This window comes from Capra hircus, chromosome 21 (genome assembly GCF_001704415.2).
Source record: "Capra hircus breed San Clemente chromosome 21, ASM170441v1, whole genome shotgun sequence".
Classification (NCBI taxonomy): Eukaryota; Metazoa; Chordata; class Mammalia; order Artiodactyla; family Bovidae; genus Capra; species Capra hircus.
Window position 1 is genome coordinate 20,371,845 of NC_030828.1, and position 140,512 is coordinate 20,512,356.

Consider the following 140,512-nt stretch of genomic DNA (forward strand, 5'->3'; position numbering starts at 1 on the left):
TAAAGCCGAGAAGGACTCATCCGCTCTGAGATATTCGGGATTGGGATGGTGTGGCTGAGGCCCTGGCTGCTCCTTGGGCACTCACACCAGGAAGTCATCCCTGGGCCCCTTCTCTGCCCCAGAGCTGGGGTGACCTAGGGGTGGATGGATGAAAGCACTAGGGAGCTCCTGTTCAGGCCTTCTAGCAAGCTGGGCAGAGAGCAAGATGGCCTGAGAAATCCCGGCCCCACAGTTCTGGCTCATAAGTCCCCAGTTTGGAATGGGCATGGGATTCACTGGTGGACCACACTGCCCCCCAGCCTTGGGTTCCTGGCTGGACAACTGGCCCTAGAAGAGGCTAGCGGGAGGTGGGGGCTGCCACTAAGTTCTTAGCCTCTCCAGTTGGGGAGGCAATTTTGTGGGTGAACAGTCAGTGGAAGTCCTGCAGAGGGGGCTCATCATGCATATTCCTGAGCAGGAGCTGTCCAGGAAACCGCCCTCAAACATCTCTTCCAGCATGCCCCGCACCATCCACCCCATCACTCAAGCCATATTTGACTCTTGTCTTCTCCAATATACCACCAAGTTTCAATGTTTAGGAAAACTATGCTTAATACAGTGAGCATTAAAACCCAAGTTGTAGGACTTCTCTGGTAGTCCAGTGGTTAAGAATCCTCCGCCTGCGTTTGATGGACATGCATTCGATCTCCTGTCTGGGAAGATCCCACATGCCGGGAAACAACTAAGCACGAGCGCCCTAGAGCCTGTGCCCTGTGGCAAGAGAAGCCACTGCAATGAGAAGCCCAAGAGCCACAAGGAAGACCTAACACAGAAAAGAAAAAAAAAAAAACGTGATAAATGCATGTTATTAAGTGTAATGACTGTTTTTCCATCTCCAAAACTGTGATTCAGTTGGAGGTGCATTTTGTGAGCTGCAACAGAAGAGAGGGGACAATGTATTTCTTTGGAGAGGGACCTTGGCATCCCAGCATGAAGGGGAGGTCTTCCTGAGGTCCAGAGTGTGGGTGAGCCATCGCACCCACATGAGCAGGAAGGCCAGCCAAACTGATGTCTCTCAGGAGAAAAGCCCCACATCCAGCCTGGAGCTAATGAAGCAAATTTCTGTCATTTAGAGGAGATGCTTCATTTCTCATTTCTCACCAGAAAGTATTCAGAAAGACAGGGCCAGGCTCAGAGCACTTTGCTATCTGTTTAATGATAAAAACAGAATTTTGGGGACAAGCTGTTTGCCTCCTGGGCTGTCCTGTGCCATATGCTGGTTCCAGCACCCTGGTTGGGATCCAGGACAGGGTGAGGGGTCTGGGTCTGGCCAGTGGGTGTGTTGACTTCTATGGCTCTCCTGGCAGGAGGGGCCCCAGGGCTATGGAGGAACAGACAGTAAGGAGTGTGGATTCCAGAACTCCAGGAAGAAGGCGGTGTGGACAAGTGATGCCCAGGATAGCTGGGTGTTTCTATCTACACCATCAGGCCTGAGGCCAGGTCTCCCACAGCTGCCCATGGGGGCCCTGCCAGGGCTACGCTGGACTCTGTCTTCTTAGTCACATCATATAAGCTTCTAAAGGCCTCACTTGCCAGATCCACATCCCCCCTCCCCAGGAAACTGCTGAGTGTGCTGTGGATTGTGAGCGTGAGGTAGGGGGAAAGGGTGAGGTGGGGGTTGAGGTGGGTGAGCTTGATCCCAAAGCTAATTCAAGGTCCTGACCATGTCCACCTGTGTATGTCCATCAACACTCCCCTTTCCTCATTCTGGACATCCCCAGATTCCAAAACCATGGATCAAGGCCAATGACTCTTTACACCAAAGATCTGCCAGGGTCTAGAGTCAGTGTCAGGGAGAGTCAGGGAGCTGGACTCTTAGGTGTGGGACAGAGTGGAGGCCAAGAGGGCACTCATGGGTGAGGGGATGAGCGTGTGTATACAGATGTCAAAAGGATGGACAGAAATGTCAGAATTACCTGTGCAGGTACAGATGACAATAACAAGGAAAACCAAGTTTGGTTTGGAAAGCTATTTGCTATTATCTATCAGTATTTTCTTTTATTTATAATTTATTTATTTTTTGGTTGTTTTGGGTCTTTTTTGCTGCACAGGCTGTCTCTGGTTGCAGTGAGGGGGCTACTCTTTCTTGAGTGCTCGGGGTCCTCATTGTGGTGGCTTCTCTTGTTGTGAAGCAGGGGCTTTAGGGGTGCAGGCTTCAGTAGTCACAGCACTTGGGTGGCAGGGGTTTCTAGGGCCCGAGTTCAGTAATTGTGGCACATGGACTTGTTGGACTAAGTCCATGTGCCACACACATGGCCCACATCCCACGGCATGTGGGATCTTCCCACACCAGAAATCGAACCCATGTCCCCTGCGTTGGGACACCTACAAATTATCCACTGTACCACCTACAAATATTTTTTAATGAATGTGCTCTTTCACTCAACATGTCATGGTTTCAAGTTATAAATGTACCCTATAGATACAGGCACACATCTACATGAAACATTGTTGTATAAATATATTTATTGCAGCCCTGTTCCTGGTAGCAAAAAAAAAAAAGGAAATAACAGAAAAGTTCATGATTAAGGAACAGGTTTAATCAAATATAGCACGTATATATTATGAAGCACTTATTATGTGGCTGTTAAAAACAGCAAGGAGGATTTATGATACTGCTTACAAAAATACTTCTAAGATGTATTGCTGAGTGAAAAAGCAGCGAGTGTAACACCCACAGTGTGTATAAAGAGTGGGGAGGGCACACACGTGTGCTTGCGCACCCTCAGTCTGTAACGGAAAGGGTGCACAAGACTGGGGCCAAGAGTGCTCTGGGAAAGGGGAACCAGGGAACTCAGGGAGGAAAGCACACACCCTTTTGCAATGTTTGAATTTTAAATTATATGTATGCATTTCTAAATGTACCGAACATTAACGCTTTCAAACACAGGTTTGGAATGAGCTGTGGCTATAGGGTCCATGCTGCTGTTGTTCGGTCCCTCAGTCGTGTCTGACTGTCTGCGACCCCCTGGACTGTAGCCCACCAGGCTCCTCTGTCTAAGGGATTCCCAGGCAAGAACACTGGAGTGGGTTGCCATTTCCTACTCTAAGGGATTTCCCAACCAAGGACCAAACCTGTATCTCCTGCGTTGCAGGTGGATTCCTTACCGCTGAGCCACCAAAGGACGCCCCATGGATTCTATATATATATTGTTTATATAACTAACGTTCTCTATTGTCTCCTAGGACTGGGGGTGCCAGCACTCAAAACGTGGAAGAAGAGTGAACATTAGGTGTAAAACCAGAACGGTGCAAACGGCAATGTAGCTTGGAACAGAAAGGTGGCGCTACAGAGCACAGGCGAGGATTCAGCCTGTGAAGAGGGCAGGGTTCTCAGAAAATGATGCTAATATGTATCTAGGTGATTCCCAGGCGGCACTAGTGGTAAAGAACCCGCTTGCCAATGCAGGAAACATAAGGGACACTGGTTCAATCCTGAGTCCGGAAGATCCCCTGGAGGAGAGGGCATGGCAACCCACTCCAGCATTCTTGCCTGGAGAATCACATGGACAGAGGAGCCCAACGGGCTACAGCCTATGGGGTCGCGAAGAGTCAGACACGACTGAAGCGACTTACCACACACGCACGCTGTTCCCTTTGAAGGAGTCAGCTGAGAGCCTGGGTACTCACAGGAATCTCTGCATTCGGGGCCTGAACATGTGTCAGGATCGCCTGCTTGAACCCTTGGCGTGGTGATACGTTACTCGCTGGTAGCATATATTTGTCTACGGAGGATGGATGTAAATATTGGAAACAGTTAAATGTCAGCAGGCCACAAATTTGGTGAAAGAAGTGAGAGATAAGTTAGGCAATTAATCTTTTGGTTAAAAAAAAAAAAAACAACAACAAAACACAAGGCCTAGAATCAGGCTGCTACTCTGATGTTTCTCAAAAATGGGCTCTGATAGCTAAGCCCAAAGAGGATGCTCAAAAGATGTGTGCCTTGGCAGCATCCTTGGAAGGAGGCTCGGGACCCAGCGGGACTACTTTGAGGAAGCCAACGCTCACTTCTTCGTAGGTTCTGTTTGCTGGCGACAGCGGCCCGGCCCGGGGTGGGCGATGAGCGCCGGGCCGGGAGGGCGGTGCGGAGGCGGCTCAGCTCTTCTTGCGCAGCTGGCTGTACTGCGCTCGGCCCAGGATGGGCTCCATGACGCTGGGCCGGAAGAAGCTGTCGCTGACCCGGCGCGTGGGCTTCTCGCGGGGCATGGCAGGGAAGGCGGCGCGCGGCAAGGCGGCTGCGTCCACGCGTTCCTCCGCGCCCGGGCCCCGAGCGCTCCGCAGGCTGCCGCGGGGCTGCGCAGGGCGCGGGGCGGGCTCTGGGCAAGCGGGCGGCGCGCCGGACCCTCTGCGCTCCGCTTCCCGGCGCTCGGCCTCGGCCGGAGGGTTGTCGATGTCCCGGAATTCGCTCTCGGGTTCCATCAGCGACAGCCTGGGGAGCTGAGGGCCGGCAGCCACGTTAGCGCCCTCAGCTTGGCCCTTGTCCCCGCGCCTCCCACCGCCGCCTTGCCTGCGGCCCCGCGGTCACGCGCGATCCGGAGAGCACAGGTGGGAGTGGGACGGGGATGGAGGATGCAGGGGAACCTGCCGAGGACGGCCACCCCTGCCGGTGTGCAAGTGCGGACCCCCAAGGCAAGGCAGGCAGCCACCCTCTAGTTTCCGGACCCGGGATCCCCCTCAGAGGTCCCTCAGTGGGAGGTCAGGGGCTTTCCTGACCCTTCCTTGGCCCAATTCCATAAGCTAAGGACAGCCCACACCTTGCCCCTGCCTGGGTCAGGGTACCCACATCTGGCTCCATTTTGGGTCCAAAGTGAAGGGAGCTCTCTGCCAAGACCCCTGTTTAAGCCTCTTGGTGTGAATCAGTGACTACTAACCCATTCCCCACCCCTACCCTCCCAGCCCTCTCCACCCTCAGCTTGAAGGGGCCTCCTGCTCTGACCTGCTCTCTAGAGCCTGCATGACCTGTTAACTTGCTCTGGGAAGGGACCCAGGGACCCCCAAACTGATAGTAGGTACCCCTGGGGTTTTCCTGCTGGGAACAGGTATTGGAATTGGGATGGGGGCAGCTGCTGTCCCCTGAAACACAGCCCACCCCCCAAGGGGTCCTGGAAGCCTCCCTCCAACACTTCCCCAGGGAGCAGCATGCAAACCTGCCAGGCCCCTCGGTCGGGAGCTGAGGGGTGAGGGCTGGGCCAGTGGGGGCCCCAGACGGATGACTGGTGACCTCTCCAGCAGCAGGTAGGAAGGATGGATGTGGGGGAGGGTCTCAGGCCAAGGCCACTGGTCTCCATATTCTTGGGGCTGCAAAGGCCCCCAGTCAAAGCCACAGTATATCAGAATGTTTCTGGGGCACCGAGGATCAGAGACTGGGGAAGGGAGAGCCGCTGTTGCCCCTTCAGTCTAATCTGCTTTTTTGGGGGGTGGGCATTAGCCAGAAGGGTGGGGGGCGCTCACCGGCACGTAGTGCACCACTGTGTCCACCACGTTGTCAGTGACACCCTTCAGGGCGTCCGACAGGGACATGGCCCTGCCCTTGGTTGAGGAGGTGGCCTGGGCCGGCGTGAGGTGCAGCATCCTCCCCGCCGTGCCCAGCACAGCCGCCGGTGCCCACATCATGACTGAGACGGTGCTCTGGAGGGCCTTCTGCAGGGTGTGCGCCACGCTGCCCAGGAGGCCCTGCGGGCCGGGCAGGGCTGCTCCCTGGTGACCAGAGCAGGGTCAGTGCCTCCACAGCAACTCCCCTGACCCGTCCCCTCACCATCCCCGGAGCCAGAGGCGAAAGAATCTGGACGCTAAATCAGAAAAAGAAGGAACTATAGGCCTGGCTCTTGGGAAGGTCACTTCTGTGCTCTGAACCTCAGTTTCTTCATCTGCAAAATGGGGATGACAGTCTCTGTCCTATTTTATGGGGTTGTTGTGAGGATCTGCTGAGAGAACTATGAGCTGGGTGCTCAGGGGTGAGGGGAAGAGTGCTGCACCCATGTACACGTCCCTGGGCCTGGGGGCAGAGACCCTGGTGTCACCCTGTGCCTCTGCTTCTCACCCCCTCAGGGGGCCACAGGACCCCCAGGGTCCTGCACACCCCCTCGGCTGGCACTCTCCCCTCACCTCGCTGAGCTTGCTGTCCTCGGTCTCTGAGTCCTCCTCCTCCTCGGTCTCCTCCCCCTCAGTGTCCGTGTGCTCCTCGTGGTCCTCCTCCCGGGTGGCGGTGAGGCTGTGCAGCCAGGGCACCCGCACCTCGCTCCTCCGCCGCGACACCACCTGCCCGGCCGCCGCCGCGCCCCACTGGGCCAGGCTGCTCTGAGGGCAGGAAGGCGGCGGTCCACTCGCTTAACTGCCCCTGTGAGAGGCCAGGCAGCCCCAGCAGGCAAAGCCCCGCAAGGTCAGGGTAGGGGGAGGTGAGCGGGGCCTGGCCCCAGGGGACTGTCCAACTTTTTATGGAGTGATAACTTACACCCACTGAGGTGCGCACGGCTTTAGTGTACAGCTCTGGGAATTTTTAGAAACACATGTGAGTGTGACCAGCACAGATCAAGACAGAGACCATTTTCAACACCCCAGAAAACCCCGTGCCCCTCACCCAGCCGGTACCGCCTCAGGGGACCACACACTGGCCTCTATCACCAAGCATTAATCCTGCCCATTTGTGAATGGCCTCACACGTTTCCTTCCATGCATAGCTTTTGTTCAATGTCATGCTGTAAGATTCACCCACAATACTGTCTGAACAGTTCCTCCTTTGTCATTTCTGTGTCACACTCCACTGAATAAATATACCAAAATTTACCTATTTCAGCGCTGATGGACATTGGTGTTGTTCCCATTTCTTCACTAAGGATAAAGCTGATAGTAACATTCCAACATGTCTTTGAGGGATATAAGCTCTCCTCTCTGTTGGGTAGAGTTGCTAAGTCATAGGGGATGTGTATGTTTAGCTTTCAGAGGTACTCCTTGCAGTTCTTTAAAAAGTGAAAACAATCAAGAGGGCCAGAGGTTCCCTGGGAGGAAACTGACCTGGGCAGGTGGGCAGGTGTCCGCTGAGGCACAGCCCAGCTCATTTCAAACCCCTAGGGGGCCCCACAAACAGAGTCTCCTTGTTCTACAACCTTAGGGGACACCATTATTATCTATGTAAACGGTGGTTTCTGAGGTTGTGCCGCAGAGTGGCCTCCGTCTGCTTTGGGCTAGGCTAGGGCACAGGAGTTAGTCTAGCCCCCATGGGGAAGTGACCCCCAGTGTAGGAGACAGGGGAGAACTACTGCTCCCTACAGGACCAGGCATGTGGCGGGCTCTCAGCAAACATTTGCTTAAATGAATGAGCCAGATTTGACAGTGCTTTTAAAAGTGCCGCCCTCATGATGACTGAAAAGCGGTTATCTTGTTCACTGACCTTTATGCGGTAACGTTTTTATTTCCTTTTTTAGTGGGGGCAGGGGACTTAGTTTCTTATTAAAGTTCCTATGAAAAAAATCCAGGCTATCCCTGCTAAAATACACAGAGAGTGTGGTGTTTGGGGGAGTAAGCCCTATCTGGGGCTAGAAAAGACAACTCTACCAGAGGTGCAGTGGGATGCCAATTAGAAGCCTCTAGAAGGGAAACCAGAAGCCTGGGGGAAGTCAGGGATATGGCCAAGCAGGGGCTCTCTGCCCCACAGGAGGGGTTTGGTGCCTTGCACCTTGCTTATTCAGAGGTGACACTCCCAAGTGCCTACAGAGAAGATGAGTGGGGGGAGGTTTCTGCTTTCTCCCAAGAAGGTTGGGGGATAGAGTGGAACCTAGAGGGAGAATGGGAGACACAGAAGGGGGTGGGGTGGGGTAGGATGATCCTAACAAGCAGGCCTGCCCTCTTCTCCCCTTGCATCCTAGAGGGTTAGCCCTCCACCCCACCTAAGGTCTCTTATCCTTAGACCTAATGTTCCACACCCCCCCGCCACCACCCCCCACCCCGGCTGGAAGACAGGATGTTCTGGGGACAGGAGGTGGAATTGGATAGGGGATGGGAGGGACCAGGAGGTCCACAGGGTTCCCAGGCCATGGCAACTTAGGGCAGACACTCACCAGAGGCGCCACACCTGGGATCCACATGGCCAAGGCATGGCCCTGTTTCAGTGCCTGGGCTGTGGTCTGGAAGGTGTGTCTAGAGAGAGTGTTGGCCAGGGCCCCAACCCTGCTCACGAAGCTCGGCTTGGCCTTGGGAGGTTTCTGGGCATCCTGCAGTCCTGCGGCAGGGGCTAGGTGGGAGTTGTAGGGGGGGAAGGAGAGGAAAGCAGATCAGAGAGGGGCTGGACAAAGCTGGGTTGTGTCTAGAGTTGGAAAGGGATCACCCTACTCCAACACAAGCTCACTGGAGATTTGGGGAAGTCACTTTCTCCACTTAAAAATGGGGAGAGGGGCCAAATGAAAATGGAGCCCTCTGGAAATCTTGCTGGGCCTTCCCTGCTCCACAGCAGTGGCCGTGTGCTCAGTCACTTCAGTCGTGTCCGACTCTTTATGACCCTAAGGAGTATACCCAGCCAGGCTTCTCTGTCCATGGGATTCTCCAGGCAAGAATACTGGCGTGGGTTGCCATGTCCTCCTCCAGGGGATCTTCCCAACCAAGGAACAGAATCTGTGTCTCCTGCATTGCAGGCAGATTCTTTAACCTCTGAGCCACCAGGGAGAGCAGTGGCTAGATGAGCCCTGGCTGCTTCTTCCTAATCCACAAGCAACAGGGCAAGGGTTGGGGGGGGATCTCCCTTTCCAGCAACCCCCACAGTGGCAGATACCTGACTCTTCGTTGGCTGGAGGGAGGAAGAACTCTACCATCTTCTCGACACCACCTAAGGCCAAGTCAGCCCCTCCAGATGCCAGCCGGCCAGCTCGGGTGTTGGCAGCGTACTCGGCAGTATCTCTGGCCATCCCCCAGGCAAGCTCACAGCCGGCCAGAGCGGCCCCTAGGACTTTGTCTGAAGTGCTGGCAATGGGCACACTGATGCTGTTCCTGGCGCTGCGAAGGCGGGTGGAGATGGTGTCCTTCAGCTCAGAGGCGATCTGGTGGAAGGGATGGGGAGTCAGACGTGAGGCTCTGGGAGGGCCTACATCCCGCTTCAGGAAAGTCTCACTTAAAGGCCCAGGGGACTGGCGCCAGTATTGGGGCACCTTGATTAAGCTGAACTTTAAAGGGAAAGGGCTCTAGTCCTTTCTGCGCCAACCACTTGGATCTCTTGGCTTCTCTCTACCCCATTTCTGCCTGTTGAGATGCTAATCATCCTTCAAGAATCACCCCAGTGACCAAATGCTTGATAACACTTGTCCTTATATCCTCAAGGCACCTCCTCCACTGTTTCTTCCGTTCTGCCCTCAGAGCACTCCTCACATTCCCATCTATTATTAGGCGATCATACGAATGTGGCTGGCCTTTATACAGGTTCTGCACTAAAGTAATGTCTTTCTCTCCTTTGACTTTTTGCCTTTTAATACAGTTCCTTGGGTTCCTGAATACTCCTTGGAAGGACAGGTGTTGACGCTAAAGCTCCACTACTTTGGCCACCTGATGCAAAGAACCAACTCATTGGAAAAGACGCTGATGCTGGGAAAGATTGAAGACAAGAGGAGAAGGGGACGACAGAGGATGAGATGGTTGGATGGCATCTCTGACTCAATGGACATGGGTTTGAGCAAGCTCCGGGAGACAGTGAAGACAGGGAAGCCTGGTGTGCTGCAGTCCATGGGTCTCAAAGAGTCAGACACAACTGAGGGACTGAACAACTCCTTTGACTTGGGAGCTTCTTTGTGACAAAGGCATTGCCCTTTATCTGGAAAAATAAGTGAAGAGCAAGGCCTCAGAGCTGAACAGCCCTGCTCTCCTGTGGCTTCCACTTCAGGCTGTATGGTCAGGGGGAAGTCACTAGTTTTCTCTGTCAAATGGGGATACCACCCCTATCCCAGAAGGTTTGAAAGTGTTAGTCGCTCAGTTGTGTCCAATTGTGACCCCATGGACTGTGGCCTGCCAGACTCCTCTGTCCATGGGCTTTTCCAGGCAAGAACACTGGGGTGGGGTACCATGCCCTCCTCCAGGGGATCTTCCAACCCAGGGATCAAACCTGGGTCTCCTGCATTACGGGCAGATTCTCTATGTCTGAGCCACCAGGGGGAAAGAGGATTAAAGGAGAGGACTCTATAAATCACGTGTCATGACTCCTGGCATAGGCTAGGGCTCACTCAGTAAATGTGAGATGAGTGGTAGTTTATCAGTGAGATGGATGAGGTCTGAGAGTGAAATGTATCCCCCTGAAGCACCAGACCTGGCCATTAAGACAGCAAATACCCAGTGAATAGGTATCCAGGTGAAACGACTTTTTCAGTCTCATGGTTCATAAGGTGTTGGATTGTGAAGACATGGGACAGCAATCCTGAGATCTGGTGAGTGTGACCCATGATCTTAGGCGTCTGTAGTCACCAAATCAGATAAGGCAATGGCACCCCACTCCAGTACTCTTGCCTGGAAAATCCCGTGGACGGAGGGCCTGGTGGGCTGCAGTCCATGGGGTCGCTATGAGTCGGACACAACTGAGGGACTTCACTTTCACTTTTCATGCATTGGAGAAGGAAATGGCAACCCACTCCAGTGTTCTTGCCTGGAGAATCCCAGGCACAGGGGAGCCTGGTGGGCTGCCGTCTATGGGGTAGCACAGAGTCAGACATGACTGAAGCTACTTAGCAGCAGCAGCAGCAGCAGTCACCAAATGGTCTGATGTAGGCCCATGGGGTTTGTCATAGAGGGGGGATCAGGAGCAGTGGCCCCCACTCCCAGCTCCTGTATGAGTCTGCCTCTGGGCTGTGCCTGCTGGTTTCAGAAAGCCTGCCTTTGTCTGGTCCCACAGGGAGAGGAAGAAGCCCGTTGTGCAGTTTTAGGGGCAGGCAGTGGCCACCAGCCGGGGAAGGCATAAGCCATGCCATCCTGCATCATGGGCTCATGCCTGTTCCTCCACTGAGAGGCAGTGACAACAGAAGGTGGACGTGCAGAGAAGAGGGGAGGGGCTCACCTTTTCAGGAGGATACTGGAGGGCGGGGATCTTTTCCTCTAGGTGGTCCAGGCCTCGGCAGGCCAGCTCGTTGGCAGCTACAACTGGAAGCAAAAGGCCGTGGTGGGGTGAACCCTGCCTTTACCGTGAGGACCTACCAGGGGCCTCTGTGCCAAGGAAGGCACCTTGGAGCCCTCCAAACCCCCAGCCCTGCCACCTCCAAAGTGCTGGGCAGCCTGAGGCCCTCTGCCACCACTGGCCCCCATCTACTGTGACTCCTTGACACCGGGATGTCTCCCCTCTGGGTAGCTCTGCAGTCATGCACACCTGCTCTCAGCGCCTGCCACCTACATCTGCAGTGTGACTTCAGGCAAGTCTTAACCTAGCTGAGCCTCAAGCTCCTTATTTGTCAAGTGTGGATTAATGTGGACAAACCTTGCAGGGTTGTCAGGAGGAGGAAGTGACAGAACCTATGGGAATCACCAACGGATTTTGGCCTCTCGTCCTCCTATGACCCCTGTCTGGGTGAGCACTGGGCGAACATGACAGGGGAAAGCAGAAGTGGCAGCAGGAAGGAAAGGCAGTCGGGCCCTCAGGGAAGACCTTGCTGGGAGCTGGCCTGGCACTGCTTAGGGCCAGAGATGACAGGCTGGTCTAGAGTGCCAGATGGTCCGTGACCCTTCATTTTAACCTTGAGGAGTGAGATGGTCAACAGTGGGAAGAGGGTCACAGGGAAGAGAAAGAGGCAAGTGACAGAGGATGCCAATGCTCCTGGAAGACATGGCCCAGGGGCTACTGAGGACGTCAGCTCTGCGCCCGTGATCATGGAGATCACAGTTTCAAAGGATACCTACATCTTCTCTTTCACATATTCTTTCTCCAGGTATCTTAGGTTTTCACAAAATTCTCAAGCAGCAGAGAGTTCAGATGACTCAGCTGACTTCTGACATTGGGCCAAATGAGACCCAGGGAGATTACTTAAGGAGCTTGCAGGCAGGGAGGTGGGCCCAGGCCCAGGTCTTCTTTGTATCTGTCCTCTCCTATTTGCTGTGCCAAATCCACAGGTACCCATAACTCTCTTCAGGATGGTGAAGGTCCTAGACTGCTGGAATTTCCTTCAGTCCTGTCAAGAGCTGTGCCAGGGAGACCATATTTTCAAATGAGGCAGAACAACTTGAACAGGGGCAGGCCTGGTAAGCTGTCCTCCACCTTCAGGGCCCTGGCTGGCAACTCTCTTCTGCCACTGCCTGTCATGGGGCCAGGAGCATCAGCTGCGGGACCCAGAGGGCTTCCCCTTTCCCTCCACTCGCCCGAGCCCTGCCAGGCCAGCCCTCCTGCCCACTGGCTCTGTGCCAGACTCTGCCAGTTTCTGCTGCTACTGGATCTGGAGCTAAACTGTGTGTCTGGTCTGCCCCACACCCCCCCACTGTCCACCCCATAACTCTGTCCACCCCTTCTCCTGCCAATTATCATCCCAGGAAAATGCCAACTGGATCAGAGATGAGGCATCATAGATGAGATGAGACCTATGTCTATATCTGTCTCTCATCTCTCAGTAACATACTTGCACGCTAAGTCTCTTCAGTCGTGTCTGACTCTTTGTGACCCCATGGACTCTTTGCGACCCCATGGACCCCATGGCTCCTCTGGCCATGGGATTCTCCAGGCAAGAATACTGGAGTGGGTTGCCATGCCCTCCTCCAGGGGATCTTCCAGACCGAGGGATTGAACCTGCGTCTCCTGTATTGGCAGGCAGTCTCTGTACCATTAGTGCCACATATCTGCATCTAAATCACCTGTATCTATAAATGAAACAACTATGTAATGGGATGTAGAGAGTTAGGAAGGTAGTCAGATACAAACAAAAAGGCAAACAGACAAGCTGGCTATCAGACAGACTGGCAGACAGGTAAAAGATTGGCAAGCAGTCAGCCTCCGAGTGCCATGAGGACTCACACTGGGTGGACAGCCTGCGGACCACTGGCTCCATGCTCCAGGCCGCCAGGCTGCTGGCGCCCTGCACACCCTTCTCGTAGGCATTGCATACAGAGGCCACCAGGGGGTGGGCTTCCTTGGTGCTGGCGTAGGTCTTCTGGAAGCACTCACAGGTGCCGCTCACCACCGGCAGCTGCAGGACCCGCTGCAGCACATTCTCCTGCTCCTGGCGTGGAAGGAAAGCAGCGAAAGAAATCAGCCCACCTCCTTCTCCTACCTCCTGGGGAGGCGGTCTCAGAGCTGCAGTGCCCACTAGGGCTGGCCTGGGTCCAGAATAGAGAGGCCTCTGCAGGCCTCCCAGGAAACGCAAGAGCCGGGTGGCTGCGCTCTCCTGGTCACAGTCCTGGTTCTGGAGAGCTCCTGAGGCAGCCTCCATCCTCCAGGGGCCACCCCACCCTGCAGCCACTTGAACTTCACGGCCAGGAGTGAGGAGCCGGTGTACCTGTCTGGAGCTTCAGTCCACCGTGGACTGGGAGCTTCCCCTGAACATCTTTTGGGTCTTTCTGGGACACACCTCCCTGCCTCCAGTGCTGGTCCCACTGCCTGGGGTGCTCCCCTTCCCTCCCACAGCCCTTTCTGTCTGACAGAAGACGCAGCTTGAGCATTGTTTCTCCTGAGAAACTTCCTGACTCTCCCTCCTATCAGAAGTCACCATCTCCCTCCCTGGGATGTGTCCGGACTCGCACATGGTGCTGTGCTTGTGCTGATCACCTGTGTGCTTGGCTCCATCCCAGGAGACTCCCACCAGTGTACCTCCAGGGCCTCACCTAAAGCCTGCAGAGTTATGTTAGCTCAACAGGTGGCAGGGCTGCACCTAAGGTGTATAGACCTGCCCAATTGGACAGAATGACAGAATCCTAGGCCTCTAGGGGCCTCTGAAGCAAGAGTGCTTCCCACATCCGTCTGGGAGGCTTGCATTTGGAATTCTCCTCGAATGGAGCTCACTCCTCATAGAGTGGCCTATGCCCCTTGTTGGACAGCGTGGCTGAACTGGAATCCACCTCCACCCACTGCTCCACCCGCTGCGCTGTGGAACAGTGCTGAGCACATCTATTTCATCATTCATGGGCTGGCCTTTCACACACTTGAAGATAAGCATCTCTGCCTTTAGCAGTTCCTTCTGTATTCTAAATAGCTCTAGTTCCTAACTTAGCTTATAAACGAATCAGTGCCCTGATCTGCTAATTCCATCCTCTGCACACACTACATTTTGACATAGCCTTTATAGCACTCAAGCTTGAAGACAGCATTCCAGGTATGATCTGAATGTGTGAGGTCCAGTGAGACCATCACCTCTCATTACTGGGATGCTGGGCTCTTATTAATGCATTCTAACTTTGGCAGCAGGCATATAATTAAACTTTGGATCACCTAGGAATCTTAGTTAAAATTTAAAAAGTGGTCTTTGAGTAAAAAAAAAAAAAAATGCAGATTCTAATCTTGCAGAGAGAGACAATATTTATTCAGTGCCATTATGCTCCAGGCACTGATTGAGGTGCTTCGGTAACAGAACCTCATGTAACTCTAACAGCAACCCTCTGAGGTCAGCATTGTCACCAGCACTTTGCCACTGAGGAGAGAAAGACTCAGCAATATGAAGTGACTTACCCAACAACACAGAGCTAGTAAGTGGCAGAGCCAGGCTTCCAACTCAGGCCTGAGATGGCAAATTTGTGGTTTGCTTCAAAATAACATAAGATGGGTGAAAGGATGGGTGAGGAGAAGGCAGAATGTCCATGGGATTTGGTTGCTGTGGCTAGTGAAGGGTATTGTATTTTTCTGTCTATTTTTAGGAATATTAGGAATTCTCCACATAAACATCCCAAGTCTGGCTCAGATGTTCAGGTTCTTTTTGTAGTTTTGAATTTGCACTGCTGCATAGTTTTTCTCCAGAGGGGAAGACCTAGCTTCTTCTGTTTGTAGGAGACTTGCATGTACACCAGACCGTAGGCTACAATATTTCAGGTTTTGGCCTTGCAGATGAGTTTGACAATTTGAACTAGAAAAAGGTTATGACTGTACACAAGAAAAATTTTCTTTAACATTTTGGACAAAGCCTTCGGGAGTTGATTCAGGCAAAGCCAAAGAAGGAGAGAGGTCCTGGGATGGAAATATACTACCATCTGTTAGGGTGGCTTAATTATGCACGTGACCATTTTATGCCCCTCTGTGTTCTATGATCAAATACAACACATGGCAATTCCTAGTGCAAAGGTGAGTTAAAGCCTAACTTGGGACAAGATGGATATTAGATGGGCTCATAATTTTTCAGCTTCATTATTTGAACTGTGCCTAAGTTGGAGAGGCCTTGCCAGGAGGCATCAATACACCTAAACGTGTTAAACCTGTCTGAGTCATGCTGAAGACCAGGCTAGACAAACAGTACTAGACACACTGCCCCTGTAGTCCCTTCTCACATACATAACGTGTGCTGTGTAGCTCTAAGAGGTGCCATTTACACAGACTAACATATCCAAGATGGCTCTGGAGTTACAGAATGCAGAGTCTTGGTCCTGAGAATTCAGTTTTGCCTGGATGGACAAAGCATGGACTTCTGTGTCAGGCTTTAGAATACAGTATTTGCCTTCCTCTCCTTGTCCCCCACCAGCCAATTTTTTCTCCAAGGTGCTTAGTTTTTAAAAGGCATCATCCCACCCCCCACCCCTCACATTCTCTAACAGCCTTCTGCAAAAGCAAGAATAATGAAGATGTAATGCTCAATGAATTATGAATATAACCTAGACATACTTTGCTCTAAGCCCCCTGAGCCCTTCCTCCCAGCTGCTCCCTCCCCCTAGAGTTGTCTACTCTTCATATAAGCCCAAGTTACTTACAGGGAGGTCTCCATCCAGCAAGGTGGGGCCCTTGTTAACTGCCATTGGAGCTCTTCAAACTGCAAAGCAAAAGGTTTTAGGTCCATGAGAAAGTCCTCAGCCTGAGATCCACAGGGTCAGTCCCTATCCCTCAAGGCCATCAAGGGACCCAGGCTTCAAGTTCCCTGAAGAGAAGGTATTTGGAGGGTGAATTTCACAGACAAGTGGCTAGTCCTTAGAGTCCTACAAGGATGAGGCCTGGCAGCCTACTTGTCAAGACCGAAGTTTCTTTTAAGTATTCAGGGTAAGAAACAAAAAATGAAAGTAGCTTCTAAGAGATAAGAGGTTTTAGATGAAGTTTGGGAGCTCTTAGATGAGGGTCCAAGAGACTAAAAGAATGAATTTCAGGTTTAGTCTTTTTTTTTTTTTAATGAAAAAGTTCTGCATTAATTCCTCTCTTTTTAAGCAAGCATAGCTGCCAGTCGTTCCTCTGCTCAGCCAGATAAGAAAGTAGCCATTCGTAAAACCAGCCATTTCAGTTGTGTTCTGGAAAAGCCAGTGGCTGCAGAGTATTTACATTCTTGGTCATTCACCCTCAATAACCTCTCCTTCAGGGGTTTCCCTGCAGGCCTCTTCATCCTCAGTAAAATTCCCAGAAGACCCTTACCCTCAATTTCTTTACTTCTCAGAAACCAACCAGGTAAGGTTGTCTCGGAAGCCCCACACTCACTCCAGCTGATGTTGTCTCAGTGCCACAGAGCCCAGGCTGCTGAGTGTCTCGTCCGGAGGAAACAAATCCAATTGCTCTTGAGCAAAGCTATTAACACCTCCCAACTAGAGGAGGGCAGAGAGGAAGAGAAAGTCCGGTCAGCCTGTTGTCATGGTTATTTGACCCAGGGTCCCCTGGGCATATCCTGACTTCTGTAAGGAGATTTAGCCAACTAGGGGGTAGAGAGCAGGGCTGAGGGAAAACCAGACTCAGAGGAGTTATTATTCCTGAGCAATGAAATATCTGCTCTGTGACCCATTTCTGACCCTCAATTCTCAAAAAAGCTGTTTTCCAGAAAGAAGATGTTGGGGTATATGTCATTAAACTCATAACCTCTAAAGTTGTATAATCTTTGACTCCTTTTCCATAGGGGGTCCTGTGGAATGGTTTTTAATCCATTTCCCTCATCCTTATTTTTTACTATCAAGAATGACTTTTGAACAGTAAGATTTAAACCCACACAGGAACACAGTTTACCTGAACGTGTCTTTTGATTATGAAGATAAATTATTCTCAGTGAAGAAGAGAACCAGAGCTGGGGTAGATTCCTTGACAATCTAGGTTTTAATGGAGCTATTTCAATCTCTGTAAATCCCAGATTTCCAGAAAGTTTATTGAACTCTGCCTGATTTAAGATGCCACCAGAATATGCAGTGAGAAAGCCAAATGGATTTTGTCAAGTCTGGAAAAGACAATGTTGACCAAGATTCAGTTACTGATCAATAGCATCCAGACAGCCACTGATCACCTCCCCTCCCTTCCTTAGTAATGAATCAGACAGGACCCCAAGTGCTAATTCCTGGCTTCAGAGATGATGGAGGGCTGTGATGTAAGCCATAGGTTTCAGATTATCTAAGAAGGGCTTTTTAATTAACACTGGTAATAGGACAAAACTTATTTCCCTTATTTTTTGCAAAATCGTACCTACTGTTGGCTCTCTGCTAAGCTGTACACCGTGGGCAATCAGAGAAAGAGGCAGCAAGTAGAGAGGAATGGAGATGTGTAACAGATCCTCTGTAATCAATTCTATGTCTAGGATATGATAAGGCAAGAAACTAGAAGTCAGGAAGGGGAGGAAAGAGTCAAATGGAGTCTCCAAAAAGAATAATAAATATGTGATACCACCAATTGATGATAAAAACTCTTCAGAAAGTGGGCTTAGAAGGAACCTACCTCCACATAATAAAGGATATGACACACCTAGACATACGACACACCCAGAGCTAAAATCAAACTCAATGGTGAAAGGTGAAAGTATTTCCTCTAAAGTGAGGAATAAGACAAGGATGTCCACTCTAGACACTTTTACTCAACACAGTTTTGGAAGTTCTAGCTATGGCTATCAGAGAAGAAAGAGAAACAAAAGGAATCCGAAAGATTCCAAACAAAAGGAATCCAAAATGGAAAGAAGTAAAACTGTCTGTTTATAGACGACAATACCTAAGAAATCCTAAAGATGCTGCTAGAAAACTACTAGAGCTCATCAGTGAATCTGGTAAAGTTGCAAGATACAAAATTAATACATAAAAATTTCTTGCAATTCTACACACTAACAATGAAAGACCAGAAATACAGATTACAGGAACAATCTCATTTACCATCACATCAAAAAAAAAAAAGATACCTAGGAATAAACCTACCTAAGGAGGCAAAACTATAGGATACTGATGAAAAAATCAAAGATGACACAAATGGAAAGCTATACCATGTTCTTGGATTGACAGAATCAATACTGTGAAAATTACTATGCTACCCAAAGCAATCTACAAATTCAGTGCAATCCCTATCATATTACCAGGGGCAGTTTTCACAGAATTAGAACAAAAAATTTTACACTTTGTATGGAAACACAGAAGACCCTGAATAGTAAAATCAATGTTGAGAAAGAAGAACAGAGCTGCAGGAATGAGGCACCCTGACTTCAGACTATACTACAAAGTTACAGTAATCAAAACAGTATGATTCAGGCACAAAACCAGAAATATAGGTCAGGGAAACAAGATAGAAGTCTAGCGATAAACCCATGTACCTGCACCTATGACCACCTCAGTTCAGTTCAGTTGCTCAGTCATGTTCAACTCTTTGCAGCCCCATGGACTGAAGCGTGTCAGGCCTCCCTGTCTATCACCAACTCCCGGAGTTTACTCAAACTCATGTCCATTGAGTCAGTGATGCCATCCAACCATCTCATCCTCTGTCATCCCCTTCTCCTCCTGCCTTCAATTTTTCCCAGCATCAGGCTCTTTTCAAATGACTCTGTTCTTTGCATCAGGTGGCCAAAATACTGGAGTTTCAGCTTCAGCATCAGTCCTTCCAACAAATATTCAGGACTGATTTCCTTTAGGATGGACTGGCTGGATCTCCTTGCAGTCCAAGGGACTCTCAAGAGTCTTCTCCAACACCACAGTTCAAAAGCATCAATTCTTCGGCACTCAGCTTTCTTTACAGTTCAACTTTCATATCCATATATAACTACTGGGAAAACCATACCTTTGACTAGATGGATCTTTGTTGGCAAAGTAATGTCTCTGCTTTTTAATATGCTGTCTAGGTTGGTCATAACTTTTCTTCCAAGGAGCAAGTGTCTTTTAATTTCATGGCTGCAGTCACCATCTGTAGTGATTTTGGAGCCCCCCCAAAATATAGTCTCTTACTGTTTACACATCTATTTGCCATGAAGTTGATGGGACCAGATGTCATGACCTTTTTCTGAATGCTGAGTTTTAAGCCAACTTTTTCAGTCTCATCTTTCACTTTCATCAAGAGCCTCTTTAGTTCTTCTTTGCTTTCTGCCATAAGGGTGGTGTCATCTGCATATCTGAGATTATTGATATTTCTCCTGGCAATCTTGATTTCAGCTTGTGCTTCTTCCAGCCCAGGTTTCTCATGATGTACTCTGCATATAAGTTAAATAAGCAAGGTGACAATATACAGCCTTGACATACTCCTTTCCCTATCTGGAACCAGTCTGTTGTTCCATGTCCAGTTCTAACTGTTGCTTCTTGACCTGCATACAGATTTCTCAGGAGGCAGATCAGGTGGTCTGGTATTCCCATCTCTTGAAGAATTTTCCACAGTTTGTTGTGATCCACACAGTCAAAGGCTTTGGCATAGTCAATGAGGCAGATGTTTTTCTGCAACTCTCTTCCTTTTTCAATGTTCCAGTGGGTGTTGGCAATTTGATCTCTGGTTCCTCTGCCTTTTCTAAATCCAGCTTGACCATCTGGAAGTTCATGGTTCACGTAATGTTGAAGCCTGGCTTGGAGAATTTTGAGCATTTTCTATGACAAGGGAGGCAAGAATATACAGTGAAGAAAAGATAGTCTCTTCAATAAATGGTACTGCAAAAACTCACTTGTACAAAATGAAAACCACTTGTACCACATGTACAAAAATGAAATCGGAACATTCACTAACACCATACACAAAAACAAAATAGATTAAAGACCTAAATGGAAGGCTAGGTACTATAAACCTCTTAAGAGGAAAATATATGCAGAACATTCTCTGATATAAGTCAAAGCAAGATCTCTTTCAATCCACTGCTTAGAAAAATGAAAATAAATAAAAATTTAAAAATGGGACCTAAGCTCAAAAGCTTTTGCACAGCAAAGCAAACCCTAAACAAAACGAAATGACAACTCTCAGAATGGGAGAAAATATTTGTAAATGAAGCAACCAACAAGGGATTAATCTCCAAAATACACAAATAGCTTATGCAGCTCAATATCAAAAACAAACAAATAACCCAATCAAAAAATGGGTGGAAGACCTAAATAGACATTTCTCTAAAGAAGACATAGAAATGGCCAACAAATGTCTGAAAAGATTCTCAACATTGCTAATTATCAGAGAAATGCAAATCAAAACTACAATGAGATATCACCTCACATCAGTTAGAATGGCCATCATTAAACGGGCTATAAACGATAAATGCTGGAGAGACTGTGGAGAAAAGGGAACCCTCTTGTACTGTCAATGGGAAAGTAAACTGGTATAATCATTATGGAGAACAGTATGGAGGTTCCTTAAAAAACTAAAAATAGAACTACCATATGACCCAGCAGCCCCATTCCTAAGCATATATCTAGAGAAAACCATAATTCTAAAGGATTCACACACCCTGTTCACTGAAGGACTATTTACAGTAGCCAGGACACAAAAGCAAGGTAAAAGTACATTGAGAGAGGAATGGATAAAAAAGATGTTGTACATATATATATAATGGGATATTAGACAGCCATAAAAAGAAATGACATTTGTAGAGATGTGGGTGGACCTAGAGGCTAACATACAAAGTAGAGTTATGTCAGAAAGAGAGAAACATTGTATAATATCATTTATATATGGAATCTAGAAAAATAGTAGAGATGAACTTGTCAGCAAAGCAAAAATATTTATAGAGTCACAAATGTAGAGAAGAAACTTATGGTTATCAAAGGGGGAGGGGGGTAAAATGAGTTGGGAGATTGGGACTGACATATATTTATACTTGATACAATTCATAAAATAAGTAAATAATGAGAGCCTACAGTTTAGCACAGGGAACTCAGTGCTCTGTGGTGATCTAAACAGAAAGAAAATCTAAAAATGAGTGGATATATGTATAACTGATTCACTTTGCTGTACAGCAAGAAACAAATAAAGCATTGCAAAGCAACTACATTCCAATAAAAATTACTAAAAAATTTTAAATATGTGATACATTTAATACTTATTGATCCAACCTGGGCTTTGAAAATATAAGACAGCAATAGAGAGAAAGGGAAGTACCTGAAGAAGTGGCCTCTGCCTTCACCTCACTTCAATGTTTAGGTCAAATTATCTATGTGTCAAGAGAGCAACCTGGGCCAAAGGGCAGTGTTAAGACTTTGAAGTCATGGCTTTGGGCCAGAGGGAGTACAGGGCTCTGTGCCTGAAAGCTCTGTTGACAAAGCTGGCTCTTTGGCCGTGTCAGCTGGGCATCCAGAATGTGGGTGAGAAGTGGTGAAAAGGGTCTAACAGAGTCCCATGGGAAGAGTCCACTTTCCAGCAGCAGCTTGAAGGACATAGTTATTTCCTTTTATTCCCCGTCCCTATATGCCCCGCCCCCAACTCTGTCCAACTACCCCATGAGCACAGGGACCTTGGTCATCCTGTATACAAATGGATCCCAGATCTAAGCACAGCACTCAAACATTTGTTGTTGAATAAACAAATTCTAGGGAACAATGTTCAGCTGTGAATGTGCTAGTCTATATATCTAAGAAATGTCTTCAGACAAATATTATATGGTATCACTTAGTGGTATAGAACCTGCCTGCTAATGCAGGAGACATAAACGATGTGGGTTCAATCCCTGGGTTGAGAAGATCCACTGGAGGGCACGGCAACCCACTCCAGTATTCTTGCCCGAAGAATCCCTTGGACAGAGGAGCCTGGCAGGCTATAGTCCATAGTCACAAAGTCGGACATGATTGAAGTGACTTAGCATGCATGCACATATGGAATCTAAAAAATAATACAAATGAATTTATATACAAAAGAGAAACAGACTCACAGACATAGAAATCAAACTTATTGTTAGCAAAGGGGAACAGGGGTAGGGATAAATTAGAAGTATCGGATTAACAAACTACTTCAATCGCACCCCACTCTAGTACTCTTGCCTGGAAAATCCCATGGATGGAGGAGCCTGGTGAGCTGCAGTCCACGGGGTCACTGAGGGTCGGACGCCACTGAGCGACTTTTACTTTGACTTTTCACTTTTGTGCATTGGAGAAGGAAATGGCAACCCACTCCAGTGTTCTTGCCTGGAGAATCCCAGGGACAGGGGAGCCTGGTGGGCTGCCGCCTAGGGGGTCACACAGAGTTGGACACGACTGAAGTGACTTAGCAGCAGCAGCATACATAAAACATAAAAATAAGGATTTTTTGTATAGCACAGGGAACTATATTCAATATCTTATAATAACCTATAATGGAAAATAATCTAAAAAATACATGTGTATCACTGATTCACTTTGCTGTACGCCTGAAACTAACAATATTGTAAACCAGCTATACTTCAATTTTTTTTAAAAGAAAAAACAGAAATACAGTTATTTAGAATACTTACCATTTGAGGTGAGGGTATGGGGTAAAGGAGCAAATAGGTGAGAGAGATTAACAAACTTCTTACAGTTATAAAATAAATGTGTCACAGGTATGGAATGTACAATGTGGAAAATTTAATCAATAAATATATAATACCTTTGCCTGGTGACAGAGAACTAGATTTATTGTGGTGATCATTTTGAAATGTGTAGAAATATCATATTACTATGTTCTGCACCAGGAAATAACAGTGCTGTAGGTCACTTTTACTTCAAAACCAAACTTGTAGAAAAAGAAAACAGATTTGTGGTTATCAGAGGCAGGAGATGGAGAGAGAGGTAACTGGAGGAAGGCAGTCAAAAAGTACAAACTTCCAGTTTATAAGACAAGTAAGTACTAGGGATGTATGCACAACATGATAAATATAATTAACACTGTTGTATGTTATTTATGGAAGTTCTTTAGTGAGTAAACCTTAAGGGTTCTAAATGTAAGGAAAAATTTTTTATTTCTTCAATTTTGTATCTATATGAGATGATGGATATTTACTAAACTTACTGCAGTGATCATTTCATGATGTATGTGAGTCAAATCATTATGCTGTACATCTTATAAGTACTGTGTCAATTATATCTCAGTAAAACTGAAAGAGAAAAAAATATCTTTGGTTTTTAGAATCCTTCCTGAATGAATATTGAGGACTGAAGGTGGGGATGGTTAGTTAGAAAGGAGAAAAGTGCACAGGGAAGGAGGTACCATTAAGGTTTTCACAAATTCTAGAAGAGGTGGCTTTTCCCAAGCTCCCCAGCACCCATTCTAACTTGCAGAGGACAAAACTACCAAGATGGTCACACTGTTAAAATGCCATTAGAGTCAAGCTTTTCCAGGCAGAGGCAAAACACCACTGATAGGGATAATATATGGGACCCTCAGCAGTCTGGACAAGATTGTCTTAGAGGTCTCTTTCAACCAGGATGTTCTATACTTAAATCTTTCTTCATCCTTCTCCTGCACTTGGACCTTCCAGCCAAGAGCTTATTTTACCAGAACTCACTCTATCGACTGTGTAGACTGCTTATCTTAGGACCACCTTACTTTAACTCTTGTCCATTCCCAGAACACATTCACAGATACATGAGTAAATTTTGTCTACAGATTTATTAGACATAATTTATCACAGTAGAAGATATGGACAAAGTAATTATAGTTAATATTTTTTATTTGCCGCAATCTAGCAGCTTTCATTTCTCTTAAAATTCTCAAAATGTTCTTTGTCAAATCCTGTATCTTGATTGGTTACTCAAAAAATAGACAGCCAAGTACCTGAATCTATTTTTTAAGAATCTCAATTACGTTTATGGTAAATTTACTGAGTGTACATGTCTCATTGCTGTTCAGATAAATGTGATGGCTTTACTGGTAAGGCTGACACTGGCCTCTTATCTGATGCTACCCTATTTCTCTACCTCACTTGCCTCAAATTAAGAGGATCTTCAATCACAAGAAAGAACTCAACACCCTGCTTGAGCAAGTGGCATCCACTCAGTATTCTGGTGTCTTCCTCACTCATAGCTCACTGCCCTTTTCCACTTTTCCCAACCACTCCACAAATATGAAGTCTGACTTATAGAATGTTATGATCCTTCTACTTTATAGTATTCATGAAGTTTCTTAACTTCATAAATTTCAATGAAAATTAATCTATAAATGCCCATACTGTTATACCGCTTTAAATAAAACAATCCAGTTGTTGGATCTAGATATCTGTAGAACAGAATATAAACCACTAGCCAACAAATGTTCTTAAAAAAAAAAAAAGGCTTTTTGTACGGGATTCTGGAGAGTCTCACACTTCTACCCAATCAGGAAGACAGTGACACATGGAAAGAGCACTGGATTGAGAGTCAGAGAAACAAGGTCTGGCCTCTGTTTTGTTTTGTTTTGTTTTGTTTTAAATTTGGCTGTGCTAGGTCTTAGTTGTGGCATGTAGGATCTTTAATTGCAGCATGTGGGATCTAGTTCCCTGGCCAGGAATTGAACCCTGGACCCCATACATTGGGAGCACAGAGTCCCAGCCAGTGGACCACTAGGGAAGTCCCTGTCCTCAGTTTTAACCTCAGTCTCCTCATCTGTCACAAGCTGACCCACAGGTACCAACCGTAACTTTCCACATTATTTTTACTTCATGTCCTTTCTATCTGCTTTTTATTTGTTTTTCCTTGCTGCATTACCTAAAGACACAATTTATACCATGAAGACACCTGATGCATTTCTGATTTTACTCCTGGACAAAGGACAGGAGTGCAGTGATGTGAAAGGTAAGTTAAGAGGCTAGCTCTGCTCCTTCCTGGCACTGACAGCTATGGAGGAAGCAGGGTAAGTGACCAGATCAGGGGTCTCTACTAGGTCTGAGAGAGGGCTGTGCATCAGACCTACTGGAGTTGTGCAAAAGCAGCCAGGCACAAGGACTCAGTCATGTCCAGCTCTGTGCGACCCCGTGGACTGGAGCCCACCAGGCTCCTCTGTCCAGGGGATTCTCCAGGCAAGAATCCTGGAGTGGATTACCATGCCCTTCTCCAGGGATCTTCGCTACCCAGGGGTCGAACGAACCCAGGTCTCCCGAATTGCAGTCGTTACATATTAGTGTCCACTTGTTAGTTTAGATCTTTCTAATTTTTCTTTTTCAATTTTTATTTACTTAGCAAACACTGAGCTCCTAATATGCACATAAGAGATGCTCAATAAATGTGAGATGAAGGAAAAATATACAGAAATTTAGAAGTCACTCCCACACTCTAGAAAACACATAAATCTTCAAGCTCTCCCCTTCACCATCTTTGGCCCCACCTCTGTTCATATCACAGTCACTAAATGTTCATGTGAATAAGTCCTCAAGCACAGTATGACACGGCTGTGCCTAGTGCAAATGTCCATTTCACTTACAGCTTGTCTTCAAAGCAGATACTTGTCTTCAGCCTGAAACCATGTCAATGGGTCTTCAGTTTCATCTGAGGATACGCCACAGTGATGATGCCTGCTACAGAGGACACGAGGCCTCCGAGGCCTATGATGCCAGGATTGGACTTATAGATCCCCAACTGGTCCAAGGGGTTCAGGATGTCACAGAAGTTCTTCACTGTGTCCAGAAACAAGGGAGGATGCCTCTTCAGAGAGTGGAATAAGAGAAGAAGAAGGGACTGGAGCCACTCTGTCTCCTCGTCAGCCACACTGTACCTGAGGGTATCCTGGGACGCTGACTTCTCCCTCTTTGCCCTGTCGTGTGCAACCTGTTTCATCTGCAGGGAGACTTCATACAGATCCCTGACCAGGCTCAGCAGAAGAGAATAGTAGTAATAGCGGGCAGCCCACCTTCGCCATTTCTCTTTGTTAACACCAGAGGCAAGCCCTGTACTCCTCACGAAGAGGACGGTGTCGCAGATGAAATACATCACACGGTTCAAGCTGGCTAATGTTAGGCATACGCGGGGCACCAGGTCAGTGGCACGAATGCTCTGCTGTGTCGCCTGGAGAGCATGCACCACATTGCCTAGTCTGAACCCTGTAAGAAGAACCCACAAGAATTCATGGTTATTTAATTAGATGTAACAGGATTTTACAGGCAGAAGCCCTGTATCAGGGTGAGAGGTCAGCACTGCTTTTTTTAACAACTGACTGTCATCTGTGGCTCAGTCTTTGCTCAGGAAAGGAAAAGCACTTTACAGTAGATTAAGGACACCTAAGATGATCCTGGAAGGCAAAAAAAAAACAGCAACCCTTTAAACTTATTGCCTCCATTTGAATGACAACATTAACAAATGACAACATACTTTAGGCCAGGTCAATCATAAGTGTGGGTTGTTACAATTTGCATATTACCAGCTATACTTCTTTAGAAGGAAGGTACTGCAGTAACATGAACTCTGGAATACAACTTTCTTTTGGAGAGTCTGATGCCTTACGCTTATTTACTTTCCAGTTAAAAGACTGCTTTTTAAAAAAACTCTTTCTTTGGTGGCTCAGCAGTAAAGAATCCACCTGCCAGTGCAGGAGACGCAGGTTCAACCCCTGGGTTGGGAAGATCCCCTGGAGAAGGAAATGGCAACCTATGCCAGTATTCTTGCCTGGGAAATCCCATGGACAGAGGAGCCTTGAGGGCTACAGTCCACGAGGTTACAAACAGTTGGACACAACTTAGCGACTTAACAAAACATCATCCTGCTCTGGTCCAAAGACCTTATGGCTCCCTACTGTCAAAAAGCCAAAGTAGAGATAACAGGATTTAGCGGGTAGCACAACTAATAATACTGTCATATGTGACGCCTAGTTCAACTAAATCAACCATTGCCAGGGCATTTCCTTTATCAGAGCACATAACTTGATCAGTGATGCACCAATCAATAAATATTTGTATATATTACAATCTGAAACATTATGGAGGATACAAAAGAAGTATTTTCCATACATGAATATACCTTAGACCCAGTAAATTCTCAGAAGTAGCTACTCTCAGGAAACATTGATCTCAGAAAAATGTTTGGTATTGTTTTATAAAAAATAACACAAAATATGTAATGAATAATCCAGGTTTCCAGTTCTAGCTGTTGCACTAAGTAGCTTAGTGACCTTGGGTAAGTCCTCTCTAAACTTCAAAGACCAATAATTTTTAAAGGACCTTTGAGCCCCAACATTCTGAAGAGGGAGAACTTCTAATCTTGGCTTTCCAATCCACCCAGAAGAGCTCCTTCCCATCCCTCTGCGTGACAAAGTAAGTCTTCTGCTCATCAAACTAGTTTCCTTGTTGATCTTCCAACACAGTGGTTTGCTCAGAGCAGTTCTGAGCCTCCACTATAGGAAACTACCCTTCAAGAATGCTCTCCTAATCCTTCTCTCTCTTGCCACACCTCAAGTTCCCCCTCCTCAAAACAGCTTTCTTTTTCTCAACCAATATATTTGGTACTAAATCTTATATCATTAGACCATGTGATTTTAGTTCTTTCATAAAGCTCAGAACTATACCTACATGAAGCAGATACTCAAAATGAATTAAATGAGTACAACACTGACTGCTTTTTGCGTTTTACATGAAAACAGCCCCACAAATGACTTAAGAAAAAGTATCCATCCATTTCCTCTAGCAATCCCTCAAGAAAAAGGAAAAGGGAAGGGGGTCAAGGATATAACTACTGTATTCTCTCAGGGCTCCCAGGAGCCAGAAGTTCATGTCAGAGATTGCCAGAATATTTTGTGATTCTAAGAACTAAAGGTGAACTAACATATTGTATGTTCCACTGGTTATGATGAAGCAGAAAGACAAGATGTCGCACCAAATGTGAACATAGGAGAGTATTTGTGAACCGTTTGCAGCAAAATATTCCATCTTTATGGCCTATCATTCCATGAGGGCAGCCTTACCAGTGATCTTCATCAATCAGCTTGACTGACTAGAAATTCATGACCTAGGAAGTATTTTTGTGAATTACAAGGTCTGAGGATTCTAAACCAGGAGCCACTGTCCCTCAAGGGACAGGGTACTTACATTTACGGCCAGTGCTCACACTAGATTCCAGTTTCTTGAGCTTCATTACAACCTTCTCATTGTCAGCTTTAGGCTCTAACAAATATCTAAGCAACATGCATGTGTACTGAGTGGCTCTGAAATGGAAAAGAAAAATGAGGAGAATGATTTACAAGCCAAATAAAATGTGATTCATGAAGTAAGGGAAAGAGAAACACGTCTTGCTGAAAACAAAGTTTCCAAGACAATTTCTCATGCAGCAGCTCTTACAAGAGCAAAATTCTGCAACATTCATTTCACAGGGCCAAAGGGTAGAACATGTGATGAAAATGCAACACAAAGGTAATGAAATAGAAATCTGCAAAAATAGAGTGAACAGTTCCTCATAACGCCTGTTGCTGGCACAGACAAATCCACCCAGTCAAAAGAGTAAACTGCAGAAAAGTCTACCTCATGTTAAGTCTGCAAAGATCCATATTCTTTATTTTCTCCAGTATAAATTTCTAAAAGATTTTCAGATTTCTAAAAGGAAATTTTTACCAACTACTTAATGTGACAGGTCACACACACAAATCAGAATCAATGAAAAGTCCACCACTGGCACACTGTTTAGCTTTTTATAAAAGAAGCAAATACAGACCAACACATAAATAAGTATAGATTTGTCTTTCAAACTAATTAGCATTTTATATAAAATATAGACTCCTGTTTAATAATACTAAATATTCAATAAAGTGATCACTGTTGTGAGTACAAACAGCAATGCCTTACTGACAGAAACATAACAAATGAAAAAAAAGAAACAACAAATTAAAAATTCTATATCATATAACCAAACATCTAAATGCATTTGGCATTCTAGTAAATAAAGTAGATAGATGCCTGTTTCCTACTGTAACTGCATCTGAATCCCCTTATGCTATAAATATTATTCTCAATAAAAATGGTGAATGTGTTACTATGCCTGAAGTAATAAGAAAACAATCTCTCTTTCTCTTGTAAGTATGTTTCCTGGCTAAAGGGCTCAAGCTGGTCAGGTCAATGAATCCCTTTTTCTCAGATGTGGCCTAATAATAGGAATGTGTCCAAACACAAGACATTATTTTCTGAATGCCAGTGTATTCACAAAAGCTGTAGATCACCAAAGGGATTAGGAAATGAATACTAGAAATCTCAGACCTTGAGATAAGTACATGCTGAGTACATATAATAAGTATATACTAAGCAATTATTTATTAACCAACCTCATTGATAAAATTTGCAGGGTATATTCTAAGCACACTGGAACTGGAGGCTTCTGTTTTAATGAAGTTTGTATATAATGCGACCATTTTGAAAATCTACCAAATTAGTTAGAAAGATAGTATGGCTTGATAGTTAAAAGAACTGGGTCCTGAAGTCAACTGTGTGGTTTTAAATCTCTCAGTTCAGTCACTTAGTCCCTATTAAACTCCCTCTGCTTCAGTTTCCCCATTTCTGTGAAATGGGAATGATTTCAAGAATTTAACCTAATAGGGTTGTGTTGACAGTTAAGTGGGTTAATAGTTGTAACACTGAGAAAACATCTGGCATTAAGCCCGGTTCCAAAAGTTTCATAATTGTTGGGGTGGTTACTATTCATCTGTATGTATCAGCACTGCACACTCAGAAGAAGAAAAAACTGTTAAATAAAACTGCAATTGTGACTAATTTCTTTTTATTAAGCACGACTCAACCAAATCCCTAAAAGAAACGTTAGGAGCTAGTATTAAAGCCACAATCTCGTTAATATTTTCAGCAGCACGGCGTGTACCTCAGAAGGGTGGTCAGTTCTTTCTGAGGCTCTCCACACTGCATTTTACGGTTCACAAAACTTTTTCACAGGCGGTATCTCGCTGAGATACGGATGACAAACACAATTCCTCCCCATAAGTATTTCATGGAGCTTTTCAAGACACTACCAAGTGCTCATATGTCAACCTCGAGTTTGAAATAATTCCTTGGAGGAATATTGAGCGGAGAAAACCCACTCTTCCTGGGGTGAGGAGAGAGGGTTCGTCGGCTGGTTTACCGCAGCCGGCGGCCTGGAGGTGCGGGACCGGACGGGAAGGGAGGTGTGTTCGGCCCAACCTCATTGAAGTTAGGGTGAGGAGGAGCTCCTGGGCCACGCTCCCGCCGGGAGCCGGCAGCGGCTTTCCCGGTTTCGTCCACTGGGCTACTACCGCCCTCTCCGGGTGTGGAGAACTGGGAACCTTCGACCCGGGTGAGGGGACCGGGGAAGGGGTAGAGGCCGCGGGCACCTAACTCACCTGAAGAGTCGGTCCCGGCCCTGGGTCTGGTTGGTGAAGCGGATGAAGGCGTCCATGGCACCCAGCCCAAGGACACGCGTCGCACCGGGCTCTGTCACTAGTCCTCAGGGGCGGCCGACAGTCCCCCGCGGGAGCCTCGGTGTCTCCACCCTCGAGGGACCGAGTCTCCCCGCCCCCACGGGGGCGTGTACACCTTCCAAAGAGGGCTTAGTGGACGTCCGGTTGGGACCGGAAGTTGTGGTTACTACGCCGACGCCACGCTGCTGGTCCAGGTGAGAGAAGTATCGGCTTCTGATCCGGGTTCCGCGGCTCCTCACATGTCCCAGGACTCCCCTTTATCTCTAGGATCTCTGAGCGGGGGATCTGAGGGGACCTGTCTCCTCAACCTCAGGCGTCCCTAGGACGCCCTGCGCCTCCCCGCAGATCCTGGGTACCCAGGGACCTCCACAGAGGAGTCCTGAAAGGAGGTTTCCCTGAACTTTTTGCTTGGGGACTGAGGTGCCCAGTCATTTCCCAGCTCTGTACTTCTGTTTTCCCTTGAGCAACACCAGTTCCAGATCTGGGGAAGGAAATGGTTAGAGCAGAGATAAGCCAATTCATGGGGTGTATTTTAGCATGAGAGCTAGGTAGAATGAGAGAATTTTTTGTTAGGATTATTGAATGAACACGAAAAGAAGATTGCTCCTCGAGGGAATTCTGAAGGGTTAATATGAAGGAAGTGGGGGCTAAAAGAGATTACAATAAAACTACACCACTGAACTTTCCTTTTTGAGGCTTGAAGACATGAATCCCTACTCTTCCATAAACAGTAATTTTATAGAATTCTCCAGTATTCTTGGACTTCCCTTGTGGCTCAACTGGTTAAGAATCTGCCTGCAATGCAGGAGACCTGGGTTCAATCCCTGGGTTGGGAAGATCCCCTGGAGAAGGGAATGGCTACCCATGGGGTCACAAAGAGTTGGACACGACTGAGTGACTTACTACTCACTTATTGTCACAAAGTAAGGGCGTCAATTTTTTTAAACTTTATTCCCATGGTCAGGTCTGCCCCTCACATTTGTAGGCCCTGGATGAAAGTACAAATAGAGACCCACAAACCATATGCTTAAATATTTAAATTTTAAATCAAGGTAACAATTGTTGTATGAGATATGTTCTTTTCTCCTACCTTGACAATGTACCATCATAATGATCTAGAAGACCAGTTTCACGTTCGGGATTCTTGGACTCCTTGGAATACCTGGAAACCCAGCTGGAATATGGCCCTGTGGAGAAAGCTGGTCTCTAGTTCTTTCCCAGTTGTAACAGAGCAGGATGAGCACAGCCCTTCAGTTCAGTTCGGTTTAGTCGCTCAGTTGTGTCCAAAGCTCTGTGACACCGTGGACTGCAGCACACCAGGCTTCCCTGTCTATCACCAACTCCTGGAGCTTGTTCAATCTCATGTCCATCAAGTCAGTGATCCCATCCAACCATCTCATTCTCTGTCATCCCTTTCTCCTCCGGCCTTCAATCTTTCCCAGCATCAGGGTCTTTTCCAATGAGTCAGCTCTTCACATCAAGTCGCCAAAATATTAGAGTTTCAGCTTCAGCATCAGTCCTTCCAGTGAATATTCAGGACTGATTTCCTTTAGGATGGACTGGTTGGATCTCCTTGTCATCCAAGGGACTCTCAGGAGTCTTCTCCAACACCACAGTTCAAAAGCATCAATTCTTCGGGGGCTCCTCTTTCTTTATGGTCCAGCTGTCACATCCATACATGATTACTGGAAAAACCATAGCTTTGACTAGATGGACTTTTGTTGGCAAAATAATATCCCTGCTTTTTAATATGCTGTCTAGGTTGGTCATAGCTTTTCTTCCAAGGAGCTGCAGTCCTTAATTTCATGGCTGCAGTCACCATCCTCAGTGATTTTGGAGACCAAGAAAATAAAGTTTCTCAGTGTTTCTATTGTTTCTTCATCTATTTCCCATGAAGTGATGGGACCAGATGCCATGATCTTCATTTTTTGAATGTTGAGTTTTAAGCCAGCTTTTTCACACTCCCCTTCACTTTCATCAAGAGGCTCTTTAGTTCCTCTGTGCTTTCTGCCATAAAGGTGGTGTCATCTGCGTATCTGAGGTTATTAATATTTCTCCCAGCAATCTTGATTCCAACTTGTGCTTCATCCAGCCAGGCATTTCACATGATGTACTCTGCTGCTGCTAAGTCACTTCAGTTGTGTTGGACTCTGTGCGACCCCATAGGCGGCAGCCCACCAGGCTCCCCCATCCCTGGGATTCTCCAGTCAAGAACACTGGAGTGGGTTGCCATTTCCTTCTCCGATGCATGAAAGTAAAAAGTGAAAGTGAAGTCGCTCAGTCATGTCTGACCCTCAGCGACCCCATGGACTGCAGCCTTCCAGGCTCCTCTGTCCATGGGATTTTCCAGGCAAGAGTACTGGAGTAGGGTGACATTGCCTTCTCCGATGTATTCTGCATAAAAGTTAAATAAGCAGGGTAACAATATACAGCCTTGAGGCACTAATTTCCCAATTGCTATGCCTCATTTACTGTGTACTGTTATTAGGCAACAGGTCTTGCTCAGCCATTGGTCGGTGCCTCAAGTGGGCCTTGACCACAAGCAACCAACTGTCAGTGAGCCACAGTTAGTGGTCCTGCCCAGCTATTGGTCAGCACCGCAGTGGGCCCTGCCCACTGGTAACTGTCAAGAGGGACCATTGGAGAAGAGATTGAGTCAGGGGTTGGTGGTGTGGTGGTCATCAGGTGGAGAATGAGGTAAGAGGCAGATTCAGGCTTTCTCTTGGAGGCCCCCCAGCTTACCGCCTTGTGCTAGTGGGTGAGCTGGAAGGTCCAGGGAACAGATTGGGAACTACGTCCTGAGGGCTCCAGAGCCCTCCCTAAGGCCTTCCACTAGCCTTGGCCCAAGGAGGAGCAGTGAACCTCTCCCCCATCCCTGTCTCTGTGACCCTCTAGCAGTGGCCATCTGTCTGGGTCACAGTCTGTGAGACCTGGTCTCCCCATCTGGGCAGCCTGAGGAGCCTGAGAGCTAGTTGGGTTGGATGCCTGGCTTTCTCAGGGATGACAGCTGGGCAGGATGTGAGAGCCTGGACCTGAAGCAACTAAACTGTACCACCCACTGTGCTAAGCTGCCTATGGCAATAGATTTAATGAGGGATACAAGAAAAGAGCAAAGTACAGCGCAGCGATATGTTAGGTGATAGAGATGAGGATAGAGTGCTGCTAAACACAGATTTGTATAGTTTGTTTTGTTATACCTACAATTCTGTCTTTTCCACAGTATCATAAATTGGATCATTCAGTATGTAGCCTTTTTTTTTTTTAGGCCACACTGTGCCTAAATCAGGGATTGAACCCATGCCCCTACCTTGGAAGTGCAGAGTGTTAACCTCTGGACCAAGAAAGTCCAGTATGTAGCTTTTCTATTTGATTTCTTTCACTTGGCATAATGCATTTGAGTTTCACCCATGTTATGTATATCAGTAGTTTGTACATTTTTAATCACTGAGTAGTATTCCATTGTATGGATGTACTATAGTTTATTGTCTCTTTATCCACTGAAGTACATTTGTGTTGTTTCCAGTTTGAGGCAGTTATAAATAGAGCAGCTATAAATATTTAAGTACAGATTTTCATATGAAACGTTTTAATTTTTCTTGCATACATATGTAGAAATGGCATTGCTGAATCCTATTAGTGTGTTTTCAACTTTGTAAGAAACTGCCAAGCTGTTGTCCAAAGTGACTCTACTATTTCGTGTTCCCACTGATGTGAATGGGATGTGAATGTGTAGTTTGTCTGTTTACCTGTTGGTAAACATTTAGGTGGCTTTCAGTTTGGGGCTCCTGGAAGTAAAACTGTAATGAATGTTCATTTACAAGTCTATGTATGGACATATGATTTCAGTTCCCTTATATCACACCTAGGAGTAGAATGACTGGATATTGTGGTAGATGTAAATTCAACTTTTTAAGAAAATGCTAAACTGTTTCCTAAACTGTAGTGTTTTACTTTCCCAGCAGCAACTGGAAGAGTTCCAGTTTTCCTCATCTTCAACAACATGTGTTATGGTCTAACTTTCTAACTTCAGGCATTCTAATACACGGGTAGTACTGTCTCACTGTAATTATAATTTGCATTTCCCTAATGATTAACCATGAAGAACATCTTTAGTATGCCTGTTTGCCATCTGTATATCTTCTTTTGTTAAGTGTCAATGCAAATCTTTTGCCCATTTGAAAAAATTGTATCATTTTCTTATTATTGAGTTTTAAGAATTCTCAAAATATTTTGAATACAAACATTTTGCCTACAAATATTTTCTCCTAGTCTTTAGGCTACCTTTTATTTTCTTAAATGTTTTTTGAGACGCATAAGTTTGTTTTTGAAAGGTATAAATTATCAGTTTGTTCTTATGGAGTGTGCGCTTTAATGTCATATCCAAGAAATCTTTGTCTAACTGAAGATTTCATAGGTTTTTCCCTATGTTTTCTTCTAGAAGTTTTATGGTTAGTTTTACATTTAGGCCTATGGTCTACTTTGAATTCTTTCCTGGGAAATCCAATGGACAGAGGAACCTGGCAGGCTATAGTCCTTGGAGTTGCAAAAGAGTTGGACATGACTTAGTGACTAAACAACTACTTTGAATTAATTTTTGTATATAGTGCAAGGTATTGATCAGAGTTCTTTTTTCCCCATATAGATATTTAACCAATGCAACATTATTTATTGAAAGGATTGTGCTTTCTTCACTGAATTATCTTTGTCAAAAATAAACTGTCCATATATGTGTGAATCTAATTCTGTCTTCTGTATTTAGTTTCATTGATATATTTGTCTTTTTTTTTTTTTCTGTACCTCTCCATCTCCCTGACCTATTTTACGTATCTCTCCATCCCCTACTGCTTCTGGCAGCCACCTGTTTGTTTTCTGTATCTGTGGCTGTTTTGTTTTGTTTGTTCACTTGTATTTTTTTAAGTATTTTTAATTTAATTTATTTGGCTGCACCAGGTCTTAGTTGCAGAGTGTGAACTCGTAGTTGTGGCATCTGGGCTCTAGTTCCCTGACCAGGGATCAAACCCAGGCACCCTGCATTGGGAGCATGGAGTCTTAGCCCCTGGACCACCAGGGAAGTCTGTATTGTTTTTTAGATTCCACATACAAGTGAAATCATATGGTACTTGTCTTTCTTGTCTAACTTATTTCACTTAGCATAGTTCACTCTAGGTCTAGTGTTAGTCGCTCAGTCGTGCCCAACTCTTTGTGACCCCATGGACTACAACCCACCAGGCTCCTCTGTCCATGGGATTTTCCAGGCAAGGATACTGGATGGGTTGCCATTTCCTTCTCCAGGGTATCTTTCCGACCCAGGGATTGAACCCGAGTCTCCTGCACTGCAGACAGATTCTTTACCGACTGAGCTACCAGAGAAGCCCCTAGGTCTATCCATGTTGTTTCAAATGCAAGATTTTATTCTTTTTTATGGCTGAGTAATATTCCATTGTCTATATCACATCTTCTTTTTCCATTCATCTATCGATAGGATGCTTAGGTTGCTTCCATATTTTGGCTATTGTGAATTACGCTGCAATGAACCTGGGGATACACATATCTTTTCAAAATAGTTTTTTTGTTTGTTTGTTTTCTTTGGAAAAATGCCCCAAAGTGGAATTTCTGGATCTTTGGGATTGGACTGAAAACTGACCTTTTCCAGTCCTGTGGCCACTGTTGAGTTTTCAAAATTTGCAGACATATTGAGTGCAGCACTTTAACAGCACCATCTTTCAGGATTTGAAATAGCTCAGCTAGAATTGCATCACCTCTACTAGCTTTGTTCCTAGTAATGCTTCCTAAGACCCACTTGACTTCACACTCCAGGATGTCTGGCTCTGAGTGAGTGACCTCACCATCCTGGTTATCCAGGTCATTAAGACCTTTTTTGTATAGTTCTGCAGTCTGTGGTGTTGCAGAGTCAGACACGACTTAGCAACTGAACAACAACAATGGTAATTCTACTTTTATTTTTTTGAGGAACTTCCATACTATTTTCTATAATGACTTCACTAATTTATATTCCTACCAGCAGTGTATGAGGGTTCCCTTTTCTGCACATCCTCACCAACACTTGTTATTTGTTGTCTTTTAAAGTGCCAATATCACACTGCCTTGATTACTGTGGCTTTTTAAGTCTTGAAGTAGGTACTGTTAATTTTCTAATTCTTTCTTTTTCTAAGTAATTTTGGCTATTCTAGGTACTTTGCATTTCCATATGAAGTGTAACATCAACTTCTTAATTTCTAAAAAATAATGCCAATAGGGATTATCATAGGGAGTATTTTAATTTTTTATAAATCAATTTGGGGGAGAGTCGATACCCTAAAAACATTGTCTTCCAGCCCATGAATAAGATCTCTCTCTCCATTTATTTAGGTCTCTCAGTGATATTTTATGGGCTTCCCTGGTGGCTCAGACAGTTAAGAATCTGCCTGCAATGCAGGAGACCTGGGTTCGATCCCTGGGTCAGGAAAATCCCCTAGAGAAGAGAATGGCTACCCACTCCAGTATTCTTGCCTGGAGAACTCCATAAATATAGGAGCCGGGCTGGCCACAGTCCATGGGGTCGCAAAGAGTCAGACATGACTGAGAGACTAACACACACACACTCAGTGGTATTTTGTAGCTGTCAGGGCACAGGTCTTGTACATCTTTTGTCAGATTTAACCCTAAGTATTTCATATTTTTATACTATTATGAATAGCATTTTTAATTTTAATTTTTGATTGTTTGTTGCCATTATACAGAAATAGAGTAGATTTTTGTATATTGAACTTTTATTCTGCAACCTTGCTAACTTTAGCTCTAGTAAAATTTTTTTTTAAAGATGCCATTAGGTTTTCTCTATAGATAATCATATTGTCTTGGAATAGCTCTGCAGAGCTCTTTCTAATCTGAATGAAAGAGTCCCACTATCCCCAAAATTCCTTCAAGCTCTTCTTTTTAAAATAACATCACCGCCCCCCCACCTATAACTCCTGACCACTACTGTTCTGTTCCCCATTATTCGTTTTGATTTTCAAGAATGCCTTATAGATGGAGTCACCCATAAGTTTTTAGACTGGTTTCTTTCATTCAGCATAATGCCTTTGAGGTTCATCCATGTTTTTGTGTTTATCAGTAGTTTTTTGATTTTTATTACTGAGTAGTATCCTGTAATGTGGATATACCACAGTCATGTTTTAATTGGATCGTAGACATTGTGAATTTTACTCCATTGGATGCTGATTATTTTTGTAACTGAGCAAGGGCTCATGTGTCCATGACACAGAAAGCCAAATTCTGACAGCAAGTGTTTACAGCAAAGTAAGGGTCCCTCACTTCGTGGGAAATAGATGGGGAAACAGTGGAAACAGTGTCAGACTTTATTTTGGGGGGCTCCAAAATCACTGCAGATGCTGACTGCAGCCATGAAATTAAAAGACGCTTACTCCTTGGAAGAAAAGTTATGTCCAACCTAGATACCATATTAAAAAGCAGAGACATTACTTTGCCAACAAAGATCCGTCTAGTCAAGGCTATGGCTTTTCCAGTGGTCATGTATGGATGTGAGAGTTGGACTGTGAAGAAGGCTGAGCGCTGAAGAATTGATGCTTTTGAACTGTGGTGTTGGAGAAGACTCTTGAGAGTCCCTTGGACTGCAAGGAGATCCAACCAGTCCATTCTGAAGGAGATCAGCCCGGGGATTTCTTTGGAAGGAATGATGCTAAAGCTGAAACTCCAGTACTTTGGCCACCTCATGCGAAGAGCTGACTCATTGGAAAAGACTCTGATGCTGGGAGGGATTGGGGGCAGGAGGAGAAGGGGACGACAGAGGATGAGATGGCTGGATGGCATCACCGACTTGATGGACATGAGTCTGAGTGAACTCCCGGAGTTGGTGATGGACAGGGAGGCCTGGCGTGCTGCAATTCCTGGGGTCGCAAAGAGTCGGACACGACTGAGCGACTGAACTGAACTGAACTGAAGGATTTATTGCAGGGCACCAAGCAAGGGAGTGGGAAATGAGTCTTGGATACACTCCTTCTTGGTTTTTGGGTTAGGGGTATTTTAACGTGGAAAAACAAAGAAATTGGGATTATCATTGTCTTGTGACATTTCTGTGACATGTCTTAGTTATAGTTTTGGGAGCTCTGGATGACCCAGTGCATGAGTCTCTGGCCAGGTAGTCCATGGCTCGGGGATCTAAGAGCTTAATCTTGCCCTGGAGAAACAACCTGAGTTTGTATGTTAATTATGATGTCTATAACAGCAATCTTAGTACATCTATGATGTTATCGGCAACTGCAATCTTAGTCATCTGATTCTGGTTGACTAGTGTACAGGATTGAGGTCAGAGGGGAGAAGAAATGGAGTGAAGTCAAAGGAGAGAGGCAAAGGAGTAAAGTTTCAGGTAGAGAAATTAATCACAAACTCAGTAAGGGAACTTAGTTTTATCTGGGCTTGGTTTCATATTTGTATTCCTATAAATATTTGTTGTGATGTGTAGTCAAGCTATTTCATTAAGTTTGATCTTCTGACTTCTAATATTCATTGGGCAATACCAGAACAGTATTTGAATAGGATTAATTTTTCCCACTACTTGGCTAGAGTCTCCTGAGTACTCTACCCGGTATTTGTGAATAATGAGGTTTTCTGTTCTTGCTGGTGGAAACAGGCATTATTCCTGGCCCTGTGTGAGCTCAGTTTAGTGTTTCCACTGCTAATTTCAGATGATTCTTTCCTTTCAGACTCAGACCCAGATAGTCTCTTCTCACTTTGCACGGAAACATCACAAATGTACTCTCACAAGTGAGAAAAGATGATGGTACCAGGGCCTTCATAAGGCTTCCAGGGCCCCAAGGCACTCCAACAGTGCAAGACCCTACTCCACTACCTATTAAACATCTTAAAACGTACCCCGTGTTCCACATTAAATGCCTTTTATTAACTGTAACATTTGAAAACCTTTTTATAATTGTACAGTTTTGAGTTTTATAAAATACGGATTGCTTGTTCTTTTCTTATAGACTTAGATATTATGGACACACAGTGGAGTTGATATGCTGTCAATGTTTTCATAAATATTTATTTTGATTTTGTGGGATTTTCTTTTTCAGTCCATTTGTTTTCAGGTCTCACATATTTCGGTAAGCCCTTGAAAAATCTCATAGGCTCTGGGCACTGTGCCTACAAAGCTGGATGGCAGCAGGGGGAATAGGGAGGAAGGAGTAAACTGGACAGCAAGGAATGGAAGTGTTTGAGCTGTACCTGACTGGAGGTGAGAGGAAGATAAGCAGAGAATCATGGCCCCCTACCCAGCTGGCTTCAGCACAGCCATTTGCAGAGATGGAAGAGCCAGGAGAAGGCATAAGTTGCAGAGAAAGGGTGTATTCAATTTGGGGCAGAAAGCCACTCTCTTATCAGGAGGTGAAGAAAGGCAGCAAGAAGTCAAATTCCTTTCCTTTCATCATAGCACATGTCATCTTGGGGTGGCCTGAAAGATATGAATAGTCAAAGCCTGTCTCTGCTGATATCCTTATTAAAATGAAGAGCATATCTTAGTGATGTGGTAATGAGGAAGGTGCCAGGCTCTAGAATAAATAGTGCCCATAAGTGAATACGCTAAGGAGGATGCTGTGCTGTCTTCTGATAACTTCCCCCTTTTATCTCTTAAGTACCTCGGCTTACTTCTTTGACCAGCTTTTCAGAATTTCATAGACATTTCCAATGCTATCTTCTGTGATGGCAAGTCCCAAAGGAAGTCGAAGTCAGAAGATGAAGCTTCCCATCTTTACCCGAAAGGGGACACTGGAGGTGCCGTCCCCGACAGAGAAGGACTGGTCTAAGGACGATGAAGATGATTGGGTCTTCAAGGATCCAGATCAAGAGCGAGATTCCCTACCCCAGCCATATCGAATGATCAACAAGATGGTGAACTCACTGTTTGACCGTTCGTGGGAAATTATTGAGGCAAGGGATACCTCAAGCAAAGCTGAGCTCCACCGGATCCAGCCCACCATCTACCATCCACTTAGAGAAATTAAGGTATGGAGCAGCTGCCAAGGTGACCTTGTTTCTCAACTGAGTGGTGGTTTGAACATTTATTTTATTAATTATTTATTTATTTGGCTGTGCTGGGTCTCCATTGCACCATGTGGGATCTTCATTTTGTCATGCGGGTTCTTTTGTTATAGCACAGGGGCTCACTAACTGGGGCATGTGGGCTCTCTCGCTGACCAGGGATTGAACCCGTGTCCCCTGCATTTCAAGGCAGAGCCCCAGCCACTGGACCACCAGGGAAGTCCCCTCAACTGAGTGTTAAGGTAATAAATGAAAACACCTGATCCAGGGGAGGAATTCCTGCCAGGAATCTTCATTGACCTGTAGGACAGGCACATGTTGGAACGATTACAGGCATGCTGATGTTGATTGAAACGGATCTAGTCGTTGCCTGGGTAAATGGGTGTTCTGGTTAACTGAAGATTATGCACATCTACCTTTTACATCGTATTGTTATTTGAAAATCTTTCGGAGTGTATCAATCACTGTCTTGCTTGGTAGTTGAGAATCTTCCCAGGTGTCAGCTACAACTCTTTCCACAGTGTTCTAGAAGAACAGGGAATGGGGCCACTGGTCCACTTATCGCAGGGCTGTGGCCACACTTGGTGTTGTGAATGAGCATTTCTTCTCAACTTCCTTGCTTTCTCTTGCCCCTTTCCCCTAAATGTAGAATACTATGACTTTCTTGATATCTGGACAAGATATTTAGATGGGCACTGCACTTGGGTGTGGAGAAGGCAATGGCAACCCACTCCAGTGTTCTTGCCTGGAGAATCCCACGGGCCAAGGATCCTGGTAGGCTGCAGTCCATGGGGTCGCAAAGAGTCGGACACGACTGAGCGACTTCACTTTCACTCTTCACTTTCATGCATTGGAGAAGGACATGGCAACCCACTCCAGTGTTCTTGCCTGGAGAATCCCAGGGACGGAGGAGCCTGGTAGCCTGGTAGGCTGCTGTCTACGGGGTCGCACAGAGTCAGACACGACTGAAGCAACTTAGCAGCAGCAGCAGAAGCATTTTGGGGGGATAACTAGAAAGTACCTGCATCCCTTTTTGAAGAGTTAGCTCAGGACTAGTGGTCCAGTGGTTAAGGCTCCACACTCCCCTTGCAGGGGGCAGAGGTTCCATCCTGGCTGGAGAACTGAGAATCCTACAAGCTGCACAGCGCTGCCAAAAAAGAAAAGTTCACTTGTATTACTTGCAGATGGCAGTAAATGAAAACTGTTCCTTTTCTCTTTGTTTTGCTTTTTCCAGCTCAGCACAACGCCAAACTGCATGGATGTTTCCCAAGACTATGTGTTTATTGGAGGAAGCAAAGGATTCTCTATCTATAATCTGCATAATGCTAAACAATTATATGTTTGGGAGAAACTTAAGGTTGATGTCATTTCCATCTTGGCCACAGATTTGGGGAGTGAAATACTTATTGCTCCTGTGGATGAAACGGGTACATGTTCCTCTCTTTCCTTTTCAGCCTAATTTACAGGTACCTGTAGACTGTTGTTCAGTTTAATCTTCTTCTTTCCAGGCATGGGAGGGACCAGACATGGAGAGTTCTCCCTGGTCATGTAGTAGCAGCCAACATCTGCAGGGCAGTGTGGTGTGCCAGGCACTGTTCTAACATTTCACATATGTTGGTCCATTTCACCCTCACAATAGCCTAGGAGATAGGTATAGTTTATTATTCTTGTTTTTCAGAAGAGGTAACGCAGAAAGCCGGCTTCCTGGGTGACTCAGTGGTAAAGAATCTGCCTGCCAATGCAGGAGATGCGGGTTTGATCCCTGAGTTGGAAAGATCCCCTGGAGGAAGAAATGGCAACCCACTCCAGTATTCTTGCCTGGAGAATCCCATGGACAGAGGAGCCTGGCAGGCTACATTCCATGGGTTTGCAAAGAGTCAGACATGACTTAGCCACTAAATAACAACAGAGAAAGTGGCACAGGCAGGATTTGAACCAGGCAGTGTAGCCCCAGAGTCCACACCCTTTCCAGCACTCAGCAGTCCTGCTGCTCACATACACGAGGCTTGCTTTCCCCCCTCAGCCTGAGGATGAACCAGGCAGGGGAACCTTTGTGCAGAGAACTATGGACGGTGATCTGGAGGATACTCTTTCTGTAGGAGAATGACCTGATTCCATTGACGTTTTAGGAAGAGCACCCAGATAGGAGTTTGAAAAACCCAAATGGAAAGGTAGAGAGACCAGGAAGAGCTAGTGCATCCATTGAGAAGAGAAATTATGAAGGTCTGAACTAAGGCAGGAGCTGTTTAAATGAAAAGTGCACTGTGGTTCTGTAAGATGTTAACACTAGGGGAAGTGAGGTGAGGGGTATAAGGGAATGCTTTGTAGTATTTTTGCAGTTTTTCTATGTGTCTAAAATTAATTCAAAATAAAAAGCTTAAAATATGAAAAGGAAAATATAATGGAAAAACTTGGTGAGAGATGGAACATATGTGTGGAGTTGGGGAGTTGGGGGTGTAAAGGAAAATGACTCCTTTCTGCCTTTAGATAATGGGGTAGAAGATGATACCATTCCTTGAGAAGCAGTTATAGGAGAGTAAGGTTCCAGGGGACTATGAGTTGAAAGTTTCCATTTGCGCATGTACATGTTTGAGGCACCTGGAGTAGGAATGTTGATATTCAGGAGGAGTTTGGTCTGACGATAGGATTGCATTTATCACACTGCATTATGTCCAGTTAGTTTCACGTCTCTGTGATTCTGAATGTGATAAACGGGAGGGCGGAGACTGCCTTGGTTGTCCTTCGCACCTTTCCAGTCTTGGAGCAGATATCCCATGAATATTTATTGGGTTGAGTTAGACTTTCACCCACAGCGGGCCAGGTGCCTCTTCAAAGTCTGTATTATGGCAATAGAGGTAGATTATGAGTGTCTGGAAGGCACCTCAAGAAAGTGGCAAGAAATTTGTGCGTGATGATCATATACTAGAGCCCTTAGGTTAAATGGGAATTAGAATGACCGAATTACTTACTGAATCGACAAAATTAACTTCATGAGGAGCTTGCTGGGGTTTGAGAGATGAGGCACAGTGAAGAGGAAGAAACTATCCTTTCCCTCAGAGAATCCATGCAGTTGACAGAGGAATAATGAACACTCACAGGAAGTGAGGGCTTCTCTCATAGTTCAGTCAGTAAAGAATCCGCCTGCAATACAGGAGACCTGGGTTCGATTCCTGGGTCTGGAAGATTCCCTGGAGAAAGAAATGCAACTCACTCCAGTATTCTTGCCTGGGAAACCCCATCGACAGAGGAGCCTGGTGGGCTACAGTCCATGGGGTCACAAGAGTCAGACAGGACTTAGCGGCTAAACCACCACGGCCATAGGAAGTGATTGGATGACAATGTGATGTGCTAAAACGGGTGGACGGAAATCAGGGAGTGGATCGGTGTAGCCGAAGTGCTTACAAACAGATCCTAAAAGAAGACGGTAGGGCCAGTGTAGCTAGAGATGACCTAAGAACGGGAACAGCTTGAACATTTCAAGTGAGGGGTGAAAGAAGGCCAGGAAACCAAGATGACCACGGGCAGTGAAGGGGCTAGGGAGGAAGCCTAATAATGCACGAGCTTATGATGTTTCAGAAAGTCAAATATATAAAATTCCAATTTGTCTTCAGCTCACTTGTCTGTCTCTCAATCTTCCTTATTTTTCTGTTTCAGGTATCGTTCGACTGTTTTATTTTTATAAGGATGGTCTTTACCTCATCAAAGCCATCAATGAATCGGTAAGCTCCTGTTCTTTCATCGATAGCTGGGCCAAAAGCTGTAGCAAATCAAGTTTACTTTTAACATGGAGGCAATTACAGCTATCCTAGAGTAGAGAGAAGTAAAGACCTCCCTGGCCAGGGAGCCTCCTCCAGAATATCCAACTGAAAGACCCCTCACCATCAGAGAGTACATACTGAATGCCTTGGATTTATTTACCCTCTTGTCAAGAGAACAAAATTACTAAGGAACTGCAGTCCAAATTGAGCGCCAGATCGACATATCTAATACGACTTTGTTGTTGTTTAGTTGCTATGTCATGTCCAACTCTTTTGCGACCACATGGACCATAACCCACCAGGCTCCTCTGTCCATGAAGTTCTCCAGGCAAGGACACTGCAATGGATAGCCATTTCCTTCTCCAGACGATCTTCCCAACCCAGGCATCGAACCAATGTCTCCTGCATTGGCAGGCAGATTCTTTACCACTGAGCCACCAAGGAAGCCCTAATAACTACTTACAAGACCCTAATTTTTTCCAGGCTGCTTCACATCCTGTTCTCTTATCCATACTCTTCCCTCCACCTAGAAAGCTCTCCTTGTTTCTCTGCCTACTATGTGTGCCTCTTAAATTGCTCTCATTCCTCAAGACCAGCTCAGACATCCTCTTCTCTGAGACACTTTCCCAAGAGAAGTTGATCTTTCCCTCCTGTGTCACCACCATATAAGACAGAATTTCTATCACAGTGTTTCTCCACCCTACATACTTATTTGTTTATATGACTGTTTCTTCTCCTGGAGGTAAGTTCCTCGAGAGCACAGGACATGGACCCATATATTTCTTATTCCTAGTAACTTGTCTGTATACTGTAGGTTTTTGAAAGTGTTTTTTTAAAGTAACAAACCTAAAAAGGAGGAGGTATTACTAAGAGTATATTTTTAATTGCAGTTTATTTTATAAAAAATATTACTGATGAGCCCAAAGCAATTCAGTGTGTGTGTGGGATGCTGGAATGATGCTGGAATGCTGGGTAAACAAATTGAGGGAAGGAATGAAGCTCAACCCTATGTCACATCATATATAAAAATTAGAGATGAATTACAGACTTAACTTTAAAGGGCAAAGACATTATCCTTTTTAAAGAAAATACAGGAAATGGTTTTTGCAACCTTGGAGCAAGCCAAGATTTCTTAGGACATAAAAGGCACTAATTGTAAGAGAAAAAAACTGAAATGGGACTTCATCAAAGAAACTTCTCATGCCTCATGTGAGTGAATGAAAGTCTCTCAGTTGCATCTGACTCTTTGTGACCCCATGGACTATACAGTTCATGGAATTCTCCAGGCCAGAATACTAGAGTGGGTAGCTGTTCCCTTATCCAGGGGATCTTCCCAACCCAGGAATCAAACCCAGGTCTCCCGCATTGTGGGCAGATTCTTTACCAGCTGAGCTTCCAGGGAAGCCCAAGAATACTCGAATGGGTAGCCTATCCCTTCTCCAGTGGATCTTCCCAACCCAGGAATTGAACTGGGGTCTCTTGCATTGCAGGCGGATTTTTAACCAACCGAACTATCAGGAAGCTTTCAGGCCTCATGTGATATGCAAAAATTAACTCAAAATGAATCATTTGAGCTATATGAAAAATCAAAAACTATAAAACCTCTAGAAGAAAACATAGGAGCAAGTCTTTGTGAACTTTGTGAAGCAAAGGTTTTTTTTAACTACAATACCCAAACTGTATTTCATACAAGAAAAAAAATTGATAAATCAGACTTCATCAAAACTAAAACCTCTTGTTCTACAAAAGGCACTGTTAAAAGAATAAAAAGGCAAGTTATAGACTAGGAGCAAATAATTGCAAATCACATATCTGATAAAAGACTTGTATCTAGAAGATATAAAGAACTCTCAAAACTCAAAAATAAGAAAAACGGGCTCCCTGGTGGCTCAGTGGATAAGAATCTGCCTGCCAATGCAGGAGACACGGGTTCGATCCCTGGTCTGGGAAGATCCCATAAACCGTGGACCTGGCACCACAGCTACTTAAGCCCATGAGCCCTGAAGCCAGTGCTCTGCAACAAGAGAAGCCACTGCAATGAGAGGCCCAAGCACCTCAAATAAGAGCAGCCCCCACTCGCCGCAATTGGAGAAAAGTCCTCACAGCAACGAAGACCCAGCCCAGCCAAAAATAAATAAATAAACACAAATTAGAAGGGAAATCTTAAAAAAAAAAAATAAGAAAAACAACACAGGTTTTTAAAATGAGCAAATATCTTGAAGAAAAAAAAAAAAGTTCACCAAAGAATATATAGAAGATAAATAAGATGTTCACTACCATTAGTCATTAGAGAAAATGCAAATTAAAATAATGACCTATCACTGCATGTGTACTAGAATGCCTAACATTGAAAAGACAGACCATACCAAGTGTTGGCAGAACTATGGAACAGCTGGGACTCTCATACACTGCTGGTGGTAAAGACTAGTGCCACAACCACTTTGGCAGTTATTTTTTAAAAAGATGTTAAACGTACACCCACCATATGATGTGGCCATTCCACTCCCAGATATTTGCCTGGGAGAAATGAAAGTACATTTCCATATGAAGATTTGTACATGGACGTTCCTAGCAGCTTTCTTTGTTATAGCCAGAAACCAGAAACCACTCTGCACCCATCAACAGGTAAATGGCTAAGTCGATCTTGGCATATACTGCTCAGCAGTAAAAAGGGATACGTATAACAACATGGCTACATCTCAGAATAATTAGGCTGGGTGAAAGAAGTCTGACAAAAAAGAATACATATATAGTGTATGATCCCGTTTCTATAAAATTCAAGAAGATATGAAACTAATCTAGGGACAGGGAATGCCAGTTTTTGCCTGGGGTAGGTTGGGAGAGGGATGGAAGGAAGGCTTACAAAGGGGTGGGAGGAATGGATATGTTCCTTATCTTGACTGTGGAGCTGGTTTCAAGGGATCTATATGTGTCTAAACTAATCAAAATGTACAGTTATTAAATATGTGCAGTTTATTATGTTATTATCATATCCCTAATAAAACGAATTTGAAATGTATGCTCATCAAAAGATGCTGTTGGGGACTTCCTTGGTAGTACAGTAGATTGGAATCTGCCTGCCAATGCAGGGGACACAGGTTTGATCTCTAGTCTGGGAAGATCTCATATGCCGCGGAGCAGCTAAGCCAGAGTACCACAACTCCTGAGCCGGAGCTCTAGAGCCCACGAGCAAATACTGCGACTGCTGAGGCACTAGAGCCCATGTTCCACAACAAAAGAAGCCACCACAGTGAGAAGCCCAAGCACTGCAACAGAGTAACCCCCTCTTGCCCAGCTAGATAAGGCCCGTGCATAACAGTGAAGACCCAGCACAGTCAAAAATAGATAATTAAAAGATGCTGTTAGAGTTTAATCAGTATTAGGGGCAGAGAGTGGACCCCAGAGAGCTCTGAGAAACCGCACTGCTGCCCTGCCCAGTGACCCTATACTATAAAATGTCCAAACTCATCATGTAAATATGTCCAAGCTCATCAAGTTGTACCTTTAATATCTGTGTCTTTGTGAAGTTGCTCAGTCATGTCTGACTCTTTGTAATGCCATGGACTGTAGCCTACCAGGCTCCTCCATCCATGGAATTTTCCAGACAAGAGTACTGGAGTGGGTTGCCATTTCTTTCTCCAGGGGATCTTCCGGACCCAGGGATCGAACCCAGGTTTCCCACATTGCAGGCAGACACTTTACCGTCTGAACCACCAGGGAAAACTGTTTTTAAGTTTTATGTAAAAAGAAATCTCTTTAAAAAAAGATACAAGGAATACTCAACTCGTTTTAGAACTGTGACCAGCAGAACCGTGATATCTAAACTTGACAGGGACATTATACACAAAGTAATGTTAGTGAATTACAACACACTAATAGTGTTTAAAAAATTAATTCATAACATATATATCTTTTAGGGACTTCATTATTGCCTTTGGAAGTTGCTAGGGTACAAAGTCTGTATTCTGAAAACTCATCAGCGAGAGCATCAAGCATTTCTCTTGACTTTCCCACATAGGCCGTACCAATGATGACAGAAAAAATGGAGAGATTTTCTTTATAGAATTCTAGCAAATGTGGATTCCCTGATAGCTCAGTTGGTAAAGAATCCACCTGCAATGCAGAAGACCCCAGTCCAATTTCTGGGTTGGCAAGATCCCCTGGAGAAGGGATAGGCTACCCACTCCAGCATTCTGGCCTGGAGAATTCTATGGAATATATAGCCCATGGGGTCACAAAGAGTCAGACACGACTGAGTGATTTTCACTTTTAATTTCAACAAATGTGGAAGGAATGATAGAACTAGACTATCTCAATTTTTAGCCATTTTGCAGAGGAATGGTCTAGATCATTACATCAGTGCTAATGGGGAACTTTATAATTGATGAGCCAGGATGACACCTGTTGTCAGTGATCAATGTGAACTGTATTAAAAGAAAGACAAGCTAGCTATTATGAACCTCCTGGTGTGATGCTGGAGGGAGACACAGAACACCTGTGTGGTATGCTTGCCTTTTGTTTTAATTGTACCTAAATCTAATCAATACTCTAGATCTGGTTACTGGTTTATAGGAAATACATGGGATCCCAAGGTTATATTAAATAATGCCATGGGATGCAATCAGTCCAATCCAGAAAGTGAAAAAATCCATAGGACAAATGACCTGATTTATTCAACAAAAAAATGGCAAAAAGGAAAACAAATGAGGTGAAAGTTATAAATCAAAAGAGACTTAAGAGATAAATTAACTAAATATACTACATAGACTTTATTTGAATCCTGATTTAAACAAACCAATTGTGGAGAGACACTTATGAGACAACTGAGGAAATTTGAAAACATACTGGCTAGTAAGTTAGGATTAATTAAATAAAAATGTTTAATGAAGTCAGGAGGTAATAAAATAAGGTTTCCCATATATTATAACTGAAGAAGTTGAGTAATGGATACATGGGGTTCATTATACTATTTTCTGTCTTCATGTGCATTTGAAATTTCTATAAAACCTACAAGTTGATATTAAAATATATAAATAAAAATGTTTTTAAAATGATCATACTGCCCAAGACAATCTACAGATTCAATGCAATCCCTATCAAAACACCAATGGCATTTTTCACAGAACTAGAATAAATAATTTAAAAATTTGTATGGAAGTACACAAAAGACCCCAAATGTCAAAGCAAGTTTGAGAAAGAAGAGCAGAGCTGGAGGAATCACGATTCCTGACTTTATACTATACTACAAAGCTACAGTAATCAAAACAATAGGTACTGGCACAAAAACAGACACATCGGTCAACTAAACAGGATAGAAAGCCCATGCAATTATGGTCAGTTAATCTATGACAAAGGAGGCAAGATTATACAATGGAGGAAAGGAAGTCTCTTCAATAAGTGGTGCTGGGAAAACTGGACAGCTACATGTAAAAGAATGAAATCCAAACATTCTCTAACACTTATACAAAAATAAACTCAAAATTATACATATATACATACACACAATGGAATACTACTAAGCCATAAAAAGAATGAAATTTTGCCATTTGCTGCAACATGGATGGATTTGGATGGTATTATGCTAACCTAGATAGCATGTTCAAAAGCAGAGACATTACTTTGCTAACAAAGGTCCGTCTAGTCAAGGCTATGGTTTTTCCAGTGGTCATGTATGGATGTGAGAGTTGGACTGTGAAGAAGGCTGAGCGCCGAAGAATCGATGCTTTTGAACTGTGGTGTTGGAGAAGACTCTCGAGACTCCGTTGGACTGCAAGGAGATCCAACCAGTCCATCCTAAAGGAGATCAGTCCTGGGTGTTCATTGGAAGGACTGATGCTGAAGCTGAAACTCCAATACTTTGGCCACCTCATGCGAAGAGTTGACTCATTGGAAAAGACTCTGATGCTGGGAGGGATTGGGGGCAGGAGGAGAAGGGGACAACAGAGGATGAGATGGCTGGATGGCATCACCAACTTAATGGACATTAGTTTGGGTAAACTCCGGGAGTTGGTGATAGACAGGGAGGCCTGGCGCGCTGTGATTCATGGGGTCGCAAAGGGTCGGACACAACTGAGCGACTGAACTGATGCTAAGTGAAAAAAGACAAATATTGTATGATATCACTTTTATGTGGAATCTAAAAAATATAGCAAACTAGTTAATACGACAACAAAGAAAAAACCAAGAAACAGACAGATATAGAGAACAAACTAGTACTTACAAGGGGTACAGAGAAGTAAGGAGGAGTAATATAGGATTACGGAATTAAGAGATACAAACTGTTATGTGTAAAATGAGCTACAAGGATATTTTGAACAATATGGGGAATATAGCCAATATTTTATAATAACTATAAATGGAGTATACACTTTAAAAATTGTGAATCACTATACTGTACATCAAATATACTTCCATTTTTAAACAAGAAAGTGAAAGAGAAACCAAATATTTAAAACTCCCTCTCCTTAAATAACTTAGGGGGCTTACTAGCCTAATTCTTCTTGGCACCTAAATTTGCTAGTCTTAGAGCCCCTGAAACCCGCTCCAGTGTTTTTCCCTGGAGAATCCCAGGGATGGGGGAGCCTGATGGGCTGCCGTCTATGGGGTCGCACAGAGTCGGACACGACTGAAGCGACTTAGCAGCAGCAGCAGCAGCAGCAGCAGCAGCAGCAGCAGCAGAGCCCCTGAAAGGTGTAGCACATCTGTATACACTGAGTCTTTTTCACCTTGCTGAAAATTCAAGCAGGTTTCATACTAGGGTTCCATTTAGTCTCTACTTGATATGGACTGAATATTTTTGTGCCCCTAAAATTCATGTTGAAATTCTGATCCCCAGTGTGGGAGGCGATTAGGTCATGAGGGCAGAGTTCTCATGAGTGGAATTACAGCCCAAGAGAGCTCCCTCAGCCCTTCCACCACATGACACAGAGGTGGCAGGCGGTCCATGAGCCAGGAAGCTAGGTCTTAGTAGACCCTGAATCTGCCGGAAATCCTTAGAAATCATGGATCGTGAGAAATAGATGTTGTTTATGAGCCAAATCAGACTATGGCCATACTATAGCCTAGACAGAGCCCTTTTTTCAAGCAACTGACCCCAGTTTTCATTGTCATGTAGAGCTCTTTTCAACATATTTTGAAAAGAGCTGTTCATAGGTCTGTAGGTTTTGCAACCTGACCAGATCAGATAGTATGAAATCACTGCAAATGATCAGGAGTATTTATGAAACCAGGAAATAAGTCCAAAATCTTTTAGATGGAAAATTGAGTTCTACTTTACATGCAGTCCTGTCCAATTCCTATGAGTGAGTGAGTGAAGTCACTCAGTCGTGTCCGACTTTTTGCGACCCCATGGACTGTAGCCTAACCAGGTTCCTCCGTCCATGGGATTTTCCAGGCAAGGAAACTGGAGTGGGTTGAAAGTCTGAAGCAATTTGAGGCATCTTTTTATGCCTCAATCTTTAGAAGGATTTTTTTTCCTGATGTGAACTACAAAAGGCCCTGAAATACACTCTCCTCTATCATCAGGCTGAACTTATTCTATCAGCTTCTCTCTTCCTTTTAGGAGGACGCCAGCAAGCAAACCACCTGTATAAAGATGGAAATTTCTAAAGGAGGGAACTTTGCAGCCTTGCTCCTACAAGGTAAGACTAACCAAAGCCTCTTCAGAAGATTCACATTTCCAGTAACTTCCAGATAATCACTTTCCCCAAAAAACATTTTACTTTTATTAAACAAATAAAATAAAATTTACTTTTAATAAATAAATAATTTTATTTGTTTATTTTTGGATGTGCTGGGCCTTTGCTACTGCACGTGCTTTTCTGTAGTTTTGAAGAGCAGGGGCTCCTGCCTAGTTGCAGTGCGTGGTCTCCTAATTGTGGTGGGTTCTCTTGTTGCTGAGCACGGACTCTAGGATGTGCTGGCTTCGGTAGCTGCAGGATGTGGGCTCAGTAGTTGCAGCTCCCAGGCTCTGGAGTGCAGTCTCGGTGGTGTGGTGCTCCTTACCACAGGAGCTTAGTTGCTCCTTACCACATGGGATCTTCCCAGACCAGGGATCAAACTCGTGTCCCCTGCGTTGGCAGGCAGATTCTTTACCACTGAGCCAAGGGAAGCCCTCCAACCCTTTTATTTAGAAATAATTTACAGAAGAGTTGCAAAGATATGACTGAATTCCCTTATATCCTTCACCCAGTGTCCCTAATACCAACATTTAATATAACCATAGTACATTTGTCAAAATTAAGCAAATAACGTTGGTATAATACAATAAATTACACTTTTTTTTTTTTTCAGATTTTGCCAGATTTTCCTAGATGATTTTTTTTGGTTCCAAGGTACAATCCAGGATATCATATTGTATTCAGTCATCATCTTTTTACACTGTACCTATATGTGTGATGTCTTACCTTGGTCTTACCTTGTTTTTCATGACCTCAATGCATTTGAGGAGTACCAGTCAGGTATTTTGTGCAATGGCCCTGATTTTCAGTTTGAAGTTTTCCTCATAATTCAAACTGGGGTTAAGGATTTGGGGGAAGATCTCACAGAGGTGAAATACTCTTTTCATTGAATTATACTGGGGGGTATGTGATAGTACCACTGCTGATGTTAACCCTGATCACTTAAAGTGATCTGCCAGCTTTCTCCACTGTTGAGCGACTGTTTTTCCCTTTCCATGCTCTAGGTCCAGACCACAGTCGAGCGGAGAGAATGTAAACACCATTTTCTGGATGTAGGATGATCAGAGAATTTTGAGACCTATGTTGAAACCCTCCACAGTGACTGATAAACATTTAGGGGGAGATGCTTGGAGATTATGGGGCTTCCCTGGTGGCTCAGAGGGTAAAGCGTCTACCTGCAATGCAGGAGACCCAGGTTTGATCCCTGGGTCAGGAAGATTTACCAGAGAAGGAAATGGCAACCCACTCCAGTACTTTTGCCTGGAAAATCCCATGGATGGAGAAGCTTGATAGGCTACAGTTCATGGTGTCGCAAAGAGTCAGATACAACTGAGCAACTTCACTTTCACTTTTCACTTGGAGATTATGCAAATATCCTGTTTGTCATTAAAGTTTTGCCCACCAGTTTTAGCATTCAACATTGGATCTTGCTTGTTGCAGTTATTCCTGTGGTAATAGAAAGTATTTTATCCAAATGATTATTAGCCTGACATTTAACTTTTAAATAATTAGACATTTGGCATCTCGGCCTCTATTTAGATTCTTGCTCCAGGTCCCTCAGATGTTAGGCGCTGGAGAAAGATACATATTTTGTAATGCTTTATGCACCAAAGGAAACTTTTGTACTCTCTGTAGTAGTTTCTTAGGGCTGTTATAGCCAAGTACCACAAACTGGCTGGCTTAAAATTACATTTATTCCCCCACAGCTCTGGAGTCCAAAAGTCTGAAAACAAGATGTCTATATGATTACTTTTTAAGGAAACATTTAGCCAGAATCCCATTCTAGGAAAGTAACTTTTCCTGGGTTGGCAGGTATTCAATACAGAAGCTGAGCATATTTCTTTGACAAGATAAAGTGCTCACAGCCACCCCATGGGTTGTCATCTCCTCAAATATGGGTCAGAAGAATTCTCTTGAGGCATCTCTCGCAATTCAATTCTAGTCCTTTGTCAGCCATACCCCTCTCAGTTACTGATTCTGTATATGCCACTTTCCTCCCCAGGTAGGAATAGCTGTAACACAAAACATCAGTGGAATTTATCATTTGGAACCTAGAAAGCGTGGGGACCAGGCAGCGTGGACAGTCAGGTTGAAACTTACACTGGTGCAGTGAGGGTGAGAAGCGCATCTCCAGTTAGAGGCAGTGGCCTGGGGAGAGGAGCTCAGGGCTCTCTGCGAGTGAGGACTGGCAACAACCACTACAGAACCACGTCTCCTTCCATTTGTCAAAGTTGCTGTTCCGAAGGTGCCCACTGGCCTCTGTGCTAGTGGTTCTGAGAAGATAGGCCGTTTCTCTGAGGAAACTCATTGCCTGCTCGCAGTTGCTCAGTGGTTCCTTGGTTTCCCAATGCAGGAGCCGGGGACATTTGGCTGGATGTGTATAAGCTGCCCAAGGAGTCTTGGATCAAGGAAGTGCAGTACCCCCAACTTGCCGTAAATACAAAGAAAAAAGTCAGACAGCAGCTGCAATTGGTAGGTAACACCTGTCTTCAACTGATATCTTCCTCCCTGCCCACATCTAGCCCACCTCCTCCTTGCAATTTCAAGATGAAGGAGCCTGTCTGGAGGCTGTAAGACAGGACAAGAGGCACCCTGGCCTGTGTCTCAAGTCAGTTTGCTTCGGTTAAAATAAAAAGCCTAGGGGTCTTAAACAGTGGAACATGGTATCTCTCTCATCCGGGAGTTGCCTCTCCACCAAGAACACTCCCAGGCATTTCTCTGGAAGAGTGGTTTTTTTTTTTTTGACTCTGACTAATAGATATATTTTTTCCTATCCTGGGCTGAAATAATCCTTCCATGTCTCTCCACTACACTCTCCAGATTATGGTATAAAGGAGTTGTTCTAAAAATATGGGAATATATGTATTCTTCATATTATTCTTAGAAGGTAGGTAGAACTCTACTATTTCAGTTTAATTATATGTGATCCCTGGGACTCATGCCATCTCTTTAAAATACGATATTTAAGCAAAAAATATTTCAAGACAATTTTCTCACCTATCTGATGTACAGTTATTATATATATTGTCTGCATTCTGTGTGGCATGTAGGACCTGAGCTCCCCGACCAGGGGTCGAACCCATGCCCCCCGCGGTGGACATGCACAGTCCTAACCACTGGACCACCAGGGAACTCCCAAAGTGTACTTATTATTTTTTTTAATCAACAACAACAAATATCAGTTGAAGATGCCTTTAAAACATATTGTGCTATGTGCTATAAAGTGTTAGTGAAATTAATCTACGACACCAAGATTGAGACTCACATTCAATGCCAAGTACGTTGAGTGGCTTTGAATAAATGCCCTTTTTCTCCAGTGAATGTCTTCGTAGCAAGGTGTGATTTTTTGTATCTCTGGGAGAGTTACTGGCCCAGAGACATTCCTCCTCTAAACTCTTACAGAATCTATTCTTGTACCTCTCTTTGACACTTCTCATATACTATCCTGTTGTGCATGAAAGTTTTTTTCTCCTAACTAGATGGTAAATTTCTAGGTTGTTGTACCTTCTGCTTCTTTTTGTCAACCATCCCCATGGCATCCTACTCAGTGCCCAACAGATACATTTTTTGAGGGATTAACTTATTATCCAAGTGGGAAAAGCACCTTGGAATGGGGGTGATTTGTCACCATAATTCACTCAGTTTCTATACACTGGGAGTTCAGTTCAGTCACTCAGTCGTGTCCAAGTCTTTGCAACCCCATGAACTGCAGCACACCAGGCCTCCTTGTCCATCACCAACTCCCGGAGTTCACTCAGACTCACGTCCATCGAGTCAGTGATGCCATCCAGCCATCTCATCCTCTGTCGTCCCCTTCTCTTCCTGCCCCCAATCCCTCCCAGCATCAGAGTCTTTTCCAATGAGTCAACTCTTCGCATGAGGTGGCCAAAGTACTGGAGTTTCAGCTTTAGCATCATTCCTTCCAAAGAACACCCAGGGCTGCTATCCTTCAGAATGGACTGGTTGGATCTCCTTGCAGTCCAACGGAGTCTCAAGAGTCTTCTCCAAAACCACAGTTCAAAAGCATCAATTCTTCAGCGCTCAGCCTTCTTCACAGTCCAACTCTCACATCTATACATGACCACAGGAAAAACCATAGAAGCAGTCAACTAATGCCAGTTATAGTGGTAGCTCTTGTACCATGAATTATATTTAGAGTTACTTATAAATAATAATTGTCAACATCACTGATATAGTTTGTCAATCAGAAATATTCACTTTAACTTAGATTTTTGTAATAGTCTCCTAGCTGACCCTCTCCTTTTTACTCATATTCTCTCTTAACGTCACTAATGATTTCTTGTTTCCCCAAATAGGTTTTAAGATCCTAGAGAACGGGTATCATGTATTAAAATCCTACAGGCCAGAGGACCACACAAATACTGGCCCTCCATGTCTATGGGGATGAGTTCACATCTCACAAGAGTAATTGAGGGGAAGAAGGAGCAACTCAAAATATTAAAGGAAGAAGGGGAGCATATACCAAACCCATCATGAATTAATTTCTCATTTTTCTCCCCAGAACACTCCTGATTCTGTGCCTGCAGATAGTTTAGATATGGTAAGAAACTTTAAAGAATATCTCCAAAGAGATTTAATTTGCATGTTAGAAATTTTTATTTTGATTTTAAAGGTACCTTAAATGTCAAATATATTAATAAAATATTCTTACCAGGGCATTGTTTTCAGATTCTCTGTGATTTGATCTTATGCCTCATTGTCTTGAAGATGGCTCCCTATCCTTGAGGATAATTGACCCAAGTCATTTGTTCAGGGGTGGGTTTCCCTGAGATAGGGGCCCTACCAGTGTTTTCACATGGCCACGGACTTTTGTAAAATTGGAGAAAGTAACATGTTTTAACCATAATCACTTAAGACCACCACCATCTCTTCTCACTCAGACTTCCCCTCTGTCACAGTGGCCCCCAAACTGAGTTGTATTAGGTGGCCATAGGCACTTTGTATTCTCTTTCTTACAGAGACCCCTAAATCATATATACTTCAGGCCCCATAGAATCCAACTTGCCTCTGCCAATGTAAGCAGCCCAATCCACCAAACCGATGTTTGGGGGGTTTTGTTCTATTTTGGTGTTGGAGGTCACGTTTGTATTGGGATACAACAGAGCACAGACTGGCTTCCCTGGAGCTTCCTGACTCTGCCTCTGAGGCAAAGAGCACACCATGCTTTCCAGAGGCTTAGCTCTTGGGATTCAAGCCTATCAGAAGAGAAATGGTGAACTTCCACATGGAAGTCTCTCTCCAGAGGCCTTTCCTTTATCCCTTTTAAAATTACGTTTTGTCTCAAATTATACAAATGCTATGTGAACACATTGCTTTGGGAAGAACCAAGTAATGCAGATTCAGCAGCCCTCTCCAGAGATCATCATCATTATTAGCTTGGTGTGTGTTTTCTATAGGCCTTTAGTATATAGTTTGATTTAGATATCAGTTTATTTTGAAAAATATACTTTCATTTTATGGGAATTTTCTTCTATATGAGTGGCATCATACTATATAGATTTTCTTATGAACTTGCATTTTTATACTAACTAACTTACTGGCAAAGTTTTGCAATGTCAAACAAACCTACCTTGTTCTTTTGACATCCTCTGTTCTATTCCTACTAAAGATGTACCGTAGTTTATTTGGTTGTTCATCCATTGATGTTATTGAAGGTTTTCTTAACTTGTGGCTTGTATATAATGCAGTGAAAATCTTTGTAAACTCTTCTTTGTGTACCTGAAGGATGTGTGCAATTTTAGTTTTAATATAGATCCTATTAAATTGTCCTCCAAAAATGACATGACAATTTACATTCATTCAATTTCTCCACAGCCTGGTTAACCTTACTTCCTTCAAATTTTGATATTTTAGTTTTCATTTTTGAAAATACTTCCTAATTTGCATTTTTTAACTTCCTTTTTAAAACCAGTGGATTATTTTTGAAGCATGTTATTTAGTGTCCAAATACTTGAGATGTTCTAGATATCTTTTTTTTTTTTTTGGTTTCTAACTGAATTCTGTTATGATCAGAGACCATACTTCATATAATTTGAAGCCTTTCAAATTCATTAAGACTTGTTTTATGCTCCAAATGTGGTTAATTCTGTTAAGTATTCTATGTGCACTTGAAAAGAACATGCAGTCGGTTGTCATTGGTCCAAGTTATTCAAGTCTTCTATATCCTTACTGCTTTCCCCTCTATATTCTTACTGATTTTCTGTCTGCTTATCCTATCAATTATTGAGGGAAGAGTGTTGAAATCTATGAGACTGTAGATTTATTTCTGCTTTCACACTAAGAATTTTTGCTTCGTGTATTTTGAAGCCCTGTTATTAGCGGCAAGAAACAGTTAGAATTTTATATCCCCTTGAGAATTGACCATTTTAATCTTTATCCAATGACCCTTTGATCTCTGGTAACACTTTTTGCTCAGAAATCTATCTTGTCAGATATTAATGTAGCCACCTCAGCTTTCTTTTGATTAGTTTATAAGATATATTTTTTGTATACTTTTAAAATCTTTATATTTAAGATAAGTTTCTTTTTGATAGCATATCACTAGGTCTTGCCTTTTTAATCCAATCTGTCAAACTCTACCTTTTAATTGGGGTGTTTAGGCCACTTAGGCCATTATATTTAACGTGATTTTTGATGTATTTATGTCTAAATCTACTGCTTTGCTGTTTAGTTTCTATTTGTTCCACCTGTTTTTCTTTCTTTTTCTTCTTTTTTCACCTTCTTTTGAAATGAGTGTTTCTAATGATCCTGTTGTATCTCCTTCGTTGGCTTATTATCTGTGCTTTTTCCTTATTGTAGGATATGAACATTTCTTTTAGAGGAGATGTTAAATTGAGTCTTCCAGTTCAAATAATGAAAATCAAACCACCCAAACCAATTACAGGTACGTATAACTCCATGAATACTGTCTTTCCTTTTGCCATTGATTTCTTAGTTTTTTTCTTTCTCTGTCTTTCTCCACATTTTTCATTTATTAGCAGCAATATCTGATTTACAAGTCATAGGCTCTGGGACCTAAAGATTAAAAATATAAATGTTACAAGGATATAATTAACTAAAAGAATTGGGACATCAGGAAAGAGACACCTTTCCTGAGTGCCGGTGGGGTTCGCTCATTCCTACATTCCTGTGTTACTTCATTCACCAGTATTTGCTGAGGGCCAATAATGCACCAGGCACAAGATGAGTAAGACACATCTCCCATGCTCTAGAAGCTGCTGGTGAACAAAGGGAGAATAGGAGGAAGCCATCGTAGGAGGAGTCGATTAAGTGCAGCCGTAGGGAACATCTAGGGCCATAAAAACATAGAGGAAGGAGTAGCTAACCCTGCCCAGGGAATAGGCACAGGCTGTTTCAGAAGAAGGAACATTTGAGAAGGTTTTAAGAATTAAGTGGGAGTTGGCTAAGAGGACCAGAGGGGAAGTCCACACTTTAGACAGAGGACATACAGTCTATCCTCTCAATATTCACACATGACCTTGGAGATATACCTGCAAGGATGTTTACTGCAGTCCTATTTATAGAGGCATAAGACTAGTGAGGTAAATCTGGTACACTCAGAGTACTTTGCAGCCATTAAAAGCAAAGAGACAAATGCAAAAGGCCAAGAACAGACAATTCACTTTCACAGAAGAACATGGTGATATGATTTCTCCATCAAGATTTATTACAAAGTCACAGTAATTAAAACAAAGTAGAAAAAGAGTTGAGTGACTAATAGATGGAAACATATAAAATATACAGAGAGTCTGGATATGGACCATTCATAAGTCTCATGTGTTCTATATATATAAAACATAGAAATAGTTGATAGAATAGAGTAGATTTAAAGATTAGATGAAAAACACAGGATCAAGAGGGCAGGACAGAGTTAGGCTGAAATGGACCCTTGATATCTGATGAAGGTGGTGGTAAAGAGCAGTGAATGGTCATTTCAGTAAGTGGTGCTGGTTGTCCATATGGCCCCTGCCTTACATGATATACAAAATTAAATTCCAGATGAATCATAAAAGTTAATACGAAAGATAAAGCAACAAAACTTTTAGAAAATAATACAAGGCAATATCTTTATGACCTCTGGGTAGGGAAAGACTTTTTAGACCAAAGACAAAAAGTACTTTTGATAAAAGAAAAGTTGATAAGTCTGACTATATTAAAATTAAGGACTTCTAATCATCCAAGTACATCATTAACAGCATGAATGAGCAAATTATGTATTGGGAGAAGGCATTTTCAAAACACATAAGACTTATGAATGGTCCATATCCAGACTCTATTAAGAATTCCTACAGATCGTTAGGAAAAAGACAGGTAATTTGGTATAAAATAGGTAAGAGAGTATTCAAATGGCCAATAAACATATGAAAAGATGTTCAGCATAGTTGGTTACCAGGGAAAGGCAAATTAAAACCATAATGAGAGAAGAAAAAAAAACATAATGAGATACCACTTAACACCTACCAGGATGGCTAAAATTAAAAGATATAGATTATAAACAGATCTGCACACACACTGCAGGGTGTTTTTCTAACAAAAGGAGTAAGGAATAATTCTGCTAATAAAAAACAATGATGATATTGTTTAAAAATAAATAAATAAAAGATATTGATCATACCAAGTTGATGAGGATGTGAAACAATCAAACCTCCCATACATAGATAGCAATGAAAATCAGTACAACCACCCTGGAAAACAATTTAGTGTTAGTGTTAAAGAAAAGTTACATCCTCTGACCCAGCATTTACACTGGGTAACCAACCATATCAGTTTGTCTGGGACTAAGGGATTTCCCTGGACATGGGGCTTTTGGTGCTAAAACTAGGAAACTCCTGCACAAACCAGAATGAGTTAGTCACCCTGCTTCTAGATGTATACCTGATTGGCTTGAAAGTAAAGGTATTTCAGGAAGAATGTACAGGAATAATAGTAATGGCATGATTTCCAATAACCACAAACCATGGAACAACTGAAAATCCATCAACAAAAGAACATGTAAATAAACCTTAGTATATGTATATATTTTCCACCCAATGGAATACTATACAGCAATGAAAAGGAACAAACCACAAATATACACAACAAAATGGATAAATCTCACAATATTAAGCAAAAGAGGGCACATATAGAATTGACACTGTATAATTCCACTGTGTACAGCTCAAAAATCAGGCAAAACAAAGCTGTAGTGTTTAGATGCATATTTAGGTAGCATAAAAGTAACATAAATGTCATGAAGTAACATAAATGTCATGAAGTGATTACCTAAAAGCCAAGAGAATTGTTGCTGCTTTTCTCAGGGGGTTATGACTGGAGCAGGGCCCTCGGGAAGCTTTTAGTAGGGAGATGTGATAATGTGTTTCTTGACCTCAGGAGAGACAGATGTTTTCTTTAGCATAATTTATTAAGATGTATTTAAAGGAAAAGATACATTTTTATGCTCCTTTCTGAATGTGTTATGGTTCACAACAAGGAAAGGGCTTAATAAATGCAAATAAGCGACAAACAGTGAAGAAGATCTATAGTACTAAAATAAAGAGATCTCCTAAGATATTTCATTAAATCAAAATGCAAAACAAACCAAAAAAACAAAATGCAAGAGGTGTAGGATATGACAGCAATTCTCAAACTTTAGCTGGATCAGACTCACTTGGAGGATTTATAAAAACCCAAATTGCCGGGCCCTACACACAGTGTTTCTGTTTCATTTCTAACCCTGCTGATCTGGGACCACATTTCAAGAACTGCTAGTTAATATATGTTATCATTTGTCTTAAAAAATACATACAAATGTACATGTAATACATACAATAATATATATTATACTATATACATTATATAATGTACTAATATGCTGCCATCTGGGGCTTCTCTGAGGGCTCAGATAAAGAGTCTAACTGCAGTGCAGGAGACCTGGGTTTGATTCCCTAGGTCAGGAAGATTCCCTGGAGAAGGAAATGGAAACCCACTCCGGTATTCTTGCCTGGAGAATCCCATAGACAGACGAGTTTGGTGGGCTACAATCCAGGAGGTCGCAAAAGAGTCGGACACAACTGAGTGACTAACACACACATGCTGCCATCTAGAAGGGGTCTGTTTCTAGAAAGTTGTACAAAAACAGATAACAGTGGTTGCCTCTGGAGAACGGGACTTGGGGCCCTGTGGGACCTCCTGGGCACCTCTTCTGAAAATTAGGGTTCATGCCCAGAAAATAGATCGCCTAGGTTTACTGTGGGTCTGCATGCTCAGTCGCTCAGTCTGGTCTGACTCTTTGCAACCCCATGGACTATAGCAACACCAGGCTCCTCTGTCCAGGAGATTTCCCAGGAAAGAATACTGGGGTGGGTTGTCATTTCCTCCTCCAGGGGATATTCCCCACCCAGGGATCGAACCTGTGGCTCCTGCATTGGCAGGTGGATTCTTTACCACTTGAGCCACCTGGGAAGTCCTCACTGTGGGTTTAGGAGCAGATGAGAAAGAAGGAAATGAAAGGTTATTGGGAAAGAGAATGATAAAAATGATTGGCAGAGAAAGGAGAATTTTTAAAGGAAGGCAGCTGGATCAGTGTAAGCAGAGGAGGAGGCTGGGATTGTGTATTGAGGGTCCTCAGCCACAGCTGAATAGTGCGAGTAACTGGAAGGTTTGGGGCCTTGCCTGGCTGGAGAGACAGCAATGGTGATCTAAGGTCTCTAGTGACATTGTGAAATTCCCCTGGCCTCTGGAGATTCTGTAGTCTGGAAACAGGAAACAACCAGCAGGATGGAGATGGAGGAGTGGGAGGAGGGGGAGCAGCTGCCTTCACCTGTGCTCCGTGAGCCAGTGGAGTAGGAGGGAGGCCGGGAGAAGGCTGAACACCTGGGCAGAGCAAGCACAGATTTCTGAGGAAGAGGGATTCTGCAGGAAACCGGGAAGCACAGAGGAGGAGGGAGAAACAGGAAGGAGGACGTCTGATGGTTTAACCAATGCTGGGATATTTTCAACCTAGGTACCACATTTAAGAGCCCCCTGGAAGCCTTTGCAAAGATAGCAGGCTGCCGCGGGCTGGGCTCTGGGCAGAATCACTATATCAAGGCGAGCCAGTGGGAGAAGCGGGAGGCAATTTTAAAAGCCACCTACAAGAAGTACCTGGATGGGGAATGGGAGCCTGAACCTGTCAGGTGAGCCTGGAGATGGGGGATGTGGGAGTGAGGCCAGAACAACCCATCCCTGGCAGCTTTTCCTCCGTGGGCACATGCAGAAATCAACCCAAGGGCCTGAATTAATTCAGAGTCTCAAAGCTCTTGATGGTTTGGGGGACTTCTCTGAGAACTTCAGCAAAATCTTGAAAAGTTGGATGGAGGTTGTTTAAATATAATTAGAACAAAGGATGATAACGTAGATTTTTAAAATATAATTTATTTTAATTGGAAGCTAATTACAATATTGTACTGGTTTTGCCATACATCGACATGAATCCACCACGGGTGTACACATGTTCCCCATCCTGAACCCCACTTCCACTTCCCTCCCCATACCATCCCTCTAGGTCATCCCAGTGCACCAGCCCTGAGCATTCTGTATCATGCATCGAACCTGGACTGGTGATTCATTTCATATTTGATATTATACATGTTTCAATGCCATTCTGCCAAATCATCCCACCCTTGCCCTCTCCCACAGAGTCCAAAAGACTGTTCTATACATCTGTGTCTCTTTTGCTGTCTCACATACAGGGTTATTGTTACCATCTTTCTAAATTCCATATATATGCGTTAGTATAGTGTATTGGAGTTTTTCTTTCTGGCTTACTTCACTCTGTATAATAGGCTCCAGTTTCATCCACCTCATTAGAACTGATTTAAAAGAAGGAATAGGCATCTATGCAGATTAAAAGTAGTTTTGGATTTCTTTTTGGGGGATGGGGTGGGGGGCCATGCAGTACTGCTCACAGGATCTCAGTTCCCTGACCAGGGGTTGAACCCAGATCATGGCAGTCAAATCACCAAATCCTAACCACTAGACCACCCGGGAACTCCCTATTTTATAATTTTTTTGTATGATAGCATCTCCTTTAAAAAAAATTGTTTTCCTGATTATCTAGACAGCACAGATGATCCTAGAGAGAAAAAGAAAATTGACCACTAATAACATTTTCCTCCACTTCCATCCAGTCTTTCTAAATGTAATACATTAATGTGTAATTGTTAAAACACGCTACTTTCTAATCTCAGTGAGCAGCTAGGCCTCAGTGATTGTAAAACTTGAGCCTGAGTCCTTGAAGTAGCTGGTGGAGCAGGTTCAGCAGGCAGCTTTCCTCACAACTACTGTAGGTCTCAGAAATGTTCTTGCTTCACATGGGGAGTGAAACCTCTCATCTTGCCGTCACATGGACCTGAATTTTCTCACTTTGCAAAAAGTCCCAGGGCTAGCTAGGCCCTAACAGAAACTAAAAAAAAAAAAAAAAAAGTACCAACTTAGTATACCCGGGATAGGAGCATTTACACACTTCACCCAAGTCTGATCATGAAGGGGTCCTCCCCCAGGACAGGAATGGCTCTGCCCATACTGGGTGCTCTTCCTGGCCTGGGCGTAACTCCCACCACTCTGTCTGTCCAACCCTCGCCAAACTCCAAGGGTCCACACCCACCAGGACCAGCGCATAGAATATGATTTGCTTCATGGCCCTGAACGCCCTGGAAGGTCCTTCTGAACTACTCACTTCTGGTCTTAATACCAAGACGCTGCCAGCACTTCTCTTTGCCAAGGAGTCCGCCACGGCTCTGACCAGTGTCTCTTTCTTTCCCAGTATGGCTACGTTCTACTTCCTCCTTCCCAGTCGCGTAATCCCAGTGCCCGCGGGAGTCAAGAGATCCCCAGGTAAAGGAAGAGGAAGCAGCTGGTCATCCCGGGGGAATGCCCAGCAAGCCCTCCTAGAGAAGCTCTGCTCAGCACACCCTGCCTGCTGGGAGGGACTGAGGTGGAAAGTGGGTTGCCAGCTGCAGCTTAATGGTTTCTAGTTACACCTGTGACCCGAGCCCAGATTCCTTGATGATGGACGCTGGCACCGTCTTCAGGGTGTGAGCTGCCACAGAGGACAGTGTGCACACATCCCGCCAGGCTGCTTCTAGATTTTTGTTGTTGTTCAGTCTTTTAAGTCATGTCCGCCTCTCTGCAACCCTATGAACTGCAGCATGCCAGGCTTCCCTGTCCTTCACCATCTCCCAGAGTTTGCTCAAACTCACGTCCATTAAGTCAATGATGCCATCCAAACATCTCATCCTCTGTCACCCCCTTCTCCTGCCCTCAATCTTTCCCAGCATCAGGATCTTTTCCAATGATCGGTTCTTCGCATCAGGTGGCCAAAGTATTGGAGCTTAAGCTTTCGCATCAGTCCTTCCAATGAATATTCAGGGTTGATTTCCTTTAGGATGGACTGGTTTGATCTCCTTGCAGTCCAAGGGACTCTCATGAGCCTTCTCCAGCATCAGTTCTTTGGCACTCAGCCTTTTTTATGGTCCAACTCACTGGATATGAATTCCTGTCTGTAGAAGATGTTAGTTAAAACACTGATAGCCTAGTGGACAGGAATTTATCTAGAAGATGTGAAAGCAGCTGAGGGGTAGTAGTGACCATCCTCCCTGCACAGGAAGATGAGTTGGCCCCAGGAGCAGCCCTCCTGGGGGTGCCCAGCCCCTCAGCTGGTAGCTCACCCCTCAGTTGGGTGCTGCCCATTGGCACAAACCATTTCAAACTGACCTCCTCCTGGGCAAACACCTCCACCCAAATCAAAGTCCACCCAGACCCCTTCCGTGACGCCCCTTTCCTCTCTTCTTTCCCAGGGCTAGCCTGTGCCCTTGGTGTACACTGGACCGATCATCACAACTTCTTCTTCTATTCACTTAACCGGACGCTGAAGGATAAAGTTGGTACTTTGCTGCTGGGATGGGAGTCGCCTAAGCTCGGGGCTCTCAGATCGTGTCCTTCTTCAGCTTAGCCAAGAGCATGTGACTGACAGTCCCGTGGCTTTTAGGGGACCAGAGCTGTGCAGACAGAGTGGGTGGCTTGCTAGCTGTGGTGTAACCCCTGTGTCTCTGATCTGTCATGTTTCTTAAAGATGATGTCCACGGGGACAGAGCCCTGTCTGGCTTACAGGGCTCCTTAGTCAGTGAAGGTAAAAAAAGGGGGGGCTTGGTTCCAGCATGTGTCTGCAATCAGTGTGGTTTCAGGCCAGTCACTTGATGCCCCAATCCCCTGTTTTCTCCGTCAAAGCAGAAAACCACTCAGTTACACCATCCTTACGTACTGCACGCATTAGTCGTGAATAGCAAAATCCAGTTTCTCTACGTGAAGGTTCTTTTGAAGTTGAAAGGCACTTAAGAAATATGAGTGGTGGTGGTTTGTTTTTGACAAACTCAGGGAGGCAGTTCCACAAGCAAATTCACTTTGTGTGGATTCCTTGAGCTAACACTATGCTGTCCTTCAGAGTTATACTCAGAAGTAATGTTTAAAAACTCACAAAGGAAGACTTTCTTTCCTTCCATCCCTCTCCCAGGAAACCTGGCTTCTAATCTCCACTTCTGTACTGACTGGCTCTTGTGACTTTGGGCAAGTCACTTGTTTCTCTGCCTTATTCTGCTCATCTGTAAAATGTGGGTTCTAATAGGACCCACCTCATAGGATCCCTGTGAGAATTAAATGAAATAAAGCCCGTAAAGTGTCCGCTCCGGTGCTTAGCACCTAGTAAGTACTCATTCAGTGTTCCTGCTCATGCTCAGTCACTCAGTCCTGTGGGACTTTTTTGCAATCCCATGGACTGTAGCCCTCCAGGCTCCTCTGTCCATGGGATTCTGCAGGAGAATACGGAGGTGGATTGCCATTTCCTTCTCCAGGGAATCGTTCCAATGCTGAGATCAAACCCATGTCTCCCGCTTGGCAGGCGGATTCCTTACCACTGACCCACCGGGGAAGCCCCGATCCCTGTTAACTGTAGTATAATAATCATATAACTTGTTATATTATCCTGAGGAAGGAGACAGCATAGCACAGACAGGAGAGAGATGGTGAGTCCAGACAGGCACACCAGTCTGGGTCTCAAGTCGTCTGGGTGGCGGTGATGGGTGGGGACAGGGGTCCGGGGGCGGCCTGGTGAGTGGCGTCCTCCCCTCTAGACCCCGAGGGCGTGTGGCCGTGCGCCGCGCCCATCGTGGTGTCTCAGCTCAGTCCCTGCTCTTCCTACCTGGTGCTGGCCTGCGAGGACGGCGTGCTCTCGCTCTGGGACCTGGCGCAAGGTAAGCCCCGCCCCGCCGCGCCCCGCCGCGCCCCGCCGCGCCCCGCCGCGCCCCGCCGCGCCCCGCCGCGCCCCGCCGCGCCCCGCCGCGCCCCGCCGCGCCCCGCCGCGCCCCGCCGCGCCCCGCCGCGCCCCGCGCTCCCCCGCTGCGCCTCCGCCTCCGTTACACACCCTGACCTGCCCGGGTTAACACTTCCTCCCTTCCGCGCCAGTGCTGACTGGTCCCCGTCCTTGGGGTTGGTTCCCCCACATATTTAGAAGGGGTCCTCCTGAAGGGGGCTCCCTTCTCCCCGTGGGCGTTGGCTAGGAATTCCTTTCTGTAGGCAATGTTAGTTAAAACACCGACAGCCTAGTGGACAAGGCTGCCTTCACTCTGAAGGATGCTCGCTGCCTGGGTTTTGTTTGGTTTTTCTTCTGGTTTTGCTGGGTCTTTACGGCAGCACACAGGCTTCTCTAGTTGCCCCGCGGGCTGTGGGATCTTAGTTCCCTAACCGGGGATCAAACCCCGCATCCCCTGCCCTGGAAGGTAGGTTCTTAGCCACTGGACCACCAGGGAAGCCCCTCAGTGCTTGGTTTTGCCTCCTGTCCCTCACACACTCCCTGGTCACAGACCTCGGGCGCATGGCTGCCTCCCTCTGCCCCTTGCCTGACCAGCTCGTGCCCTCCCTTCCTCCAGGACTCACTCTTGGAGTTGTGGCTCTTCCTGAAAATTGCTTCTGCCAAAGCATCCACTTCCTGAAGTACTTCCTAGTCCACAAAGGACAGAATGTGTATCCCGAGGGCTCAGTGAAATGCCACATGAAATGCGTGGTGCTGTGTACAGACGCGTCTCTCCATCTGGTGACAGCTTCCGCGATCCAGAACTCCACCATCAGTCTGCTGGTGGAGAGGTGGGTGGTTGGGGGAAGGGCGAGGTACATGATCTGCCAGACATAGTGCCCTATTTCATAGTAAAAAACTGAAACAACCTCTCAGACTAGAGTTCACTTTCCCTCTGGTCATCAGTGTCTCAGTGGGCTTCTCGGAATCACTAAAGTCTTTTATTGGGTCGGCCGAAAAGTTCATTTGGGTTTATTTTCTGTAACATTTTATGGAAAAACGCAAATGAACTTTTTGGCTAACCCTATACATGTGGATATATATATATATATATATGAGTTCTATGTATATAAATTGTGTGTTGGCACACATGACATCTTTCCTATCCCACGTGACCAAGAAAAGGGTCATTTTTGCCAAAATATTGTTTGTAATCAGTTTCTACAAAGGCCTCCCTCTTTTAAATTGTGAAATATTTTATGCATGCAAATAACCTGTATAGTATGTGTGAGGGTGTGTATTTAGCATACATATGGGGCGGGGCTGGGAACGCCACTGTCCCTATCACCAAGCTTGAGAAATAGATCATCTCCAGTTCAGTTAAGGCTCTCTGTGTGCCTCTGCTGGATCACATCCTTCTCTCCTCCACCTCAAAAGTGGTTGTTGTTCAGTCGCTAAATCGTGTCTAACTCTCTGCAACTCCATGGACTGCAGCATGCCAGGCTTCTCTGTCCTTCACCATCTCTCAGAGTTTGCTCAAAGTCATGTCCATTGAGTCAATGATGCCATCCAACCATCTCATCCTCTGTCATCCCCTTCTCCTCCTGCCCTCAATCTTTCCCAGCATCAGGGTCTTTAATGAGTCAGCTCTTCACATTAGGTGGCCAAAGTATTGGAGCTTCAGCCTCAGCATCAGTCCTTCCAATGAATATTCAGGGTTGATTTTAATTATCTATTGCTGCATATAACAAACCACTCCACAATTTAGTGACTTAAGGAAACAGTCACCATTTAGCCTCTGATGCTGTAGGTCAGCACTTGGGGCAGGGCTCAGTTGGACAGTACCTGCTCTGGGCTTGCCTTGACTCTCACAGATGCCCATGGGCAAGGGGCCGACTAGCGGGGCTTAGTCACATACAGGCAGCTGGCAGCTGGTGGCCAAGGCACTCCTTGCAGCCTCTCCTGCAGGCTGTCTCAGGCTCCTCAGTGAACCTCAGGGCTCCCAGCCGCTGTTGAGGCTCACTGAGGCTTTCCAAGCCTTGTGCACTGCTTGTGTTACACTGGACACAGCATGTCATCTGGCCGTGCGCACATTTAAGCAGTGGAAAAGCAGACTCCACATTTTCCCCCTTGATTGATTTATTTTTAATTGAAGGATAATTACAGTATTGTGTTGGTTTCTGCCATATGTCAATGTGGATCAGCCATAGGTATACATATGTCCCCTCCCTCGTGAGCCTCCCTCCCACCTCCCATTCCATCCCACCCCTCTAGGTTGTCACAGAGTCTCGGTTTGAGTTCTCTGAGTCATACAGCAAACTCCCAGTGGCTATCTATTTTATATACCCTAGTGTATATGTATCTGTGCAAACTTCTCCATTCATCCCACCCTCTCCTTCCCCACCCTGTGTCACTAGTCTGTTCTCTTTGTCTGTGTCTCCATTGCTGCACTGTAAATAGGTTCATCAGACCATCTTTTTAATTCCATATATATGCATTAATGTACAATATTTGTTTTTCTCTTTCTGACTTACTTCACTCTGTATAATAGACTCCACCTTTTTTAAAATGGGAGTTACTGCCAAATATTATGTCTAATTTTTTTTCAATCTACCACACTGTTTTCCTAAATTCATCATTTCTTTGTTTTCCTTCAAGAAAATTAACCACATTCATGAGTGTATCTCCAAGCCATATACAGTCTAGCTGCGCATATTTTAGGGAACTTGCTAATGGGATCATATTCTGTGTGTTCTCCAATTTGTTTTCCATTGCCATTTATTCTGTGACTTGCTTTGCAGTATTGTTCAGGAGAATGGTGCACGTTGTGTGCAGCGCCAGCTTTTTTATTTTCATTGCTATATAGTATCCCATCATATAATTACTTAAGCACTCTCCTACCAATGGATATTTAGATGGTACCTCCTGATGCTTCTAGAGAAGAACTTGTCTGTATTGGATATAGGTATATGCCTAGGAGAGGATGGCAAAACTTGAAAGCTCCCCGAGTCTGGATGTCTGTGTGTCTGTTTGCTACAGGCCGGTGAAGTACCTGGATGAAGCCATCTGTGCTGTGGCCCCGGTCCAAGCCTTACCTGGCATGGTAGGTTCCTCAGGCCCCTCATTCTTCTTAAGTGAATGTGTTCATTATTCCTTCTCAAAAATCTCTGCTGAAGGCCTATTGTGTGCTGGGCACTAGAGCAGCTTTGGGCACAGATTGGGAGGAGAAAGCCCCTGCCCTCATGGAGCTCCCAGTTCAGTGGGGAAGACAGGTGAGCCCCGGCAGGCGGCTTCTTTACTGCTGCTGCCGCAGCTCCACAGGAGCAGACACCCGCTTTCCTGCTCCCCCCGAACGGCTCCAGCTGGGTCCAGAGGCTGGGTGCCCAAGGTGAATAAATTCCCCATTTGTTTTTTATTTCTAGCTGCCTCTCTTATTTCACACTGGGATGAGTGGCAGACTGGAGAAGTCCCCACTCACCATCTCTGCTCCCCAGGTGCTGACCTTTTCCAGAGACGGCTCTGTGCTCCTCATGGACGTGGCCAAGTCGCAGATCGTCTGCTCCTTTGCTCTCCCCAGATCCTACTCCCTGGCGGCCCCCTGGAACCCAGTGTTTGTCGTGTCTTTATACCACCCTTGTTTCCTGCTCCGAGGTACGGAGCGGGCCCGTGAGGGCTGCCGCCCAGACCCGCGGCCTGCTGACCACCTCCAGCTCTCTCAGTCCTCGCATAAAGCTAGGGTGACCCCGTCCAGTCTCTTCCCCACTCCTCATCCCGGCGCCCCCCAGGCCAGGACACTGCGGCTCAGTCCTCACTGGCGCTTAGATAAAATGCTGGGCAAGTCTCCCGTCTGGACTCCTGCTGCTCCAGATCAAGTGAGGCCCTCTTAGCCCAACCCCAGTGATCTAGGCTTTGTAAGCAGAGAGCAGCCCCCTCGCACCCACCCTGACCGCAAGGTGCACGGAAAAGGTAATCACTATAACAGAACACCATGTTCCTTCATGTTTCATCCCAGGAGACCATCCAGATGAAATTGGATCTGCCAGCAAAGCTGAAGACATCCCAAATTCTATTTTCTATTTTAATTTTGAGGACTACCCACTCCTAGAAAACTTGTCAAGAAACTGCACCATTCCTCAAGCTAGCATATTGGACCACCCGACATTTGCCCGGGCACTGCCCCTGGAGGAGAGATGCGAGAAATTCTTCCAAAAGAGGTAAAGTTCTGGGTCTCTGCACCGGGGGTGGTCTCTGGACCATGGAATAAGTGGTTTGCTTGATCATAAGATCCTTTTTGGCATTTAAACCCCACTGAGGTTGGAAGAAAAGGAGTAATGAATTCAGGCCGGTAGAAAAGAAAGGCTTCAAGCTGGTATTTTCTTCCTATCAAGGTTATGTTTTTCTTGTTGCCTTTTCAATTCTTTTTTTTTTTTTTAAGTAGATTTGGATTATCAGACATGATCATCTAAGACAGGGGTTGGCAAACGACAGCCAAATTTGGCCCACTGCCTGTTTTTGTGAATAGAATTTCACTGGAGAACACCACGCCCACTGCTTTATGTCTCATCTGCTTATGTAAGAGTTACAGAGGAGCTGAGCAGCTGCAGCAGAGACGCTATGACCCACAAAGCCTAAATCACTTCCTAGCTGGCCTTGTTGAGAAGATGTTTGCCAGCCCCTTGTCTGAGCCCCCTTTCCTTTCTCCATCATCCATAGAAACAATTACATGATACGCCTCTCCTCTTTCCCCTTCTGTAACCCCCAGCCCCAAGGGGACTCTGCTTGTGTTCCTTCCTGCTATAAAAGCATCACTAATGGTACGCAGTCCATTCTGAGAAAGCAGGGGTCTCTCTTTTTTTTTAAATTTCATTTATTTACTTATTTATTTCTGGCTGCGCTGGGTCTTCCTTGCCGCACACGGGACTTTCTCTAGTTGCGGTGTGAGGGCTTCTCATTGCCATGGCTTCTCTCGTGGTGGAGCACGGGCTCTAAGCGCACGGGCTTTGGTAATTGCAGTCCCGGGCTCTAGAGTGAGTGCTCAGTAGTTGAAGCCCGCGGGCTTAGTTGCTCTGAGGCATGTGGAATCTCCCCTGCCCAGGGATCAAATCTGTGTCCCCTGCATTTGCAGGCAGATTCTTAACCACTGGATCACTGGACAAGTCCAGCTGGGGTCTCTTCTAATCCATCCACAACATTATATTGGATAATGAAGGATGTGTGATGTTTTTTCTTTGTATTTTTCCTATTTGCAACTTTTCTACCCAACATATGGATGTTTTTGGAAAATTTCAAACAATGGCTTTAAAACAAAGGTCAAGAGAATGAGGTTGGGTCATGGCTGTAGTGGGGCCATTTTCCTGGATTGAGGGAGCTTCCTGGTGCTCTTGCTTGATAAGGCTCAGAGAAGTTGTTTAATGAGCATGTTTCCCTTTCTGTCCTCTCTGTCTAACCCCCTCCTTTCACTGGCCTAGGAAGAGTGAGCCTTCCCACTTCACCCAAAATCCAACTGACTGCCCTCCCCGTGGGAAGGGACCAGAGGCCAGTGGCTCCAGCTCTGGGCAGCCGAGGACCTGAGCAACTCATGATGCCTTAGCCCCTGACCATTTCCTCCCTCAGTCAGGGCACAGGTGCACATTACCACTCAGACATCTGCTTAACTAACCCTGCTTAGCCTGATAAGTTTGCTCCTCGTGTAGCGCTACTACCATAACAGAGTAATTACCCACTGAAAAAATGTTACTCATTATTTCTCAGTTTTATGTTGTTGTTCAGCTGCTCAGTTGTGTCTGACTCTGCAACCCCATGGACTGCAGCACACCAGCCTTCCCTGTCCTTCACCATCTCCCAGAGTTTGCTCAAACACATGTCTATTGAGTCAGTGATGCCATCCGGCCATCTCATCCTCTGTTGCCCCCTTCACCTTCTGGCCTCAATCTTCCCCAGCATCAGACTGTTTTCCAGTGAGTCAGCTCTTTGCATCATGTGGCCAAAGTATTGAAGCTTCAGCTTCAGCATCAATCCTTCCAATGAATATTCAGGGCTGATTTCCTTTAGAATTGACTGGTTGGATCTCCTTGCTGTCCAAGGGGCTCTGCAGAGTCTTCTCCAACACCACAGGTCAGAAGCATCAATTCTTCAGTGCTCAGCCTTCTATGCTTTATATATATATATATATGCACTTATAGAAATTTAGGAAACAGGACAATAAATGGACTTTAATTTATTGTCCACATCACCCCAGATCCCAGCGCTGCCATTAATGCATCAGTACATTTCTTTAAGCTTTTATCATTAGCATTTTTACTATGTTGAGATCATGTTCACTTTTTTCATCTGGCTTTATGTCACTCCAGAATACAACTTAATGACTTTTAATTTTAAGAAAACCTTCCTTGTTGCTTTGGTTTTTAATGTCTATGTACATAAATTTCCATGGGAAGGGTGTCTATAATATCCTTCCCCACTCCCCCATGGCTGGGTCTGCTCTCTTAAGAAGGCAGTCCCTTCTGCCCTGACCCCCTCCAGTCTCCAGAGACCCATTCTGGCCCCCATCGAGTATAGAAGGTGTTCCTCTATATCCCCTTCCCAACCGTGTCTCTTCCTTTATCAACATATCTTAGCTCCTAGGTCCCACACCCTAGCCCCTCCCCAGAAGCGACTGCAGAAGCGGGGTCGGGTGGAAGGGCTTGCCTTCCCAGGGAACCTTCTGCTGGAAAGTGGGCCGGAGTCAGTATGGCTGACCAGGTGGGGGGCTGAGGGGCCAGGTGCAGGGCTCAGGGGTGAGCGAGCAGTGAGAGCTTGGGGAAGGGAAAAGCTCAGGGAAGTGCTCCCTCGGTCCAAGGACCCAGCAGGAGCCGGGAGGGGTTGCATGGTGTGGTAGCGGCAGCTCAGCTTGAAAGGGCATTTACTTGGGCCTGATCACAGGATTCGGTCCCAGAGATAAATTAGGAAACACTGATTTAGACAAGGCATTTCCTGTTCCCTGGTGGCTCAGACAGTAAAGAATCTGCCTGCAGTGCAGGAGACCCAGGTTCAATCCCTGGGTCAGGAAGGTCCCCTGGAGAAGGGAATGGCAAACCCACTCCAGTACTGTTGCCTGAAAAATCCCATGGACAGAGGAGCCTGACAGGCTATATCCATAGCGTCGCAAAGAGTCGGGCATGACTGAGAGACTGATGCCCCCACTTTCCCTGTTCTGCTTGCTCTGAGGTCTGACGTCTGGGGCTTTTCCAAAGAGTATCCTGCCTCCAATACTTTATTATGTTAAATAGACCTCAGTTTCGAAAAAAGTCGGTAAGCATTTATATTCCCACAACCTAGATTCTGTCATTAACATTTTACTCTCATCGTTTCTTGCACATAAATATGTTCAAGGATTTTAATCATTTTTTTGGTCTCTGTTTACGCCTTGTGACTGAAACAGTTTCCCTTGGCCCAAAAACTAGGTGAAACTTTAAGGCAATGGATTTATGCAGCAATAGATTCAGAGTTCAAACTTGAGATAGTCTGTCCAAAGTGTTTTTGCAAAACGTGCACTTGGGACTTTTATAAATAGCCAGTGTGAAACTGAAGCATGCCTTTTGGAATTGGGAAGAAGGCCAGTTAGCACCCAGTGCGCCACCGCCCGCCCCTCCCACAGGCCTGGCTTCTGTTCCCATCCCTCCTGGGCCTCCAGGGCACCATTCCCATCTGGTACCACTCCCTGATGTCAGGTCTGCTGTCTTGGCTGGATCAGACTTTTGATCACAAGACAGAAATTTTAGGACACAGGAAGCTGCTAGAAACAACCCCCTCACCCCTCTTTCTTCCCTCCATGCCCCCTTTATTCCCTGTAGCCAAGCAGAAGGTGGGCTTCTGGGCTGACCCAACAGTCCCACGTCCACAGAGCACACACTCCCTTGGCGAGGGATTGGGCAGATCCCATGTGGACACCAGATGACATTTCCCTTGAGTATGGAGGAAGAATACACCCACTGCCCCATCTTCATTGTCCCTAGGAGGGAAATTGTGGGCCCGTCCTAACCTTCCTTTGCCTTTCTTTTATTATTGTTAATTGATTAATTAATATATTTATTTTACTTCGGCTGTGCTGGGTCTTTGTTGCTATACCCCACGCTTTCTTTAGCTGTCATGAGTAGGGGCTTCTCTCCAGCTGCGGTGCACACGGGCTTTAGCTGCCCCGCGGCATGTGGAATCTCCCCAGACCAGGGATTGAATCCGTGTCCCCTGCATTGGCAGGCAAACTCTTAACTACTGCACCACCAGGGAAGTTCTGCTTTTCTCGAGAAACAGAGGGACAAACCTCTGGAAAATTATTTATAGACCCGTAGACCCCACATGTGCAGGCTGTAAGGCTACTGGAATTCAGAGGTCTTTCCTGAGGCCTTACAGATGTTCCGTCTGCTCTCCCACTTTGCAGATGGACAGCCCATCTTTTTGGAAGTTGGATGCACACACATTGCTTCAAAACAATAGACTGCAGTCATATTTGTTATGCCATCATGGGGAAGGAAAACCCTTTCTTTGCCTGATGGTGGAGGGAGAGTGTCTGGAGCTCCAGGGAGGGCTGTCCCCAGGGACAGTCAGTACCTAGCCTCAGGGGGCCAGGTATCCTCCCGGGTCCCTCCTCGCTGCTGAACACCGGCACTCAGCCCAAGGAAAGGGCACTGGTGCCACGGGAGCCACCCGCCCAGCTTCCACGTGCTCCCCACACCTCTGCGGTGCCCTTGGTGGATAAACTTGCCTCCCGCTTCCCAGAGCACCCAGGACCTTGGCTGCCCTCTCACCCCAGTCACCCCCACCCCCACACCCCATCTCCCTCCTGATTCAGAGAAAGCGGCCTCCTGCTCATACCCACGGCTATCTCCTCCCCCAGGCACCCAGACCTTCTTGTCCATTGGGCTGGTGACCTCTTCCCTCCATTGTCTTAGTCACAGGCATGCGTCCCCACTGCGTTCCCGAGTTAGGAAACAAGCCAGCGCCTTCCCAGTTCTGAGCCGCCTTATTCCTCTTCCACCCAGAGCCCAGCTCCCAGTGACTACACCCCACTCCTGAAGCCCTCTTCCCCCATCTGCGCCCTGGCCCACTACAGACTCCACCACGGGGGTCACTCTGGCCCCATTTCTCAGCCAACATCCTCCCACAGTCATTTTTGTGAGTTTTTCCTAGAATTTCTGTGGGATAAATTGGAGGTGGGCTTTCAGAGTTACAGGGGAGGTACGTCTGAAAGGGCAGATTCACCCTGCGTCCTTAACCCCCTCCCCAGACTGGCCAAGAAATGAGGGACAAAACTCATAGTTCGTAACTAATTTAATTTGGAAATTAAGGAGGTTGAGCATCTTTATGTTATATCTATTCTATGTTTCTCTGTCTCCTTCTGCAAATTGACCTGGCTCTTTTTCTCATGGCTGAGTTCTTTTTAATTTATTTATGTATATGGCTCCGCCAGGTCTTAATTGTGGCACGTGGGATCTGGTTCTCTGACCAGGGATCGAACACAGGCCCCCTGCACTTGGTGCGGGAAGTCTTAGCCACTGGGCCACGAAGGAAGTCCTCATTTTCTTTTGATTTTAAAGAGTTCTTTGTTAATACATTGTAAATCATTTTGCCTGATTTGTCTTTCAGTTCAGTTCAGTTCAGTCGCTCAGTCGTGTCCGACTCTTTGCGACCCCATGAATCGCAGCACACCAGGCCTCCCTGTCCATCGCCAACTCCCGGAGTTCACTCAGACTCACGTCCATCAAGTCAGTGATGCCATCCAGCCATCTCATCCTCTGTCGTCCCCTTCTCCTCCTGCCCCCAATCCCTCCCAGCATCAGAGTCTTTTCCAATGAGTCAACTCTTCGCATGAGGTGGCCAAAGTACTGGAGTTTCAGCTTTAGCATCATTCCTTCCAAAGAAATCCCAGGGTTGATCTCCTTCAGAATGGACTGGTTGGATCTCCTTGCAGTCCAAGGGACTCTCAAGAGTCTTCTCCAACACCACAGTTCAAAAGCATCAATTCTTCAGCACTCAGCCTTCTTCACAGTCCAACTCTCACATCCATGCATGACCACTGGAAAAACCATAGCCTTGATTAGACAGACCTTAGTCGGCAAAGTAATGTCTCTGCTTTTGAATATACTGTCTAGGTTGGTCATAACTTTTCTTCCAAGGAGTAAGCGTCTTTTAATTTCACGGCTGCAGTTGCCATCTGCAGTGATTTTGGGGCCCCCCAAAATAGAGTCTGACACTGTTTCCACTGTTTCCTCATCTATTTCCCATGAAGTGATGGGAGCGGATGCCAGGATCTTTGTTTTCTGAATGTTGAGCTTTAGGCCAACTTTTTCACTCTCCACTTTCACTTTCATTAAGAGGCTTTTTAGTTCCTCTTCACTTTCTGCCATAAGGGTGGTGTCATCTGCATATCTGAGGTTATTGATATTTCTCCCGGAAATCTTGATTCCAGCTTGTGTTTCTTCCAGTCCAGCGTTTCTCATGATGTTGGTTAGGAGTAATTTTGGTTGCCTGTTTAGCCAAACAGAAGTTGTGGAGTGAGATGTTTCCCCTTCTTCCCTCAGGCTTTGCTGATGGGTGGTATGTAACTGAATCACTTTGCTGTTCAGCAGTAATTCACACAACAGTGTAGATCAACTATTCTTCAGTTTTAAAAAATGAAAAGAATTAACCTTTCCTGAGCACCTGCTGTGTACCAGGTACTATGCTAAGTAGTTTGAGGCCCATCTTGTTTCTTACTGTGGTTAACTTTATCCCCACAGTACAGCCAGGAAGCTAAGCCTGACAGGTCAAGTCGCCTGTCCAGGGTCACCAGGTTCTAAGTGAAGGAGCTGGGTTTGCACATGAGCTGTGAGGGGCCAAGGCCTGCACACCTTCTGCCTGCCCCCTGCCCACCGACTCCCACACACACCCCACACACGGGAACTGAAAACTCCAAGGGTCATCAATAGGGAAAGAGAAAGAGGCAGATCTGAGTGTTGCCAGGAAGCAACCGCCAGGATACATGTTCAGTGAAAAAGGCAGACAGTGTGCTGCACTCTTCCTTTTAAGTTTAAAACGAGAGATGATATGCATGTCTGTACTTGTGTGTCTGAACAGTTTTCAAGGATTTACAAGGAGCCATTCATTACAGTTTCTTCAGGAACAGAAAATAAGGGTCTGAGGTGAAAAGGAGGTTTACTTTTAATTGTATACCCACTTTTTAATCCTTTGCTTTTTTTTTTTTTAAAGCAAAGCATAGGTTACTTACATTAAAAAAAAGAAAAAATGCTTTAATGCACTGAGTACCAGACATCTCCGTGTGGCTGCCCCACTGGCAGAGCCGCAGAACATACCCAAACCTGTGGTCCTTGTCTTCCCCCCAGAAGTGTCCCTCTTCCCGTCTGCTCACTCAGGCGCCCGCGGTGGCGCCCTCCCCAGAAGGAAGGCCAGCTCTCTCCCACCTGCTCCCTGTGGCCAGCTCTGCATGCAGCCTGAAGGGCGACCCTGGGCTCTCTGATTCTGCAACACTGACTGTGCATTTATGTTTTTTAAGACTCAGCTCCGAAGTCTTATCCTCTGGGAGCACTCCCCAGGCAGGAGGTGCCCTCCTCTACAGCTCTCTTCTATTGCTTCTAACTGCCTCCTGTTACGAATGTTCTTTTCCTCTCGTCGCCTCACTAAACTGGGCTTCCCAGGTGGCGCTAGTGGTAAAGAATCTGCCTGCCAATGCGGGAGACAGCAAGAGACAAGAGTTTGATCCCTGGATCAGGAAGATCCCCTGGAGTAGGAAATGGCAACCCATTCCAATATTCTTGCCTGGGAAATTCCATGGACAGAGGAGCCTGAAGGGCTAACAGTCCATGGGGTCGCAAAGAATCGGACACGACTTAGTGACTGATCACCTCACTAAACTGTGGTCGGGGAGAGGGCAGCTGTTTTAGTCACTTTGATCTTTCCAACACTTCCCCCAGTGCTGGTCACTAGTACGTGCTCAAGAAATGTGACATGTAACTAGTGGCATTCGGATGTATTTAACGTTGGTCCTGCAAATAGACTTTTAGATCATAAATTCACCTTCCATCTCTCCCATTATTCCTTCTGCAAAGCTGATTCAGGTACCTTCTGTGCACCAGGCTGAGTCCTGAGAACACAGACAGGAAGCAGACGTGTCATCTGGGGAGTTTCTCATATCAGCCCAGGGTGGTCAGGGTCCGCCCTGGGGACCTAGAAGCCCTGGGTGGGGGGTGGGGGGGGGGAATAGGGAGTGGGAGGACGCGGTACAAAGCTGGTTCCTCTCATCAATGGCCTGTCCCACAGTATTCAGAACCTGGCGAAGTACAAGGTGAAAGAGGAAGAGCACTGGACCCGGCTGCGGAGGTATTCCTTGCTTCTCCAAAAAGAGGACCTTAAGAAGTGATTGGGCTGCGGCCCTAGGCTCCGAAGAGGTTGGCAGCAGGCAGGCTTTGCCCTGAACGCTCTGAGATCAAGAGACAAGACAAAGGGCTGCAGCTCAGTAGGCCTCAGGGGCCTGCCTTGCAGTCTGGGACCTCTGCAAGCCAGCAAGGGGAGAGACATGATTTTGGGGTGGCGGGGTGGTGGGGGGCCTTCAACCTATAAGCCACTTGTCAGAATGCTCAGGAGAGCAGATGTCACCTAAATAAACAGTGATATTGTTTCCAGACTCCAAAGCTGCTGTGGTGTGTATCCTTCGTTCCCACTCAGTCCAGACCCCCAGCAGGGCCCAGACAATGAGGTCAGCCAGAGTCCCAGGCCTGGTGAGGCCATTTGCCTCATAGGCCCACAAGGAGAGCAGAAGCCACTCTGCTCAAATAAGCAAGACACCCAGTCCACCAGGCTCTGTATGCCCCCCTTTTCTCTTGGCCCACTTGTTTGCCCTCTCTTTGCTGTTTCATAACCTTTGTGGAATCGCTCTGGAGAGGCTGAGGCTCAGAGTGGTTGATTGCCTAAGGTCACTCAGGTGTGAGAGGCAAAGTGGGTGCACGCAGGAATTTTGCCACTGCTGCCTCTTGTCTGCTGCCTGGGAACCCTAGAGGAGACTAGGGGGCTGGGGGCCCAGGAGGGAGGCGCAGAGGTACCTTTTTCTTTTCTAGAAACTGCACTTCCCAGGAAAATTGGGTGGAGTCAGTCCCCTGCCGCTCAGAGTTTAGGCCTGCCTCTCTGAGGACACCGTGTGGTGCCTTTGAGAACTGCAGGTGGTTAGTGCACCCCAGCCTCTCCCAAGGCTGAATGCTTGCATGGTTTGTGACCAACCTAGACATATTAAAAAGCAGAGACATTACTTTGTCATCAAAGGTCTGTCTAGTCAAGGCTATGGTTTTTCCAGTAGTCATGTATGGATGTGAGAGTTGTACTATAAAGAAAGTTGAGCGCCAAAGAATTGATGCTTTTGAACTGTGGTTGGAGAAGACTCTTGAGAGTCCCTTGGACTGCAAGCAGATCCAACCAGTCAATCCTAAAGGAAATCAGTCCTGAATATTCACTGGAAGGACTGATGCTGAAGCTGAAACTCCTATACTTTGACCACCTGATGTGAAGAACTCACTCATTTGAAAAGACCCTGATGCTGGAAAAGTTTGAAGATGGGAGGGGAAGGGGACAATAGAGGATGAAATGGTTGGATGGCATCACTGACTCAATGGACATGAATTTGAGTTGGTGATGGACAGGGAGGGTGTGCTGTAGTCCATGGGGTCACAAAGAGTCAGACACGACTAAGCGACTGCACTGAACTGAACTGTTTCTGTGTCCCCATCCACCTTCTCCCCTGAGTCATACACAGTCTTTGTTGGCATGACCCCTGCCTCATGGCAGGGGACATGACACCTGACTAGTTGAATGCCCCCTGGATGAAGAGATCCCCACCCGAGACACTCTGCCGCTCGCCATCCTCACCATGAGAATGAAAACACAGCAGGAAAAAAACCCACAAAAACAGAATGCTCTACAGTACCCTTTTCCTCTACACAGTAGGCATGGTGGCTGGCAGGTCTCTCTGGGATGAGGAAGGAAAATTTAGGATGATCGTCTTGGCTTTACACGCCACCTAAATGTGACGGGGAACTAACATTTACTGACATTTACAGGGCATCTACCGGGGTCTCTGTATTTTAGATAAAAGCCTTAAGTCACTTTGTGAAATGTAAGTATGATTATCCCCATCTAACAAAGAGGGAAATTGAGACTGCAGTCAAGACTTGGAACAATCTTATCAAATCCTGGTGGACTTTTTCAACAGCAAAAGTCAGAAACCCAACTCAAACTAACTTCAGCAACAAGGAGAATTTGTTGGCTCATGGAGTGTAGAAGTCTAGACATAATGTTTCCATGTGGTTGGCCCCAGGTCAGGTTGTTTATTTTTGTTTTGTTTTGTTTTCGTATCTATTTTTCTTTATTTACTTATTTGGCTACACCAGGTCTTAGTTTCAGCATGCAGGATCTAGTTCCCTGACCAGGGATTGAACCTGGGTCCCCTGCTTTGGGAGCATAGAGTCTTAGCTACTGGACCACCAGGGAAGTCCCCACACCCCAGTTTTGATTCCCTTTTTCAGGTAGGCCCTTCTGCTTGGGTGGCAAAATGACCACTAATCAGCACCCACGGTGACTGTCCCTTTTTCAGTGGTTCCAGCAAAGTCCTGAGCCTGCTCCTCACTGGCCTGCACGTGGTCACGTCCCTGAACCACTCACTGTGATGACCATTTAAACCTGCACACGTGCCCATCCCTAGAGGGGCATGGAGGTCATGGCCACCTGAACTAAGGAAGGGAGAGCAGCATCTACAAAATACGGCTGTCTCACGGGAGCAATACATGTGGTCAGCAGGCAGCGGCAGGTCCCTGCCGGTGATGGCACTGGTGGCCCATGTGCTTTAGGAGCTTTATTTCAGACCCCTCAACACACATACATACTACTTGCTTGACAGGCTACAGCAAAGCCCAGATCTGTTGCGTACCGCTCACCAATGTCGCCACCCAATGAACAGGTATAGTTTGCCGTTGTTTAGTCGCTCAGTCATGTCCGACTTTTTGAGACCCCATGGACTGTACCCTGCCAGGCTCCTCTGTCCATGGGGATTCTCCAGGCAAAGATACTGGAGTGGGTTGCCATGTCCTTCTCCAGGGGATTTTCTCAGGCCATGTCTCTTGCATCTCCTGCATTGGTTGGTGGATTCTTTACCACTGCACCACCTGGGAAGCCGCAACCAGGTATACTAGCTTTGCGAAAATTTCCTTGTTCTTTTTCTGTGCTCCAGTGTCCTCATCTGTAAAATAGCTACAGGTGCCCCACCACCTGCCCACCTTGCCTGTGGATCTGAGGCTAAAATGACTCGAAATTAGTTGTTGGATTTATTTTTTAAAAACATTTTATTTTTTAGCAATATATATAAATAGCATTCTCCGTTAACCTTTTGACCTTTCCTCAGGGCATGTGCAATTCTATCTAGGTTCCTGACCCTGGATGGAACCCGCATTGGAAGCCTGGAGTCTTAACCACCAGGGAAGCGCCCCCAGTTGGTGAATTTAAAGCCTTAAACACAGCCCCGGCTCGTCTGGTTGCTCCGTATATATGTGCTTCTCCACCATGACAGTTCTGACCCCTGGGAGCTGCGAAGGCGGCCAGCGGCGACAAGAGCCGGGCAGGATCCGCCGCTGATGCCATCCTCCGTCCCCACCCCACGCCCACGCCCACGCCCACGCCCACGCCCACCCCACTTCCAGCAGGCCTGCGCGCAGCCCGCTCCGGACCAGCCCCCCACGGTGAGGGGACGCGCCACCCAGCGCGTCTGTCCCTGCTCAGCTGTCGCATAGGCGATGCGCCCGCGGGGAAGCACACCGGCCCCGGAGTCACACCCAGGTCCCAGTCTCAACGCGGCCCCTGATCGTCCTCAACTTCCCATCCTCCAAACGGCCCCGCTAACGGCTTAGCTCAACAGGTTAGCAGAGAACTGACTGCGCGCCCTCGCCCAGGGCTCACCTACCTGGGAGCCGCTCTCTGCCCTCCTCCCGGTGGGTGCGAGCGGGGCCCCCCAGGAAGGGAGTAGGGTGCGGGAGGGGTGGGAGGAGCCCCTTCCCATCTCCAGCCCTCTTATTAGCGGGGACGTGTTAATGGAAATTCACACCCAGGTGCTAATAAACAGTGGGCCGCTCCTGGGCTGGAGAGCGAGGGGAGGTGCACCCCAGGGGAGGGGGCTGGCCGATGAGCCCCACTTATCTATGAAAAGACTTGCTAATAACTTTAATTCCCCGTCCTAAACCACGGGGCCTTTACTATGCAAATAGATTTTTCTAAACTGGGCAGGGTCCTGGAGAAGACTTCCCACTTAGTTCCTTAGGGCCCTGGGAGGGAAGAGAGAGTTGGAGGCGGAGGCGCGGGAAAGGGGGCGGATCAGTGAAGGTGTGAGGTCCCGCCCCCTGCAGGGCCTCGGCTTTTGGATCCCACTCCCTACAACCAAATGCTGGCGAGGGTGCGCCAGGACTCCTGAATTACACACTGTGACCCCCGCCCCACTCTGAGTTACTGCCCCTCCTGGCCTGGGCCAGAGCATTGGGAATGATCTCTGAAGTGGTTTCAAAACAAATCAATATCAACCTATAAATAGATAAACTGCGCTACACGCATGCAGTGGAATATTACTGAGCAAAAAATATAAATGAAGTACTGATACACGAGAAAATACGATGCTTTCATTCATATGAAAGTCCAGAATAGCCAAATCTGTAGAGCTAGAAGACAGCAGATAAGTGGGCTGGGCTGGAGAATAGCGGGATGGAGTAACAGGGAATCACTGCTAAATGGTTACAGGGTCTCTTTTGAGGGGTAGTAAAAATGACCCAAAATAAGACAGTGGTGATGGTTACCTAACTATGAATATACTAAAACCATTGAATTATGTACTTGAATGCATTTCATGGTATAAATTATATCTCAATAAAGGTATTTTTTTTAATGCCAAGGTCAGTATTTCAAAGATGCTTGAGGGGGGCAGAGGAGAGGAACTGAGCATTCATAGATGGCTGAGAGACCCCTTACCCCACCTCACCAACCCCCAGGCTTGACTGCTCACCAGACCCCCTGACTGAACCCAGGTTTCCCCTTCCCCCATACAGCATTTCCCTCATCTGAATCCAAGCCTAGATCCAGGTCAGTTCTGCGGATCTGGATACAACCGATGGACCTCTCATCTTGGCCTAAGCCAGGCCTCTGGGAGGTCACACCTATTTAAAATTGGGACTGACCCACCTGTGTTATGTCCCTAAACAGGAGAGAAACCACAGTGAAGGGAGATGGGAGAATCCCAGGGTCTAGGCCTTGATGCTCCAGCACAAGGGCAGTAGACACATGCAGTGAGCCCTTGGAGCTGGCGTCCTGTCAGACCCCAGAAAGAATGGAGCAGGCAAAACCCAACCAGGCCCGAGAGCTCGGATTCTGGAAGTCATATATGGGTTTGAGTGCTGATCCTTGGTTTATCCTTCTGCAAAATAATTACTTAGGAATAAAATGTGTAAAGACCCGGTGCACAGTAAGTATGCACTAATGAACGCATTTTCTACAGCGATAACTTGGTTTTATCCAGGTTCAAAGAAAAGGTGGACAGACTCAGCTTGCGGCCGCTTTCTCAAATGAAACCCCGCCCCCTTCAGGCGGGCCCATCGGGAACAAGGGGGTGCTAAACCGGGGCTGGTGGCAAGGAGGAAGGGGTCTGAGGCTGTGTGCTTTGGGGACTCCCAAATCCCTGACGTCCTTTGGAGGAGGGGAAGCTTTGTGTCCCTGTGAAGGAAGAACTTGCCAACTGACACCAGCACAGAGTTTATTCACAAATAAATAAATACATACTAGGCAGACCTCCTGCCTGTCTCCAAGTGTCTACCCTCTGAGCCCCTCCATCGCGGGAGGGGTTGCGGAAGCCCGTCCTAGGTGGGGGCCGGCTCTCACTTTCCGCGACGCCCATGCCGGTATCTCCGGTGCCCTCTTTCAGGAAAGGGAGTCTGGAGAGGGACCGCTCCCAAGGCGCGGAGGCCAAAAAGGCGTCGGTGCTCACAGAATTGGGCGCCAGATGTTCGCCGTCACTTCAACTTCTCAGGCCGGCGGCCACTCCAGGGGCAAGAGGGGCATCGAGGTCTCCAGCAGGGCCAGTACGTCGCCGGGAAAGAGCTGGAGGAGACAGGAGACAGCGTGGTCCTCAGCGTGAGGCCGCCGAGCCTGGGTGTCCGCGCTCGCGAGCTCCGCTCTCAGGGGGGCCTTCGGCGTCCCCAGTGCCCCCCTCCCTCCCCTCGCCGCTCGGGCGCCCCGCGCACGCCAACCGTGTTGCTCCAGAGAGGGAGCAGGCGAGCCGGGCCGCCGGTGGGGGAACCCCACGGGGGCTGGTCCCCGGAGTGTGAGGTGGGGACATGAGACGGTAGGTAGTGCCACCCCACGACGGCGCTGAGCCGGGAGGGAGTTCCGCGCGAAGGAGGGCGATACTAACCGGGGATGAGGGGCTCGGCTCCATCGCCGGTCCTTCCGGGCACGCCGCCCCGCGGTCGTAAAGCACCGGAGGGTCGCGCAGCTCGGGCGCTGCCAGGGCTCCGGGGCGGGCGGGCGGGGACCCCCAGGACACCGCGGCGCCGGCGGCCGGGCCGGAGCAGCAGCCTCGCGTCTGCGCCTCCGCGGGGCCGCCGTCGGGGCACAGCGCGCAGCCCCGAGGGGGCGCCGCGTCGCCGCGTTGCCGGCGCCGGCGCTGCAGGCTGTCGTCGCTGAGGCCCAGCACGGCCGACAGGTGTCCGATGTAGCGGATGGCCAGGCGCAGCGTCTCGATCTTGGTCAGGCTCTGGCCGGCGGGCGCCACAGACGGAGGCAGGAAGCGGCGCAGCTCGTGGAGGGCGCGGGCGAGCGTGCGCATGCGCAGCTTCTCGCGCTCGCTGGCGCTCTGCCGCTGCCCGGCGCCCAGGCGGCCGCCCCGCGCGCCTCGCCTCCCCGCTGCCGGGGCGCGGAGGGCGGCGCGGGTGGCCGAGCTCCTGGGGCTCGGCACGGGGCTGCAGGCCGGGACGCTGCCCCAAGAGTCCGGGGACGAAGCGGGGGAGCAGCCGCAGTCCGCGTCGGCGGCCGGCGGCGGCTGAGCTGGGCCCCAGCCTGCCGCGAGCATCCAGGACTCAGAGAGCGGAGGGCACAGGGACTGGGCCATGGCAGCGGCGGCGTGTCTGGGGGCCGGCGGCCGGCGACCGCTTTATCCCCGAGCCCCGAAGTGTGAAGTGGCCTCTTCCAGGCCGCATCAGCACTTCAAAGGGGGCTCGGGGGCCTGGCGGGGGCGGGGCTTGACCCTTTGAACCAACGTCGGGGTGGGGGTTGCGGGGGGGCGAAGGTGTCGGCCTGTTGGCTGCGCCAGGTTGGCCCCACCTGGGCCCTCGCATGGACACCTGACCCGGACACTCCGGCCTTCTGCTCGCGCCAGTGGCAGGCGCTGTCCAGGGTGTTGGACCAGCTCAGCAGGCTAAAGGAAGCCAGGTCAGGGAAGTGCAAGTTCTGGTACCTAGGTTTGGGGCTGCCTTCTTGTTTTCTTGAGGGTTTTCCTGGTGGCTCAGCGGTAAAGAATCTGCCTGCCAATGCAAGAGACATGGATTCTATCCCTGGTCCAGGAAGATCCCAGACGCCTCAGAGTAACTAAGCCCAGTGCACTACATCTATTGTGCCTGTGCTCCGGATAGAGCCCGGGAGCGGCAACTACTGAAGCCCCCGGGCACCCTAGAGCCGGGGCTCTGCAACAAGAGAAGCCGCCGCAATGAGAAGAGCCCACGCAGCAACCAAGACCCAGCACAGCCAGAAATAAATAAATGCTTAAAAAAAAAGTTTTATTTAACCTTCGTTTCCAGTTTGTATAATGGGGGAGAAGGAAATGGCAACCCACTCCAGTATTCTTTCCTGGAGACTCCCATGGACAGAGGAGCCTGGCAGGTTAATACAGCCCATGGGGTGGCACAGAGTCGGACATGACTGAGTGACTAACAGGCACACTGTGGCAGCAAGTCCCTGGACTCCTGTAGAGGCCAGGAGGGAGTGGAGCCCTGACTCCACGTTCCTCCTCCAGGGCAGACTGGTCCTGGGTGCAGCCTTCCCTGGTGGTGGTGAGTGGGAGAGACGAAGCTATCCTAGGTAAATCCAGCAAGCTGGCAGGATCTGGGCAGGCTGGTGAACCATCTGAGCTGGAGGAGAGGAGCCCTGCTGCCCTCCAGGACACCCTCAGCCTGGCAGGGTCAAGGGCTTGGCCTGTTGCCACAGCTGCCACCTCTGGCCTTTAGCTGGTATCCCACCACTTTGGGGCAGGTATAACGGGTTTTGCCAATGAAATGTGAGTGACAATGACACAGAAAAAGCACTTAAGAAAATTCAGAGTAATTCCCTGGTGGTCCAGTGGTTAGGACTCAGCACTCTTACTGCAGGGGCCCCAGGTTCTATCCCTGGTCAGGAAATAAGATCCCACAAGCCACAGCATGGCAAAAAACAAAAAACAAAAACACCCCTTCATGATAAAACTTTTCAGCAAATTTAGGCTAAAGGAGAACTTTCTCAGTCTGATGAAAGGCATCCTCAGGGAACCTACAGCTCACAGTATACTAAATAGGGAAAGACTGAAAGATTTCCTTCAAAACTCAGAACAAGGCGAAGATGTTGGCTCCTACCCATACCTTGTCAATGTTGGGAGGTGGGGGTCTCACCTGTGGAATAAGGAATGAGAAATAAAAGGCATATGGTTTGGAAAGGAAGAAATAAAACTGCCTCCATTTATGGACAACATGATTGTCCACATGGGAAAGCTGAGTGTCTGCATCGCCTGCCTGACCCCTGGGGTCTGAGTTTACACGTTGTCACAATAGCTCCTTCAAGCATGGAAGTCTGCTCTCCAGCTGGACTGTGAAGTATTTGGTGTCTGGTATCATGTCTTCCAAAGAAGTGGTGTCTAGGGTTTCTTTCAGAGGTCTGTTTTGTGTCCCCCAGGCTTCCAGTTCTGTGAGACTCATGGGTGAGCTGCTGTGTAGCAAAGAAAGCCAAGTGACTTGGTACCTTCTTCCTGAGCATCTTTGCTCACCACCACCCATCTCGCCTTGTCTCCTTTCTCTTCTACTGCCCTTGGCCTCTTCTAACACCCTCAATACCCCCTACTCTGCAGTCTGTCCCAGCAGCCCCAGATGCTTATGCCCATGATCACATATAGGAGAGACAGTGCCAACCCACCTCTGGAGAGAAGGGGTAGACTCCATGCCATGAGCACATGCCACAGGCCCCATTGGCTCCACAGGAGAGCCTGGGCTACGAGGACCCTCCCAGGCCTGCAGCTGTCAGCATGGTCTGCCTGTCTGGATCCTGGACAATGGATGGGGTTCTAGATTCAAGCCAAGAACCTGGCATTAGACCCCCCTTAAATCCCACTTGACTGGAGCTAACAAACAGTGGAAACAGGTTGTAGGAGGAGGTGCAGAGTCAAAGCTGGTCAGGTAGGAGGGGTGGGATCCCAGGGGGCTCTGGGCATGCTGTTGCCAACCTCTGAATGTCAACAAATTCCTCCAATTCCCATACAATTCTGATTTCCACTTTGTAGCTAATAATTGAGAAAACTCAGAATGACCAGGCTTCCCTGGTGGCTCAGACAGTAAAGAATCCACTTGCGATGCAGGAGACCCAGGGTTTGATCCCTGGGTTGGGAAGATATCCTGGAAAAGGAAATGGCTACCCGATCCCAGTATTCTTGCCTAGAGATCCCATGGATATAGGAGCCTAGTGGGCTACAGTCCATGGGGTCACACAGAATCAGACACAATTGAGTGACTAATACTTTCACTTTCAGAATGACCAAAAGCTCCTAGGAAATCAGCCACCCTTTTATTGTATTCTTATATTATTATTTATTTGAAAATCTAATATATGCACGTGATTAAAAGTTGAATAAGTACAGAGGGCATATCAAATCTCTTTACTCTTCTGCCTCTGAGGTCTCCAATTCCTAGTCCAGGGGAAACCATCATGACTGCTTTGTGGGCAACAATGCTCTTAAAGTGAATTTTTGTTAAGTACAAAATCAACTAGACATTCTTTAAACAAAGGGCCATATGTGTGTGGGAGGTAGACTGTTGATCCTAAAAACACAGCTCTGGCCCCTGAGGATGCTCAAATCTGAGAGCCAACAGTTAACATTCATTGTTCACTTACGTGGGGACCACCGAAAGCTATGGAGCAAGAGTGGGACACCATGCATGGCGTGTGATGGGATGATCTCTGGTGTCAGGGTTGAGAGAGGGTTAAAGGATTCAGGGGTGTCCATGGAGGCCAAGAACTCACACACACAAAAAAACGGCATGAGAGAGGCAGAGTGGTTCCGCCCCCAACTCCAGTCTTTCCATCTTCATCTTTCCATCTTCAGCTCCAAGGCTGACAAATTGGAGGTGCCAGCTGGAATCCCTCCCTCTCCCATGACCCCTCAAGGCCCAGTGTGTTCAAGGCTATGGGCCTGCTGAAGCCAAGTGGGGGGAAAGGAGGGACCCCCAAGCCGGAGCCCGGGCTCTCCGGGCTCCCATCAGCTGGCCTCCTTCTTCCCCGAGTCCCCATGCCTCTCGCACCTTTGATCTTCTTATCGCCAGCCCCTCCGGTGGGTTCATTAGGGAGCTGCCCCAGTTAATGAGTTCTCCGGGCAGCAGGGCCCACACGCCCTCCCGCTGGGCTGAGGCCTTCACACCTCTGGGGCCTGTGTTTTGACAAGTGCCAGAACCAGTGGCTCCTGCTCCCCCGGCCCGAGCCTGCCTCCCCCTGCCAACGTGTAAGGCTGGGAAATGAGGCCTTGGGGCAGCCCCACTGAGCGGAGGTGAGAGTTCAGCGGGTCCTCGGCCAGGGTGGGGGCAGGCAGGACAGGGCAGCACCCCGTTGGGCTGGGGCCTGGGTCTCAGCCTTCCTTCTAGGAGCCAGCCGGCTGCCTCAGGTCGAGCCTGGATCCTGGGCGCTGCCCCCTCCCACTTCCCAGCCTCAGTGCCCTCATTTCCCCGGCCAGCCCCTCTGACAGGAGAGTGCTAATCAAAGGTGCAATGTCAGTCTTCCCCTCGCAGCCCCTAATCCCGACCCCGCTGGAGCCAGAGGCCCCAGGAGAAGGAAGCGGCTCTCCTACCGCCAGCCTGTTTAGCATCAGCAGGGACACCTCCTGGGAGGCTCCTAATTTGGGTGTTCCCTGTTGCCGGGGATCTTCCCACCACATCTCGGCACAAGTCTGAGAGAAAGGCCCTTTCAAGGAGAGTAATTGCTGTTCATGAAGCCCCACCTTTAGGCAGCCTAGGACACCCCTCCTAGGGGTGTAGCTTAGAATCGAATCCCTCCTCTGCCACGTACCACCTGTGTCACTTGGGTAACTCAGTCTCCATCCCTTCCATGAGTCCTACCTGCTGTGCTGATGTTGCAACGGTGTCAAGTCATCCTGCACAGACCTTACTTCCAGCAGTGCCCCATGCATGTCCCTGCTGTCACTTGGGGCCTGGCCTCGGCCGGATCCCAGCTCACAAGCGCGCTGTGATGTGGATGTCATCGCTCCACCTGCTAGTTAAGGAAATGGAGGCGCAGGGGGTGGTCCTATGTCACATGGCCAGTAGGGGCAGAGCCAGGGTCCATCTGGTGCTGTTTGCGACCCAAGCCAGTGTCCTGTCCTCCCACCAGCTCCCCTGTCTCCTCTGGAAACCTCCAGTGGCTCCTTACTCCTGGAGGGCCGCCTCAAGAATGAGGGTGCAGGAAGAGGGGGCAATGCCCCCTAGTCCTCAAGGCCCCCTGAAACCTCGCTATAAGTCACCCGGATCTGTTGAGATGTTAAAAATGTAAAGCGTTTCCAGATCCACCCTGGACCTGCTTGAGCCAGAATCCCTGGAGGAGATTCCGAGTATGTAAAGTGAAATGTCCTGAGAACGATGAAGCTCAGCCACTTTTGAGAAGCCGTGCCCTACAGCTAGCCCCCCGAATCCAGAGAGTGGAAGAGGCATGGGGAGTGCCCAGCCCCCACCATGGAGCCTATACTCCACTGTGTCATGGACAGATGAGGCCATGCTTGTGTTGGAGGTGGGGCTGCAGCCGCCTGGAGCCCAGAGCCATCAGAGGGCCCAGCGGGAAGGCTCCCAGCTTCTCCTCCACCTCCCTCCTTCCCCATCAGCTCCCAGTGAAGGCCCCCAAGGCTCCCAGGAAGCCCCTTCCAACTGAGATCACCACCCTCCCCTCACACCTTTAGCTCCCGGAGCCACTGGCTTGGCAAGCCATATGGAATAGATTATTCTGGACCCATGATAATCTGATTATCTTGGTCATGGATCAGCTGGAATGCACAGCCAGTGAAAGTCACAGGAAGGAGGCAGACGGGTGATGAGGAGGGAGGGGGTGGGAAGAAAGGAGAGAGATCTGTCAGATTCCTGGTAAGGCTGGGGAGGAAGTGCCAGTTCTGGGAGCCGGGCCAGGCTGAGAAGGCAAGGAAAGTAGATCGTGTCTCTCCCCTTAGAGGTGTCACATCTATGCTTCTTCATCTGGGTAAGTGGAGGAAGGTCTGAGCCTTATAGTGAAACATGGGGAAACCGGGCATGAACAGGGTGAAGTAAGTAGCTGAACCAGCCCAAAGCAAAGATGCAGACATGTGAATACAGAGAAACTTGTCACACGGCCCCTCAGTTAGTATAGCTGTAAAATGGAGCAAGGACTCCCAACTACCTGCTGAGATGTCCTGGGAGACTGCATGCCTTGGTTGCAAAGCATGGTCTCAGGTCAGAGTGCTGCCCCTGGATGTCCAGTGTCCTTGCATTCCCAGCCACAGACAGCAGAGGGCGCTGCCCAGCTACCTGGGATCTTGAGATCTGGGCTGGGTGGACCTCCTGCCATTGTCAGAAGACTTTATTTATTTGTTTTTCTGGGGCCAGGGCCCATGCTGGGTGGAGGTGGTGGGCACTGGGAGCTAAACAGATATGTCAGAGACGCTGAGGCTGGCTTAAGAAATGGGTGAGGCTGACTTCGTGCCAGTGTGATGGGCTATGTGACCCCAGAAAGTCCATTTGTTCTCTCTAGACCCCAATTTGCTTATCTGTCCACTGGGAAAAACATACACTTGTGTGCAGAAAGGTAAAGCAAGATGGAACCCAGAGGAATGAGGAGAAGGCAGATGGGCTCAGGTCTCCCTACCTTCCCTACACACCCCTGGAAGCAGAGGTTGAAAGCAATCAGACCATGAGCTGACCAAAACTCTAGGCTCACCAGCTCCCCCTAAGGATTTACACGCCCAACTCAGCGGCCAACTTTGGGCACGTCCAGTACCAGTACCTGCAGAAAGCACAGGATGGCGCTTCCTCTGGGCAGGATACACAGGTTTCTGGCTTCTTCTAACCCCATGCCTGCCCTGGCTGACTGCACAGCAGAACAGTAAGGAGCCAGGACAATGGTGAGGCTCCAGCCAAGTCACTGGGTGGCTCCAGGCCTCAGTCAGCTCCAGGTTGTCCTTCCCAAGAGCTGGGGAAGGAGCACATCACCTCCCTTCTCCTGGGGTATCTAACTTCAGACCTAATATAGAGCAGAATGGGGGCTCCTGGGAGTGGGCTGCAATGTCTGGGTAGGGTCTGGGGAAGTGAAGAGCTTCTGAGCATAGGATTCTTTGTCAGAGACTGGGAAACAGCCCTGAACCAAGTGGAGAACATGTAGGGGGTGGGGATAAAGCTTAAGTTGCGTGCATGCATGCCAAGTCGCTTCAGTCAGGTCTCTTTGCAACCCTATGGACTGTAGCCCTCCAAACTCCTCAATCCATGGGATTTTTTAGGCAAGAATACTGGGGTGGGTTGCCAGGCCTCCTCCAGGAGATCTTCCCAACCCAGGGATAGAACTTGCATCTCTTATGTCTCTTGCAAAGAACCTGCCAGGCAGGTTCTTTACTGCTAGCACCACGTGGGAAGCCAGGGCTTAAGTTGACCAGATTATAAATAGAAGAAGGGTCTTACATGGTCAGTACTGATTATGTGCCTACTGAGGGTAGCATACGGAGAAGGCGATGGCATCCCACTCCAGTACTCTTGCCTGGAAAATCCCATGGACGGAAAAGCCTGGTAGGCTACAGTCCATGGGGTCTCAGAGTCAGACACGACTGAGCGACCTCATTTTGACTTTTCACTTTTATGCATTGGAGAAGAAAATGGCAACCCACTCCAGTGTTCTTGCCTGGAGAATCCCAGGGACTGCGGAGCCTGGTGGGCTGCCATCTATGGGGTCGCACAGAGTTGGACACGACTGAAGCGACTTAGCAGCAGCAGCAGAGGGTAGGATAAACCCACCAAGAGAAATCCAAGTCTAGCCTTTGGCAGAGCCCAGGAAGTTCCTTCACCCTTGGAGATTATGCCTCACCCCAGGCCCTGGGAGTGCACAGTCAGCACCCAGCATGGGCGGCCCGTCTGGCGGAGGCCCCCAGGACTGCTGACACCTGTTGCTTGCCTCCCACAACCAGGTTGGCCTCTACAACCCCCATCTCTGCCCCCTCACCGACCCTCCCCAAGGCTGGCCCCAGGCTTCAGAACAGCCTCAGCATGCCCTTTGCCCAGCGATTTCCCTGATGGGGAATTCATCCTGATAAGAAAAGATTAAAGGTGCAAGTGAAGACTTGCTGCTGAGTGACAGATCCAAACTGCAGAAAAACTCCTTCCGTGTGACTTGATTGATATAAGGAAAAGCAAAAGAGAACAAAAATCTAAAAACCAACCCCTACTGTGCATTTTGTAAGGATCCACAGCATGTGTGTGCATAAATGCATACTCACCAAGGCTAAGATCTAGGACTTATCTGGCAGGCGGGTGGGGCAGGGCTGGGTTCTCAGGGCTGATATAAAGAGATCATATCTATAAGGTTTAAACTTTTTACAAGGAGTTGGCATTCACATGCGACATGTGCAGTTTAAAAGTATAGGTATACGGATGTATACCTACGTGCAAAACTTGGAGGCATCTTAGTATATTCTAGAAAATGTGTCACCTGAACAGGTGTACTTTAAAATCTCATTGCAGAAATAAATCTAGCGATCTAGAAAAGGTTATTCACACGCTGTGTAACACAGGAAGCTCAGCTCAGTGCTCTGTGATGAGCTGGATGGGCGGGATGAGGGGGTGGGGGGGAGGTCTGCGAGGGAGGGTTACATGTATACATATACCCGTTCACTTCGTTGTACAGCAGAAACTAACAGAACATAGCAAAGCAGTTATACTCCAATTTTTTGAAAGTTATTAATGCATTAGTGAGAGAAGTTGGTCACAAAACAACACGCACTTTATAGACCCAAAGGAACTGAAAGCAGAGGCTAAAATAGACGTTTGTCGGCCAACGCTCATCACAGCATTGTTCATAACACCTGAAAGGTGGAAACAGCCCAAATGTCTATCAAGTGATGAGTGAACAAAATGTGGTATAAATGTAAAATGGGATATTATTTGACCGTAAGAAGGAATGAAGCTTGGCCACATGCTACCCTGCAGATGAACCTTGACGACATTGTGATATAAGCCAGACACACCAAAGGACAATACCGTATGGGTTGCCATTTCCTCCTCCAGGGGATCTTCCCAACCCAGGGGTTGAACCCACATCTCTTGTGTCTCCTGCATTAGCAGGTGGATTCTTTACCTCTGTGCCACTTGGGAAGCCCAAAGAGCTCAGTATGCTCCCTTAATGCTTCTGTCTCCATGTTCTGTGTTTGTAGGGATGCTTAGAAAAGGTTAGGATGCAGAGATATAGGCTAAGTGTGACCCTGGTCCTCTGGGTGGATGGACGTGGGGGCTTTAAAATTCCCTTAATTTTGATTGTCTATACGTTCTTGATGTTTAGTCGCTAAGTCATGTCTGACTCTTTGAGACCCCACGGACTGTAGCCCACCAGGCTCCTCTGTCCATGGGATCCTCCAGGCAAGAATACTGGACTGGGTTGCCATTGCCTTCTCCAGGGGATCTTCCTGACCCAGAGATTGAACCCTCGTCTCCTGAATTAGGCGGGTTCTTTACCGCTGAGCCACCAGGGAAGCTCAAGTCTCACTTCTCTGTAATGATTATTATTGGTTTGACAAATCAGAAAAGAAAGAAAAGGAAAGGAGGGAAGGAAAAAAGACTTCGCAACCCCTTTGCCTCTGTTGTTTGCACTCCAGTAGCAGAGATGGTAGACCCAGGCCCCCTCAAGGCTTTCGGTAATCAGGCTGGGGCGGCTGGCTCTCCTTTGCAGAGCCTGCAGAAGTTAGTGCCTCTCCTTTTCCCACTTTGTCCCTCCCAAGAGCTGCAGGACCACAGATGGCCTCTCCTCTCCAGCAGGACAGGCAGGCAATACTCGTGGAGTCCCCCATGGTGAACATATGATGCTATATCTAATCCTCCCAGCAAGGACACCCATTTCAGAGATGAGGAGACTGAGGCTAAAATGTGGGCACTGAGCCCAAGCATGGCTGGCCCTAGGCTTGAGCCGTCTCTCCTGAGACTTGTTGCCCCAGGAGCTGGACCAGGCCACGCTGGGGCCTCTGCAAGCCCTTCCACACCAGCCTCCTTGGCCTACCCTTCTTGTTGGAAGAAGAACATGGCGTGCACCTCCCTGCCCTCAGCCTGCTGGGCACTCCCTGGATGCCTGTGGCCCCAGCCTCTCCCATGCACCCCCAGCCATCTTTTCCCACATTACCTCCTATGGTATCCTTGGCCCACTCCCAGGGCCCCTGCCTGTACCCAATTTAGACAGCCTTTGCCCTGATGTAACTGCAGTCTCCTGTTTCCTGCCTCCATCTCTTTACCTTCCAACCCCTCCCCCTCCTCAGAATTTCTGTGCGATCTGCCTCCCCAAGAGTCCAAACTCTTCACTCAGCAGGACTTTCCAACCCCACCTGGCTCCCACTTTCTTGTCCACACCCCTCCCAACCTCCCCACCTCTGTCCCAGGGCTCCAGACGGCTTGGCATCGCCCCAATTACCCCTGAGCGTCCCTGCTTCCAGACAGGCTCACACCTTTCCCCTCGGCCAGGAAGACCCCACCCCCACCTGGAGAAAATCCACAATTTCAGGGTCCTCCCTCCCAGGGACCGCCCTGATCACCTGGCCAGGTAGCACCTCTCTGTCGCCCATGGCCTCCCAACACATCAGGCCCCCACAGACTCTTGGAGCCAACTCGTCTTTCTCCTCCTCCAACTCTCAGCTCCCAGAGAGCAGCAGAGACTCGACCACCTCCCCCAACCCCTGCCACCCCGAGTCTCAGCCCCCTGGTCAGGAACGATGTTTCCTCTTGGGGGTGTGCATGGCCTTTATGGATTTGAATTCTGGTTCTGGGATGCCCTAAAGCAAAGGAAGGGGCCTCTCTGGGCCCAATTTTCCCACTCAGCAAGACAGGGAATAGCAGGCTGTCATGCCTGGGGTTTGAGTACTGAACAGACTTCTATGGGCAACGCGGGCACTGTGGGGTGTGGAAGTGCTCAGGCCCGGTCGGGGTGAGTACAGTGCCCAGGGCTGCTCCATGCCCTTCCCGGGTGGCTGTCAGCCTCTGGGCGCCCCCAGGTGACACTGATGGTGCTCTGCCTGGCAGGGCCTGGTCATTGGGCTTCCCTGGCTATGCCCAGAGTCACATGCCCGTCCCTGGAGCCACGGGAGGAGAGTGTCCAGGGTTCTGGGCTGGATACTCAGGGCTCCTGGAGCAAGCAAGGGGCACACGCAGGCCCCTGGTTATCACCCCCACCACATCCGCCCCGCCGCCACCAACCCAGGGACACAGGCTCTGCCCTTACCCTGAGACTCCCACAAGGGGGGCCTGCAGCCTCCCGCCCCTACCCCCAAAGTGCTTTCTGGGGTTTCTAAGGGGACCTGCTGCCAGGCTGTTTTGGAGGCCCCTGCACGCCCTGGTTCCCAAGTCGACACCTTCTGCCCCGGAGGAGGCGGCCTTGTGTCAACAGGCAACAGGAGGTGTGAAGGCAGCCACCGTGGCCAAGGGGGAGGCCAGGCCAGCCCTCGCGCTGGCTGGTAATGAGAATACCACACGGCAGCCCCTGCAGCCCCCAGCAGCCTGCCTCCCTGCCCCACACCCCCACGTTCCCACCGCCTGACCACCCCGGGGCCAGGAAGGGACGCAGGAGAGAAGAAGACCTGCGGGGCAGAGGCCAGCCCTGCAACCAACTCCAGGGCCCTGGCCTGTTCCCCAGGGCCCTGCGCTGTCTGCCCAGGGGGAAGGAGCAGGTGGAAAACTTCTGGGATCAGGGCTGGGGTCTGCGCTGAGCCACCGAGCGAACACAGGCCGACCAGAGGCACGGCCTGCCCCAGCCCCTCGCAGGGCCGGAGCTAAAAGCACACTCTGACTCCAACCTGGGCCTCTCTGCGCTTCTCCTCTGACCGGGGTCTGGGGCATCAATCAGGGGATGATGGACAGGGGCCTCAGGTGCCTCTAGTGGTAAAGAACCCACCTGCCAGTGCAGCAGACATAAGAGACACAGGTTTGATCCCTGGGTCAGAAAGATCCCCTGGAGGAGGGCATGGCAACCCACTCTAGTATTCTTGCCTGGAGAATCGCGTGCACAGAGGAGCCTGGCAGGCTGCAGTCGGTGGGGTCACAAGGAGTCAGACGCAACTGAACGACTAACACTTGTAATCGGAGTATTGACGGGGACGCGACCTGCCCCTCTGCGCCCGGCTGACTGGTGCTACACGAGTGAGCGAAGCTGACTCAGGGCCTTGTGGTGCCGGCCCTGAGAGCAGGCCCAGCTGAGCCCAAGCCAAAGGCACAGAGAAGAGCAGCGGCAGGAGTGTCCCGAGTGCTGAAACGCTTGTGAGGCCTCGCTCTGCCCTCCCCCTGCCCAAGATGTCCTGAAGCCAGGTCTCCGGCGGCTCCCTGGCCCTGAGACTGCCCAGGGCCCTGAGGGGACAGCTGCTGATTCTTGGCCTCGGCTCTCAAAGTTCCTCAGGGGTCATCAGGTCCAAGCCCCTCGTTTTATGGTACTTTTGGTCACTGTTGGCAGAAGCAGTAGCAGCCATCCACTCCAGCTCCTATGTGTACTCTTCCAGCCTCTTTAAAAATACACACACACACACACACACACACACACACACATATAATTTACTTATTTGGCTGCACCAGGTCTGAATTGCAGCACACAGGGTCTTCAGTTGCAGTATGTAAACTCTTAGTTGCATCATATGGGATCTACTTCCCCAACCAGAGATTGAACCTGCCCCCCCTGCTTTGGGAGCATGGAATTTTAGCCACTGACCACCAGGGAAGTCCCTTCATCTGGCCTCTTCTTGATTACCTCCAGGAATAGGCCACTCACTCCCCCACAAGACAGTCCCTGTGATCTAGAAAGTCCTTCAGACTCTCCCTGGAGTATTTCTCCAGCACCTGGAAACGATGCTTACATCCCCTGTGTTTCCTTTTTGCATGAAACATCCCTGAGCCCTTCAACTATTTCTCTGGTGACCCAGAGTCACACCCCCTCACTAAGCTCCCTCCCCTAAGCTAGGTCTGTCCCATACCCTCATAAACTGTGGCCCGCAGGTGTGGCCACTCACCCCACGTAGGCAGTAGGAGACCACCGCCTCCTGATCTGTTGTTGTTGTTCAGTCCCTGAGCCGTGTCTGACTCTTTGTGACCCTATGGACTGCCGTACGCCAGGCTTCCCTGTCCTTCACTGTCTCCCAGAGTTTGCTCAGATTCATGTTCATTGCGTTGGTGATGCTATCTGATCATCTCATTCTCCTTGATTAAAGATCCCCTTTTTCTTGAAAATAGGAACAGAATCACATTTTTCATACCCTTGGCGCCTGGAAAGCAATGAACAACCATGCCCGTTTCACACGATGCCTCCTGACCCTGAACTTAGAAGGGGGGTACATAGGGCTCTGTTGATTCCACCTTATTAGTAATTAGATCTCATGAGTCATTCCAGCCTAACAGAATCTCTTTCAGTTCAGTTCAGTCTCTCAGTCATGTCCGACTCTTTGTGACCCCATGGACGGCTGCACGCCAGGCTTCCCTATCCATTACCAACTCCCAGAGCTTACTCAAACTCATGTCTATTGAGTCGGTGATGCCATCCAACCATCTCATCCTCTGTGGTCCCCTTCTTCAATCTTTGAATTGTCATCCCCTCCCACCTTCAATCTTTCCCAGCATCAGTGTCTTTTCAAATGACTCAGTTCTTCACATCAGGTGGCCAAAGTATTGGAGTTTCAGCTTCAGCATCAGTCCTTCCAATGAATATTCAGGACTGATTTCCTTTAGGATGGACTGGTTGGATTTCCTTGCAGTCCAAGGGACTCTCAAGGGTCTTCAACACCACAGTTCAAAAGCATCAATTCTTCAATGCTCAGCTTTCTTTATAGTCCATCTCTCACATCCATACATGACTACTGGAAAAACCATACTTTTGACTAGATGGAACTTTATTGGCAAAGTAATGTCTCTGCTTTTTAATATGCTGTCTAGGTTGATCATAGCTTTCCTTCCAAGGAGCAAATGTATTTTAATTTCATAGCTGCAGTCACCATCTGCAGTGATTTTGGAACCCCAAAAAATAAAGTCTGTCACTGTTTCCATTGCTTCCCCATCTATTTGCCAAGAAGTGATGGGACTGGATACCATGATCTTAGTCTTCTGAATGTTGAGTTTTAAGCCAACTTTTTCACTCTCCTCTTTCATCAAGAGGCTCTCTAGTTCTTCTTCCAGACATAAGGATGGTGTCATCTGATTATCTAAGGTTATTGATATTTCTCCCAGCAATCTTGATTCCAGCTTGTGCTTCTTCCTGCCTAGCATTTCTCATGATGTGCTGTGCATAGAAGTTAAATAAGCAGGGTGACAATATACAGCCTTGACGTACTCCTTTCCCAATTTGGAACCAGTTTGTTGTTCCATGTCCAGTTCTAGCTGTTGCTTCTTGACCTGCACACAGATTTCTTAGGAAGCAGGTCAGGCGGTCTGGTATTCCCATCTCTTTCATAATTTCCCACAGTTTGTTGTGATTCACACAGTCAAAGGCTTTGGCATAGTCAATAAAGCAGAAATAGATGTTTTTCTGGAACTCTTGCTTTTTTGATGATCCAACAGATGTTGGCAATTTGATCTCTGGTTCCTCTGCCTTTTCTAAAACCAGCTTGAACATATGGAAGTTAATGGTTCATGTATTGCTGAAGCCTGGCTTGGAGAATTTTGAGCATTACTTTACTAGTGTGTGAGAAGAGTGCAATTATGCAGTAGTTTGACCATTCGTTGGCAATGCCCTTCTTTGGGATTGGAATGAAAACTGACTTTTCCAGTCCTATGGCCACTGCTGAGCTTTCCAAATTTGCTGGCATATTGGGTGCAGCACTTTCACAGCATCATCTTTTAGGATTTGAAATAGCTCAACTGGAATTCCATCACCTCCACTAGCTTTGTTCATAGTGATGTTTCCTAAGGCCCACTTGATTTCAAATTCCAGGATGTCTGACACTAGGTAAGACCATCGTAGTTATCTGGATCATGATGATATTTTTGTATAGTTCTTCTGTGTATTCTTGCCACCTCCTCTTAATATCTTCTGCTTCTGTTAGGTCCATACCATTTCCGTCCTTTATTGTTCCCATCTTTGCAAGAAATGTTCCCTTGGCAGTTCTAATTTTCTTGAAGAGATCTCTAGTCTTCCCCATTCTATTGTTTTCCTCTATTTCTTTGCACTGATTTCCGAGGAAGTCTTTCCTTAGATGTGACTTTTGTCCTTGAGATTGCTTGAGGGTCACAAAAAAGCTGCTGAAGTGCCAGCCATCACTTAAATTTTCCAGGATGATGATATAAGAGAGTAAGAGTCAGAGGAGTGTACCTCTGCTTTAAAAAGCTTTCCTAGAAACCCCATACTATATTTCTACTCACATTTCATTGATGATTCCATCTGCGAGAGAGGCTAGGTAATGTAGTTTTCAGTTGGGCACATTACCCTACGTAATACAGAGCCCTGTTATTAAAGAAGAAAGAATAGAGGCAATAACAGACAGTGTGTGGACAACCAGAAGAGTCTGCCACACTAGTGAACATTCTACTGACCATGGTTCCCTGATCTAGCTACCACCTCCTCCTATCATAGGAAGGAAGGGGGTGAAACTGGTGTCACTATCATGCTGAGGCTCAAAAGTTAATCACCTTATCTAACAGCACACAGCCATAGATATCCCTCCTTTCACCAGGCAAGTCAAATGAACGAGAAATGGAGACTGCCCAGCTGGAAGCCCCTGGGGGATGGGGGCCAGACCTCGCTTGTTCATGCAGTACCCAGGGCTGCTTCAAGCACACAAGGAAGAATGCTTGAGAGTCTCAGGGCCAGAGAGCAAGTGGGAAACACCTGGGCCAGGACCCAGTCCACCAGGAGAAGCTGATTTGGATTCTCCGCTTTCTGGCCTTGGTTGCCAGTTGGCTCTGGTTCCAGCTCCAACACCTAGAACTCTTCCATTGCCTCTGCCCTGCAGCACTGGTGAGCCCTGCCACAGGCCAGGAGCTGGAGTGCCCTGCTGAGGACAAACCCCATCCTGGATCCATGGAGAAGACAGGCTGAAGTTGGAGGAGGGGGTTAGGGCAGGATGCCCAAGGCCTGGTGCTAGAGTGAGAGAGGAAGGAACTATCTTCTGGGGCCACAGATGAAGCTGTCAGCCGTCTTACCACAATGCAATCTTGTCCTTAATCCACTTCATTCTGCTGCCCCGAACTTGCTATAAGAAAGACTTATAAACAAAGGCTCTATGACATGGTGGTGATGACATACATTACCTTTTCTTTTTAAGGAGTCCCATCACTTCACGGCAAAGAGACAGGGAAAAAATGGAAACAGTGAGAGACTATTTTCTTGGGCTCCAAAATCACTGCAGATGGTGACTGCAGCCACAGAATTAAAAGACAGTGATTCCTTGGAAGAAAAGCTATGAAAAACCTAGTGAAGTGAAATCTCTCAGTCGTGTCCGACTCTTTGCAACCCCATGGACTGTAGCCCACCAGGCTCCTCCATCCATGGGATTTTCCAGGCAAGAGTACTGGACAGCATATTAAAAAGCAGAGGCATCGCTTTGCCCACAAAGGTCCATATAACCGAAGCTATGGTTTTTCCAGTAGTCATTTACGGATGTGAGTTGGACCATAAAGAAAGCTGAGTGTCAAAGAATTTATGCTTTTGAAGTGTGGTGTTGGAGAAGACTCTTGAGAGTCTCTTGGACTGCAAGGAGATCAAACCAGTCAATCCTAATATTCAGTCAAGTCCTGAATATTCATTGGAAGGACTGATGCTTAAGCTGAAGCTTCAGTACTTTGGCCACCCAATGAGAAGAGCTGACTCATTGGAAAAGACCCTGATGCTGGGAAAGATTGAGGGCAAGAGAAGGGGACGACAGAGGATGAGACGGTTGGACAGCATTGCTGACTCGAAGGATATGAGCTTGAGCAAACTGGGAGATGGTGAAGGACAGGGAAGCTGGTGTGCTGCAGTCCAAGGGGTCACAAAGAGTCAGACACGACTGAGTGACTGAACAGATTTTTTTTTAACATTTATTATTTTTTATTTATTTCTTGGCCACACCGTGGTGCATGCTGGATCCTACTTCCCCGACCAGGGACTGAGCCCATGCCTGTGATGTTGGAAGCACAGTGTCCTAACCACTGGATCTCTAGGAAAGTCCCCAGACATGTATTATCTTGCTTTTGCACCAAAAATTGCCCTGGAAATGAGAATCCCCACTTAATAGACAAGAAAACTGAGGTTAAGTTGCTCAAGTTCTGACAGCTGAGAAAGGATGAAGCCTGGACTCTAAACCTAGGTCTGATTCTACAGTCCAGGCTCCTAATCATTAAGCAACACTGCCTCCCAATGCTGAGTGGGGCCAGCAGTGTGCCCCTGTGCTCCCGGAGCCTGGCTGAGGGTCCCAGCGAAGAGCCAGGGGCCACAGTGGACCAGCTCCAGGGCCTCACCTCCCAGAACTTATGCTCTGCCATCCCACAGTCAGCCTGAGGCCTGGGCTCTAGGACTAACCCAAACTAAGACAGAAGGAAGCCAGGCTATGCTAGAGAGGAAAGGACAGTACACAGGGCTCTGCCAATGGTCAATTCCCCTAATTCACCAAGCGCTCTCACAGGAGATCCCTCCAGGCTTGTTCCTTCCTGGGAATCACAAGGCCACTCCACCACTCCATACCTAGTTGCCTGTGCAAAGCAGCACTCTTTGGCAAAAGCTAAAAACACACCAAAGGTGCATTAAAAGAGACTGACTATGGTGTGAGCATGCTATGAATACTATATTGCAGTGAAAAGAGGTGAGTTGGAGCACTCAATATCAACAGCACCTCAATTTGACACTCCAGAGTCCAGATCAAGAAATATACATGAAACCTGATGAATCCCATTTATAACTATCAGTTACATCTACATAAATTTCCTGATAGTATATGTCAAGATCTTTAAAGTATTATTGTACAGCCTTGGATAAATAATGATTTGCCATTATTTTAATCCTTAAAAGTGTAGGATTGACTATTTTCTAAATCTCCCTCTCCTTAGAAAAAAGGATTATTATTTTTTAAATTATTATTATTATTATTTGGCTGCGCCACGCAGCATGTGAGATCTTAGCTCCTTAACCAGGGATTGAACTCACGTCCCCTGCCTTGGAAACAAGGAGTCATAACCACTGGACCACCAGGGAAGTACCCAGGATTATTATTTTTTTTTAACCTTGGTTTAAACCCTTTTAAATCATGAAACATTGCATAACTAATTGCTTCCTTCCTGTTTGAAATCAAGGCCATTGTTGATTGATTCCACCTTCTTTTTGTGTGATGGACAAATTAATTATGTGCCCTCATTATTGATAGTAGTTAAACTAAAAACAGGTGCCCTGACCAATCTTATTTTCGATGTCAATTATTATTTTATCATAGAGTAGTAACTTGGGCATATTTTCTCCAATATTTAAAGAATTAAGTTCTGAGGAGAAAGTGATATAATTTCATCATTGAAGGTTTATCTGCACCTCCTATCATTATTTTTTTTTTCCAGTTAAAATTAAATCAACTAAGACCAACTATGAGTCAGCTAAACACGTCCTGACATGGAAGGCTCTAAGATACACTGCTGAATGAGAAAAAGCAAATTACAGACAACTTGCCATAATGTTATCTCATTTATACCATATGTTTTCTAAGGATACAAATGTTTCTGGGAGTGCACAGGGACCAAGTCTAGAAGGACACATGACCCTTGCGGAGCGGTTACAGGGACTCCAGCTTTATGTTTCCATTTCTTACACAGAGAACATACTGTTATATACATGGTGTAAGTAAAAGTTAATTTTTAAACAGTCACAAAACTACCACAAGGCCATTTATTACTTTAGGCTGGTGCAAGTTAAGCTACTCTTCAAACATCATCACATTAACTTTTAGTTACTGAATGCTGTTTTGTTTTTTTTTTGTCACACTTCTGCTCAGAAGTCACTTGGCTCCCCCTTGTCTTAGGAGTAAAATCCACCTTCTTAGCATGGCCCCAGCCAAGGTGAGCTTGTGCTCTTCACATCATCTTTGCACACCGAAGCACACTGGGAAGTCCCCCTGCCAGGCCTCTGCTTATGCAGTTCCCATATTCAGAATGCTCTCTACCTGCCTGCCTCTCTCCCTAAGCACATCCTAATCATGGTTCAAGGCCCAGCTGTGACCTCTCTGCCTCTGTGGCCAGACCTCAACCATTCCTGGTCCTAACTTGGCCGTTAACCTTGGATTTCAGCCTTTTCTCGGAAGATATGAAGAACACTGACGCCTCCTTTAAACTGCAATTATTGCTGAGGAGTGGGCACTTTTAAACTTTACTGTGTCAAAGGTTATACTATAAGACTGTAAAAACAGTCCTGTGAGCAGATAGTATAATTATTACTCCTGTTTTAAGAGCTCAGGCTCAGAGCTGCCCAAGGACACACAGCGGGCTAGCAGTGGAGCTACTAATTATATGCTGACATATCTCCCCATAAGACTGAAATCCCGAGAGAGCAGAGACCACAACTCTCTTGTAACTCTGGCATGCCTGACATTCATAAGTTGCTAAACAAATATGAATTAAATGGTTAATGCCCACAAGCATCTTGAGACATAAATATTGATACTTTCTTTAGAAAATGATAGTAGCAAACATTTAGCCCACTTGCCAGGCTTCTACTAAGTGGTCCCATAGACGGTTCCATTCAGCACCAGCAATCATCCTAGGTGGTAGGTATTTTATGTTATTACTGTCATGAGGATGAGCCTCAGAGGAGTTAAATGAACTCTCCAAGGTCACACAGCAAATAATGAGGATCTGATTCAGGCCCGCCTGGGGGCCCACCCTCCCTCATTTTCATCACCCACTACGCTCCATGTCTCTTCTCTGAGCTGCTGGCTCTGTCCTATTTTTCAGGGAAAGAAACTGTGGACAGTGAGATGACCTTCTCGGTATCACTCGGCGAAGCAGTAAGTGCGGGTTCTGGGAACCCAGGAAGGGTCCACCTGGACCTCCGCTCCTTTCCCCAACCCCCTCTCCCGCCATCACTGTGAGCAAGTCCCGCGGCGTTTATCTTGACGCCTTACCCCGCACAATTTTAGGCACTTGGGTGGGAGTTACTGGGCACAGCCTCCCGGAGGGTGGTGATGAGGGAGGCGGCCACTCTTTGCAGGGGTCCATGAGTCATTTGAGGGACTGCCTGGCCGCCCCTAGACGGTGCCACTGCCCACCACTGTCAGGGTCCGGGCAGGCACCGGAGCAGTGGACGAGGCGGGGTGGGTGGAAACACGGTGAGAAGCTTCGCGGCTCCATCCAGATGCGAATTGTTCCTCCCACACTTCCCCCGGCAGCAGGGACCTCCATTAGAGCCCCCCAGAGGAGTCAGAATCCACACCTCCGCAAATGGGCCCGCTTTCCCAGGGCCCCCCTGCCCAGACCTTCCCTGGGCTCTGTGGGTTTTGACACCTCTCCGCAACCTGGCGGGGGTCCACCTCGCACCTTCGGTCCGAATAAAAGCTCAGTCCTGGAGGTGGCCGGCCCGGCCTGCCTCGAGGAGCCCGCAGCCAGCCCCGGCCATGGCCCAGTCGCCTCCTCTGCAGAGCCTCCTCGGCCACGAGCACTGGATCTTCCCTCAGGGCTGGGGCTGGGTCGGCCACTCGGATTCCACGTCCCCGGCCTCCTCCTCCTCGGACTCCTCGGGCTCATGCCCCTGCGACCGCGCCCGCAGGCCCTCGCAGCCCGTGCCCGCAGCCCGCGGCGCCGCAGAGGCCGCCTCGACGGCGCCCAGCCGAGCGCGCAGCCGGCCGGCAGGAGGGCAGCGGCAGAGCGCCAGCGAGCGCGAGAAGCTGCGCATGCGCACGCTCGCCCGCGCCCTCCAGGAGCTGCGCCGCTTCCTGCCTCCATCCGTGGCGCCCGCCGGCCAGAGCCTGACCAAGATCGAGACGCTGCGCCTGGCCATCCGCTACATCGGACACCTGTCGGCCGTGCTGGGCCTCAGCGAGGACAGCCTGCAGCGCCGGCGCCGGCAGCGCAGTGTCGCGGCGCCCCCTCGGGGCTGTGCGCTGTGCCCCGACGGCGGCCCCGCGGAGGCGCAGAGGCAAGGCTGCTGCTCCGGCTCGGCCGCCGGTGCCGCGGTGTCCTGCGGGTCCCCGCCCGCCCGCCCCGAGGCCCTAGCGGCGCCCGAGCGCCTGGGGAGCAGGGTCCCCGACATGGGACCCTGGCTGACACCCCCTTACTGCCCTGGGATGCAGTCGCCCCCGCAGCTCTCTCAAGGAAGAGCCCCTGATGCGGCCCTTTGGACGCCGCCTCAAGCCTGTTGTGCAACGCAGACACCCCCAGAGCCCTGGAACCAGCCCACGCCCTGGACATCGCCCCCCGCGTCTCTGGAGCTGGCTGCAGTGTACCAGGTGCGCGCCCAGGCTCTCGCCACTTCCCTTGGAGTGGTCCCCAGGCTTCGATTGGAAACGGAGGGGGTGAGTAAGCTCTGGTCTCCCGAGAATCTCATGCCTTTTAGATCCCGGGTTACCTAATCCTGATTAGGGATGGAGAGAAACTGAAGCGGAGGGATGAAGAGGACCCTAACCTCCTTGGGGAGACGGGTGGGCCCCTGGGAAGTTAAGGCCACCCCCACCTCTACCTAAACGCCTTCACAGCCATGTGGAGGAGGGGGGAATCTTAAGACTTGCTTTCAAGACTACAAGATGGAAGGTAGCAGGGACCTTCAGGAAATTCCCTCCTGGTGCGCCGTGCTCCCTATTGCGGGGGAGGTCGGGGGCTGTGAGAATGGAGGGGAGGCCTGGCTGTCCCAAGGGTAGGGGCTTCCTAAGTAGATGGGCTTGGAACTGGTGACCTTCAAGTTTTCCTCAAGCTTCCATAGAAGAGCATATTGATAAAGGAGATTTACTGAATGCTTACTGTGTGCCCAACCCCATTCTTGGTACTTTACGTGTATTAACTCATCAGCCCTCCAGCAGCCCTATGAAGTGGGTTTTGTTGTCATCATCACCGTGTTTTAGAGGAAAAAACAGACTGAAAGAGGTTATCCACGAGTTCTCACAGCTAGTGAGTAGCTGAGCTGGGATTTGAACCCTGGCAGTGTATCTCCTGGAGAAGGCAATGGCACCCCACTATAGTATTCTTGCCTGGAAAAATCTCATGGATGGAGGAGCCTGGTAGGCTGCAGTCCATGGGGTTGTGAAGAGTCGGACACGACTGAGCGACTTCACTTTCACTTTTCACTTTCATGCATTGGAGAAGGAAATGGCAACCCACTCCAGTGTTCTTGCCTGGAGAATCCCAGGGGTGGGGGAGCCTGATGGGCTGCCGTCTATGGGGTCGAACAGAGTCGGGCCCAACTGAAGCGACTTAGCAGCAGTAACAGCAGCAGTGTGTCTCCAGAGCCTGTACCCTTAACCACTGTGCTTCAGCGCATCTATGGCCCCAGGGCCGTTCAGCAGCTGCCAGCCACACTATGGGCAACCTTCAGGTTTGGGATTTCAGGGCCTGAGGCAGTGGCCCACTAACCTGCTGCTCTTCTCTCCCTCAGGGTATCTCTGTGTCTCCGGAGTCCTGTCTGTTGCCAGAAACCCCTCCTCTCTTGCCCCGCCCTGCCTGCCAGCGACTCCAGCCTCAGACCCAGTGGGGATGCTGGAGCCACCCTCCAGAGGTGCTGCCCAACTTGGAGGACCAGGGACCAGGCCCTACCCTCCAGCTCAGTGAGGAAAGCCTTCCCCAGAACTCAGGCCTTCCGCTCAGCAGCTGCCCTGAATTTTGGCAAGAAGATTTGGCGGGGACTCACCTGGGCATGTTCTACTAATGGCCTTGCCTGCCAATAGTAAAGGCCACCCTCCTTTTCAGCCAGGAATCAGGCCTGTAGTGTAGGCTGCCCACATCATTGGCTACTTCAGTAGTATTCAGGCTTTCTTTTATCAAGGATCCCTTTTCCAAGTGATGTCTTTCATAGAAGCAGTGTTTAAAGCAGATAGGGGGTCACCTCCCTGGCTGAAGTCGGGGCTGGGGCAGTCCCTCCACTCCTCGACATCCCCTAGAATGTCCAGTGCTCTGCAGGGCACAGCCTGAGTGGCAGTAAGATGGTGGTTACTTGACCACAGTGGCTGGCCAGGCTGGGACTGGTAGGGGAGTGGACGGGGGGGTGGGTGGTGGGTGGGGTGGGAGTGAGAAGAAATCTATATGCTTAGATTTTGTACTTCTTAAAAAAAAAAAATTGGTGTGGTCTGTTTTTCTTCTGTCTACCTGGGTTTTTATTGCTTCTGGAAAAGTAAAAATGTTTCCATAGGGCAAGGAAAAAGTCATGCTGCTTTTCCCCACTGGGAATCTAGGCCTACTGAGGTTGATGTAGGCCCTCAATTGCCAATTTGACAGTAATTATCGTGCAGGGGCTCCCCCTGGTCCGCTGGGCAAGGTGGGTTAACACTTGGGCCTGCCCCCTTGCCTCAACTGTGGCCCTTTCCCATTCTCCTGGGTGCATTTCTGCTGACCCACAGGGCTTTTTCAGTTAGGTGGAATTGTTTCCCAAAAGGTGCTTGTGTGTGGCTCCCGTGTGCTGTTGTTCAGTCGCTCAGTTGTGTCCAGCTCTTTGCAACTCCATGGACTACAGCATGCCAGGTTCCCTGTCCTTCACTGTCTCCCAGAATTTGCTCAGATTCATGTCCACTGAATGTTGCCATCCAACCATCTCATCCTCTGCCACCCCCTTTTGCCTTAAGTCTTTCTCAGCATCGGCGTCTTTTCCCATGGGTTAGGCCCAGTGTATTATTTTATCGGCGCTGCCATGATGAGACAGCCTAGTCAGAGCCTTCCTCAGTCTTTATGGCAGCCTCATGGGAATGGAGCCAGGCTGGGGGCCGTTCTAATGGTGCAGTGTGAGAGAGGGGCAGGAGGAAGAGCAGAGCATGAGTTCCCACACGCAGGGCCTCCCACCTGACCCGCTGTCTGCTGATGTGCCCTTTGACCCCAGGCAAGTCACTCCTCTGTGCCTCAGTTTCTCCATCTCTTAAAAGAGGAACTGGTTTAGGTGACCAGTCCCCCAACCTTTCAGAAGTGGGTTCTGTTTCCTACCCCAGGGCCCTCTGTAGGAGCTGCCAGCCCCCTCAGAGGAGGAGGAAACCTCAGCCAAGGTTGCATACAGCAAGGAGATGGACACAGGATGCCACTGCCATTCGGCTCTTAACTCTGTGTAACTGTGGGCAAGCTTCAAAACCTCCCTGAGCCTCTGTCTCCTCAGCTGTGGAGACAATTATAAACCCTACCTCTCAGGGTTCTTAGGCTTGGCACATGGTGATTGCTCAGTGCTTCCCAGGTGGCTCAGTGGGAAAGAATCTGCTTATCAATGTAGGAGATGTGGATTTGATCCCTGAGTCGGAAATATCCCTTAGAAAAGTAAGTGGCAACCCACTCTAGTATTCTTACCTAGGGAATCCCATGGACAGAGGAGCCTGGTGAGCTACAGTCCATGGGGTCACAAAGAGTTGGACACGACTTAGTAACTAAACAACAACAGAAGCTCAATACAGAATACCTGGATAGAGTTACGTGACCCCAGAGATGCTCCAGTCCAGTGGTCCCTTCACCTCAATAACAGGTTGAATCATCTGGTTCCGGGGTCCCACCCTGAGAGTGTGATTCAGTGCATGGAGCCAGGACCTGGGAACCTGGGGCTGAGGCCCAGCCAGGTCCAGGAGCAATGGATATTTTTTGCTCTTTCATTTTTATGAAAACAGGTCCAGAGAGAGGAGAACTCTATCCAGCCCTTCAGCTGGGTTGGAACTTCAAGCCCCTGACTCCCTGTCCAGTGCTCTTTCCTTCTTGAGAAGACCCAAGGTCTTGGCTCCACAGTCTCACAGCGCCTGCACAGAAGGTGGAGCTGAATAACCGCCCGTCTCCTTCCTTTGGCTCCCACCTGTCTAGGCATAGTCTTTACAGGGACAGAGAGAAGTACTTCCTGGTCCAGTCACTAATGACATCGTCAGGGGCTGGAGTGGAGCTCCCACCAGCAGCAGCCAGAGCTGAGCGTCTTCTAGAAGTTGGCAACCCTGTTCTCCCAACTCCCCTCAAGAGATGTTCCTCCGGGAGATACAAAGGCAGAGGCAAAAGGCTGCTGTCACCACAGCTGGAGTTGCCTGGGACACTTCCTAGTTGCTGCCGGAGTGGGGGAGGCAGGGCCCAGGGGGGTTAGGTCAGCCCCTACCCCTGTCCTTACCTTTTGGGAGTGCAGGCTCAGCCCTGCCTCTCAGGATCATCAGCCCCTTGCCTCGATTTATGGCTCCATCCCAGGCAGAGCTGCTCTTGGCTGCACCTCCACAAAGTGCCTTGCAGGGGAGGCTGACCCCTCTCTGGGATGACTGGTCTACCCCTACCTTCCTGGGGACCCAGGCACCATCCACAGGAGACTGGAAATTTGCTGAGTACCTCTCCTAGGGCTTTCAATGACCCTGCAGTGCAGAGGACATGCCTCTTGAGGAGTCTCCTGGAGGGTGGGGAGGTGAGAGAGGGCACCACCCCCTGCTGCTTCTGGCTCATCTTAAGGCCGTGCCATCACCCGCTGGCTGGGAGAGGTGGATCCACCTGCAGACAAAGCTCTGGACCGAGACTGAGCAACTGGACTTCTAGTCACCTCTTGTTCTGCCTACCACCTGCAAACAGGTCTCTGGCTCTGCCTGTCCCTTTGGCATCCTCCGGACATAGTTCCTCCAGCCACACAGGTGTCGTGAACGCCAGTGTTGTGAGCGGTCAGGTGACGAGCAGGTAACTGCCACATCCCCAAATGGAGGATCGCTTCCACATTAGATACCCCTCATTCAAGTTAAGGACCAGCGGCTGCATTTTGCTGGAGCAGCCCTGAAGAGATACCCCAGGTCCAAGGTAAGAGAAACCCAAGTAAGATGGTAGGTGTTGTGAGAGGGCATCAGAGGGCAGACACACTGAAACCATAATCACAGAAAACTAGTCAGTCTAATCACACGGACCACAGTCTTGTCTAATTCAATGAAACTAAGCCATGCCGTGTGGGGCCACCCAAGACGGGCGGGTCATGGTGGAGAGGCCTGACAGAATGTGGTCCACTGGAGAAGGGAATGGCAAACCACTTCAGTATTCTTGCCTTGAGAACCCCATGAAGAGTATGAAAAGGCAAAAATGATAGGATACTGAAAGAGGAACTCCCCAAGTCGGTAGGTGCCCAATATGCTACTGGAGATCAGTGGAGAAATAACTCCAGAAAGAATGAAGGGATGGAGCCAAAGCAAAAAATAATACCCAGTTGTGGATGTGACTGGTGATAGAAGTAAGGTCCGATGCTGTAAAGAGCAATACTGCATGGGAACCTGGAATGTCAGGTCCATGAATCAGGGCAAATTGGAAGTGGTCAAACAGGAGATGGCAAGAGTGAATGCCGACATTCCAGGAATCAGCAAACTAAAATGGACTGGAATGGGTGAATTTAACTCAGATGACCATTATATCTACTACTGTGGGCAGGAATCCCTTAGAAGAAATGGAGTAGCCATCATGGTAACAAGAGTCTGAAATGCAGTACTTGGATGCAATCTCAAAAAGGACAGAATGATCTTTGTTCATTTCCAAGGCAAACCATTCAATATCACGGTAATCCAAGTCTATGCCCCAACCAGTAACGCTGAAGAAGCTGAAGTTGAACGGTTCTATGAAGACCTACAAGACCTTTTAGAACTAACACCCAAAAAAGATGTCCTTTTCATTATAGGGGACTGGAATGCAAAAGTAGGAAATCAAGAAACACCTGGGGTAACAGGCAAATTTGGCTTTGGAATACGGAATGAAGCAGGGCAAAGGCTAATAGAGTTTTGCCAAGAGAACACACTGGTCATAGCAAACACCCTCCGCATTAGAGCCTGAGTCTTAATATTCCTGCTCCACAGTTTCTTTATCTCAAAACTGAGATAAAGACCGTCCTTATCTCCCTGTTGAGAAGCAAATGAGATAATGCACATAAACGCCTAGCAGTGCCAGGCTCGCAGACTACAGTCCCTGCTGACTCTTCTACCCGGGGGCCAGCTCTCCCCCAGGGACCCTAGAGGGCGGGTCTGGTCCCTTCTCCAGCGGGGAACCCAGAAGGTCAAGTGCCAGCCGCAGCCACTGAGCCCTGGCAACAGGAAGGGCTGGTCCAGAGGGGCTGGGCTGGGGGGAGCCTCCTGGTTGGTGGAGGGACCCACAACCGAGGCTGGCCCCGCCCCACCTTTTGATATGCGGAAGGCAACGGAGGGCAGAGGAGCCTTCCTGGACGCAGGCCTGCTGGCGCGAGCTGCTCACAAGAGGCTAGGAGGGAAAAGGACCAATGGGGCCTTGAGCAGGAGACAGCTCTCCTTAAATGTCAGACTGTGCGCTAAGTACGTGACTCTTCTTAGATCCACACACCAACCGTATGACATGCATGCATGTTTGCTCAGGCTCTCAGTCATTCTGACTCTTTGTGACCCCATGGACTGTAGCCCACCAGGATCCTCTGTCCATGAAATTCTCCAGGCAAGAATACTGGAGCGGGCTGCCATTTCCCTCTCCGGGGCATCTGCCCAACCCAGAGATTGAATCCGCATCTCCTGCGTTGGCAGGCGGATTCTTTAGCACTGCGCCACCTGGGAAGCCAACTCTATGATATAAAATGTCTTTATACCACAGATGAGGAAACCAAAGCCTAGAGGGTGGAGAAACACTGCCTGGAGCAGCTCACAGGTGATGTCAACGGACGGTGACCCCTGAGGTGCCTGGGCTGTATGTTCCCACCCTCTGTGCTTCCCCTGCCCCCCCACCCCGACCCCCACCCCCACCCCCACCCCCAGCAGCCTTGGGCACTCAGCTGGGCCTCCCTTGCCAAGAAATTTCCACCAAGGCCAATGTGGTCCGAGCAGCCCTCTTGGTCCCAGACCTTCTCCTCGGAGTTGGCCCTGATCATTGGCTGCCCCAGGTGATCTGGAGGGCACCTGTCTTCTCCTGTAGGCTACTCTTGAAAACAACCAGTTTAAAAATGGAAGGATTTCCCTGATAGTCCAGTGGTTAAAAATCCATCTTCCAGTGCAGGGAACACAGGTTTGATCTCTGCTTCGGGAACTAAGATCCTACATACCACAGAGCAACTAGAGAGCCTGCATGCTACCACTAGAGAAAGACTCAGCGCAGCCGAAATTTAAAACATTAATTTTTAAAAACCTGGTATGTCACCCTGCGATCCTGGGAAGGTGGCAGGACACGCCCTTGGCCTACGAGCAGACCCACTCTGCTCAAGTTCAGTAATGAGTCTGGAAGCTCATCTAGAAATCTTTTATTTACATTTTATCTTAGAAAAAAATATACAGATCTGGTGCTCTGTAGACTTTTCAGTTCCAGGGTCTTTAGGGGAGGATAGGAGACGGCACAGGGCAGCCCCACAAGGCCATCCATCATCCACTGAGGGCTTCTCATCTGACCCTGGAGCTGGACTCCCTGAGATCAGACCCGGAGCCTTGGGTGACAGGAGCCATGCCAAGCCTGGGGTGCCATTGGCATGAGGGGCAGGAGCTGGGAGGCACTTGGACAGTCTGAGCATCAGAAACTGGAGTGGTCCCCTGGGAAGAGTGGAGTGAACATGGGCCAGAGACTCTGTCCCCAAGGGGAGGACGCTGGTGCCTCAGGCTTCAGAAACAGGGGCCCTGCCGTGGGTCCCTGGGACAGGGGCACGCGGGCATCTCACACAGGGACCGGGGGAATGTAAGGACCAGAGCCTGTTTAGCTGTGTTCTGTGAACCAGTTTAACACCACCTCCTTGTTCTCCTTCACCCACTTGATGTTGGCTTTGGTCTTCTCCAGGGCTTGCTCCAGAGCCCGTGTTCCTGAGCCGAAGCCGACATCCATGTTGTTCTCCTTGAACTCCTCCAGCTGCCAGGAAAAGGATGCTTCTGAGCCTCAGGCTGGGTCTCTAACAGCCCCGAGGAGAGGGCTGCCAGGTCCTCTACCCCTCCCGGCCATGTTAGAGCCCCTGGGGTAGGGAGTCCTTCCCTCTCACTGGCAGAGGTCAAAAATGACAGCCCCAAGGGTCAACCAGGCTCCTATGTGTATTTGGACTTCATTGTGAGGTTCTTCATTGAGCTGATCCTCTGTTTTTAATTGAAATACAATCTTAATCCAATCAAGGGAGGAGAGTAGGACAAATTAAACAGGCACCACAAGGGAGCAAGCAGCCAAATTCAAAATGTGGCCATTTCTATAGCGCACATGACCTGACTGCTTGAGCAAATAAGTGGGTTGTTTTTTTTTTAAAGATTAAAATATGTGTTAGTACTGGACATTGTAGCAATGGCAATTAGGCAAGAAAATGAAATTAAAAGCATCCAGAAAGGAAAAAGTAAACTATATCTATTTACAGATGACCCAATTTTATATGCAGAAAACCCCAAGGAACTGAAAGGGAAAAAAAAGCACAGCTATTAAAACTTGAGTTCAACAAGTTTGCAGGATGCAAGATCAACATACAAAAATTAATTGTATTTCTATACACTAGCTGTGAAAAATCTGAAAACAAAATTAAGAAAACAGTTCCATTAACAACAGCATCAAAAAGAATAAAACACTTAAGCATAAATTTGACAAAAGAAGTGCAAGACTGGTATGTGGAAAACTACAAAATATTGTTGAGAAAAATTAAGAAGACCTAAACAAAAGGGGAAAAAAGACTTAAATAAATCCGTGTTAATGAATTGGTAGATTTACTATTACTAAAGTGGAAATGCTCCCCAAATTGATCCACAGAGTCAGTGCAATCCCAGCTAAATTTCAACTATCCTTTTTTGCCGAAATTGGCAAGCTGATCCATAAAGAAATACGAAGACTCAGAATAGCAAAATGACTTTGAAAAAGAACAAAGTTGGAGGGCTCACCATCCAAATTTCAAAACTCGCTACAAATCTGTGACAATTAAGACAACACTGTGCTAACCTAAATATAAAAGGATAGATTAGTGAAATAACACTGAGAGTCCAGAAACAGACCCTAACGTTTATAGTCAGTTGATTTTCAACAGAGGTGCCAAGATCGTTCAATAGGTGAAAGAACAGTCATTTTATCAACAGAGGGATGGGTAAAGAGGATGTGGTGCGTGTATATGAGGGAATATTACTCAGCCATGAAAAAGGGCAAAATAATGCCATTTGCAGCAACATGGATGGGCCTGGAGATTATCACACTAAGTGAAGTAAGTCAGACAGAGAAAGACAAATGTATATGATCGCTATATGTGGAATCTAATTTTAAAAATGATATAAATGAACTTATTTACAAAACAGAAAAAGACTTACAGATATGGAAAACAAATTTATGGTTACCAAAGGGGAAACATGGGGGTTGGGGAGCGAGAAATCAGGAACTTCGAATTTACCACTATATATAAGCTAGATAACCAGGGAATACCACTCAATATTCTATGATAACCTGTATGAGAAAAGAATCTGAAAAAGAATGAATATATGTATATGTATAACTGATTCACCATGCTGTACACCTGAAACGAATACAACATTGTAACTCAACTATACTCCAATGACAATTTTTTAAATGAATAATATTACAAAAAAAGAATAATCCTTTAAATAAATGGGACTGGGACAACTGGATAGTCACATGCAAAAGAATGAAGCTGGACCTCTGCCTTACACCATACACAAAAATCAAGTCAAACGGATCACTCCTAAATGTAAGAGCTAAGATGATAAGAATCCTAGTAAGAAGCATAGATGTGACTTCAGATTGGTAATTGTTTCTTATATATGACACATAAAGCGCAAGCAACAGAAGAAAAATAGTAAATTAGACTTCATCAAAATAAAAAAACTTCTGTGTATCAAAGACATTGTAAAGAGAGTGAAAGGACAATTCACAAAATTGGAGAAAATACTTGCAAATCATGTGTCTAATAAGGGCCTGGTATCCAGAATATATAAAGAACTCTTATAACTCACAATAAAAAGACAAATATACTAATGAAAAACTGAATGAAGGATTTGAATATATTTCTCCAAAGAAGATATACAAATGGCCAAAAAGCAGATGAAAAGATGCTCAACATCATGAGTTATCTGAGAAATGAAACTCATAACCATAAGATACACTTTACAGGATGTAAAACTTTTTTTAAAACAAAAAAGAAAAATAACAATTTTCCCCAAAACATAAAGAAATTGGAACCTTCATACATTGCTGATGGGAATGTAAACTGATGCAGTTGCTTTAGAAAACATTTTGGCGGTTTCTCAAAAAACATAATTATCAAATGACCCAGCAATTCCACTCCTAGGAATACATTCAAGAGAAGTGAAAACAGAGATTGACTCAAAAATGTGTAATAAGGGACTTCCCTGACAGTCCAATGGTTAAGACTCTGCACTGTTAGTTAAAGCAGGGGTCATGGGTTCGATCCCTGGTTGGGGAACTAAGATCCTGCCAGCTGCCAAGGCATGGCCAAAATAAAGAGAGAGAGAGAGAGAGAGAGAGAGAGAGAGAATTTGAAAATGGCCTGGGTATAGGATGATAGTAAGGAATTGTTCATTTTCTTGGGTTTGCTAGTGATAGATTGTTTTAAATTTTTCTTTTAGATATGACTAAAGTGTTTACAAGTGAAATTATATAATATCAGTGATTTGCTTGAAAATTGTCTTCCCCTAAAAAAAGTGTCAGCAAACATTGATAATTATTCAATCTGAATAATGGGTACATGGAGGTTCATTATATTACTCTCTTTACCTTTTGCCAATACAAAAATTCCAAGATGAATAACTGCAATTGAACTGTGACATTTAAGAAGTCTGGATACCCAGCTTCCTCTGTACATGAAGAAGGCCTGACCGCATGGAGCCCCGCTGCCTTATGAACAGCCCCTGCCTTTTGGTGGGAGCTGAGTGGCGGCTGCCCCCGAGACATGAGCCCCAGGGTCCCAGGCTTCTTACCTGCTGGAGCTCAAACTCAGTGGAAAACCTTCGGGTCACACCCTGGATGAGGTTGGAGAAGGAGAAGGAGCCACCGCCATAACTGTAGGACGGGAGGGGAGAGGCGTCATGGGGGCGGGCAGCAATGTCCAGTGGCTGGCAGACCACGCTGTGGCCGTCCCTGTCTCCCAGACGCAAGGCAGCGACACGCCCACAGAGACACCGCCAGGGACCCGGACCCAGGCTTGGCCACATGTCCTTGCTCCCATCTCTTCAGAGAACACTCCCATCAGGTAGACTTTCTTCCCCCCAGTGGGAAAAGGGACGGCCATACCCCACCGCCTCGTCTTTCAATTCCTGCCCTCTAGACCTCAAGCTGGATTCATCTGGTTTTTTGTTTTGTCTGTTTTTCGTGGCTTTTTTTTTTGGCTGTACTGCGAGGCATGTGGAACCTTAGTTTCCTGACCAGGGATTGAACCTGAGCCCCCTTCATTGGAAGCACAGAGTCTGAACCCCTGGACCACCAGGGAAGCCCCTGGGTTCTCTTTGGACCACTCCAATGCAGTGTCTGCTCTCTACTCCTGACCCTGCGGGGTCTGGCGCACACAGGGGACCCACCCCTACCCCCAGGGGACCCAGCCTTGGCGGGCGCTTCCCCTAACACACTCTTGGCAGACTCACTCCTCAAAGAGTTTCTTCCAGTTGCTTCGGATGAAGTCCCAGGCCAGAGACTGCCCGATGATGTTGCTGGCAATGCTGGTGATGGTGGAGGTGGCGTCCTGCTTCCGGATGAGGTTGGGGTTCAGGGTGTAACTCAGGTACCTGTGAGGTCAGCATGCTGTGCAGTGAGTGAAAGGACCCTGCTTGCCCCCGCCCCCCCACTCATCCTTCGTCCTTTCCTGCATCCTCTCCTGCACCTTCTCAACATCCCTTCAGAATGCTGCGGGCTGAAGCCTCCTTGGTCCTACCTCCCTCTCATAGATGGGACCCTGAGTCCCCTGAGCAGGGTCACTGGCTATGCCAGGTGTCATGCTTGGCGCAGACCAGGTGTCTGATAAATATCTAGTGATGAAGGAAGGAAGGGGTGATTCCTATATCAGGCAGAGTGGCCACTCCTGTCTTTGACACTGAGGGTGGCTCTTCTTTCCTGAAGTCCAGGAGATGGCAATGAGGCACACAGTGGGAGCCAGGAGCCCTCATCCACGGGTTTGGGGGTGCCCAGCTGGATGTCCAGAAGGACTCAGGTCCATCCGCAGCAGGGCTCTTGTTGTTTAGTCCCTAAGTCGTGTCCGACTCTTTTGCGACCCCGTGGACTGTAGCCCACCAGGCTCCTCTGTCCATGGGATTTCCCAGGCAAGAATACTGGAGTGGGCTGCCGTTTCCTCCTCCAGGGGAATCTTCCTGATCCAGGGATCGAACCCAGGTGTCCTGCACCACAGGTGGATTCTTTACCACTGAGCCCCCAGGGAAGCCTGTGCCAGGACCCTTGAGAGAGGGGTAAAGGCCAGGAGAAATGCAGCAGTTAAAAGCAGAGGATGTGGACCCAGATCCAGACTCAAATCTTAGTTGTTGCTTTTTTTTTTTACTTAGCAAAGCTTCTGGACTTCGGGCGAGTTGTTTTGCTTCTCTGAGCCTCTGTGTCCTCATCTGTAAAATGGGAAACACACTGCCCCACTGTACGGGCTAGGAAGGATCCCACGAAGCAAAGTGTGGGTGGCTGGCTGGTTCCTTCTCCCCCACGTTGGGACCCTGGTCTCCGGTGGGAGGGGAACTCATCCAGCCCCATCCAGCTCTGGTCCTCACCTGTTCAGGAGCCAGACGTGGTTGGTGCAGGCCAGCGCTGAGCGGAGTTTGTCAGCTTCATTAACCAGCTCTGCTTTTTGTAACTGATTCCAGGCAAAGTCCCACTCTGCCTGGCCACCCTGGGCGATGGCGTTGCAGTAGATGGTGGACCGGAGATTGGGGTTGATCCTGGCATGGAGTTGGGGGTGTCAGGGGTGGAGAAGCAGCAAGAGGGCGGGGAACGAGGGTCTAATGAGGACAGGGTTGTGAGCTTGAGGGACAGATAAAGATCAGGGGACAAGCAGGGGACACACTTACGGGTTAGCTTCAGGGTTGCTCATCCACTGGCTGAAAAGTGTTTTGGCCAGCTCCTCACACTTAGACAACCCATTGGAGCAGGCAGTGCTGATGGCGTTAATCTCGCTGTATCTGCACCGGGGGTGATGACACTCTGTCAGCATGCCTGGCCCTGACTCCTAACTCCTCGTGCTCGTACTTACGCTCAGACACTTCAGTCGTGTCTGACTCTTTCCGACCCTGTGGACTGTAGCCCACCTGCTGGCATATAACTCCAGGCAGGGCAGCAGGTGTGGGGCTCTAAGGCCACAGCCCACCTACCCTTTGGGTGCTTTGCTTCTTGCCTTGTGCAGCCCAGGGAGGGCTGGCACAGACCCCAGCCCCACTTTAACACCTAGAATCTGCATGACCATGCCAGGGAGGGGACCAGGGAGGTTCAGTTTGGTCCTTCACACAAAGAGGCCAGACGGGTTCACAGGCCACACAGAGCCTCGGGGCAGGGCCCCCCATTTCTGGGTGGGGTCAGGAAGGGGGCGGTTTCCTCCCTGACTGGTGGCCCTGGTCTAGCCAGGAATTGGGAAGTTCCGAGGAGGATGCTGTGGGAACTTGCTCTGGACTTCCCAGGTCAGGGTGTCTGGGCCACCTGTGGTCTCCAGACCCAAGACGGGTCATACTCACTGGTCCATCAGGTTTTCTGGGATCTCAGTCCAGCCTTTGGTGAGATTTTCAAAATATAGGAAGATGGGTTCAACCTGCTTCCTGAGGTAATTCTGGGGAAAGAAAACATGAATAGCTTCCAAGAGGAGACTCATGGGGCTTCCCTGGTGATCCAGTGATTAAGAATTTGCCTCACAATGCAGGGGGCTTGGGTTGCATCCCTGGCCAGGGAATTAAGATCCCACATGCCTTGGGGCAGTTAAGCCCAGTGCCACAAGGGAAGATCCCCCATGATGCAATGAAGATCCCGTGTGCTGCAGCTAAGGCCCAACACAGCCAAATAAGTGAGTAAGTAAGTAAATATACACTAAAAACCAAGACCTGGCACAACCAAATAGTAAGTAAGTAAATAAATATTTTTTAAAAAAATCAAAGAGGAGACTCAAGCCTGACCCACCTGGAGCCCCACGGAACCTCTGACGTGAGTGAGCAAGCATAGCAAGGGTTAATGGTTACAGAAGCAAGAGGCCAGAGGCTAAGGGAGCAATCCAAGGCCAGATGGTACTCCAAGGGGCGGCACTAGTCCAGGTTTCAGGTGACTGATCTGAGGTTCTTTCTCCTCGAAGCCTCCACCAGTTCTGATGCTCCATGTCTAAGTGTCACTGTTTCCTAATGTCGTTTTAGGGCCTACCATCCCTCACCGCCCAATCGAAAGTATTCTGCCTTTATTGTGGGGAACTTAGAAAACTCCATAAAGCATAAGCAGAAAATACTAACCACCCCAAAGTGTTAAGAAAGTGTTAGTTGCTCAGTCTTGTCCTACTTTTTGAGACCCCATGGACTGTAGCCTGCCAGGCTCCTCTGTCCATGGAATTCTCCAAGCAAGAATACTGGAGAATCATTTGGTGTATGCCTAAGGCTGATGCATATTGATGTATGGCAAAAACCATCACAATATTATAAATAAATTATCCTCCAATTAAAATAAATACATGAAAAAAAAAATGAATACAGGAGTGGATTGCCATTCCCTTTCCAGGGGGGATCTTCCTGACCCAGGGATAGGACCTGCGTCTCTTGCATTATAGGAAGATTCCTTATCACTGAGCCACCAGGGAAGCCCAATGACTACATAATATTCCATCAAATGGATATTCTAGCTTACTTAACGAATCCCCAACTGTTGGACATTGAAGTGTTCTTGGTTTTCTTGTCTTTTATAAACCACACTGCAGTGAACATCCCTCTGCATTCAGTTATGGATACAGAGCGAGCAGTTCGCCTCTGCCTCTGATCTGCCCCCTGCCACCATCCCCCCATCCCCTCCCTCTACCTTCCCCTCAAGCTTCCAAAGTGTCAACATCTGCTAGGCAAGCAGAGGCCCGCTCTTTTCACAGAGGATTCTTTTGGGCTGAAGAGGATTGCCGGAGGCCGCACAACAGGCTGAAGGCTTTGCCCCCACTCCCATCCCCTTCCTGTACTGTGCCTTTCCTGTTGCCTTCTGATAGTGCTAATTTCCAGATTTAGCCAACTTTGCTAGAAGTCTTTCTGTTTCTTGCCGGGCCCAACTTGCTCACTTTCTCAGTCCCTGCTCCCTTCACCCTTCCATCCCTCCTGCTCTCTCACCACCACCAAGGACCGGGTGCAGTGCTTCGCCACTCCAGGCAATATTTCTACTCACTGCCTCGTGGCATCATTTCAGGCACTGGGGAACTGGACGCTGGCAGGCCCCTCGCACGTACCTGCATGGGGCCGTAGACCTCTGTGCGGTCGAACATGAGCTTGAAGTAGTTCAGGCTGCTCACAGCTGCCTGCCAGGGCATGTACTCTGTCTCATTTTTCAGGAAGAGGGTGTTGTTCAGCGCCAGGGTGACAGGGACCGTGCGGGCACTGGGAACAGATAGAGGGGATCAAGTAAGCACCCCTACCCAGCCCGGGCTCTCTGTGGGAATCCCAGCCCCCTCCCAGAGCCTAAGGTCCCAGAGGCCCAAATGGGCCAGCTCCAGCCTTCACCTCGGGTGGAGCTGGGGGGAGGGTAGTGGACGCGCACCCACTCCTAGTCACATTCCCTTGCTCATTATCCCCATTTTACAGGTGAGGAAACTGAGGCTCAGAGAGGTGACGTACTTTGCCAAAGGCCACATAGACCTTAAGAGACAGATCTGAGATTCAAAAAGACAAGAGGCCTTTGCTCTCTGCTCTGCCCACCTCTTCTCTGATTTGCTTGGCCTTCTGAGATTTCCTCCCTCCACCTTCTCAGGCCATCTGTTCATAAATGTCCATGTCTATGGGTGACATCAACTTACATCAAAGAACTTAGCACCTGCCGGCGCTTACACACACAGCAGCTGCTCAATATATCTCTGTTTATCTATGCCTGCCTCTCTCCTGTCATGTCCTTCCCAGGTTTTTTAGCCTGACCTCCCTCATAGCTCAGTCGGTAAAGGGTAAAGAATCTGCCTGCAGTGCAGGAGACATTGGTTCGATCCCTGTGTTGGGAAGATCCCCAACAGAAGTAAACAGAATCCACTCCAGTATTCTTGCCTGGAGAATCCCATGGACAGAGGAGCCTGTTGGGCTATAAACTATGGGGTTACAAGAGTCGGACACGACTGAGTGACTCAAGAGAGAGACAGGGGCACACATGTGGGCTTAGTCACTTCAATTGTGTTCAACTCTGTGCGATCCAATGGATTGTAGCCTGCCAGGCTCCCCTGTCCATGGGATTCCCTAGGCAATGCCCTCCTCCCAGGGATATTCCTGAGCCAGGGATCGAACCCAAGTCTCTTAAGTTGCCTGCATTGGCAGGTGGGTTCTTTACCACTAGTGCCACCTCGGAAGCCTGACCCACAGGGAGCCCTCAGGAAAACCTGGGCATGGTGGAGCACACTGGAGTTCCAGAGTTGGACAGATCTGTATCTGGCTGTCATGAGTTACTGTGTGACCTCAGGCAAGATGCTCAAACTCTGAGACTCTGATTCCTTCTCTGGAAACTCTGGGCTGAATGGTGATACTGTCTGGGGCTGTGGGGCCAAGGGAGGGGCGTCCCGAAGCACAGGGAGCCCGCACCCCATTCCTGGCACACGATGAGGACCACGGAAGGGAGCACGGGCTCTCACTATGGAGTCACACTTGCCAAGTCGCCGGGCTTCCGCGGCTGAGCCGGGGGCCCCAAAGGAGGAGGGGCAGGCACTCACCTGGCCAGGTTGAAGCTGTCGTAGATGACCTGCGCCCGGTTGATGACAGGGATGTTCTAGAAGGGGCAACAGAGCGTGTGACCTCAGGCGGGCCATGGGGCAGGCCCTGCAGTCTGGGCTGCCATCTTGGGACTGGGCCTTGGGCAGGGGACGCATGGGCCGGCAGGCACCCACCTCCGGCCTTGACATCAGCTGATTCTGAATCTTCTTCCAGTTGTTCTCGTCGTAGTTCACCTGGTAATAGCCCGTCACGTTGATGTTCAGCAGGACCCAGTCGTCCGCTGCGGCTTTGAAGAGGTCACTCTGGACTGTGGGGAGAGACCAGAGCTGGGAGGGGCTGCTCAGAAGGCCCCAGGCTGACCTGACCCGGGCTCTCCCCTCCCCAGGCCTCGGCAGAACCTCCTCCCGGGCAGCCTGGCAGCAGCTGGCCCTCAGGCCGCTGGGCCCACACCAAGGTGAGGGGCGGAGAAGAAGGGTGGGACCAGGTGCCCGGACAAACTCTGACGGGTGACCTTGGACAGACCAATTGCCATCTGTGAACCTCAGTGGCTGGGCCAGTGATACCCGCTGGGACAACTCCATCGGCAACACCCTCTCCAGCTCAGACTCAGCTTCCCAGGCCACTGCTCCTTCTCCAGCCCCTCCTCCTCCCATCTTTCCATCACCCAGGAAGCGCCTCCTATCCAGTTAGCCCCCCAGCACTGCTTATCTCTTCCTGGGGGCTCCATGCCCCCTCCTCTCAAGTCTGCCTCCAGCCTTCCTCCCGGCAGCTGGAGGGGCTCCTTCCATGCCTGCAGGTCAGACTCAATCACGTTGGCTCCTCCTGGCCTGAGGACACTGTCTCCTGCAGCTGGCAGGGGCTGGAGTCACCTCAAGGCTGCTCCTCTGTCTCAGCCAGGCTCAGTCCCCACGTTCTCTCCTACCTCAAGACTCGCACTGCTATTGACTCTGCCTGGGCGGCTTCTCTCTGCCACCATTAGCCCGGTGAGCACCTGCTAGTCCTCTCACGCAATTCAGCTCCTCCAGGAAGCTTTTCCTCACCGCTCCATGAAGGGAAAGCCTCCTTATTCTCTGATCTCTGCCCACCTGCCCCAGAGGCCATAAACACCTCTGACTGAGCACTCGGCACAGCTCCAGGAAGTACGAATGGCTTGTCTCCCTTCCCTCCATCTGTAGCCTTGGCTTAGGCAGGGGATGGCCTGACCTGACCTTGGTTCCCTCGGTGCCTGGCTGAGCAGGACTGCGCATACTGCGTGCCAGGCACTGTTGTGAACATTTCATGGGAATCCTCTCCCTTAATCTTCATACAACTCAATGGGGGTAGATGTCCCCAGCCCCATTTTACAGATGGGGAAATGGGAGACCAGTGACAGATGGTAACTTGACTGAGGTCACACAGCTGGGCAACAACAGACTAGAACTTAGAACTAAAGAAGCTGGCTCCAAAGGATGATGGACACCCCCAAGGATGAGGTCTGCTAAAACCCCAGAACAGGGCCAGGAGCTGGCAGGATGGCCTGGGGGTTACTGTCCCCTAGGGGAGGGCTGGATTACTTCTCTCTTGGCCCCGAAGCCAGTAGTGTTCTTGCGGCTGGCCATTTCTGATGGATGAGATAGGAACAATCCACAGATAGCTGGAACAAGAAATCCCAGAGACCAAGGGTGAGAAACGGCAGCTCTTGGCCACTGCCAGCAGAAAACAGTCCTGCCCAGGCTCCCAGTTTCTGCCTGACTCTGGCACTAAGTGCCCCCCTCCTCCTGGCCCAGGAGCTAGACTGACACCAACCACTATGGCAGGGGCCACAGCGGGCCAGGCCCTGCTATGGTCGGAGGATCTCACGGCAACCGCCCCTAAGAACCTCCCTGGGGCGCCTGTCTCGGTGACCCCGTCTGCTCACTTGAACTCTGAGGGGCGGGTGACAGTGGAGCTGTTGTCAAGGAGGAAGTGATTCTGGGAGATGGTCCCTGTGTTAGTGTCCACGGTGATGACAGGGAAGCCCATCTGAAGGGTCCAGCGGTCCATGATGGCACTCACGGTGTCTGGCAGAACGATGGACGACTGACTCTCCACGGCCTTGGGCAGAGGGCGATGGTGCTACCATGAGTGGATGGCCATCCTCCCCCCCGCCATTCTCCCCTGCACCCCTGCCCTCTCCTTAGGGTGCCACCTTGCTGGGAGGTAGTGGAAGAGCACTGGGCCACGAGGTTGTAGCTGGGCTCCCAGCCTGCCTCGCCCTCCTCTCAGCTGCCCAGTGCTGGACGAGCCAAGAGCTTTCCAGCCTCTGGTTCATTCTGTGTTGATTAAGGAAATCTGCATGTCCTCCCCAAACCCCACATTCTGTGATCAAGCCTGAGGTGCGTGTGTGTCAGGGAGGGGCACCCAGGATGGCCTATGGCTCAGCCTGAACAAATCTGGGAAGACAGGCAAGGGGAAGAGACAGAGATAAAGGGAAACCAGTGTCCCCAAGTCACAGGCAGGGAGAAGCAGAGGGCTGTGGGCGATGTGAAGGAAACACACGCGGGTGGGGGTCTGGGGATGGGCTTAGGATGGTTGTTATTGTCTTAAATCTTTTCTCACGTGTGCCTATTGCTTTCATAAAAACAAAAAAACAACCACATTTGTTAATAACGGAGAAAATAAAAAACTAAGACGAGCATAGATAGAGGGCAGAAGATGCTATCAGAAGGCGCAAGATGAGAGGGAGAGGATCTCTGGGGGGCTGCAGAGAGAGGGGATTTGGGGGAGAGGAAGGGGGAGATGCAGCTTGGAGGGGTGTCGGTGTGAAGGAAAGGAATGGGAAACAGGTTGGGCAAGGCAGACAGTGGAAGCAGAGGAGAGGGACTGAGGCTGCGGGAGGTGGGGGTGGGGACCAGGCTCACGACAGAGGGATGTTGGGCTGGAGATCAGCCAGGAGGGCCCAGGAGCCCACCTGTGACTCTGTGACAAGGCCTGGTGTCTCCCCTCCCTGGTCAGGCTGGTCATGGCGTGCGGGCACATGGAGGGGTCAGCCAGGCTGACCAGGGCCACAGAGAAGGGGTGGGAGATGACGGAGGGTGATGGAGAGGGTGCAGACGCCAGGCTCAGGAGAGGCGGGGAGGGCCAGGTGGGAGGGTAGGAGTGGTCAGAGGGTCTGCCCCAGACAGGGCCCCTCGGGGTCTGAGTGGACAGGAATGTGAAGTGGGGCTGGATGGGAGGGTCAGAGGGCGTGCTGAGGGTGCTGGTGTGTGCAAAGTGGTGCCTGGGAGGGGCTGGGTGGGGCACAGGGCAGCCAGGAGTGCTGAGCTGGTGAATGACTGGCTCCAAAGTTCCAGGGAGATGATGGCTTGGTCTTGGGAAACGTGAGAGCCCGTTTCCTCAACGCTCAGAGGAGGGTGCTCCCCAGCTCCCCTCATAAACTTCACTATAGTGCAAGGTGGGGAGGAGCCACCTGCCAGACTCATGACCCAGGCTCTGGCCACACCTCCTTCAAGGAGCCATCGCTGCACCCACTTTACAGAGGAGCAGCCAATGAGCAGGCCAGGCTCCAGACGTCCTGCCTGGGGTATGGGGTAAGCAGGGGAGCTGGGCACCTTCTCTCCCACGGGGGTGCTGCCGGCCCTGGGGCTTTCAGCATCTCAGGACCCCCACAGAACGTCTTCAGGAGGGCTGATTGGTACTGACCATCTGCAGATGCTCCCAGAGGTTCAGGTAGGTGGTGTTCTGATAGGCAAAGGCCTGCAAGTAGGACTGTGGAAAGACAGAGCTCTGTGAGGGCAGAGCTGTGGCCCCAGGCTCGGCCACAGCCTCTGTGAGGCCAGGGAAACAGCCCCCCCCACCACCACCCCGTGACTGGTCGAGGATCCTCACCGCCAGGCCCTTCTTGAACAGGTCCTCAGTCAGGAAATTCGAGAGCATCCGGATGACCGAGGCTCCCTGTGGAGAGGAGGGAGCTCAAGAGGCTGTGTCGAGCCAGCCAGGGGACCCTGTGTCCCCATCAGGCTGGGCGGGTGCTCCCGGAGCCCTGGGGGGCTGAACCCCTGCCGCCCTCCCCACCCACCCCTCGACTGTCTGAGGACCAGCATGGGGGCTGGGCAGCACCTTGCTGTAGGAGATGGTATCGAACATCTCGCTGATCTGGGCAGGGGTGTTGACCTCGTCGGCAGGGGTGGTCAGTGGGTGAGAGGTGACCAGTGCGTCCACAGCCATTACACGGTACACGTCGTTCGGCACAATGAGGTCTTTCTGCAAACCCCCAACAGCCAATCAGGGGACTGGCCTCGGAAGGGGTGACCCAGGTCATCGCCCATCCCAGACCCCAGCGGTCCCCAGGCAGGGGGCTCACCAGATTCCAGGTGGGCTCCGCATAGTCAGCTCCCAGGTACTCCACGTAGGAGGCAAAGCCCTCATTCAGCCACAGGTCATTCCACCAGGCCAGGGTCACCAGGTTTCCAAACCACTGTAGGGGAGAGGGGTCAGCCCAGCAAATCACTCAGACCTCGAGGTCACTAATGACATTCAGGGCTACCCTTCGCCAAATGCTCCCCACACGCCAGTCTTGAGCTGGAGGCTTTACTGACTTCATCCTGACTCCTCCCCGAACCCCCTGGTCAGGTGGAATCCCCACTCCCTTCTCAGCTTCTGAGGACATAGCCATGACTTGGGCCATCTACCCCTGGAGCCCCCCATGTTCTTGGTCTGGGCTCCCCATGATAGGGGGATACCTGGTGGGCCAGCTCATGAGCAATCACAGTGACTACTCGCTCTTTGTTGCTGCTGGAGGAAGACTGAGGGTCATAGAGCAGCGCGTTCTCCCGGTAGGTCACCAGCCCCCAGTTCTCCATGGCCCCAGCGTTGAAGTCGGGCAGGGCAATCTGGTCTGGGGAGGCCAGGTGGTTGGCAGGATGGCTTCCGGGAATGAAGGGGGAGACCCATTCACTTTCCCCCAACGCAAGGCCCCTCACTCACCAGATTTGGGGAGTGGGTAGGCTGTATTGTAATGATTAGCAAAGAAGTTCAGGATGGGACCTGTCACATTCAGGGCGTAAAGGCCATGCCTGGCTGCAGTTGCTTTTGGCCGAGCCCAGATCCGGATCTGCAAAGAGGATAGGAGAGGTCAGGGGCTCTTCCTGGGTCCGGTGCAAGTGGACCAAGTCCCAGAGTCTGGCAGGCTGGTGACCAACCAGGTTAAACCCGGAAGTTGGTCAGCAGGGAGTGTGTGGAGTCGGGGGGTGTCTCTCTTAGAGCCGTAGGGAGGGGCCTACGGGGAATGAGCCATGGCGACTCTCCGGCACGCAGGAATCGGGAACTCCCTTCATTAGGGGTGCATACTAATTCGCTTCTGTTGTGTCTGACTCTCCGCAACCCCATGGACTGTAGCCCGCCAGGCTCCTCTGTCCATGGGGATTCTCCAGGCAAGAATATTGGAGCGGGTTGCCATTTCCTTCTCCAGGGGATCTTGCCTACCTAGGGATTGAACCTGTACCTCCCGTGGCTCCTGCATAGCGGATTCTTTACCGCTGAGCTACTGCGGAAGCCCCCGCTAATGAGGAGGGTCCCACTTTCCAGATGCAGAGACTGAGGCTCAGAGAACTAAAGACACCTGCCCAAGATGCATCAGAGCTGGGGTTCACACACTGCCTAGGGGCTGGGACCAGGATGAGGATAAACAGGAATGTGTCCCAGGCCAAGACCAACCCTGGGGAAGGCGAGGTGAGCTTGGGCCTCATACCTGGACACCATTGGGCGCCTGTGACTCCACACTTGTGAACTCGCTCACGATGTAGGCCAGGAGGTACGTGGACATTACAGGTGTGGTTTCAAACTCAGTGACGTTCCAGTCGGGCTCTCCCTCAAGTGGGACACTGGGACCTGGGCAGGGAGCATGCAGGCCTGGGGAGGTGTGCCCCACCCCCTGCCCCTGCACCCCAGCCCTGGGGGGGAGGGTCGGCTTTCCCAAGCCCAGGCCATGAGGCCCCAGCCAGACCTGCTCACCTTTGGGTGGCATGTTGGACAGGGCTGTGAGTTCCTTGGGGTGGATGAGGGTGATGTTAAATGTGGCCTTCATGGCGGGCTCGTCAAAGCAGGGGAAGGACTTCCGGGCATCTGTCGACTGCATCTGCGTGGTGGCCAGCACCCTGCCCAGAGCAGGGGGTTAGAGGATGCACCCACAGAGTGTCTGTGCCCGTGGGTGTGCAGGGTAGGGGCTGCAGGCTGTGGCTGGGTGTGCAGGGGGGCAGGCTCACAGATGCTGCCTGGTCTCATCCCTGTCCCCTTACCCCCCACCCCCCCTTTCCTCTCCCAAGCCACCTCGAGGCTGACAGGCCAGCTGACATGGGTGATCAGAGCTCCTTCTGGACTCAGGGTCAAAGTCCTGGCTGCCCCCATCCTGTATTAGCCGGGAGACACTGGCACATTTCTCTCCTCAGAGCCTGTTCTCTTATCTGTCCAAGGTGGCTTTCATTGTTCATCCCTGACTCCCGATTGAGTGGGGTGGGGGGAAAACGGCTGATTGTCTTGGGAACTTTGGATGGACCGATGGGCCAGCGAAGGGCTTTGGAACATTCAAAGGCTCCGAATCCAAGCCCTTCCTTGGCCCCCAGGATCCCGCTCTGCCCCGGCATCTAGGATCCGCCCCCACCCGGCAGGCCCACCTCTGACTCACTTTTTGACGTTGCCGTCCATGTACTCGCTGCGGTAGAAGCCCGCCAGGTCGTCGGCCAGCTCCCCCTGAAAGGTGGTCTCCATCTCGTACATCTTGCCCGCCTCCAGAGGGCTCTTGAGGTGCACCACCAGATACTCTGTGAGCAGCACCAGCTCAGTCCTGTCGATTTCGGGGGCCTGGGCACCCCCCACACCCCTCAGGACCACCAAGTGCCCGTTGGTGGTGGTGTAGTTGAGCTTCTTGCTGTGGATAATGATGACGTCCGTGGACTCCTTGCAGGCGAAGCGGACGGTGCTTGAGCCCGTGAAGATATACAGGCCGTTCTTGTCGAGAGTGAGGTAGGGCCTCAGCGTCACCCTATAGGAGTCGGGCAAGAGGGTTGTGGGGAGGCGGTATCGGTTCCACGGCTTGCTCTGGTCCACGGTGGTGGCCGAGGTGGTTGTCGGGCTTGTGGGGCCCGTGGGGCTCGTGGCGCTCGTGGGGCTCGTGGGGCTCGTGCCACACTCGGCATTCTTGTTCTTCTCCTGGGCGTACACCACAGACAGAGCGATGATGGTGGCCACGGCCGCCACACCCAGGAGAATGGCCAGGATGCCCAGGGCCTTGGAAATGTAGAATCCTTTGGCCATGGTGGGGACGGGGAGGGAGCTCGGGGAGGCTCAGGAACGGGCAGGGAACAGGGCAGCCTCAGGCCAGGCTTATATCCCCGAAGGGGAGGGGCCCCAGAGCCTGCAAAGGCTGGGCAAAAATTAACCAGGGCTCAGACAGGCAAAGGTCGCTGGGCTGAGTGGAAACACGCACTATCCAGGTTTCCAAGAGCAGATCCAGAAACAGGGTGCATGGAGTGCAGCTCGGGGGGGGTGCCTGAAGGGACGAATCGGTGTCTGGTATCCAGTTACAGGCCGCCTGGGAGCCCCACCAAGGGCTGAAGGGCAGGCAGGCAGCCAGCAGGGAGAGGTAGCAGCCAGGTGGTTTGGATGCGCCTGCGAGCTGAGACAGCGGGCACAGAAACAGGAGGATGGAGGTTAGATCCGGGAGGTTAGGAGGACTTCCCTGGGCAGGAGGTGGGAGGTAGAGGGAAAGGGAGAATCGGCTTCCGGCTCGGGTCAAGAGTAAGTCGGTCACCCCTGTGGTTGGACAGGACCTGGGGTGACCCAGAGCCATGGCCCCAGCCTCCCTTGCATTCTTCCAGAGCAAGGAGTTCTTCCAGGTCCCCTCCCTTTCCCTTCTTGCCAAAAACTTTCCCCTCAATTATCAGCACACTGAGTAGAATGAAATGAAGTTGTTTTGCCTTTTTTTGTTTTAAAGAGAGGAGGCTGGTGGAGGCTTAACCTCTTCCCAGCCATGACCTTGGGCAGGTTATTTTACCTTTCCGAGACCCCTTTCTTCATACACACATGTTAGAATTTATTTCTCAGGTTTGTTGAACAGATTTAGTGAGAAAACATATTAAACATCATCTACTCTAGTAGAGGGCTTCCCAGGTGGCTTAGTGGTAAAGAATCCTCCTGCCAATGCAGGAGATGCAAGAGACATGAGTTCAAACCCTGGGTCAGGAAGACCCCTTGGAGGAGCAAATGGCAACCCACTCCAGTATTCCTGCCTGGGAAATCCCATGGACAGAGGAGCCTGGTGGGCTACAGTCTGAGGAGTCGCAAAGAGTCGGACATAACTGAGTGACCGAGCACACAAATTATAGTAGAACCTGAAAGTCCTTTGTCCTTTTTCCCCAGAAGTCAGCCATTCTACCCCGGGGAAAAACGAAGATATTACTTATCATATTCAATATAATATGTTCTTACAGGAATATGACGTTCATTGTCACCGCCCCCCATCCACCAGCCCAGTTTCTCAGACTTCAACACTGCCTGATCCCCACCCCAACATTCAACTCACCCTGCCCCCCAGTCTCACCGTGTCCTGAGTCAAAGCCATTCTTACTGTTTATGTGGGCACTTTAGACCCTCAGGGACTTCTTGCTAACATCTGGGCTCCTCAAACCCTGAATATTCATTGGAAGGACTGATGCTGAAGCTGAAGCTCCACTACTTTGGCCACCTGATGCAAAGAGCCAACTCATTGAAAAAAGACCCTGATGCCGGGAAAGACTGAAGGCAGGAGGAGAAGGGAATGACAGAGCCAGAGATGGTTGGATGGCATCACCGACTCAATGGACATGAGTTTGAGCAGGCTCCAGGAGATGGCGAAGGACAGGGAAGCCTCATGTGCTGCAGTCCATGGGGTTGCAAAGAGTCAGACACGACTTTTTGACTGAAGGACAACACCAAACCAGTTTGCTACATAAATTGAATCATTTTGCACCACTGCTTAAATGTGTCCTTTTGCTTTCAGAATTCAGACCAAATCTTCTAAGGACACCCACAAGTCAAGTGCTGTCAGCTGGCTGACTGCCTGACCTCATTTTCACCACACTCCCCTCTGCTGTGGAACCCTAGCCAATCTGGCCTTCATCCAGGCCATCTACCACAGGACCTTTGCACGTGCAATTCTCTCTGCTTGGATCATCTTCCCCCAACTCCTGCCCTGGTTACTCCCTATTTATTCTTCAAGTCTTTCTCAGAGAAGATACCCTGGCCTCCCTGGCCAGGTCAAGGTCCTGAGAACCACAAACCTCTCTTCAAAGCCCTATAATTGGGAATAGTTTTCCATTTGACCTGTGTGATGCTGACCTGAGTGCTTCCCCCACACCCACCACCAGCAGACCCCCATGAGAGCAGTCCACGGCTGCCCGTGCTCACTGATGGCATCAGGCACGTAGTAGTCACTCAACACATATTTGGGTTTCTTATGTATAGTTTTAATTTTTTATTTATTAATTTTTGGCTGCCCTGGGTCTGCATTGCTGCAGGCAGGCTTTCTCTAGCTGCAGGGAGAGGGGGCTGCTCTCTAGTCGGCCTCTCTCATTGTGGAGCACAGGCTCTAGAGTGTGGGCTAAGTAGTCATGGCACACGGGCTTAGTTGCTCCACAGCATGTGGGATCTTCCCAGACCAGGGATCAAACCCACGTACCCTGCATTGCAGGTGGATTCTTCACCACTGGATGTCCTCAATAAATATTTGTTAAGTGAATGCCTTGAGAACCCTCTGAACAGTATGAAAAGGCAAAAAGATAGGACACTGAAAGAGGAACTCCCCAGGTCGGTAGGTGCCCAATATGCTACTGGAGGTCAGTGGAGAAATAGCTCCAGAAAGAATGAAGGGATAGAGCCAAAGCAAAGACAACACCTAGTTGTGGATGTGACTGGTGATAGAAGCAAAGTCCGATGCTGGAAAGAGCAATATTGTATAGGAATCTGGAATGTTAGGCCCAGGAATCAAAGCAAATTGGAAGTGGTCAAACAGGAGATGGCAAGAGTGAATGTTGACACTTTAGGAATCAGCGAACTAAAATGGACTGAAATGGGCAAATTTAACTCAGATGACCATCTACTACTAGATGACCATTTAACTCAGATGATATCTACTACTGTGGGCAAAAATACCTTAGAAGAAATAGAGTAGCCATCATAGCCAACAAGAGTCCAAAATGCAATATTGGATGCAGTCTCAAAAATGACAGAATGATCTCTGTTTCCAAGGCAAACCATTCAATATCACAGTAATCCAAGTCTATGCCCTGATCAGTAATGCTGAAGAAGCTGAAGTTGAACGGTTCTATGAAGACCTACAAGATCTTCTAGAACTAACACCCCAAAAAGATGTCCTTTTCATTATAGGGGACTAGAGAATGCAAAAGTGGGAAGTCAAGAAACACCTAGAAAAACAGGCAAACTTGGCCATGGAGTACAAAACAAAGCAGATCACAGGCTAGCAGAGTTTTGCCAAGGGAACGCACTGGTCATAGCAAACACCCTCTTCCAACAACACAAGAGAAGACTCTACACATGGACATCACCAGATGGTCAATACCAAAGTCAGACTGATTACATTCTTTGCATCCAAAGATGGAGAAGCTCTATTCAGTCAGCAAAAACAAGACCGGGAGCTGACTGTGGCTCAGATCATGAACTCCTTATTGCCAAATTCAGACTTAAATTGAAGAAAGTAGGGAAAACCACTAGATCATTCAGGTATAATCTATATCAAATCCCTTACGATTATACAGTAGAAGTGAGAAATAGATTCAAGGGATTAGATATGATAGACAGAGTACCTCAAGAACTATGGACGGAGGTTCGTGACACTGTACAGGAGACAGGGATCAAGACCATCCCCAAGAAAAAGAAAATGCAAAAAAGCAAAATGGCTGTCTAAGAAGGCCTTACAAATAGCTGTGAAAAGAAAAGAAGAGAAAAGCAAAGGAGAAAAGGGAAGATAAACCCATTTGTATTCAGAGTTCCAAAGAATAGCAAGGAGAGATAAGAAAGCTTTCCTCAGTGATCAGTGCAAAGAAATAAAGAAAAACAATAAAATGGGAAAGACTAGATATTTCTTCAAGAAAATTAGAGATACCAAGGGAACATTTCATTCAAAGATGGGCTCAATAAAGGACAGAAATGGTATGGACCTAACAGAAGCAGAAGATATTAAGAAGAGGTGGCAAGAATACACAGAACTATACAAAAAAGATCTTCATGACAAAGATAATCACAATGGTATGATCACTCACCTAGAGCCAGACATCTTGGAATGTGAAGTCAAGTGGGCCTTAGGAAGCATCACTATGAACAAAGCTAGTGGAGGTGATGGAATTCCAGTGGAGCTATTTCAAATCCTGAAAGACGATGCTGTGAAAGTGCTGCACTCAGCATGCCAACAAATTTGGAAAACTCAGCAGTGGCCACAGGACTGGAAAAGGTCAGTTTTCATTCCAAGTCCAAAGAAAGGCAAAGCCAAAGAATGTTCAAACTACCGTACAATTGCACACATATCATGCACTGGCAAAGTAATGCTCAAAATTCTCCAAGCCAGGCTTCCACAGTACGTGAACCATGAACTTCCAAATGTTCAAGCTGGTTTTAGAAAAGGCAGAGGAACGAGAGATCAAATTGCCAACATCTGTTGGATCATCGAAAAAGCAAGAGAGTTCCAGAAAAACATCAATTTCTGCTTTACTGACTATGCCCAAGCCTTTGACCGTATGGATAACCACAAACTACGGAAAATTCTGAAAGAGATGGGAATACCAGACCACCTGACCTGCCTCTTGAGAAATTTGTATGCAGGTCAGTAAGCAACAGTTAGAACTAAACATGGAATAGACTGGTTCCAAATCGGGAAAGGAGTACGTCAAGGCTGTATGTTGTCACCCTGCTTATTTAACTTCTATGCAGAGTACATCATGAGAAATGCTGGGCTGGAAGAAGCACAAGCTGGAATCAAGATTGCAGGGAGAAATATCAATAACCTCAGATATGCACACGACACCAGCCTTATGGCAGAAAGCAAAGAAGAACTTAAGAGCCTCTTAATGAAAGTGAAAGAGGAGAGTGAAAAAGTTGGCTTAAAACTCAACATTCAGAAAACTAAGATCATGGCATCCAGTCCCATCACTTCATGGCAAATAGATGGGGAAACAGTGGAAACCGTGACAGACTACTTTTTTGGGCTCCAAAATCACTGCAGATGGTGCCTGCGGCCATGAAATTAAAAGACGCTTACTCCTTGGAAGGAAAGTTATGACCAACCTAGACAGTATATTAAGAAGCAGAGACATTACTTTGCCAACAAACGTCCGTCTAGTCAAGACTATGGTTTTTCCAGTAGTCATGTATGGATGTGAGAGTTGGACTATAAAGAAAGCTGAGTGCCAAAGAATTGTTGCTTTTGAACTGTGGTGTTGGAGAAGACTCTTGAGAGTTCCTTGGACTGCAAGGAGATCCAACCAGTCCATCCTAAAGGAGATCAGTCCTGGGTGTTCATTGGAAGGACTGATGCTGAAGCTGAAACTGCAATACTTTGGCCACCTGATGCAAAGAACCAACTCATTGGAAAAGACTCTGATGCTGGGAAAGATTTTAGGCAGGAGGAGAAGGGGACTGTAGAGGATGAGATGGCTGGATGGCATCACCGACTGGATGGACATGAGTTTGGGTAAACTCCGGGAGCTGGTAATGGACAGGGAGGCCTGGCGTGCTGCAATCCATGGGGTCACAAAGAGTCGGACATGGCTGAGCGACTAAACTGAACTGAAGTGAATGCACACAGGCAGGGACTGGTGCATGGATGAATGAGTGAGTCTACTCAGGAGTCACGCCTTATTGGAGTCTCTGTAGCCCTCCTCCACCCATCTCTACTCCCACTTTGCCCTGGGAGAATGGTCTGCTCCTTCTCTGAGCCCTTCTCCAACCATGGCAGACAGGCAAGACTCTTACTTGGGCCAGATGCATCTCAGGGCTTGAGTCTGCCTCCTCCATCAGCTCCTTGAGGACCCTGTTCCTCTACCACTCCCTGCCCTGGCTTGGGTTGGCCATCCCCTGAGCTTGCCTGGAGGCTTGGGAAAGAAATGCGTGAGTGGGTTGAATATATTCATAGGTTAATTCATCCAGGCATCCCTGGGAGACTGAATGACTGCCACCCGTCATCTGGCCTGGGTCTGAGTACAGGATAGAGTCTTCAGGGGAATCCCAGGTGCCCTGGGCTCAAGGGTGCTCTGAGCAGTCAGCACTTTCCTCCTTCTCTCTGGAGACATGCCCCCGGGGCCCTGGTCTGGGCAGTGTGGACTTTCCATTGCAATGACCTGCAGCCACCCCTATTAGGCCTGGGCTGATGACCAAGGGGCAAGAGTGAGAAACCAAGACCCCGGGGGAGGGCTCCAGCTTGGGCACCTTGTGCCCTTGAAGGCTGGCACCCAGGGGCCATGTATTCCCCCCGCAACAAGTTTCACTCTGTAGGGCCTGCAGCCTGCTCCCACCTTTGCAGCAGAGAGACACACAAGCCTGCTTGGCCTGTTCCCGACTCCAAACAAAGAAAGAGGCCCTGCCTGGCCCACCATGGCCTTTTCCTGTTTGCTTTGGACACAGCCCATGGGCCCAGCTGGCTGGAATCCTTACTCTTTTGGAAAGGGCCTCTGGTCTTCAAAGTTGGCGCAGCAGGCAGCCTATTGCCCTGGAATGAGAGGTCCCTTTTCTGGGCATTGTGCCGGCCCAGTCTGGGGACACAGAGAGGGGCAAGCTCCATGGCCCCCACCTTCTTTGAAAATAAAAAGAGATCTCTCTCCCAGCCCCCACCACAGCCCCCGCATGGCCATGGCTACAGCCCACTGGGTAGCAGTGACCTTGCTCTCCCCTCCTGTCGCCCCACCTGCCCCACAACCTGGCAGAGAGATCTTCCTCTCCTGCTCACACCTGGCGTCCCTCTCCTCACTGCTTGGAGGACGAAAGCTCACCTCTGGCTCAAGCCTGAGAATCTGTGGACTTGACCTTCTGGCCTCTCCTCTTTCTGGTGCCCAGCGTGACTTCAGCTGTTGGCATTTCTCCCAAACTCCCTGGACTTTTTCATACCTCTGTGCCTGCTTTCACTGCTGGGAATGCCTTTCCTCTCTTTCCTGTCAAACTCCTATTCATCCTTCAAAACCCAGGTCAAATGTCACTGCCCTCTCAAGCAGAGGCAGCTCCTCTCCCCTGGTGTTTCCCTGGCCTCTGGCTCACATTTCTATCACAGAACTTAAGAAAAGGCCATCTGTGTTGTTCAAAATCTTCTCACTAGACCAAGGCACCCCAAGGGTGCCATGACTTTGTAGACTGCACCATGCCTAGCACAGGGGAGAAACCCAGTGTTGGCTGAATGAACGACAAGGTCCACACTCCTTGCAATGGCCTATAGGTCCAGTATGATCTAGCCTCCAGTGAGTCTCTGGTCTCATCTCAAGCCTTTGCCCCCTGTTGTTCTGCCCCACTGTCCTCTTTTGGTTTCTCGAGCCCATCATCTCTTCCCTCCTCCACCCTTCACTCCCACCCCAAGCTGCTCTTTGGGCCTGGAAAGCTTGTGTCTTTCCCTCACCTGCCATCCACTCACCCAGGAAGCTCACTTCAGTGATGCTACCCCAGGGAAGTCCTCCCAGTACCCCCAAGACTCAGTGCCATGAGGGTAGAATCCTCTACACCAGGCAAGCACCTGGTGCACAGCAGGCAGGTGACATGCTCATGGAACAGATGCAGCAGTAAGACAATCCGGGACTTCCCTGCTGGTCCAGTGGCTAAGACTCCACGCTCCCAATGTAGGGGCCTGGGTCGCATTCCCGGTCGGGGAACTAGAGGCCGTATGCTGCAACTAAGGGTTCGCAGGCCGTAACTGAAGACCTCACATGGTGCCACAAAGACTGAAGGTCCCGTGTGCTGCAGCCGGGACCCGACAAAGCCAAATGAATACTAAAATAAATAAATAAAAATAAAATCGATGTATTAATCAGCTCAGGCCATCGTAACAAAGTACCACAGGTGAGGTTGCTTTGAAAAAGGAAAATGACTTATACAATAAAAATTTAAAAATAAATAAAGGGGCTTTCCCGGTGCTTCACCGGTAAAGAATCCACTTGCCAAATACAGGAGACACAGGTTTGATCCCTGACCTGGGAAGACTCCCACATGCCCCAGAGCAACTAAGCCCCCATGCCCCAACTACTGACCTGTGCTCCAGGGCCCAGGCGCTGCAGCTCCTGAAGCCCTTGTGTCCTATAGCCGGTTCTCCACAAGAGGAGCCACTGCAGTAAGAAGCTCACAAACCACAGCTAGAGAGTAGCCCACGCTCGCTGCAACGAGAGAAAGGTCCATGCCACAACGAAGACCCAGCACAGCCAAAGATAAACAGTTATTAAAAATGAATAAATAAATGAAAATCATTCATCTAGGTAGCCAACAAAATCATCTTGTTCAGCTGCGCTCACTTTGGGAATCACTGCTCCATCCCGTACTATTCTGGGGAGGCGCCATGTGCAAAGGGTCTTTGGAATGGAAGCTTTCTGCCAGTGAGCAGATGTGCGCATCCCTTTCACTATTTATCTCTGGATGGGGAAGAAGCTGAGTCCCCAGCCCCTGCCTCAACCAAAGCTGCCTTTCTACCTACCTGTGGGTTTATATATTTCTAACCTGATTATGCTTTGGTCCAGAGAACAAAAGTTATAAATTAAAAAAAAAAAAAAGAAAGGCTAACAACACTCATGTTAGAGAATATTTGAGGCATAGCCACTCTTATAGAAGATAAAGCTTTATCTCAGATATGGGAGTGCAAGTTACTTTCTATTCAAACATGAAAACACCAGCAGCCTGGGAGGGACTGTGATGGGGAAACCCAGGATCAGAAGTCAGGCAACTATGCAGCCCAGGTTCCCTCCCAGACCACCGGGCCCTGGGGGTAAGCTACTGCTCAGGCTCACTCAGCACCTCCCCCGTCATCCCCTTTAGCTGCAGGGCTGGGCAGGCTGGGAGCGATGGAAAAACCGAAGGCCAGCTCTCTGCTCTGAAGGAGCAGACAGTGAAGAGCAGGGATGAGGCTGGGGCCCCAGTGCCGGCACTTTCTGGCCCCTGAGGCTCCTGGCTTTCTCCCAGGCTTCTGAGGTCTCCACCCACAGCTGCAGGAGCCTGGGCCCAGGCCAGCCCCCCAGGGTGCTTCCTCTGGGAGCCTTGGACCTTGTCCATCCTGTGAGAACCACAGAAGGCCGCCATAGGAAGTCAGCTCCTGTTTTGACCTCTGGAAGCCAATGCAGGGCACTCAGGAGCAAAGGAGAGACGGGGACCGAGGGGAGTGGGTGGAAGGACACCAGCCTTGGAAGGGCCTTTCTGGGCTGCAGATCCTGCTTGGAAAACTCCCTTCTGTGTGACCCACCAGACAATCACCACCTGGATAATCACCACCACTCGCTCTTGAGGAAACCACAGCACAAAGTTAAGTGACTTGCCCAAGGTCACACAGACAGTTGTGGCAGATTCTATTGCTGGATTATACACGCTTCCCGAAAGCATCCTCTCATACAGCCCCTACATTTCCTACTGTGCAGTGCCCCAGAGGGTTAAAAGACCTCAGGAGGAGACATACATCTTTCAAGAGACCTCAGGAAGAGACAGCACAGGACAGCAATTTAAAGAAGGCCAGGCAGGAAGAAATATCTGATCATCTTTTAGGGGAACTGTGTGTCCCTTCTGAATTTTATAGGCACTCTAAGGGACATGGCG

General features: G+C 48.4%; 6 protein-coding genes and 1 non-coding gene across 13 annotated transcripts; 3 read left to right on the plus strand and 4 right to left on the minus strand.

Moving 5' to 3' along the window:
* On the minus strand, positions 2,558-17,291 carry PLIN1 (perilipin 1). Of its 4 annotated transcripts, none has more exons than XM_018066568.1 (10): positions 17,093-17,291; positions 16,577-16,680; positions 15,868-15,926; positions 12,995-13,199; positions 11,060-11,142; positions 8,801-9,065; positions 8,094-8,266; positions 6,145-6,336; positions 5,491-5,736; positions 2,558-4,476 (listed from the first exon to the last, which is right to left on the minus strand). In XM_018066568.1, exons 3-10 carry the CDS (start codon positions 15,910-15,912, stop codon positions 4,135-4,137), a joined length of 1,551 nt encoding a protein of 516 aa, XP_017922057.1. In that variant the 5' UTR covers positions 15,913-15,926; positions 16,577-16,680; positions 17,093-17,291; the 3' UTR covers positions 2,558-4,134. The 4 variants fall into 4 exon arrangements, with proteins under 4 accessions (XP_017922057.1, XP_017922056.1, XP_017922058.1 ...); XM_018066567.1 differs by having other exon boundaries at positions 16,514-16,680; XM_018066569.1 differs by lacking the exon at positions 5,491-5,736 and having other exon boundaries at positions 16,514-16,680.
* Positions 23,837-30,682, minus strand: PEX11A (peroxisomal biogenesis factor 11 alpha). Its single transcript, XM_005694973.3, has 3 exons — positions 30,494-30,682; positions 28,227-28,342; positions 23,837-26,249 (listed from the first exon to the last, which is right to left on the minus strand). The coding sequence occupies exons 1-3, from the start codon at positions 30,547-30,549 to the stop codon at positions 25,678-25,680; spliced, it is 744 nt and encodes a 247-aa protein (XP_005695030.1). The 5' UTR covers positions 30,550-30,682; the 3' UTR covers positions 23,837-25,677.
* WDR93 (WD repeat domain 93) lies at positions 30,728-80,035 on the plus strand. Of its 3 annotated transcripts, none has more exons than XM_005694975.2 (17): positions 30,728-30,765; positions 40,222-40,591; positions 41,862-42,054; positions 44,282-44,346; positions 51,947-52,025; positions 54,418-54,536; positions 56,587-56,625; positions 58,884-58,968; positions 63,067-63,238; positions 64,867-64,937; positions 65,900-65,986; positions 67,229-67,348; positions 68,024-68,237; positions 70,426-70,489; positions 70,881-71,037; positions 71,399-71,600; positions 79,678-80,035. In XM_005694975.2, exons 2-17 carry the CDS (start codon positions 40,274-40,276, stop codon positions 79,775-79,777), a joined length of 2,085 nt encoding a protein of 694 aa, XP_005695032.1. In that variant the 5' UTR covers positions 30,728-30,765; positions 40,222-40,273; the 3' UTR covers positions 79,778-80,035. The 3 variants fall into 3 exon arrangements, with proteins under 3 accessions (XP_005695032.1, XP_013828442.1, XP_017921949.1); XM_018066460.1 differs by having other exon boundaries at positions 30,730-30,765; positions 40,247-40,591; XM_013972988.2 differs by lacking the exons at positions 54,418-54,536; positions 56,587-56,625; positions 58,884-58,968; ... (7 more) ...; positions 71,399-71,600; positions 79,678-80,035 and adding an exon at positions 53,069-53,127.
* On the minus strand, positions 85,170-86,539 carry MESP1 (mesoderm posterior bHLH transcription factor 1). Its single transcript, XM_018065880.1, has 2 exons — positions 85,844-86,539; positions 85,170-85,530 (listed from the first exon to the last, which is right to left on the minus strand). The coding sequence occupies exons 1-2, from the start codon at positions 86,537-86,539 to the stop codon at positions 85,456-85,458; spliced, it is 771 nt and encodes a 256-aa protein (XP_017921369.1). The 3' UTR covers positions 85,170-85,455.
* TRNAK-CUU lies at positions 87,749-87,821 on the plus strand. Its single transcript has one exon. It is a non-coding gene; the product is annotated as a tRNA-Lys (tRNA).
* MESP2 (mesoderm posterior bHLH transcription factor 2) lies at positions 106,345-109,022 on the plus strand. 2 transcript variants are annotated; one of them, XM_018066615.1, is made up of 2 exons: positions 106,345-107,272; positions 108,412-109,022. In XM_018066615.1, the coding sequence occupies exons 1-2, from the start codon at positions 106,442-106,444 to the stop codon at positions 108,679-108,681; spliced, it is 1,101 nt and encodes a 366-aa protein (XP_017922104.1). In that variant the 5' UTR covers positions 106,345-106,441; the 3' UTR covers positions 108,682-109,022. The 2 variants fall into 2 exon arrangements, with proteins under 2 accessions (XP_017922104.1, XP_013828402.2); XM_013972948.2 differs by having other exon boundaries at positions 106,356-107,338.
* ANPEP (alanyl aminopeptidase, membrane) lies at positions 114,163-139,068 on the minus strand. Its single transcript, XM_005695031.3, has 21 exons — positions 138,970-139,068; positions 130,383-131,372; positions 129,713-129,855; positions 129,450-129,589; positions 128,687-128,813; positions 128,443-128,597; positions 128,064-128,177; positions 127,820-127,963; positions 127,589-127,654; positions 127,403-127,468; positions 125,640-125,815; positions 125,296-125,375; positions 123,916-124,049; positions 123,742-123,797; positions 122,287-122,434; positions 120,566-120,657; positions 119,909-120,019; positions 119,612-119,779; positions 118,490-118,630; positions 117,830-117,911; positions 114,163-114,770 (listed from the first exon to the last, which is right to left on the minus strand). Exons 2-21 carry the CDS (start codon positions 131,009-131,011, stop codon positions 114,621-114,623), a joined length of 2,922 nt encoding a protein of 973 aa, XP_005695088.3. The 5' UTR covers positions 131,012-131,372; positions 138,970-139,068; the 3' UTR covers positions 114,163-114,620.

What these genes read in the sequence shown, in the direction of transcription:
- MESP2 (XM_013972948.2), top strand. Translation starts at nt 106,442, where the DNA reads ATGGCCCAGTCGCCTCCTCTGCAGAGCCTCCTCGGCCACGAGCACTGG. An exon ending in TTCGATTGGAAACGGAGGGG is followed by an intron (nt 107,339 to 108,411) that starts GTGAGTAAGCTC and finishes TCTCTCCCTCAG; the next exon opens with GGTATCTCTGTGTCTCCGGA.
- WDR93 (XM_005694975.2), top strand. Translation starts at nt 40,274, where the DNA reads ATGCTATCTTCTGTGATGGCAAGTCCCAAAGGAAGTCGAAGTCAGAAG. An exon ending in TGCAGCCTTGCTCCTACAAG is followed by an intron (nt 52,026 to 54,417) that starts GTAAGACTAACC and finishes TTCCCAATGCAG; the next exon opens with GAGCCGGGGACATTTGGCTG. An exon ending in GGGAGTCAAGAGATCCCCAG is followed by an intron (nt 64,938 to 65,899) that starts GTAAAGGAAGAG and finishes CTTCTTTCCCAG; the next exon opens with GGCTAGCCTGTGCCCTTGGT.
- PEX11A (XM_005694973.3), bottom strand. Translation starts at nt 30,549, where the DNA reads ATGGACGCCTTCATCCGCTTCACCAACCAGACCCAGGGCCGGGACCGA. An exon ending in GGCCGGGACCGACTCTTCAG is followed by an intron (nt 28,343 to 30,493) that starts GTGAGTTAGGTG and finishes TTTCCATTTCAG; the next exon opens with AGCCACTCAGTACACATGCA. An exon ending in TGTGAGCACTGGCCGTAAAT is followed by an intron (nt 26,250 to 28,226) that starts GTAAGTACCCTG and finishes TTCTTCTTACAG; the next exon opens with GGTTCAGACTAGGCAATGTG.
- ANPEP (XM_005695031.3), bottom strand. Translation starts at nt 131,011, where the DNA reads ATGGCCAAAGGATTCTACATTTCCAAGGCCCTGGGCATCCTGGCCATT. An exon ending in GTCCAACATGCCACCCAAAG is followed by an intron (nt 129,590 to 129,712) that starts GTGAGCAGGTCT and finishes CTCCCTGCCCAG; the next exon opens with GTCCCAGTGTCCCACTTGAG. An exon ending in CTCATGAGCTGGCCCACCAG is followed by an intron (nt 128,178 to 128,442) that starts GTATCCCCCTAT and finishes TCTCCCCTACAG; the next exon opens with TGGTTTGGAAACCTGGTGAC.
- PLIN1 (XM_018066568.1), bottom strand. Translation starts at nt 15,912, where the DNA reads ATGGCAGTTAACAAGGGCCCCACCTTGCTGGATGGAGACCTCCCT. An exon ending in TCCAGTATCCTCCTGAAAAG is followed by an intron (nt 9,066 to 11,059) that starts GTGAGCCCCTCC and finishes CCCTTCCACCAG; the next exon opens with ATCGCCTCTGAGCTGAAGGA. An exon ending in CAGTGGTGCACTACGTGCCG is followed by an intron (nt 4,477 to 5,490) that starts GTGAGCGCCCCC and finishes GCCGGCCCTCAG; the next exon opens with CTCCCCAGGCTGTCGCTGAT.
- MESP1 (XM_018065880.1), bottom strand. Translation starts at nt 86,539, where the DNA reads ATGGCCCAGTCCCTGTGCCCTCCGCTCTCTGAGTCCTGGATGCTCGCG. An exon ending in AGCCGAGCCCCTCATCCCCG is followed by an intron (nt 85,531 to 85,843) that starts GTTAGTATCGCC and finishes TGTCTCCTCCAG; the next exon opens with CTCTTTCCCGGCGACGTACT.